Raw genomic sequence first — 144179 nt, 5'->3', positions numbered from 1 at the left:
ACTGCTGGTGTGAAAAGCAACTGTTTGCCTCTAGAAAACATCCAAGGATGAGTGAAGATTTCAGAGAAGTCAACAAGTCAGTGAGCGTGCTCACATGGGAGCCAGCGTCCTCAGAATATGTAGTGGATGCAACAAGATATAATTCTTAAAATTCTGAGTCAGTCGACCGTTTTGATCCAGACTGAAATATCTCAACAACCAGATGACGAATCAGTGACTTTTTCTGTGATGCCTCCACGACATAAACCCAGTTTTGAATGAAATATCTCGACTAGATGCACTGTTGTGAAATTTACTTCAGATATTCGATTTCCCTCGAGGAAAAATTCTACTGACTTTGGTGATGTCATCTACTGCCATCATCAGGTCAAAACTTCAATTTGCCCAGTACTTTATGACAAAACCTGCAAATTAATGACATTCCCCTCAGCTTCCGCTCTACTTTGTGCTACAGCACGCTAGCAGGTCAATCTACGACAATGAACTGGGTGAATGTTACTTGCTAATCATCAGCATGTTAGCATATCTTAGTCTTGATAAATATTTCTATAAAAGAAAAAGCAGGAGAAAAGTTTTCCTCTCACACTTGGCTGTGGGTCCCACTGCAGCATCAAACAGCCAGAACTAAATTTACATACAAGCTGCAAGATTGTGCTGACTGTGTGAAAATGTCATAAGTCAGTAGCAGCAGCTGTAGGCAGCCAGCTCAGTAAAGGTCCCTGAATACTCAACGGCCATCACGAGGTCTTGACCTTCCAGTAAATGTGTCACAAGTGATGAACGGTTATTGTGACGGACACTTTTCAAAGCCCTGACCGGACCAGGAAACGGTCCTGAGCTTATTGGAAACCTCTTGCAACTTAGCTGATAATTCACAAGATCCTCCCAGTGACCGGAGAGTGTAAACATTATAATCTTATTTAGACAGAATTTTGTTGAGGTGAAATGTATTTTTAGTGTCTGGTGATCTGACGGCACCAAGTGGAACATAAGACCAAGATGTTCTCTTTTATTAAACGAAGAGGTCAGCCATGTGTGGCATCCAGACGGATGAAAAATGCTTTCCTCCGGTAACATGATCTCTATAACACAAAGAGGCTACAGTCCAAGAGCGCGGCAGATATCATATAAAAGAGAGTAACAATTCCACACCACAGAAAAAAAAAACAAAAACTAAGCTGGAATGTAGGTTTTCCACATGTTTCTTAGAATAGAAAATAGCAAAACATCTTTTTTCTGGGAACTTTCCAGCTACAAGGCCGACAGCAAGATGAGTAACACTGATGGATGCGGCCTCGCTGGTCGTTGCTCACACAGTCAGCACGGAGTGAGTTATTTGTTCGTAAATATGGCTGATAAAAATCAGTCTGCTGCTGCTGTGGTTGTGCAGGACCAGGTACGTATTTCAGACAAGGCCAGGCACATACCTGGAGGCTGGAATTTTATCAGAGGCATATTTACCACTATTTCATGTCAACCCACAATGACAGATAGGCCAGGAATTCCTCTGATCACTAAGCTGTTGCAAAGTGGAAACTTTTCTTTTTTTCAGTGCTTGGAAAGCCATTATATTTGCTCCAGTGGTCGAAAGAATGAATTTAGATCCATTACTTGGCCTTGATTAATTACGATTTAGGACATTTTTAAGGCTTTGTTTTCATAATAATAATACATTTTATTTATAGGCGCCTTTCAAGGCACTCAAGGACACCGTACAGCACACAGAGAGTGTTAGTGATAGTGTTTTCCAGTGATGGTTGTTGATAGTGAATTTTCTGCAGCCCTCTCTGAACTTGCGCTGTAAATAATTCAAAACAAATGACGGACAGAACAGCTTCCTCCAGGAAAATACCTTTTATTGCCTAATTGGTTTATGATGAATGGTAGAACACTAAAAACAAAACTATAAAAGTATCTGTATACAACCTTTTACACTAAATGTGCAGATTTGCTGACACATAAGGTCATTAAAACAGTGCAATGTTCCTAACATCTGATACTAAACATGCAAGAAGTTTTATGTCACACAGATGCCAAGTGTAATACAAGGCACACGAGACTGAGCAAACAGTCTGCATGCAGAGTATCTCAAGAGAACTGAGATGAGACAAACTTCCATATCGAAGGTCAGAACTCCCTCCCTAACAAACAGTATGAACACGTACTCTGGGTGTAATTTGGGCGCCCCTCAATGTTCACACACTCAAAGTGTAGCAGGCCTCACTACAAACCAGAGGGGAGCGTTTTCTAGCGCGGCTTAAGGGCGACATCTAGTGCCCGTAAGCAGGAAGAACAAGCAACTTTTTAAAATGTAATTTTAACAGATTTACAGCCATTTTCATCACATTATTATAAGTCTTAACACAACACAAACATAGTTGTTTCTCAGTGGTGATTAGATAATTCATATAATACAAGACAAACACGGAACAAATATACCACCACAGCCACACGTCACTGTTATTTTAATTCACTAAATTAAAACAAACAGGAGGCAAAGCCAACTACACACACTTTATATTCAATGTGTCCCTTGTTTAAAGTTAAATACGTTTAACGTGGGTTTGGTTTTTTCAATCCCACTCACCAACTTCTTTTCAAAGACTCAGGGACACAAAGAAGATGAACCAGGCGGGTTTAACAAGTCTCATTTCACCTTGATGTCTAAACTGCACGTTTGGATGTAAAGTGAAGGAGATGTCTAATCACTTGTTTGGTAATGCCCAGCAGTAAAGCCCAGTTGCAAAACAGTGTCTTGTTATATCCCCCGTCCGTCCCTGTGTCTTTAGAAAAGAGCGTGTGTGTGAATACTGTGAAAGAGGGATGATGCCAAAACTATTCAAATACAACCCTAACTGTAAAGCACCTGAATTTTCCTTTAGCTTTGGAAAACTGTCTGTAGGGAATTACTTTCATGCTGAAAAATTTGGTAGCGGGACTGTCATAGAGTACTCTTACTTGTGCTGACAGTCATTTGAAAACAAAATAAATATTATAATATTGCAAATTATGTCAGCATACAGGTAAAATGCCTGTTTGTGTTTGCAGCATACCACTGACTTGACCACAGTGCCAATATCTGAGAATGTTCTGGGCTGGCATAAACATATTTAAATTAGGAAGAGATTCCTTGTTGTAGCCTGTTTAGACCTCACTCAACCTTCTGCCTGAGGATCCTTTTCTCTTCCTCTACGAAATTCTTGTCAGAGGTAGCTTGTCCCATGTCCCTCTTCCTCTTCTCCTTCTGCTGGAACGTCTCCACTCGACGTTTCTTGGCAGACATGTCTTCCTTCTCCGTTTCCTCATCTGATCGTGAGAGGGGAGGAGAGGCAGTGGTGATGGTTGGTTTGGGAATTTTGATGGAAGGGGTTGGTGGGAGAGTGGAAAATGATGATTTTTTTTTTTTTAAATGACTCAACAGTATGTTATTCTAGCATGACAACAGGCTCGATTTCCGTGTAGGTGCAAAGCAGAAAGCGCAAGCAAATGCAAGTCTAGTTTTCTTAGCTTCTGCTCGTTTGGTAATTTTGTGGCTCCCAACATCCACTTTCTACAAAGTCGGGAGGAAAGATCTCCTTTGGATACCAGTGACGCTGTCCTGGATCCACTCAGTCTACTCGCTTATCACAAACTTCAAGCGCACAGATCATTTTTTTGGGGCTTTAGTTGACGAAGGTGATACATGTACAATACTGTGGAAAAGCCTTAGGCAGGTGTGAAGAAATGCTGTGAAGTAAAATTCTAAAATGTAATTGTTTCTTTCTGTTGATTTACAAAATGCAAAATGAGCAAACGGAAGAAAAATCTAAACCAATGGTTGGTGTGACCACCCTTTGCCTTCAAAACAGCATCAATTCTTCTAGGAACACCTGCACAGAGTTTTTGAAGGAGCTCGGCAGGTACGTTGTTCCAAACGTCTTGGTGAAGCAAACACAGTTATTCTGTGGTTGCAGGCCGCCTCAGATCCTTCTGTCTCTTCTTGTAATCCCAGACAGACTGGATGATGTGGAGATCAGGGCTCTGTGGGGGCCACACTATGAAGGCATTTCTTCACACCTGCCTAAAACGTTTGCGCGATACTGTACCACTTCAAAATCACAATCTTTATTGATGTAGCATGTTAGGTTTTGTGTACTGATATTTTCAGTTGGTTCATGTTAAAATGCACCTCAAAATTTAATCGGACTGGCACCTAACACTGTCTGAGACATAAAGGTACGTAAATAGATGCACCATCTGGCACATTTCCTCTACAATTGCAGCATGCACTCTAAACATGCTCTTTCAAAGAGCTGGTTCTATAAATATGGCGAGATTGACGCGAACGGCAGTGATAGTTTCATCGATTTGTTCATACTGACAAGAGGGCAGATAATACTCCTCTGTCACTGCACTGAAGCACTAACCTGAGTCAGGAGGTTGCTCCTCTGAGGGTAAGAACTGGGCTTTGCCGGTGAATGGCTGCGGTGCATCTTCCCCATTGTCCTCGTACACATTGGACCACTTTATAGCCATGTCCATGCCCGGGGGAGGCCCCTTCTTCTTCTCTGGCTCTGTAGTGTAGCTCTCAGGAGGGGGTACAGCGTTTGTCTTCCATGGCTTAAACTCTCTGGCAGGCTTCAAGAAACAGAGACGAGCAGGATGTTGAAAAGTGGCTTAATCAAAGCAACAAAGGAAATGTTTGCTAAACTTTCATCCACTTCCTAAATAATAGTCTTATATAATATAGTTAACACAAATAAGCCTGAAATAAGTATCACACATTACTCACACTGACTAGCAGACTGTGCTAATCTGCTAGATACTGCTGAAACAATTATGATAGTCAATCAATCAATCAATATCAACCTGCAGTTGTTGGTTTTAGCTTCTCGGATGTGAAGCTTTGCTGCTTTTCTCCATTTTATGTGTTGTGTAAACTGAATATATTTTGGTTTAAGACCGTTTGCAAGACACCACATGCAATTCGAAACCAGGGCTGCAAATAATGACAGTTTTCATAATCTGTAAATCTGCCGATTACTTTCTCGATTAATCGATTATTTGTTTGGTCTATCAAATGTCTCTCAGAATGTCTTGTTGTGTTCGGTCAACAGTGCAAAAACCAAAGACGGTCAATTTACATAAAACAAAGACAAGCTGGAACTATTTTTTTTTGGCATTCAAACTAGTTGCCGATTAATTTTTTGATGATCAACTAATCGACCAATTGTTTCAGCTCTAATTTGAAGTTGGCATCTCAAGTTCTGGAAACAGAATGATACCGAGTTTTTATAGACTACTGAATGAATCACTTAATCAAAGCGGTAAAAATAATAATCAACCGATTCAAATTGAAAAGATTTGTGAATCGTAGCCCTACTGACAAATAATTAGAGAAGAAAACTGCAGGAAATCTATTTGAACGGTTTGTCAACCAATCCATCCCCCGGCGCTCACCACATGACTGCAAATAGTGACTGACAGCATATAAATTATTCTGGATTATATTGCACTGGCAACTGTTAAAGAGGAGGAAGTTAACTACAGTGGCATTTACCAACATGCTTAACAAGATTACAAGAGTGAATCTCCTTTGAGCAGATGTCTGAATCAGTCTGCTGAGGTGGACTGTTAACATGTGAACACAGGTTGATGGTATCTAACACTCATCTGCCTACTTATTGGGTACACCCAGCCAAAACTATACATCCACGGTACTCCAATACAACAACCGTGCAATAATAATAATAATAATAATCTTATATAATAATAATCCTAACTTCAAGAAGGTTATAGTGTTCAGTTTTGTATTGAGACGTAGATCCAACTGGAGGACGTGTTTAATCCGTGATGCTGCTGAACTGTATTGAATTATTACAGAGGGGTGTTTTTACTTATTTAACTCACTCTCACTGATTTAAACGGAGTGGGCAAAAACAAGAGCAGCAGCATAAACACACGCTCCTATAACAATATAACCTGACTGAAGGGGGTGTCTGTTGTAGGCTGCTCTATCGGAGTCCACTAGCATTAGCTAGGTGCACACATCGCTATCTACCTGGGGTCTTTACCTCCTCAGGGGCTTTGACCGTCAGACTCTCCCAGTCTATCTGCTTATTCAGAGGGTTGTAGAGGAAAGCTGGCTTGGACACGGAGCCGAACAGCTCGTCGGGCCGGGGTAAAGGAGCTCCGCCGGCCGCCCGTTTGGTGCCTTGCTGGGAGGACTGAGCAGCATCTGTCCCCGGCGTCTTCTTCAGACCTTCTCCCTCCTCGTCCGAGTCGCTGCCATCGCTGCTGTCGCTCAAATCGTCGTAGCTGGAGAAGAAACCCAGAGAGCCCGACTTCTTTTCTTCTGTCATTTTTTTCAGCGGCTTCTAATTTCCTAACGAGAAACAACAACCTGAGAAAAAGAACGAGGGTAAAGCTGCGGAACTGTACTCTGGTGGGGTCGTTACTCTGAGCTCTACTCCATTTTGAATCAGCCTCCAAAATAGTCGTAAAGCGACTAAGAAGTGTCGTGACGACTGTCGTAAAGATGTTTCAGTAAAGGAGCAGTCTCTGTAATGATAATAATAACAATATTATATTATTATTGTAATAATAATATGATTCTACTGCTTCCTGTGGTTTTCATGAGATTTTGTCAATGTGCGGAGAATTAATGATTTTTATCTCCTCTTTGGTTGCATATCCTGTAGTAATTTCTACTTTACAGTATTTTTCTAAACTGCTTGGACGGTATAAACTCATAGATGTAAAATTCCCAATGTGCAATTTAAGGCTGTGGAGAGAAATGCTGCATATTACAGTGTTTCAACTTTAATGACTTGGTGCTGTCGTCGTACTTCAGCTGTAGCACAAAGAGCCTCCAGATGTCACTGTTAAACTATAAACTTTAATTTATTCCAGTTACGCAGATTTTAAAAATCAAATATGATGTAAAATAATATGTCTCCTTGTCCTCGACCGTTGCTGTCCCAGTATTTCATAAAGTAAAGTTCCCTTCTTGACCCACAGTCATCCTAAGGGGGCAGCGTGGGGGTCATGTTCAGTTTGATTGTTTTGATATCTTGAACGAAAACCCTTTTTTTTTAAATCACAACAAAATCCAGATAATGACAAATTGCTAATAATCTCTGTCAGGCCACTGTACAGCTATAAAGCACAAAGAAGCTATAAGATTATAAGACATTTGTGTGGACAACAATGAGCTGACACAAATGCTTTAAGTCCTAGTTGTTGAAAGTTTAATATTCTGAGAAATCTTAAATTTCAAATAGGCTACCTTATACAATCAACATACCTCAGTCATGAGAGCATGTTAATGTAAGAAATGGAGGATATATTCTGCCTGCAGGGGCTAAACTATCAGGCCATCTCAAGACAAACTGTCCAGATATGAGGATCATTGAAACAAGTGCAGGCCTAAAGTACAATTATCTGATAAAAATCTGGCAACATAAACTGCACTGATTTATTCCTCACAAGACTGTAATCTCATTAACATTTTATGTCCACTAGAGTGCAGTAGAGTCACACCAGCGAGACAATGAGACATCCCCCAAAGAGCAGTGAAGAAGTGACTGAGCCTGATTGACAGCTCTGCTTCTCCTGGATTATTGTCCACACTTGAAACTAGTAAACTTTACACAGCCTGCCATGATCTTCTTACAGATGTTCATCCAGTGAGAAATCTCTGTTTGCTCCCATTAGATATACAAGAGGCTTTTTTTTACATTTTCCAAAGTTCAAAACAGCAGTTAGACCACCTTAAAATCACTTAAGAGTTCAGGCCATCACCTCTACGTGGCCACATCACTTTTCCTGATGATCAACAGCAGTTTAGGGAACCTACAAATTAAAAGTCTTGGGTTTCCTTACATCAGCTAGACTAAGAGGGGCCATTGTGTGCCCTCATGTGCAGGTCAAACGCCTACTAGAACAAGTAAACATAAATCTACCAGATATACTGCCCACAATTTCCCTCTCCCTCCCTCCCTCTCATCCTCCCCCTCCCTCCATGCTTAATAATAACAATGCCGATGCTTCAAATGACGTGTTTTGCATTTTTAGGTGAGCTGGAGGTCAGAGATTTACTGAAGTCCAGTCCTAACACATCCTTGGGGTGAAAGTTCACGTGCTGAAAAGTATTTTCCATTTCTTTAGTATGTGGCAAAGAAATATCTTCCTTGTTGTGATTGTTTGTTATGCTTTTTATTCTTTGGCATTATCTTAACCCCATCGTTCCGCCTCACTTAGTGTGGTAACAGCGGGGGCAGTTTTTATCAGCAGTGGCAGTGCTGGGAATAGCACTAAAAGGACTCCTTGTTGAGTAACTTTTGTACTTGATGACAAGGACCAATTTGACTCCCTCTTTTTTCCTTTTAAGAAGATAAATGAGTCTAAAACAAGGGGATATGACTGTCAGGTCATATTTCATGGGATTACAACCCCTATTTATTCCCAGTGGAGTTTTACACTGATCACTATGTTTGCTGGCAGCTTATGACACTGTGTAAGTTGTAACTTCTGACCAAGTTAGCGGCTGGCTTTAAGGAAGGACAACAAAAGACGTATAAATTTACACAGTAATTTTATTCTCTCCAACGTTAGATCTGTTTCAAGATATTTTAGCTCTGAGATTGAATAACGAACGACATTTCTCTTTCCCCTAGAGCTAATGACAACAAATCTTAAAACTAAAGCCAAAAATCATAATAAATAAAAAGACCAGAGATGTCACTGCTAATTCTTGGTACCAAGCTTCCAGAGGCTGTATCCGGACTTGCTTCACTTCACTGTCCAGCTGCCTAAATAGATCAATAAAAGCAGTTCGCTCTCAGCGTTGGCACTCAAACTTCATTTGTCTTAAAACAATAGATGCTGTGAGACAATTCCACTTGTTCCCAAAACGGATTCCCTTGTTTCCTGAACTGAAACAAGTCCAGATGTCGCACAGTTTTTTTTTGTCGGATTTGTGTCAAGAAAATTTAACTTGATTCCCTGCCCTTCTTAATTCCCCTGCTGTGTGTTTTCCCTCATACCAGTCCCATATGCTCTGACTGCACTCTGATCTGCAGATTTTCTGATGACTGCATGTCATTTTGTTCTAATCATATGCTTGGCTTTGGGCCATCTCAGGGATGCAATACCAAGTCCAGTGGGGTGCATGCTGTCCTATAGCCGGCACGATTGGCCCTTCGTTTGGCTTACTTTTCTTCCTAACCATGATGTGAGAAATTCCCCACAGAGGTGAAAAGCCACACCTCTCCACGTCTCTGTTTAATCTAGCCATTCATAATAACTTGAATGTCTTTATCTTTATTTATCCATAGAGGCTTAGCTCAGGTCAGGACACATCTGTGACAGCATATCAGCGGGTGGTTTATTCAGTGTTAGCAAATACAGCAGTGGGTAAATGTCTCTTTTTCTTTCTCTCTCTCTCTCTCTCTCAACTTTTCTACCATATACAAGATCTATGGATGCTATTTTGAGATAATTGGGACCTCTCCCTCCAACTGATACTTATTAGCTGGCCTCAAATGTTATCTCTTCATATGTTTTGTTATATCACCCTCATGCTCCCTCTGAAAGGCTGATTCTGGACACTCTGGGTCTTAACTGCAGAGATCCTGTTTGTATATATAACAATTAAAGCCACAGTTCATCTTGAAGTTGCTAAACAACACCTGGATAATGAAAAAAAAAAAAAAAAGAAGTGGTTTGGTGATTTACTCGTAAAATCCAGATGGAAGTTTTCCCTCTTTTTTAACCAACACATAAAAATGTCTTCCTGATATTATGTTGCAGCCCCTTTTGGTGCAATCCAGCTCTGAGGTCCGAGCCTAATCTATCTTGTCTTCCTCTTTTCATCTGTCTATGCTTGTTTGTGATTGGTTGTTGACTTACTTTGGGAAATTGGTATGGAATTCCCTTCATTATTTTTAGCCAGAGTCTTAATCACTGCTTTTTACTTAACTCAGTGTCTATATATATGTGAACTAGGAGAGTTTAAACAGACTGCAGAGGTAGCCCCAACCTCTGGCTGATGCCTCTGAGGTGACCTTTGACCTCAAGCTCTGCTAATGTAGTGGGATGACACAGGAGGTAGAATAGTGACCTTAAAAAGGTTAATGAGAACAGAAATGCTGATGTCAAGATCACTGATTGTGAACATGACAGACTCACGTTTGAGGTTTCTCCTAACTTAAGTAATTCAAGTCTGTAACACTCATGAGCTAAAACTGCAGACGTAATCTAAACTATAATTATATGATGTGATGTGATAAAATACATCTACAAATTGGATATAGACCACGACACACAACACACAACATGCAGGTATTCTGTCGCAACCTGATACTGACAAGGACAAAGAAATGGAAAAGGAATCGACCGTAAATGTCAAAGCAGCACCTGTGGACATCAAATATTCATCTTCATCTTCTCTTCCAGCATTACTCGCCACATATCTATCATCTCTCCTTTCATCTTCTTTTCCATTTAAATTCAACAGTGGTACATTTAACTGGAAAAGGGCTGAGATGGAAATAACATGTAGTGTCATGACTAGTCTTTTTTTCCCCCCTTTTTTTTTTTATCTGAGAGTCAATAGGCGACATTCCTGTTAAAACATGCATTTTTATATTTATACATGGTGCATGTACATGCATTAGCAAAATGTGCAAATTAAGGCATCTTTATCTTTTAAGATTTTTGTTATCTATCCCTTGTGTTCTTCCTCTTCTCTACTTCCTCTTGCTTTTAACTTGTTTTCTTTACCTCTGTTCTGTATTTATCAGGTATGAGTATGCATCCACAGGCCCTATACCGTGCATACACGTGCACACATACACTCCACCGCTGTGTTTTCTTTGGTCACTTAACACTTCAGATTTCAGACCTGAGAGGTGGCATTCTTTGGCTCATTACATTAACTCGAGGCTCTGTTTGCAGCGCGGCCTGTCGGGGCTCGTGGCTGGAGGCCGGAACGGGATCCAACTGATGTGGCAAGAAGAGAGAAAGGGAGAGAAAAAAAAGGGAGAAGGAGAGGAGATGAGGGGGTTGCTGGGAGAAGGTGTGGGAGATCTGGGTCAAAAGGACAGTTTGCGGGCGAGTGGGGTGGGATGTGGTGTGGGCAGGGGTGGGTATTGGGGGTGATCATCCTCATCACATGTTCCATGGTGTCCTGCAGTGTGGATGGCTGTGGGCTAAGTACACACAGCACACTCAACCCCATGCCCTTCCTGATGCTTTGATTTTCGCTACTCTCCCTCCTCTACAACCCCGCAACCTCCACAAGCCCATACAGACACCACAAACAGCTCTCCACTGTACACCGAGCAGTCCATTCATACAAAAGTACAAGTTTGAGAGAGGTAGCCAGGGAGTTTATGAGTGGCAGGTCATTTTTTTTCAGTGCTCTATATCTCATGATAGAGTGTCAGAATGATAAATGATTTTTGTATGAGGTAACCACACTGTCAGTTTTTGATTAGGGGTCTTGATTGTGTCCATGTTGCACACACTATGCTATAACATACAGAGGAAAAAAGCCAATTAAACCTCCCAGCCCCAAATATGTAACTTTTCAGCTACATTCACAGTCTGTTAACATAATAGAAAATGTCTGCGTTCTCAAAACACTCCCATTCTCAGTTGTTTTGAAGGTTTTATTGAAGTGGTGCCATCAGGGGTTTAAATCCTGATTGTCAGACGATCTGTCTGCAGGCAGTCAACATTTGCATCTTTTGGCTCTTTGCTATACATTTTCATTGTAAAGCTCCTTGCGGTTGCCCAAATTTGTGGTCTCAAGTTCTCCTGAAAACATGTAACTACAATGTTTCTTCTTGTTTCCAGATGAAGTTATTCTTTGCTGTTTTATTGAAAGCTACACCGAAACAAAAGACCCTTTAAACGTGTCGATTTGCAAAGTACGTCAGCCTTCGCTCATAAATGAACATTTGCTTTAATACCTCATCGATGAGCATCCATCTGGTCTATTCTTAACAGACAAGAGTGACGTTTACACAGGACCTGAAGAGGCGCAAAAATAAACAGATACAGCCAAGAGTGCTTCTATGATGTGGTGGATGAGGTTCAAGACTGTCTGCAAAACACATTGGTCACTGCGTGGAGAAGCCTCCCTGTCTGTATGCTCTGCACATGTCACAGAAGAATGCTTTGAGTAGATGCCAGCAACATCTACTTTTCAAATGCATAATTCAAATGGCCCCAATCACTCCTGTCTGCCAATCATTCTACAAACAGGGGATTTAAGAGTTGATGGCCAGGTAGTAAATAAACGTTGCTCCGGTCTGGAGGAGAAGATCTGAAGCACAGAAACATGAATCTAACACAAATTCTATACAGTCCTGATGCTTTTTTCATGTTTGAACCAAATAATTAGTGATGAAGAAATCTACAGGAGAAACATTCTCTCTGTCTAAGGAAGCATCAAAGCTTTTTCTCATTTGTTTCTTACTAATAGCAAAAAAATTCATGTCCTCAAGTCAGAACTCAACTGTCAAGTGGAAGGAATTACTGTACATGTATGAATGCCACGTGAGAAACATTCAACGTGAGGGGAAGGCCGTGTTTCAGAAATAATAATGGGCCTTTCTGTCTACTTACTGTGTTCCAGCTTTGTAAATTGCTTTTGCCACATTTTATGAGGCAATGCATTGTTGAACAACATGTTGACAACAAAGAACACGCTTGAGAGGAAAAACATGTGCATGTTTCATTCACAAAACAGTGAAGTCAAGTGGACAACATGAGGGTTTTCATCGCCATCATTTAACCATCATCAGATCAAAATTTTAATGTGTCCATTGCTTTGGTTTTTGCCTGCAAAGCTGAAGAAACTCCTGTCAGCTTTAGCTTTACTTGTGTTCCGTGTTAATTGATAACATAAGCATGCTAACATGGTGAACCTGAAAAACATGCAACTTTAAATCGGTTCTTGAGTCTCAACAGCCAGATAATATAAGATATATGTCAGTTTCTTTTTATATTTTCTACAATGCTATTATCACTTGTCTGTGTGTATTTTTATACTCCTTTAAATTGAAAAAATATATAGATAAATCAGAAAATAAACAAATATGAGGCAGAAACTGGACTGGAAAACAGGACAATGGTGAAAGCAATAGTTCAACATTTTGGGAAATCCTTTTAAATATGAGTTTATAGCTAATTTGCAGATTGGAGAGTATGTCTCACCTGAAAAAAAAAACCATGGTATAACATGTTAAATGGTGAGTTTTAGAGGTGCTGCTGGGTTGGTTGTGTTACCTTAGGACAGGACCAGGTCTGCTGATTCCATGCATTTCCAGGTTTTGTGCTAAACTAAGCTAATAATTATAGATATTGAAATTATTTCATCAAATTCTCAACAAGAAAGTGCATATGTATAAATGTCTGACTATTCCTTTAAATATCAACTTTTAATTTGACTGCCTCTGCCGTGGCCAGATTCTGGCAGTATGAGAACAGCTGAAGAGTTCGATCCTGTGCGCTGCTTTCTTTTCCGTCTGTTCCTGTGCCAGTCCTTGTCCTGCTGTAGGTCTGCTGTGTGATGGGGCGTGTAGGAAAGGGATTGGGGGCACATTTCACACCTTGGGGGCAGCTTGGTGGGGGGTTGGCAGTGGCTTGATGAACAGAGTGCACCTGGCTGGAGTTGAGGTCCCCAAGCCTCCTTGGTACAGACACGGTTTACAGATCAAAGCGGGGTAATCCCTTCTTCATCCAGTCACACACTCCTCCTACGCCTTCTCCTCCTTGGAGTCCTTGCAGTGTTTCATCTCCCAGACTCCTTCCCCTCAGAAGCTTGCTCTGCTCCACCTCATCCTCTCTCCTGTGCTTGAACTACCTGTTTCTCCCGATGCCCATGGTGAACCCTGAAGCCCTGGCTGTGGGATTTTCTGACTCATTAGCTCTGCTCAGTCAAGTGGAGCAGCCTGCAGATTCCTTCCAGCCAAGTTCATCAACCCAGCCAGTGGCTCCAACTGTGAGGTGATAAGAGAGAGGGGGCTCCAGCCATCGGACCCTGCCGTGACTTTGTTTAGTGTGAAATGAGATGAGGAGGAGGGGGACAAGGAGGATCAGGACGGGAGAAGATGGGAGTGCTAATCAAGGCCTGCAGATGGGTTTTGATGCAGTTGGTTATGGGCAGCAGGGCATCCCCGCACCCTAACGCAGTGCAGCGTATTTAACACAGCTTAGCAGTGTAGTTACGGGAGTGTTAACGCCTGTCAGTTATACGACTGCTCGTCTTGGCAGCAGGTGTCTGTTTGACCCTGGGTCTAATGTGCAGACGGTGTCCTGTTGACCTGGACTGTTTGAAGCAGTACGTCTAGCAAAGAACAACATGGAAAGAAGGGGAACACCTTTTCACACCAACATTCTCATAAGGTTTAGTGTTGACCCCGGCTGTTAGAAGGATGATGGTTGCTCTCATCACATGTTCTCTGACATTTTTTTGGACGTATCTGAATACAAAACAAAAAACAACATTGTTTTGCGAGGTTAATTGTTCAGAAGGAAAATGGACGTGGGTAAAGCTTTACCTGAAATCTCCTCCAAAGCTGGCTGCATATGGCTTTGAAGGAATACTCCACCAGAAATCTAGTTTTTGAGCATCCAACCTGCAGGTGTGCAAGGTGTCTCTGACAAGTTTGAAGCTTGCTTTTTTTCTCAGAGGATGGAAGCTGCAGTCAGAAAAGGTACAACCTAGCTAAGGTATAACTGAGCATACAGAACAGAGGGCGAGTGAAAGATGCAGCAGTGGGTCAATTTGAGCCATTTGTCGCTTTTTGCTGCAATTAGAGACATGGCTGATGAAAGTTGCCGGCTGCACGACCAAAACAGTTAGCCAAAAGATGCTAAAGTACTCAATGAAGCAGTGGGAATACTCAAGTAATAATTCCCAGATTCCATGTAGTATCTTTTCCATTGTAAATATAAAAATATTGATTAGCATGGCTTTAAGGTTTGGTTGGGGTTATGTGACTAAAACTACTTGGTTAAGCTTAATGAAAGATTGTGGTCAGAGCACTGACAGAGCTAGTTTTGCTGTGCTTTAACAGTGTCACACTACTTTGCCTCCCTGTCAAGTTAATCTAAATATAGTTCCACCCAGTGGGACTTATTTCGCCAAAGGCCTGATGAGTGTTCAAAAAGATTTATTGACAAATACATTATTGTAGAAGATATATAGTCTTTGCAAGTCGGACCTCATTGAAAAATCATAAAATTAAAGAGGGTAGAGATGCATGGTTTGAAGATTCCCCCCAGTGGAGTCCAGACACTGGTGGTGGTATTGAAGGGGTGAAGATTAATGCTGTGATCTAAATCAGTGAGAGGACCAGACTTCTGATGAGCACGCTGGGAGCGAGATGTGATGAGAAGTGGAGATGAATGAGCTGGAGGAGGGTCACATTAATCTAATAAATGAGTAAGAAGAGGGATGAGAGTGAGTGAGACTTCCGATAAGCTTTGTGTTGTTGTAGATTGGTCGGTTGAGCTGATGCTGGTTTGAGTGTTTTTGCTGTGAAACTGTGTCACCGTTAGAAACTGTTGTTCACTATTACAAACCCAAGGTTTCGCTGTCTTTTGCTGAGGTACAAACCTCAAACATTTCAGAGCCGCAGCCTATAAGCACTAAGTATTTGATGCAAACAGTATATAGTTTATGCTACAAGAGGGGAAAAAAGGAGTTCAGATCTTGTAGGTGTAAGGTGTAAGCCTCTTTTTCCATTTATTATTCAAAATGTAGATTCTTTCTGCTCAGACTTTGGGGATTATGTACTTTAGGGCTGCAGGAGGACAGAGGTCAATCACACACTTCTGTTTGGTCAGGAGATTCACAGGGTCCCTCTGTTGGACATTTACAGGAAGAACTCAGAGCAGACTGTTAAACACTCCCTGTTACGAGAAGACAAGGTCCAGCGCCTATGTTACTGCACAGTACAAACCTCACAGGTCAGTAAAGCCACTGTACAGCAGCTATGTGAATAGCTGGTGCTGATGTAAGTATTTGAGCTGCTGTATTAGATTCCACACAGATTTAATGATTCAACAACAAAGCTTTGCCAACAGAGCTCGGCCTTTTTCTATTTGACCAGGCACTCCTCGAGCCTTGCTACTTGCACTCAGATCACCTTATACAAGATTAAATAGCCGGACTGTTCGGAAAAATGGGCCATGGTGCTGAAAAGATTAAATCTCTTCCTCCTAATGGGAATACTTATCAGTTTCCCACTGTGATTAACCCATTTGTGGACTCTTGTCTCCAATGCTGCTCACAAATGTGCGCCTTATTTGTGACTGGCACTGGAGCCAAAACAGGCAAACAACAGGGCTTATACAGATATAGCCCTGTGAAAAGGGAAGATCAAGTGTCCTTGTCTCTGTGCTTTAAATAAATGAGTGAACAAGCAGCCGGAATCTCTGGACTATGACAGCATTGGTTATTTAGCTCAGAAACACCACCAGCGACAGACAGGAAATGAAAATGTTAAGAAAAGATCATAAAAATTATGGCAGTTGTTTTTTTTTCACAATTGCATCACATAAGAGCTTGAAAACAAAACCATCTTGATTCATTTAGGTTCATACCCAGTAATTTAGCTTTCATTTTCCTTTGTGTCCTCCAGAGGATAAGGCAGTTTGTGTGCTTGAATGCCTTCATCCAGTGGTTTTTTTTTGGTATTTTTTACATTTTCTATCCATGCCACAGGCTACTCATTTGGAGGAAATTGTTCACACATCTTAACTCAATCACTGTTTTTGATCAACAGAGAGGTTTTTTTTCCCAACATTCTCACCTTTTCACTAATCTTGTTTTGCTTTAAGTTCAGGTGTGTTCATGCATTTCTCCTTTTTTCACTGAACGGGTGGGACATCTGGGCTTTGTACCAGATTCCTTTGTCACCTGTTAGTGCCATGTCAAGTGATTGTGATTGAATTGTTAGTTTAATGGTTGAAAAGATAATGACATAGCCTCAGACATGAAAGTGGCATTGATCTTTTAATTTCACTCTCAGCAAAAGAACGAATAAACTGTTCCTGTAATCCAATTCAATAATATGAAAATGGTTTGTTATCAAGCTAAAAGTAAAACATATTTCTGAATTCCAGAAAAGTTCATTCTAACAAGTGTTTCACTCAAAACAAGAGGTCTTATCAGATAACAAGAGCTTGCTAAAGATACTAATAAAGTAAAAGTTTATAGTAAAATCATTAGATGAGGTTATTTTGGGGAACACTTATTCACTCTCTTTATAGATCTTAACAAAAGCTGACATAACCACAGTCTTGGCCAGTTTAATGTTTGGGTTTCCATCAAGTCCTGTGTCCAGCAGAGCCAGTCAGCTCAAAACAGTCTGGAAGTCATGGCGGTGATGACCTCAGGGGTATCTCTGTCTAGACTGCTCGGACAAATCTTCTATTTTCAGGTTTGCAACAGAATATGTGCCCAGATATGCATGTTGTTTTAATCACAGCTCCATTAGAAAGAACAACTACAGCACATGCACACAGAATCTATTAATATTTGGGGAAAAAAAAAACATAAAGACAAGTGAGGTATCCTAGTGGTAGACATCTCACAAGTAGTAGTACACCTCAGTTGCGTCTGAATGTATTGGGGTAAGATTGAACACAGTTTACTATTACACACACTTACAAAATATTTTCGGCCCATTTCTTGTAACTTGTATCATAAGTGTCATAGTAATTCAGTTCACACACACATACAGTAACATCCCCTCTAAACTTATCAGATGGTTTCATGCTAATGAGTGTTTGATCTCCAAAGTACAAAACCAGAACGCTTCTTTTTTCCTGCTTTACACCATCATTTATCATGTGATCCCTCGAAGGGGCCAAACCCCTCGGTTGGGAACCACTGAACTTGACTACCAAACTTTATATGAAGTATGTAAAACCAGCTCCACCTCAACCGCGTACAACAGTGGGACGTTTCTCTGCACAATTTATATATAGAATGAGAGCGAGTACTTTCACTTCTGATACTTGAAGTACAATTTGCTGATAATACTTCTACATTAGAGAGGGTTTCAATTTTTTAACATTGTGGTGGTCTGTACTTCAAATTTAACTATACCTTTCTGAAACGCTTTAAAATTCTTTAAAATTTATAGGTTTAACAATTCAAGACTCTAACACTTTAACACTAATCAGGCTTCACTGTCCCTCTCATTCATAACCAAAGAACAGAGATCGGGGATCCTTCCCAGATGTCTCTGATTTAATGTCATTGAGAAAATATATGAATGGAGTCCTTTCAGCCAGTTAACTCCCACTGTAGGAAATTCTCAATCTCATTTTTAATCCAAGATGTGACCTAAGACTCTGCTCTTTTATGTCTACAGAATACTGCTCAGGCAGCCTGGACAGCATACACATATGAGGTAATGATGATGACGTCTTTTGCTGCAAGCCAGCCACACCAAACCTGGCTGTAACCCTGATAGCAAACACATGAGGTCGTGGTGATTGTCCATCTGTGTCTTGAGTCTTTCTTTTTAACCTGTCCTCTGGCTGACAGGTGGCACTGCTTTGCACCAGTGGACTGAGACACTGCAGGGCAGGAAGCCTGAGCTATTTTTTGCCTTGGTGACAGTAGACTGTGACACGGGGCAGCTGATGGATAGAGAGAAGTGTCTGGGCCTAAACTAGGCCTGACATGCAGGGAACAAAAGGTCCTTGCCACCCATGAGTTGCTGGTTAAAGAGACACAGGGCATGTTCTGTTGGGTGGAAGTGGAAATTTACTGTGAAACATAAATCTCATTGTATTTTTACGATCCTGTTAGGGTGAATTTGATCTTTACAGCAGCTTTAATAAACATTTCTACAGTAACAATGGATAACATTACTATGTGATATGTAAAAGGTGCCATACGTAGTGACGAACCCATAGATAATTGTCACTTGACTCTGCAGTTTCTCTCTTCTCTATAGAGCATTTTAGTACCTTTCAGCTCATTGTTATGGCTCTTTAAAAAAAAAATCTTTTTGGCAAAAACGCTCCACCAAACCTAATGTTCCCACATACCCAGCGCCAAACAAGAAACAAACAACATTAGCTGGCTAGTTGGTGGACATGTTGGAGCATTTAACAGCTTCGGTGCAAGATATTTCCCTCAGGTGTTAGTGGAGACAAAGACAGAGCCAAAAAAACGTGTGAATAAGAAACATGAGTCTCAATGAATGCCAGTGTTGTTCCATATCTGCTGAACATGGAAACAGGCAACTTTTTCCTAATTCCTAAATTTGCCTATTTGCTTAAAAGGTGATAATATGTTAATGCTGTGTTTGCAACTTGTTTCCGCTGTCCCCAAGTGGCCAAAAATGTCTTATTGTTGGTTTAAGGATTAATCAAAATCTAGTTTGGGACACACTCCAGATAATAGCGATCTGTAGTACCTGATCTAAAAGACTTATAACTTCACAATATCAACATGTCTAAGCCGGCGCATGCACTATCTGAAATCAGAATCAGAATCAGAATTCCTTTAATAATCCTCAGGGGGAAATTGGATCTAGTTTGTCCTATTTTTGGTTCGGATGTTGTTCGTGTCTTCCTCTCTGTCTCGTGGGTTTTACTGTGGTAACCAGGGACACAGCGGGTCCTCTTCTCCTACAGGATTAAATATATGTTGTCCACCCCCAGAGACTGGAAACAATTTTCTGTGCAGTTGTTTCTAATCTTCACCAGAACACATTGTTTTTGTGTGTTTGCTCTCCCAAGAAATAAATAGTAAGTCTGTTTCTCGTTGTTTATGTTTGAAGTTTTGAGTGGATGCACTTGGGCCCCACAAAGGGTCTGCATGGCTGCCGTTTCACGTACAGGTAAGAAGAAGAATGGATGATGTTTTGAGAGAGGAAGAGGAGCTGGCTTTTCCTTCAGATGGCCTCAGAGGGGCTGTCCACAACGATCGAAAGAGAGATATTAATCGTCAAAACATTCACACATGTAAAAGCCATAAAACCCTGTCACTGAAAAAAATCCGGATGTTTCCCAGTGTCCTCTTTCTCTGGTTTCTCTGAGCACTCTACCATTGAAACCTGTGCCAAATAACATTTTAAACATTCAGAGTGTTTGTATAAATCCATTTGGAGTAGCAGATGTGTAGTGTGTTTTTACAATGAAGTGGATTGGCTTAAAAATAGCTTGTCTCTCTGAGATGATCTGAACTTTTTGGCACTCACACTGACTATGGCTAAGCAGGCTAAGTCAAAAATCAAAGAGACTTTGTGAAGCCAAAGAAAAGGAGCTCAAAAGGCCGGGGAGCCTTCTGTTTTCCAAACCTCTAAAGTCTCACACGGGAGAAACCGGATGGTCCGTTTTCACAGAGCCATCACGCTCTAGTCTAGGGTGTTGTGACAGGTGTCTGTGGCAGGGCCTCTTCGCACCTTTAAAAACACCCTAATCTCTCCCTTTGAATCTATGAGCTGATATGAGGGGCAGGCGAGAACTCCATTTATCTCATGTACTGGGTGGGAAAATTACAATTTACCCTCCCCCGAGCGGCCCTCTGCTAAAAGCCATAATCAGATGATGAATGATGGTCGACAGTTGAGCAGAGACGGCTGGGCGGGGATTGACCTGAAAGGTAAAGCGGGCCTGCAGTCAGAGCAGACATGTGAAATATTTCTGTCCCTCTTAAAGAATGGAGAGAGGCGGCAGCGAGCTGGTGTGAAGTCTTTTCTGGGTTGGACACTTGTCACACCTGTGAAAGAGAGAAATGTATTGCTGAGGCTACGTGTCTGACCAAGGTCACCGTTGTGCAGCGCTTCACTACTGTCTCCTGTTGTCACTCCAGCACCTGTGTGATCTCTTCTGACAGCTACTCTCTGTCTGAAACTGGATCCAGCTACTACTATAAACTGCTCTCCAAGTGTCTCAGTGCAACTGTGTTTATATTACTGTTTGCAAATTGCACTTCCAAATGCTTCCTTATATTGTAAAAATGGGTGTTTTTCCGCACAAAAACCTTTTGGCTTGGGAGGCTTTCCCACGGTCATAAACCACATTTCAGTCCATGCTGATTAAGAATTTGCCTCTCAGCTACAGCAGCAATAGTGTTGATAAAAAAAACTGGAGTTAAAGGAATAGTTTGACACTGCGCTTTCTTGCCTAGAATTTAATAAGTAGATTTATACCTCACGTCTCATATGTGCGTACATGTATGACACATGCATGAGGATTCATAAGCATTCAAAACACAACAATGATATTCTTTGTGTCTTTCCGTGTCTTTATCACTATTCAACACTTCATCCTTGCATCCAGATTATCATCAGTAGTGCTGGCTTCACTTTACATGGAAAATATATGGGATCAGGGCTAAATTACTTGCAGCCTAATGGTATCACTGGAGATAAGAGAACATACCTTTCAAGTCATTCTCTCAACCCTCTCAAGAAATAAAATGGGATTTTGTATGAGCAACATAGTAGTAAGCAAGCATAAAGCCTCTCTCTGTTCCACAGCCAGCTCCTCAGAGAATTCACGCCAGAGGATCAGCTCCAGAGATGAAAGTGAGGTCAAGGTGGCCTTTTTTTTTCTCCTCCTCCCTAAATCAAGCTTCCTCTCTGGCTCCTCTCCTCTCCTCTCCTCTCCTCATCCCATCTGGGAGCAGACAGAGCTCTGGAAAATGAGGGATAATGATGTTGAAGAGGAGTTATGTTTGCCAATTTCTGGCCAAGTTGGGCCAGGCTGTCTAAATTAAGACACTTCTCCGGGTGTCCTAACTATATTTGGTGTCATAGGATTTTTTTTCCATAAATATGCCTTTTTCACCACTGTTTCATTGCTTTTGTAATAATGTAGGCATATAATCTATGGTATAAAATGTAATGTTGTGCCTACAGTCCAGATTTGCACATCTATCCTACTTTTTTACTGCAGAATCTGGACTAAAAACAATGCAGAAAGATGCTACATGCCACACATCTGTATTAGGAAATGCAGGGTGTCAAAACAAGACTGACAATGACCTCACAAACTTATTGAAGGAATTTTGGGACATACAACTATTTGACTTGTTGTTGAGACTTAGATAAGAAGAACAATACTCTCATGTCAGTAAGCTCAATATGGAGCTAGCAACAAAAATAGTACACCACATAGCTGATAGTTGTCTTTTTTTCATGCCTGTTCATGTGCAACTAAACAAATGAGACATAACTGTTTCTTGTTAATTAGTTAAAATTTATAGATGCTGGTAGGCTGTGTCTTCTTGCTTCCAGTCTTTATGCTAAGCTAAAGTAGTTGCCTGCTGACTGTAGCTTCATATCAAGTGTACAGACGTGAGAGTGACATTGTTTTCCTCGTCTAACTCACAGTAAGAAAGCAAAAATCATGATATAATTCAAATAATGTTCACCAAAATGTCAAACTATTCCTTAAAGTTTGTTGGATTGAAAAGAAGAAAGATCAAACACCATTGTGGATGAACTGATTGATCACTTAAAGTGCTGCTCCTTACATGGCTAATAGTGCTCTGCCGATTGTTTCTAAAGGTGATTTGTCATCTCTTCTCACAGCTTTTCCCCCCAAGCACATTCTGCCATATAGCATATGTACAAAAACTATTAGTGTTGGTAATATAAACCATTCCGGATAAAATACAACCCAGACAATCACCTCCTCTGCAAATAAATAATGTTATTAAGCCCATCTTTATTTAAGTGTTTCTTATTTGAAGGAGCCTCAGTGTCATCACTAAAGGTTTTCAAGTTCACACAGGACAAGGTCAGAGAAGCACCCAATGACCTACTTTTCGGTGTCAGTAGCAATTTACGTAGGTTAATGCTACCTTGCCACTACTCTCTATTCATTCATCATTTTTGCAGGGGCCAACACGCTGGATGGATATACTTACATCTGTGTCTGAAAACAGATGTTATTTTGATCACCTTTTTAAAGCAGATGCCTAGATTATGTATCATATTCAAAAATTACTAACAAAGAGTTAAATACTCTCGCTGACATATGCTTTTTTCCTCTGAATTAAAGCTTAAGTTTGCATGCCCATAAAGTGCCGCCACTTCCCTTCCAATTTCCTCTGGACTTTGCATTTGTTTCATTTGGAAGATGCACACTTTTCCTTTCTCCCCTTCAGTGAGAAAGATGGGAAAACTATCAGAACACGCAGGGATGTAGGACTGATTTAACAACAGGTGATAAATAGTATAAAAAGCGAAATGTCCTCATTTTACTCAGCACATTTCTTCCTTTCCTGTACTCATTTTTCTACCTGGCAGTTTTTCTTGGTAGAGTTAGATGTTAAAGAAACCATAGATTATTCAAAGTTGATTTAAAATGTGTTAAATTCATGCTGCAACACGTGATTTTGGCAGCATTTGGATGCCAGCAGACTTTAAAAGTTTGCAGACAGGCTTGTTTTTGTGGTTTAGTTGACTTCTGCTCAAAATATGCAAATCTAATTTCACACACACACAAACAAGTTTGAGCAGAAATCCCTATTAGGACAGTACACTGACTCCTGTTCATTGTGGACCCCAAACCCTAACCCTAATCTTAACCTAGCCTCAAGTCACACACACACACACACACACAGAAACGCACACACACAAATGCCTCTGTCGGTACAGCCAAACAAATGGAAATGAAAGAAAAAACACTTTCTGGTGATTTCCTTAAGATAAAGCATCAATACAAACATGTTTCCACATAATGAACAGTTAAAGACCTCATCAGATTTTTTCTCGTGAATTAAAATGATGTTTTGGGATGCCGTTCAAATGAACCATCAACTAAACAGGCATTGTTTCAGAGTCCACAACTCAAAACTTCATCCGGAGTGCTTGCAAGACTTCACAGCGAAAACTAAAAGCCAAACATGAGGTAACATCTCCCAGCGCCGTGTGTGTGTTCCTCCTCTGTGCCCCTCTCCACCCCACTTGACCCCCGAAGGGACTTTCACTTTTCCTACACACTCCCAAACTTCCTCTCAGCCCAAATACCCCCTTCACCCTGGGCTCCCCTGGCCCCTCTCTCCCTGCTTTCCCATGGTCCCCCACGCACTGCAAACCACCTCACCGCATACACACTCGCACACGCTCTCTTACATGGAGCATTGTTTTAGCTATCGACTGCTCTGTTTTCCACCATCTGTTAAGCACTCTCCCAGCTGTTGCCCACTCTCTCCCCGTTCGGCAAAATAACAGCCCTATGAGCCGGTGACACGCACACAGGACAGAAATTACACAGAGCTGTGTCTGCTAATTAGAGACAGAGCCATGTTTAGTGTCTAGCCAGTGTTCAGGTGGGGTCAGCTGTCAACCTGGTCGCACAGACACATGCCAGCCAATTACTGTACTCTCCCTCAGTCAGATTCACAGCAGACACTTACTGATGAGCTGTTCACCAAATGAGGCACATTAACCTAACGTGTCTGCAGCATTATGTCAAGAAGAAGGCACTCACAAGCACATTTTCATTAAGTCTACTGGCTGGTTACAAGACAACATTTTGTTTTATGCTCTACCAACCGTAGAGCCGTCCCTCCTCCTCATCCACTTTCCTGTTCCCGGCCTGGTTGACTTTGGCTTCACTTTGGCCCTTTGAGGGTAAAATTTTCCACACACGCCACATTTACAAGCTGTTACTGTACTATGAAATGGTATCCTGAAAGACAATATGCTCTCCAATCTGAACATGGTGCTTGAATTCAGGCCGTGAAATGGAGAATCTCTGACAGCCTGATTAGTTCAATTATTTATTTTTATCTCTTCTAAACTTTTTTTTATTGGAACAATTGGTAGAGTAAGAAGTCAAGTTAGAGCGGACATGTGCTGTTCGTGCATTATGTAATATTTGCTCACATGGAAGGACAGCATATGGTCTGTGAACACATGCTGCTCTATCCAGAATCCTGCCTGGCCTTCATGCACATCTAAAACTCTCATAGTCATTGTCTGAAAACACTGGCCCATTGACTGCCATAGTGATCCTGGCTCAATCACAGCACATTTATTGGCCATCTTATTGGATAAGTTATTAAACTACAAGACAGGAATACCACATTTTTCAGGAGGAGGTCAGTCTATGCTCATCTGCGTCTGCCTGTTCCTCAAGAGAGAAAAAGAGAGGCGGTCTGATTCTGATTATCGGACACCAGTCACCCTTTGGGCTTAACGTTCTGGTGCTCAGTGCACAATGGACTGATTAGTACACATCTGGACATGGGAAGAAAAAAAGAAAAATCATCTTGAAAAGTTTGCTGTAAATCTGTGTGCATATTTGGCTGAAGTAGTTTTATGGTATAATATAGTAAAAAGCTTTATGAAAAGGTTTGGCAGCATGAGGCCATATATCACTAATTTCATCAAGGTTTTAACAATATAACACGTCTGGATTGAAACTTTCAAATGTTTACCAGTCAGCAAATGGCAAATGCTCTACTTCTCTTAAGAGAGATATCATTTAGGCCTCCATTCATCTATCACGGCTTTGAAACAATCATGTAATTCATTTGTTTCACGGTCTTGTTGATGAATCAGCATCTCAACATTTCTGTTTCCTGGAAGACATCTGGTTGAAGCATTGCTATCCCAAAGTTCTGGCTGATGGCAAAGCCAGCGAAAGAGAGAGGAGCGGAGTGCATCCCATGCAAGCGCTCCCTCCTCGGAGACAACTGTCTTTGATGAAGAGGAGCAAGGAAGCTTGACCTACCGCTGCAGACACACACAGACAAAATGAATCACCTCACTGCTTACAACAGCTAGTGGGCTCTTACAATTCCTTGTTTGGACATTTTGACTGTTCACTGTAACTGTCCTTTCGCTGTTCTCAGGTTGAGAAACCCTGTGTGCTTCACCTGGGATTATAGGCAGGAACTGCTCTGTCTCCTAGTAGCTTCCCCCAGTTCCCTAAACTGCAAACCATATGGTCTCCCTCTCCATCCAGGCTGAGCTGAGGGAGGCTGCGGACGACTGCGAGGAGGATGCTGGGGGTGGGGGGTGGGGGGTGTTTGGGAAGGGGTGGGGGGCCCGGGGACCCACAGAGCTCTGTTTGTTCTGGGTTAATGGGTTAACCTTGGTCGGGGATGGTGGAAGTGGGTTAAAGGCTGTTTGTTTGGAAAAAATCGATGCGCGAGATCGAGAAAAGAAAAATGGTGCCATTTTCAAGTTGTGCTCAGACATGGCTACAAAGAAACAAAGAAGGGTTATTTCCAGCTTTAATTAGTGCCAGAGCAAAAATGTTTCATGATAAACACGGCGACAGTTTGAGCACCTAATAAATCTGCGTGTGTGTAAATCTCGTCAGATGGAGCTGATTCATTTCATATTCTCAGACCAGCTCAGGATTATGTCATATGGTGATCTGTACAATAATTGTGAGCAGAAATGCAGTTAATAGGGCAAAAACGCAATTATTTTGGATGCTGCTCAAAGAAAACTAAGAGGCAGTTTTTTTAAATACAGCACCAACACCAGCCTCTGAACTGCACTGTGCATGTACTGCTATGAATCTTCACACTACATTAACATTTTTACATTGTTTTTTTTAATAGAACGAACCCTGGAGGTAACCACTAACCAGCCAAGCAATGCCTGAAAGACTTTCTCACTTACATGTGGCTTATCTTCATATCGCCAAGTGCATATGTGAGTCAAATGAACTTTTTGCCATGTCAAACCAAACCTCCTACCCTGTGCTAAAATAATAAGCTTGGATAAGAGAGCACTTTTAAGGAAATGTGTGCAAAGACTGCTCGGTAGAACTATATTTTAACACCTTAATCAAGTGTAGTGAACTAGTCTCATAAGCCAAATGCTGGAGAACAGATTTTTCCATAATGCCAGAACAATGTGCCTTAAGCTGCAGCACCTGGTACGTTTGCTTGTCAGCAAACAACATGAAGCCTCACCAGCTCATGTTCTATTTTTCTCCAGCATTATTTCAGTCTTGCTGTGTGCTGTGCGTGTATGTGTCAGTAGGTGCGTGTGTATCTTTTTATTGTACAAATGTATTGTACTTCAGACAATAACAACATACCCTCCATTCTGCTGACTTTACACCAGACATTAACATTGTGTCTGCTTTAGGTTAACGCGTTCAAAGTAGACAAAGGGCATTGATGAACACAAGCCAAAAAAATCTATCTGTGATGTCACGAGTCTGAGACTGGTGAAACCCAACACCACCAGCTGGTAGGAGTTGTGTTGGGGTGAATACGGGTCCCCTTGCATCAGTGCAAGTCAAGGCACATAGCAGAAACCACCGCCTGGAGGTAAAGCCGCGCAGAGCTGGATCTGCTGTTGTGTTGAAGACCAGTGTGAGAAGCAGCCGAGCTCTGATTCTCTGAATCCCACACAGCTGCACTGCTGCGGTCTGACTAGCCGCTCTCCAAGCAAACTTTTTTTCTATGCAACTGTTGCGCGTCCCCACTTTGGATAGAAGTGTCCTGATCACTGCGCGCCGCAGAGCGCAAAGGATCTGAGAAGCTCAGGTTTGGACGAGTGGGAGAGATCTCTCCTCCGGACTGCAGTACGATGAGGAAATTCTGAGGCTTCAGTGCTCCACCGTCCACTTTACGCTTCCTTTGGCTGCTGCCAAAGAGTTAGCCCATGAGCCGGTATCCTCTTGAGTGTGATTCTGTTTTCACCCAGATCTCTGCTGCCTGGACAAATGCATACAAATGCATTTAGGAGCTCAACGGACAAGGAGTGGACACGTTTCCGCGGCAGCAACGTAAGTGGACATTTGGTGAAATAATATGCACATGTTGGGTTTTCTGTGCGCATTTACGCCACTGAATCTGCTCTCAGCACAGACTCTGGTGTAAAATGGCAACAGGGGACTTATTCTTGTCCTGGTTCTTTGGCGTCTTTCCCTGACAGGGGCGCCAATTGACTAAACATAGACCCTGCAGCTGCAAGTTTTTGACACCAAAACGTGACTGACAATACAGTATTTTCATTCGGTCAGTACGATTAAATGCACAGAGTTTAGTGTTTTAATCATTCATCCCTATCTTTGTTTTCATTAGTTCTTTTTCTTGACTTCTTCGTCTTCACATTAATTACACAAACAAGAGTACAACCGGGTTCAGCATGCCAACCAAACCATTCCCAAATGATATTGGAAAAAGTCTCCATGCATTTGAACTTTGAAAGTTTTTGGGAGTATTTCACAGTGACATTTTTTGAATCATTACCCTTGGCTGATTTTGATAAATGCAGCTGACAGCTTAGCAGTAGTAAGTATACTACTATATGTCTTGGCTTTGAACTCGCCATTATCAACATGCATTGTGGGATTTCCAACATTATAATGTGAAAACCATGTGGACCAGTGCTGAACCCCCTTCTTGTTATTTGTCTTTCACTCACATAGCTATGATAAGCTGGGAAATAAACACACATGTACGTAGAGAGAGGATGAATGAGAATGGCTTGGAAGTAATTATGCTTATTCAGCATGTCAGTGATAAATGATTGTAACGCTGTAAGATAACATAAGCCTTAGAGCAACTGTAAAGGATTCAAGATCTGACAAATTAATCAAATCTGTTAAAGTTTTTAGACTTTAAAGGGGAAAAAAAACATATTTAGTGCCTTTAAACCTAAACATTCCTCATGGACGTGTTTATTATTGACATCCTGCATGCAGGTTTTGTTGTCCTGTTACATTCAGCTGGGACTGTGGAGTTGCAGAAATGTGCATGCATCCATAGGCTACGCAACAGGAAATGTTTTTTCTTCTATCAGAAGTGAGTCCAAGTTGTCTGTTCTCTATTATGAATCCCTTCCAGATAAGATCTAAAAAGAGCTGAGCTCACAATGCGTTCTGTTGTTCTCTCCTGATAGTATTTGCTCGATGGAAAACAAAGTGGACCTGAAATTCTGAGAGGTCCATTTTTTTTTGTCCTTGAGAGTGAAAAAGAGAGCCTTATGGGAGAGCTGAGTTGACTGAGAACAAGTGTGGCCTCCCTTGAATTCACTGGGAGAGTTAGTGTGTATGCATCAGTGGTTAACTGGCTCCTGAGCTCCAGACAATCACCCACTGTTGCAGGAATTGCTGCTCCATCGCTGGCAGTGGTTGGACTGTATAGCTGCAGAGACTCACAACTACTCGCATACTGTACACTTGACTGAGAGCATGCTGTCTCCTCTACGCTGGCTGCTAGTTCCCATAATAAATTGATGATGCAAGTTTTTCAGGAAGCGGATAGGGGCAATACTTTGTTCACTGGAGGAGAGGATCTAGACTAACGATAGACTTTATTTTTGCCTGGTTTAGCTTATAAGTAATTTTTGGAACCAAGTGTGAATGATTCATCCACTGTGCACCTATGCTTGGATACTGAGTGTGTTCAGTGTAATGTTGCTAAGGTGTTGGAAACATGCTTTCTCTGTGTTTCTGAACATTAATGGAAACTAAGGAGGGTTCCAAATTGGTAATGGGGCATACTGAAAGTAGATTACTACAGGTAGACTGTTTACATGAGGCTGCAGACATCAGTACAGGCTACTCTTCTTATTTGACTGGACCACAAACAAGTCTACTGTGAAACTCACAACAAGGGACAGTGCTTCCCATGTAACATGTCACTACTGTCCAACTCTTGTTATCGTTACATGATATACGGTGACTGGATATACGGCCAGCTGGCCACTGGCCTACCATCACACTTACTGTAATGACTGTAATGACCTTTAAAAAGGCCTCTCATCCTTGTTTTCAATACGTTCTAGCTATAAAGTCACTTTGTGTAACGTCATTTTGACTTTTTCAGAGTTAGATGCTCAGTTGAATTCTAATTGGGTATTATTTGGTGAAGCTTCGAAAAGCAGTTCACCCAAATGTTCCTCACAGACTCAACAGCAAAGTGTCTTACAAGAAACAATGTCCCATTTCCTCAGGATTATTACTTATAACATGATTATGAGGAACTATTTTCTTGAAGAAAAAAAAATTTAACTGCTGATTTGGAAGCATATGTTGTTTTTTTCTCGTTGTTCTTATTTGTGTGACCTGGCCCTTTAATCATCACAGTTGTGAAACTGAGTAAAAACTGTTTTGATGGTAGCTTCAGAGTCCTCTCACCTGTCAGCCTGATTATCCTTTAACAAACAATGCATGATGGGATCACAGCCTGCCCACCTTCTTGCTGCACCTTCTCCACACGAGTGGCTGTGGGGATTTTGGCCTGTCTGTGTGAGTGAGGGTATTTAACCCTCCTAACATCTGCAGGTCCCCCCGCGACAGGAAAAGGGCAAACCAATAAAGGCCAGTGGACGTTTACTCACAGCCCTTTGTCTGCTCGCTGTCTTGTGGACTAAGTCAATCTTTACTCTGGTCTGCAGTGACCTCTTGACTCCAGTCACCCTTCTGAGTGAGCACAAACAAGCACCACGCTCTGCTCTTTGTCAAAGAAGCTTCCTGACAAGTCATTGTAGGCTTTGAAAATCAAATTTACATTCATATTTCTATTCATCAGTTGCTTGGGGTAGTTTGGAAATGTATCAGATGAGAAAAGGATTTCAAGACTCCGCCAGAGAGGAACATGAAGTGTTTTATTGAAACCTGGAAACTTGTTAACCTGCTAATTTTTGCTGATGGCCATTTGGAACCCCACTTAGTGCTTCCATAATGAAGTAATTATGATCAGGAGACAGGTGTGAAAGCTGAAACACAGCCAGTAGGAACAGATATTGGCTGTAGATCAGTTACTTGTTCATGTCCAGGAATGTTTTGGTTGAGATTGAGAAATGAAGCATGCGGGAATAGAACGCCTGATTAGCAAGAAACTCAGATGTTTTCATTGAGAGAAATATCTGCTTGTTTTTTGCATGTGAACAATGTGTGTGTGTGTGTGTGTGTGTGTGTGTGTGTGTGTGTGTGTGTGTGTGTGTGTGTGTGTGTGTGTGTGTGTGTGTGTGTGTGTGTGTGTGTGTGTGTGTGTGTGTGTGTGTGTGTGTGATGCTGCGTTTTAACACGAGTGATCTGCTGTAACTTTTCAGATGTCTCATTTATTTTTCTCACAGTTTGACATCTTGGCAAAATGACTTATATTATAAGCCTTAATACAGCCCCTTGGATCAGTTTATGCGTCATAGTTATTGCCTTTCCTCCGATTTGAACTCCACTCTATTTAAAACTTGAGCTCAACTGAGCCACAATTTTGCCAAGGGGGCATATAACAGCGGACGTTAGACAAATGCTTCAAGGTCAAGCTCTATAAAGCTCAATTTACTGGAAAATGACTCTGTGTGGAGTACTTATAAAGAGTACATCGACTGTTGTGATATCCTGAAGGCAGAACCAAGTTTTTCCAAGTCAGCAGAAGGGATGAAATGAGACGGGTTAGTCCAGGTGACGGTCCAAAAGTCCTTTCAAATAAGAGAACCTTTCAATCAAAGACCAAGTAAAGCAAAGCAGCTGTTGGCTTTCTACATAATTTTTACCCCCAACACAGATCAACAGCAATTTTGTTGGTACCCCTTCATTTTTGTTTATTCCCCCAAGAACATTTCAGACTTGTTTCGGTAGATTAACAGCTTTGCATGCTTTGTTGCTACTAATGGACTTGGTAAGTGGTCTGCCAAATTAGACAAGTAAACAGCATACTGTGAATGTCGCTGCTCACAAAGTCACCCCCTGACAGACATCAATGATGAAGAAAATTGTTTCCCTTTCCTTATGAGGATTGTAAACAGAACTTAAGTGAGTTTGCTCCTATTTGCCAAGCCAAATTGAGCACTCTCCATTTGCCTCTCAGCCTTCTCCTCAGTTGAATGAACCATTGTTAGGGATCCAAGCTAATTTTGAGGGGAGAAAGGCAAGATCTGTTACCGCTGGAATGATTCATTGCAGAGGGGAGTTTTAAGTTGTGATTATTTATAGTCTTGACATGACACCCACTCCCCACATAGTGGTATTTCCCTTAGTCAACAGAGCACTGTTTGGGGAGCTTTGTCTTGCTTTCAGTGGTCTTTTCCATTAACTGCGAGGACTGGAAAGCATGTCATAGTGTGCTGTCACTTACATAGGGATTTACCTCAGGATTCAATGAAGAAGCAGTGAAAATGGTGGCTCTGCTTGTAGCCGACGTCCCGGATGTCCAACTCTTTACGACAAAATAAAAAGCTGAAAAACTGTCACGAGATATGCAAAGTTAAGCGGCTGATGCAGAGACAGGGGGACTGCAAACGGTCGAGGATTCTCACCACTTGTAATTGTGTCACTGTAGATGTGCAGAAGCGGTGACCTGAGTCTGTTGCGGTGGCAGAGCCTCAGGGATGCCTTAAATAGCCCTGAACGGGGAGAATGTGTGACAGACAGGCAGAAAAAAAGCTGTCTGAATCAGCATCAGATGGCCCCACTTGACACTCCAAAAGGGAATGTTAAGTGTTATATTTAGTTGTTTTTTTTTTTTTTCTTTTTTAGTCTACTTTTAAACCCTGCCAACTTTTAAGCAGAAGCAGCTCCTTGTTGGCCTTATTAATGTCAGTTTTATCCACTCTGAACAGATGAGTGATTGTAATCATATATTCCCTCTTCGTTTTCCTCTATTGTTTTTTCCCGCTTGCGGGATATGTCTGTGTTCCCGGCTGTGGAATTTCACACCACTTTCTCGATGGGGAACAGGTGACAGACACAGCTCATAGTGTTTCTGCTAATAGTCCATCTTCCTTCTTTCTTTTCTGGTTAATCCTGTTGTCTTTTTACTCTCTCCGCTTCTCCTTCTCTTTCTTTCCCTCTTTCTCTTTTTTTTTTTTCTGTCGGCTTCTGTTTCTCTTGCTTTTCCTCGAGTCTGCAGGGTCACGTTGCTCTTGGAAAACAAACATGGCTGCCTGTCTCTCTGTCAAATACGTCTTTGTTGAGTTTATCTGGTCCTCTAAAGGCCACGAAGGAGAAATGTTTGCAAGACGGCTACCATGCTGCAGCCGTCACACTAACGTAACAATCCCCGAAGGTTTAAGGTGCGACAGCAGCCTGATTGATAGTACTCTTTTTGGTAGTCTTACATAACTGCAAAGTAGCAGGACTACTGTCTCATCATGTCTTTTGCACTCCCACCACACTGTGCTGAAAATTAACTCTAGCTGCCAGAAGCTACTTCAAGTAGTGTCAGCAGCTGTTACTGTGTACAGTGATTAATTTGGTTTGAGTGTACGGAGTATACTTTGAAGCTGTACGTGATAAATATGCTAATTATAGTTATAAGAGATGCTATGACTTGACTACCATAACAGACTGCCTGATGCAAAATCTAAAAATCTGATTGGATTTCAGTTTTTTGTTCATATTTTTGCACATTTACAAAGTAGGACTAGTTATTAGAAATCCTTATTATTCCATTTTTTAGTTGAGGTTTGGTGGTTTGAATTAGTACGCAGTATGAACAATGTTTAATTCTGCACCGAAGCATCTAAAATCACATATCCATCTCAGCTAAACGCTTTTTGTAATGCTAAGATTCATATTATTTCAATTTTCTGTGGTTGGGGACACTGCTGCATACACTGCTTTTTGACACCATGTAAGTAAATGTGATATCCACAGGGATGGTGAGACTGCACGAGAAGGATGACCCAACATGTTCTGTCATCTTTGCTGTTATTTTAGAGTTGCAATTGACAGACTTCACCTTAAACTGTGGAAATAAAGACTTGTAACATGGAGGCAGTTATACGTGATGATCTTTGTTATCCCTTGCCTAAGAGTGTATGCTCTCTTGAAGTAAAAACTATACATTTTAGTAGACATGACAAATTTATTTTGCATCTAAACTGAGTTCAAGACACCAAATAACCTTTAAAGCTGCATAAATCGAATCGTTAGGGCTATTAATAGTAGAAGAGATGATGGACATGGAGCGTACGTTACATGAAAATAAGAACAATGTGATGTATTTTTACACTGTTTAATCACTGACCCTGTTGAATCATTCCATCTGTATGTGAAAATCTCATCTGAATAGGGAAGAATAAATGTCCGTGTAATGTGTAATGGCACACTCCGGATTCCTCTACATGTCTTTGGCCTTTTACTGATTGATGTTTAGTGATTGTACACAGTACACGCTGCCCCTCTGGCTACAGTATATGGTGGGCAGTGCCACCTAGAGGCGGGGTCAGTGAGGGTCAAGGGACTGAAATTCCTACCTATTATGGAGTAAGGTCATATGCAGTTTGAGTAACATAGGTGCTAATATGCTATTGTGTGTCTGGCACTGTTTGAAATAGAATGTTGTAAGTTTCTGAATCAAGATGTTGTGGTTCGTGTGTTTGAAGCATGATGACATTTTCATTAGTATATGAAGATGTGGTTTGTGCATTGCTTTTTATAAGCTGCAATATGTCGTAGCTAGATCATTGTTGTCACGTGTATGGTGTGTTTCTTTTCTTTTGGAAAATGAAAGCAAATGATTGTCTCCTGTTTTTGATCAAAAATCTAAATTCCCTGCTTGACAATCCCTTTGAAGGGCGTTGGGAATGAAGATCCAAGAGGAAAAGTCTTCTTCACAAATAAATAATCTTAAGCGCCAGGGGTGACACTTCTCTCTCTCTAAATCTCAGCTGGGGCTTTTCCCTCTTTGTGGTCAAAGCTTTGCTAAGGCATGCGTCCATGAGCAGCATGAAATTATTATTATTAATCAAATATGCCTTTGAGAGAAAATCCAACATTTGTCTGGAAACAATAAAGCATGACATAAAAAGGTTCCCTGCATGACTATATTTTCAGACATAAAAATGTCAAAGTTGAATGCCTTTGTAAACAGAGGAGTCAGATTGCCTGTTAAGAGGCTCCCCAGTTTCTTTTTTACATATTCCAACTACTATGACAAGAGAAAATGACTGGTTGAACAGTGGCTGTTTCCGCCTGGCGCTCAGCAGGGACATACCTGTCGTCAGAAGTGGTGTATGCCAGTAAACAATCGACATAAGCCGAGTGGAAATTGACATGGGGACAGGAGTGACACCATTTATAAATGCCACAAACCTTTAAATACCAGCCCTGGTCCTCTATATGTGCAGTTATCAGATTCCTTTCTCTCTCTGGCATTAGCTTTGGATTCATCCTGGACTTCTGGTTTTCAGCCCAGGCTGCAAAACACATTTAGACAATCTAAAGCAGGGGTGGGCACCCCTTCTTCGGCTTGCGAGCTACTTTTAAGATGACCAGGTCAAAATGATCTACCTACATTAAAAATGCTAAACATATATTTATTTCTATATACACTGCATAACTGCAACTAATGCAGCCCTTGGTATTCCACATAACAACTGACAGCAGTAATGCACGTAGGTGACAAACGGTGACGTAACCATCAGTATCGCCTCTCTGATGACTTGCACTGAATGGAGTCAAATATCCCTTCCTATCCCATTCCCCATCACAGAGTAGCCCATCTTTAGTAGATATAAATTGGAAGGGTAACTAGGGTCACTTCGCTCGCTTGACTTTTGCAGTAGCTAGCGCGTTTGACCGCGCACATGTCCCTGCCTGCGACCCGTAGCAGAGGAGAGCTCTCAGACTGGCCGCCCTGCACATCAATCAAGTCGTAAACGCCATTCGTTCATTACATACATACATACGTTCATTAATTCGTCTTCTAACCCGCTTAGTCCTAATTAAGGATGACAGATGATGGACTAAATTCTTTTTTTTTTTAATGTCACGTGATTTACCCGCACTAGCGTTGCCCTATTGGGCACCAATGATCTAAAGTTAGCGCACAGTTTATTGTGTGTGTTTATATCTGTGTTTGCTCTGTGGTGGATGATATGGACACATGCATGTTTGTCAGCACGTTTTTTCATCCTGATGTGACTTGTTCTCTAATGAATGATTGGATCCTCTACATTGCCCACGTGTTTATGTTTCCTTGGGTCGCTGTTGAAATGAGTTAATCTGTTCCTCTATGTGTGTGTGTGTGTGTGTGTGTGTGCCTCCTCTAGGTGGAACTTTATCCTGCTCCTGTCAGTATGCTCAGCAGTACTCTCTGGAGAAGAAGACTACCTAGCTCAAGGTAAACCACAGAACCCCAAAGCACGACTAAACATCACTAGTACTCTTTTCCATATCAAGGCTCTTCCCTGTATCTTTTTTCACCTTTGTGACTAATGAGCTTCCCTCTCTGACCTTTCATCATTAAGCTGTATCTACTGTTTCATGGACCAATTTATTCTTTTTTTTTATTGCTAATGGCCTCAGCTGGTATATAGCTGAAATACTACCGACCCCACTTGAATGATGGAGGTCAGTATCACATACTCAATTATGCAGATTGAGTATCAACCAGACTTCATCATCCACGTTAAATACAGTTTCTTGGTCAATGTCATTACAATGATAGTGCCAACTATTAGTTACAATCACTCGCTCACGGCATCGTTTTTAGCACTTCATCCGTAACTGGCTACGTTAGTTTCAGAAATGGTACTGGAAAAGAAACATTTAATTGGGGCAACCTTCCATAGCGCAATACTTGGGGCAAGATCCAAAGTAGAAAGCACGTACAGAGGACAATAACCAACTCTACATTTTATACTGGAGCGAGTGTGGGTTTTTTGAGTTTTTCCTTCCCGAAGAAGGAGGGTCATAAAGGGCAGGTGATGCCTCGGACTGATCCATCGGACTGATCCACTGGCCTCATCGACTGCTGGACTCTTTATTAGATTGCTTGTTTGCTTACACTTGTTTATTTCAGTGAACTTTGTAAAGCACTATGAGACACTCTGTTGTGATATTGGGCTATACAAATAAAATTGAATTGAATTGAATTGAATATATTATAGGGACAGTGGCTGCAGGAGCTCCTCTTCTTTTGGTTCGTCTTCTCATTTTTAACCTTCTCCCGTAACATGTCTGCTCTTGCTCTCCAGGCCACAGCACGCACGTAGAAGCAGCCTAAATAGCCTCTCAACCCTCTGCCCCTCCGCTTACTCATCTTTTTTCCTCTCAGTGCTCTCATCTCTGGTCCATCAGAGAAGGCTCTAAATATGTCACATGCAAACGTAGTGTGAAGTACATGTTAAGAAGAGCACTCTGGAAAAGTACTGCAGTCAGTCTGACAAAGAGGAAGAGGAAGTCTCAGGTAAATGCTTAGCATGTATTGGCGAATGTGCCCCAGCTGGTCAGATGCAGAGGATAAGGTGTTATTATCTTTTTTTTTTAAACAAAGAAGCGTATCAAGGATGAGTTGGTACAACTTTCTTTAAATGTATACAAGTATAATCCCACATTTTCTTCCGGATGTGACCTCCTTAGAATTTGCCTTCACTGTCAATATAATCTAAAGAAAACTCAGATAAGTGGAGATCAGTGTGTTGCTTGTGTGAATTTGTTGAGAGGATATATTGTTTTCTGAGTGACAGGTCACTGGGCCACTGCCAGAAATACCACATAGTATATGCACACTTAATTTAAGGTTGACCTCATGACGAATCCTCACATATTTGCTCACATCTCCACATGTATGTGCATTTTCTACTGCTCCTTGCACAGAGGACACAAACCGCCTTAAGGGTCCCTCCTCCTGTTCCATCTTACATTGTCTTCTCCCCACGTATCTATAGTTGATGAGCCCACTCCAAGCAGGATCAATCCATCATAACGAGTGGTGGAGGAATGCTAGAGGAGCTTGTCTTCACATATGAGACAGGTTAATTGCAATCTGGGCTGACATTACCTCAGGCTAAGAATGTCAAGGACATCTCAGTGCGTGCTGAGATCAGCTGCAGATAGATAGTCTCCCTACCTGGGCTGCAAGACAAAACCCCTGCAACACCACTTCCAGGAGGATGTACTATATGTCTTTTTTCTGTTTAGCGTATTTTCTCTCTCTGGCTCTGACTCGCTCCTCTTTCCATAGCTCCCTCCAAAGCACTGCAGGGGAGCAAGAATCCCACCACAATACTGCATTTTTGAAGTTAATCAGTGTGATTTGAAAAGGTTTTAAGTCAACCAGAGTTAACCAGAGTAATTATCCAGAGTTTGGAAAATGTATTTAATTCTTATTATGTTTGAGGTAGCATGTGGCTAGAACCACACAAAACGTAAGTATACGTTGAGCCTTTTTAAAATTGTATTGTTTGAGGTTAGAGTAATAAAATTCATTGTGATCGTGACAAGGCAATAAGGCAACAATTGACAACATTGAGTTGTTTGAATCGGTGCAACACTATTTAACAGTATTTGCTGCTAAAAAAACCTGTATGGCTAAATGATCCTTACCAGCTTTTCTGAAACCTACTGATGTCACACTTTTGGCATCTGGATGGCTGCTACTGTTGTCTGTCTTTAAGTCTAAAACTTTGACAAGCTGAAGGTATGACTTTTTTAAGGTATGACTTTATTACCATGACTGATGATATGCTTTAATTCCAGATACTTCCTTATGCAGTTCTTAATAATACAGCCCTTTCTTATACACCATCTGGTAACTTGCTCAAACGTTCCTGCTGACATTTCAGAATTTTAAAGTTACTGGCAGTTTGATTTTTTTTCTTCCCCCCCAACCAAGGTGAAAGGTCAAAAAGGTTGTACACGTGCAACTCATCTGAGATAGGCATGTTACAGCTTTGATGTCTTGTGTTTTTTTTCTGTTAGTGTCTGCATTCTTAGCAGCTGTAAACAGTATCAACCCACAGCTCTCAGTCAAAAAGCAGTCTTTCAAATCTTCTTTAACAGGTAAAATAAATAATTGAAGAAAATGGTGCAGTTAAAAGTATTGCTCTGCAGATGAAGATCTTTGATTGAGTTAGTGCATTCAGTTCCCCCTCAGTAATCCAAAATCAACTAACCCTTCTTTGAAAGTTGGCTCCCCAAATGCAAAAGAGTTTCTTCAAAGTAAAGTTGTTTCTCTGGATTAGCAATGAAAATACCACAAACTGCCCCTGAGATCTCTCCTCCAAAACACTTGGATGCACTCACACACACACACACACACACACACACACACACACACACACACACACAGGTTTAAAGCTTAAAGCTTCCCTGCTCTAAGGCTTCCATACTGCTGCTGCCTCAGTCTGCTGCACACTCACAGATTCACACACTCACTCACGTTTTATTCTTTTCAATGTCTCCCTCTTGTTCTTTTGCACGTGTGCGTGCAACACAGACACTCGGGTCATGTCAGCTTCTAAAATGCCCAACCCATTTGGGATGCAGTTGACATTTACAGTTCCAATCTTTCCAGGTACCATTGTTCCCGTTTGTCATATTTATATTTATATTTATGTTTTTTTTTTTCTTGCTGGATCACTGCTCAGTGCTGATATCTATGACACATGACCCTCCAGCATGGTGATTTGTCTATTCCTCTTAACTCAAAGCCAAAAATGCATAGTATATCCTCTGTTTCCAAATAATGTTTAAGTGCTTTTGCCTGGCTGTACCTCACTGTCAGCAGTCGTAACATAAATTCTTTGAGGAATTACCTGTGGGCATTGGAAAAGAACGACAGGACCATTTGGAGGAAAGCTGCTGTCATGAATCTCTGTTGGTAGATTGATTCAAAAAGGCTGTTTGGACTGGTTTCCTGTATCCTAGTTCAGCCCCATCTCTCTCTAGTCCCCTCCACTCATCTGGGCCACAGCTGCCTTTCTGGTACTTACTCCAAGAGAAAAACAAGGAGGGGTCACCAGCATCAGGGGGAGACTGTTGTAAGGGCACAGTGACTTTTTTCCTTCGTCATTTAACTTGAACAAGGACAGATTATGTAATATCCCACATATGTTTGCATTTACAGCAATGGTGTATCTTTTTTAATTAAAATGAGTGGCCATGCTGGAGGAATAAAACATTTTGACACTTTGACAGAGTGAACCGTGAGAACTGCAGTAATATCCACAGATGTCTGGAGCACCTTTGTAGTGGACTGCAGAGACTTAAATATCATAGTCACATTTATACAATCTTTACCTTAAGTCATTCCTCCTCCTTCCTGTTGTCAGCTCCTCCATAAAGGTAAAATGTCATTAATCATAATCACATCAGATAAGTCCTGCAGAGCAATGGCCTTCATCAAATAAAAACACAAGCATGATTTATAGCAAATACATTTTATTGTCCCCCAGAGCTACAAGATGATTAAAATCTGTCTATATTTTCAGTAGGATAATCCAAAGATGATTCTTTTTGATGATTTTTACATGCTAGGTGTTTCCCAAGGACCATTGTAAGTACTGTTCAGTTCAGTAGATTTCAATTCAGTTTTTTGAAATTGTGGTTAAGAGAGAGAGAGAGAGAGAGAGAGAGAGAGAGAGAGGGACATGCACCAAAGGTCCCCAGTAGGATTTGAACTTACAGTTACATGGTATAAGTATGTTGCTTAGACTGCTGAGCCACCTGTCTTACCAGCCTTTCTTTTAATATTATTGCCATTTTGACATATTCAGTGGATGTGTTGCCGTCTATTGTTAGAATACAAACTAACCAAACCCTGCCTGCCCTGTGATCAAGTCTCAGCATGTTAACCGCATCACTGTTTCCTCTCTCCCTCAGGAGTGGATATCCTCTATCGATTGGGGCTTACAGCTCAAACCAGCGCAGACAATCCCTACAAGAGGACAAACTCACCTTCGGCCACTTACACCACTGTTCCCTCACCTTCCAATCTTCCTGTTTCTGGATATGGGGTATTGTTCGACTCAAACTCCCTCTATGAGGCTCCGGCAGGCAGTCTGTTCCCGCCGGAGATTGGCGAGGACTTTTCTGTTGTGGTTAGCCTAAGCTCCTGGCGAGCAAACAATGCTTTTCTTTTTAGTGTCAAAGATGGCAGGGACAGGCTGCGTTTTGGCATTCAGCTGCTGCCACGCAGAGTGGTGGTTTACACTGCCGAGAAAGCCCCCATCTACTTCACCTACAACTGGCAGGATGGGCGCCAGCACCCTTTTGCTGTTGGTGTGCGTGCACGCTCAGTGTCCTTCTTTGCGGATTGTGGGGCAGTGCAGCAGCGGGAGCAAACCCTGGGGAGATCTCAGACACTGGGGGATTCAGGGGGTCTCTTCACTCTGGGCAGAATGAACTCCAAAGCAGCGCCATTCAATGGTCAAGTTTGCCAACTAGATATCTATCCCTCAGCCCAAGCTGCCGCGCACTACTGCAACTACCTTAAAACACAGTGCCGGCTGGCCGACACTTACCGATTGCCTTTGCCACACCCTGATTTGGATATTGAGGTAAATGACCCTCCTTCTAATCCCTTGACAAAGTCCCTTGTTGGAGTAGCAGCTACCCATCATACCCCCATAAAAGCCACAACGGCTTTCAAACTGTCACCAGGTAGTTTGGTCACACAGTATTCAACTCCGAGCCCGTCAGCACCATCTCATCAGAGCCACATGTCCACATTGGATCCCCTTCCCCGCTCCACCACATCCTCGCTCCAGCCCGACAGCCCACCCTTAACCACCCTGAGTGGGCGAGAAATTCTGGATCTCACCTACAGCACAACTATGACCACTACCAAAAATGTGTTGGCAAAAGGGAGTAGCCCCCAGGGGGACACAGATCACTCTGAAAACAGCACAGAGGAAGAGAGCAGCTCCGGGATCCTGCACACTCCAGATGCCACCACAGGCCTGATTTCCCCAGTCAGGCAAAGTCGAGTGAAGGAAGGACTCAGGAACAACTCCATCACCACCCCTCGCTTTGTGCCCCAAAACACTCATCAGCTCGAGGACACTCATCTGAGAGCCAACGGCACCACTTTGTACCGGGAGAATCAGGTGGACACTTCAGAGCAGCATGATCTGGATGGCAGCTATGATGATGTAGACATGGGAGGATATGATTATGGATATGAGGAGCCCGACTTCTTCTATGACTACGAAGATGGTTTCCGTGGCCCCAAAGGAGAGCCAGGTCCTCTGGTAAGTGACTGAATTTATGAATGACAAGTAGAGCTATGAGTGTTTATGGAACAGTGTTCAAAGAGTTGAGACACAAGTCATGCATTGTTGCGCATGATCTAAGCGGAAAATATCAATAAGAGGCAATCAAAGCTAATTTATGTCCACAGTTTGAATGCTATGTAAAATTTGGCTTTCTTGCATACACCCGGGATGTATGAAAAAAATATTTTGGCAGGGCAGTGTAGTGATTTAGGTGTGATGGCATGTCCAAGCACTGTTCTTTTTTCATGTATCTACAAGTTGTTAAAATAACACGTCATTCCCTTGCTGAAATACTGCCAGACACTTTTGCTCTTGTGTTAGAGAGGATATTTCTTCTGAGGATTGGAAATATACCCTGGCAAGAAAAAGCAGCTGTCCATCCAGCCTTATGGTGCAGTATAGCTTTACCTCTGAACCTGCTTTTACAGCTCAAGTATCTGTCTGGTCTGTTTAAACTTAGGAGTGTAATGATGTAAAATGTTGGGACTCGTCCATCAGTTTGTGCTATCTCAGCCATAAAGTGTTTGCAGGTCTGAAGGTGGGACGCAGCTTTGCCACCACTGAGTTGTTGCAACGTATCTTTATACCTCAGAGTACACAGAAGTACTGCAGTATTACAAGCATGATACAGTCTAAGCCACAATCCTTTTTTCATTGGCTCACAATATGGCAAAAAATATTGATAAATTAGCCAGAATATTTGTTCCTTTAAGCTGTTATCTTACACGTGTTTGTATGTCTTGGCTACGCTCTGACCACTTCAATGCAGGCATGTTTTGAATGCTGGGTCAGATTAAGGTCAGTGGCTCACTCACTGTGTCACTGCCTCTTAGTTTAAGCTTGAAAACAAGCTGGTTCGCTTCCTCTGGGGAAAATATCTCACAGTTTTGCAGCCACATAACCAGACAAGTACAGTGGCATGTATACAGGCTGCTTCTGGTCTCAATATTTTCTGTGGTCAGTTTGTGTTTTCGCAGCTTTTTTTGCATTGTGCTTGTGCTTTATGGCTTTTTTTGTTTAGTTTGAACTGTGTTTTTTTTTTTTTTTTTTTTTTTTTTAAAAGCAGCTCCTTAGAAATGTACTTTATTCTCTAAGCTACAACTTTGCCACAAAGCTCATTGCCACAAATGAATGAAATGTGCTGTTTTGCTGCCATTGAAGGCATAAAGTAAACTGAGAGAGCTTGTGTGTAACCTCTAATTGGTGCAGTAGTGAGAAACCAGTGCAAAAGGTGGGGATGTGTATGGCCAAATCACAAGAGTAAGGAAAGTACCCAAAGTAAGGATGCACCGATCTGACTTTTTCTTTCTGCGTACCAATTATTAAACTCAGGATATCTTCTAAGAATGATTCCAGATTTGATACTAGCGTTCTCTTTTCTCAAATTTAAAACCTGTGTACCAGTCTGTGCATAACTCACTGGGACCATTTTTATGTAAGGTAACATGAGGCCAGGGGTTGCTATGCACTCCAACTAAGTCTGCAACCCGCTGTGATTTAATGAACAGAACTTGTAGCAGAAACAGAGAATTTTATATTGACATATTAACAAAGAAACTGTATTCAATGTTGATTGTTTGGCCTGAGGCCAATAACTCACCTTATAGAGCGGAGCAGGTACTAAGGGGTGAGTGATGTGGCCAAAATCTTTGAGGTCACTTCAAGTGTTAGAGGTTTTAAGGTTAACAGGTGCAAACAAGGCCAGATTTCATGTCTCCTCCTCCTGCTTTGTGTTTGTAATTTTTTTCTCCTCCCAGTTTCTCCCATGATGGTTTCTCCTCCTCCATATCTGCCCAAATCACATCACCTCATCGTAAAAACCTTGTAACATCTAATGGATGCCACAGGTGTGACAACCAGCACCCAGAGCAGCGAGACAAACAAAGGCTTTATGTTAGCGACCACACGTCTGCAGCTAACACCGAAAAGCAGACTAAAATTAAAGCTATTACCTTCAACTTTTTAATAGATGCTTGATTATGAAACGCCCAATCGCCTACAAACCTTTATTGGAAAAACAACAGCAATATTAAAGATCATTCTGACCCATTAAAAATACAATATTTCTCCTCACCTCAATGGTTTGTGTGTCGCACACGAAATGGCCACATAGATGTTTCATATAAACATTTGATAAAAAAATTGCAAAAAGCAATTTGACAACCAACCTGTGAGACAACAAATCTCGTTCTCCCATACATTAAAACCACTTTGAGGGTAGTAGAAGTGCGAATGTAATATATTGTCAGTAAAATTGGGTGCTATTGTTGCTTTTTAAAATTTGCCCTCTGATTGGAAGGATATATAGAAGAAGAAAAAACATACTATGTTGATGTTTTGCTGGTTGGATGCAGCCATTTTAGAAATGTAAGACAGATTCTTGTGCAATATTTCAAGGACTTACTGAGTTATTTCTACGGATGTTATATCTTTTAAGTCAATTGCAATTTCACATATGAAAAAATGTGTTCAGTCAAAATTCACTAGCATTGCACCATTTCAGCTGCATCTGGATGTGAACAACAGGGAATTCAAATCAATATTAGCACACGTTAAAAAAAAAAAAAAAAAAGGGCAAGGTGCTGAGTTTTTGTGGATGCAGCTGAGCTGAGCTATGAGAATGAACAATCTGTGCTGGACGGGCCTGCTCGGATCAGGTTTGACTATGTGTCATTATTTCAGTGCTTCGCAGTGAATCTGAACACTTCAAAAGGAAGGTGGAAGTGTGGACTTAAGTCAGTCATCACCTCCTTAATGCATTTCCCCTCTTGGTTATGTCTCAGTTACATGGTCTGTTATTAAGCTACCTACAGCAGACAGCTCACTCACTGCATGTTGGGATATTCCGGTTCAACTCATGTTCATGTCACATAATGCTAAAAGTTCAAAAGATGAGTCATTCTGCCCTTCAACTTTACAGAAAATTGACTTCTTGAATTGACTCCATTGGGAAAGATTTGACTCTTGTCTTGGCAGCACAGATGAAGCATGTGAATATTAGCATTTTTCTGCATGAATGCCTCGGCCTTGTTGTTGTGGCGAAGGCGGTGGTGTGCTCACAGTTTCCATGTGTCACTGTGTGGGAGTCTAGAGGAACAAACAGCTGTTTCTTCATTCATGTCTTCCACTGTGTCCATCTACTGCTCCGATGGGGATAAGGATGCTCCCATTATAATTGTTTGCTTTAGCAACAATTCAGAGTTGTAAATTAAATAGTTTTCATCTAAACTACTGAATTTTTGTGCCTTTTATAGTGGGATTTCTTTTTTAGATGACACAGGGGAGAAGCACAACAACCTGCATAATAAATAGCTTTCTTGAACAGAAGGGGATTTCCTGCTGACTCCTGAATGTAAACCAGTGATGGAGACTGCTGTTTAAGCATGTAATCTTCAGTCAGTCTCTCCGTTTAAGTGACTGAATTTATTGTCAATTGAAAACTAATAGGACAAATACATTTATTTGTCGTGCTGTTTGAGACAGTAACTTTACTACTTCTTTGTAAATCATTTAGCAGTCATTAGGATGTTTCAGTGAACTCAGCTGACCTTTCTTGGAGAAACTTCAGTGATCATGTTTGCTCTCTTTGTTCTCATGCCCATTCAGTATATGATGGCCTCTTTGAAAGTCCTCCATTTTCTTGTCACAACAAATTTTGGAGGAGACCAAGCCAATCAGTGACAGTTTTCAGTATCTGTTTTCACTGCAGATCAGAACTGACATGCTGGTGCATTTTTAAGGAGCTGTTGGACAAAATATGCTGGCAGCAATTGGAATTAATCAGCAGCATGAGTTTTTTTTTTTTTTTTTTTTCAATACAAATATCTTCCTCACCCCCAAAGGCAGTGTTTACATAGATATCCAATGGTCTTTAAAATCAGAACCTGCTGCTAAAAAGGAGCAATGTAGTCTCAGCGCCTTGAAAACACATCACAAGTACATTGAACAGTGCCAGTGGGCCCTCAGCCTGGTCTGGTTCTAAGGATGTGACAAAGTGTATTATTTTCTAACTTGTTTAAACTTAATGCCTTAAATACCAGAATCTTAAAAGAAAAAGTTGGGTTGAGGTGCTAACATGGAAATATTTTACAAGCCTGATGTACATTTGCATTGGTTTATATGGCAGTGATTAGTGCTGGCTGATCATTTAATTTTAATCGTCTCTATATATGATCACATTTTTACAAAATTCTCAGATACTGTATGCACAATAACATTCTGCCAGTGCTTAAGGGCTTAAATGTGTTATATGTGATTTGTATTTTACGCCTTGCTTCTCCCAAAACATGACTTGCAGTTGTTCCATAAGTTTCATGCTCGATTTTCCATGACGAAGGATTATGTTAATCCTACAGACTGACCAAAGGCTGGTGGTGTCAGTCTCATCCTGAAAATGTAACTCGACCCTTCTGCTCAGAGCCTTCCTAATAGAGCTTATAGTTGAAAACACTTGGATCCTTTCTTTGAACTTCATAGCTCTTACATAAATAGAGCACATACTCATCATTGCGGAGGCCTGGACAGTGAACTGCATGTTATTGCTTGCCATTAACATACTCTGTTGCTCTTTTCTTTTTCCTCCTCACTCTCCCTACAACATTCTCTCCTTTCTCTCCCTGTCCTTCTGTCTCTCTCTTATTCAGGGTCCTCCTGGTCCCCCTGGTTTACCTGGTCCTCCAGGAAAAAGAGGCTCTCGGGTGAGTAACCTGCACAAAGGTGATGGCACACCGATAGCATGATGTAAAGCTGGTGTAATCTCTTGATCAGGAGGAGCATTTTTTACCATCTCACTATACATAATATTGGATACAGTTAAGAATAAGTATAGAATAAGTATATGTTATAAATTAAACATAGAGGGTGTTTTATTTCTCTCCTCATGCAGTAGAAAACTGTTTTATATGGTAAGGCCTTTATATCCGTCCTGAGAATTTCAGCTGGTACACTGATCGCAGATAATATGGACACCAACACCTTATGGAAGGTGATAAAATGAAAACAGATAAGAAAAGAAAAGACAACTGTCTATAAAAAGTGTCTGTTTTGTTTAGATTTTCAGTATTGTCACATCTCCTGAGATGATTGCCACTCTACAGGAGCCATTATAATACAGAAAATACTATGGTTAGATCACTGAATCACAACAAACATATTAAAGTCAGGTTTACTGGCCTTTAGGGCATTGAACTTGCTAATCAACTGCACTGACACATTCACTATAATTATCCATGATGCATTATCCATTGTATTCTCATCTTTCGTGAGGGTGTTTTGCATGTATTTGCTAGACAATCCAGCTGCCACTGTGGTTAGCATGATTCAACTCAGGAACAAGCCCTGCTTTGTGAAGCCTCATGACAATTAGACAGTTCGCTTTGAGGATGCAAGCAGCATTGTTTTCTTGTCTGCACCTTTGGAACATCAAGGTTGAGCGACCAAACTGTTCCAGCTGCAACCAGCAGCAGCGTCAGCGGCACAGTCTGCGTTTCCACTCTGATCTTGAGACTACGCTGTATGCAACTGCCAAGGCTGTCATGATGCAATGCTGCGATCATGCCACAGGCCCCAGAGGCATCTTTAAACAGAACAAGACACATTTTACTAAATGGATGTGGTATGTGTTAGAGGGAAGGTTTATGAATTGTTCACTCTTGGTCTTTGTAGAGGTTCTACCCTGCAGAGCAACTTCATCATGGCTAATTTAACTCAGGGAATGTAAATATCTGCAATGTGTCAGTGTTTATGAAATAAAGCATGCAATAAAAATCACTCAGTACTTGGTTACTTGTAGACAGGTTTGAGCATCTGCTTTCGAACCACAACAGATAAAGACTCAATTGTCTGAGTTGTTGTCAGTGGCAAATCATTACTTATTATCATGGAAAAATGTGGATAGTAAATTTTTATGCGGATGAGCTTCCTTTCTCTCATAGTGGGGAATCGGAGCAGGAACAGCCCTGTGTTAAAACAAAGCAGGGGGGTGTGTTTGGTGTGGGCGGGTTTTTTAATGCACAGGTTAGACAGTGAAAGAGTGAAAAGTAAAAGTTTTGTGAGATTCAACATTTTTGCCAGATTGGCACCTCTGCTGTGTCAACGGACTGACTCCATTTAAATGAGAGAGCTGTGTTTTTTCATGCATAGCTCTAATCGGTCTGAATATGGCCTTATGTCCTGCTGTATATAACAGAGAGCACGACAGGCAGACTTGAAGGCAGATAGACAGGAAGACGGGCTTGTAGACAATAAAACATGTACCCTAGTGAAAGGCTTGGAAAACACGTAGCTGATACAGAATATACTCTTAACCCCATAGGCTGCATCATAAAGTGGAGACAGAAGGAGGCTTGGAATCATTATGTGGTGGGAAGCTGAGGGCAGTGTGCGGTACTGTGGTCGTGTCTCTGTCGTCTCAGCACAGAGTAGCAGACTTACTTCGCTGCCTCTGGTTGTTAATGTTATCAGACTATGAGCCTGTGCACCAGTGTAAGAGCGTTTTTTTTAGTGGAAAACAATCTTATTTACTTTCAAGGCTCTTTTACTCAAAGCAGTCCCTGGAGGTTATAGTTTAAGTACTGAGGTGGTGGCTGATACAGTCATATATATAATCAAGTGGTTTATGAAGGAGAGGACTTTAACAAAAACAATCTTTTTTTAACAGTTGAATTTTTCCTGACATATCACACCACAGTAAAGCCCAAAGACATTGGTTAATTTTGTCTTCGTGGCAGGCCTTAGTAAAATGTTTTGTAAGTTAAAACTTAAGACTATTGGCAACATGCTCCTGTGGAATACAGGCTCAGATTACTGACATTAAAAATGGCAGAGAGAGAGAGAGAGAGAGAGACACGAGATCCTTCTTTCTGGCTCTTGGCTATAATGCAGAAAAAACCTGGCCTGCGAGCAGCAGGGGTACAGATGTGCAGGAATGTAGCGTATTTATGGCGTGCGTCTGCTCATGAGCATGCACATCTAGTTGTAGGCATAAGTGTGCGTGTGTGGTTCTACATTCATGGCATACTTTTGACGTTCAAGGAATGAGAGTGCATTGGGGCACTGAGAACAAACGTGATACGATAAAAACTGTTTATTGTAAACTTGTTTGGTATGTGCAATTCTGAGGAAAGGTTGGGTTGCAAGGGTAACTCCGGTTCTCTGAGAACTGAGTGAGATATCTCACTACGGGAAGCTGGTGTGAACAATCAAGGATCCTTCAGTCGGTCCGAGCAGTATTGTGCTACCTGCTGGGCCAGTAACATGCCCCAGATCAGACTAAGGATATATGCTGCTCCCTGACTCTGAGCAGGATGGGAGGTATGAGGCTGAGCAGGGTGAACATGTGCAATAGCCTGTTAGGTCATGAATCAGAAAATCAGAGTGCCCGCCAGAATCTCTCGGACACTAGGTGAAGCACTTTGGGACTGAGCATCCGGTCACTGTGGAGGGGATTCCCCCCCGTAGACAAAACCTGCTACACTGTTCAATTCACTATTCGACCACTTCGAAGCACAATGACTGTTCAGTGTTCAGTGATTGTAAAGCAACTGCTTTCTTTTATAAGAATACCTACATTTTTTTTTCTCTCTTTAGTTTCCTCGCTCTGCCGCAGATTAAGCTGTCTCATGATTCATCTTAATGCGATGAGCTTATGTTGTCAACAGTGCACAGTAACGCAGTGTCTCTGTCTTTCTCTGTCTTCATCTGTACCAGGGTCCCGCCGGTCCACATGGAAACCCAGGACAGCCTGGACCACCTGGGCCCAAGGTGAGTGCTGCTCACTACGCCTTTGACTTTTTGTCAGTGGAAGTGCCCTTGTCTGGTAAACAGGTGGCAGTCCATTGACAAAAGGTGAAATGCATGATTTTGGTTTTGGTTTGTGTGAAAATGGCCTGCCACACCACAGGTGTTCCACATCTTCCATTAAGTACACATTATTGCTGCCGAGACAAAAGATTTCGTTATGAAATTCAAGAAAATCTGATAAATTCCAGTCACACAGAACACTTTGGGCTTCAGCCAGTTGGTTGATTATACTGTACGTTGTGGTAGTCTTAAGAGTCATGTACTTTCATAGTTATATAATTTGTTGTCAAAGAAGTGCTGATAAATGTGATTACACTGTTGTTTATAATGGCACAGTTGATGGATTTGGAAGCCATTATTGCACATTAAAATTAAGATTTCAGAGAACAGAGTGACAAGCCTGAGCTCTTTCTACTGCCTGAGCAAATTACATGTAAACAGTGTAGATAGCTGTAATGTGTTTCTTATTAACTATTAGTTTACCAGTCACCACATACAGACAGAACCTTTATGCCTGTGTGACGGTCTGTTTCTGTCTCAAAGAAAAGGACCACTAAATCCTGACAAATTGGGGACTGTTACAAATTCTTCTCTACATATTTTACCATTTATATTCACATGAAAAGACATTAAGAACAGAGAGAAAATGTTAACTAATGCTAGCTGGCAAGTTGGGACCGGTTGCACATGTGTGTTTGAGTATTCAGGAAGAGGTGGGGTCGAATGGGTCGAGTGCTGTGGCGTGTGTGTGCGTGTGTGTGTGTGTGATGACAAAATTACCATTTTTTTTTCCAATCAGTACATCACTTTTAGTTTAACCAGCACTTGTCACTAACATCTTATGTTTAAAGATAGTATGTATATGAACATGACCCAACCCCACATTGCACATATGAAATTTGCTTGGAACTTGAATTTGTCAGACTTCTCGGACTCGGGTCGGTTTGTAGACCTCTTATAGCTGATGTCTGCAGTTCACGTTGCTTGCCCTGTTGTAATGATGTCACCAGGTCGGTGAATGTTCCTTTACATCCTGTACACTCTGTAATCTGCCGCAGTCACAGTTTTTAGCACAGCAGATGCTGCTGCTGCTGCAAGAGTGATTAAAGCAGACACATCCAGATGTAGGCTGGCTCACAGTGTAGCTGGGAGGACCAGAGGAGACGAGGGTGGTTGTTGGCCTAAATGACATATTTTGCAGCCTAGAGCGTTGTTACCCTGGTCTTCACCGCAGGGCCTAATCATGCTAGTGCCGGCTCATTAGCCAGTGACAGTGACTTCATATAATGGGAAGGAAGAAAGAAAGCATTTTTAAATCTCTGTTAAGTTTTTTCCTGCATGGGACCAGATGTAAAGATTACACTGGTTTAACAGAACAAGGACGGCTCCATGCAGATGTTTGTGGTGTCTGTGTCGTGCTATAGGATCAGAAACAAAGGATAAGTGGACGGACCCTCCCCTCCTTTGTCTTTTGATGTGCAACTTAGTTGTAAGTGGATAGCTCATCACTTGGATTTGGGGTTAGCACGCATACAGCTAAAGACGAGACACTTTTTTTTTATTATCAAAAATGTTTGGTTTTGCTGAAAGATGTTAACAACACAGCCAGTCAGGGAAACATATCCTCAACCCCATCTACCCCCCTCTAAAAAGGATGGGAAAATGAAAAAAAAAAAAAAAAAAGTAAGGCAGTATAAGTATGAGTAGAAAGGCATGGTGGTGGCTGGGCACGCTGCTAGTGGTGTCATAAGGAGGCACCGAGCCAGGTGGGGAGTGCACGCTTGCTTGACTATATATAATGATAATAGAAATGCTAAATAAATAAAGCAGAATAGAATCAAACCCCACCCCCTTCACATAACCTGAGCTGTTGGTGTAGAAACACTGGATAATCAAGGACAAGTAAAGTGAATATACATCAAATAATGACATCATGACAGTTCAAAGAATCACAAGACCCCCGTCAGTGTTTCAGCTGCTGTGAACAATATATTCAAATTCACCTCCTGAGCCGCTTTTACACAAGCTGTTGGTAACTTCACGTAAAATGACATCAAGAAAAGTTAGAATCCGTTGTCTGGCGGTGAGTGTGTGTTTCCAACACGCTGCAATCATTTTCTCAGTGGCTGTAAACCTGAAAGTACTTTATGCTTCTGATCTTCAGGGACCCTGAGCAAGGAAGTATCGCTCAAAATCAAAACTGGTATGGTCGGATTTCACATAAGAACCATCGTTGACGAGGTACATTTTTTAAGTGCTCAAGAAGTATGACCTTCTTGAGCACTTCATCCCACACGCTTACAGAGAGGAATACTCTTTCTTCCTTCTTGATGAGTCAGACAGCACAGGGAGCTAGAGGGATATGCTCTGTGTCACCTCTGACCTTGCTGGGACGCGGTGCACATTTGGCTGAAGGCCTCTAATTGGCTGTTATGAAATAGGGGGCCGGTCCGTACACCCACTTTCAGTTGTACACACACAAAACCAAAATCAGTGTATCTAATGCCGTAGTGGCCTGTCGGTGACTCATGCTCACACCCCCCAACCCCTTTGAGGAGGCGGAATAGGGATTGAGAGACTCTTTGTCTCAGTTTGGGAAAATCTTTTGTTGAAATGTGTTTGGTTACTAGGACATGTACAGAGGAGTATAGCCCCCCGATGCTGAGCTTAGTTGACGTGTGTTTTGAGCACACTCTGAAATGTTTTGACGATGTGCTTGCAGGATTTAAAAGAGCCTTTCAATGAGCTTCATGCACCACTGACTTTTTTTCAAACAGAAATAAAGGAACCCTGGTTTTACACTGTGGTAGAATGCCTGCTCTCCCACCCCCAAGCTTTTCTATGCCTCACTGGCCGTCAGTCAAAACTATGGAAATATGACGCTCAAAATCCAAGGTAATACCTGGCACAAAAAAGCTATTGAAAAGAATGTGAAACAATGGCTTAGCACCGTAAACCTGAAAATCATACATTTCATTCCGAAGTCTTTACTACACCTCATTACGAGCACAAGAACCAGAGAAGATACTGTCGTGTATTTGATTGACGCAGGTTTGATGTCTTCTCTCACCACCCAAGCTCATTTGTGCTTCTGGTCATTTGTGTCCCTGATGAACATGATTTTTGAAGTGTACAGAATTGTGTATTTTCCTCGTTGTTTCTCCGGCTCACTGGAACAGCTTTCAACAAAACCTGAGCTTGAAATGTACCATGTTGACAGCAACAAGCCAGATAATCAGATGATATAGTTATAGCTGAAATTATCTGGAGATCTACTTACTTGGCATTTTATGATACATCTGTAGATGCAGCACTAACTGGAAGGATGTTTGAGTTTAAACTTTATTTTTAGGTTTATGACGTATAGAAAAGATTATATGACCCAAACTACATCAGTTTGGGAAGAAAAGCCTTCAGAAATCTAACTGGTGAAATGTAATATTTCTGTTCTGTGGAAATGCACTTAACGTCAGCTCCTTCCTGGCAGACTCTTTGACGTGTTCTCTGCCTTTTGGGAATTGCACATGTGGTCTGGGATGACAGGAACAGAGTGAGGTCCGGATCCTCTGAGGCATCTGTACTTCATTGCTATGTATTACTATCTTGCTTGGTCACTGTGCTTAAGTGCGGATGCCAAATCTGCAATGATTTCCAGATCAGTCCTTTTTTATTTTAAGAATTGTAATGTGTACTTGTTTGATATTTTTTGTCTGTTACCAAAAAAAAAAATCAAACTTTATCGGCCGTACCATTAGAGGAACTGCATTTTACAGGATAACTATGGTATTTTGAAACTCAGGTCCAGGTTTTTATGTATTTTGGGTTCAAAATGTGCCAAGAATGGACGGCAACAGGCTCAGATTGTTATTCAAAGTGTCTGACAACATTAAGGAAACGATCCCTACAAAGATAGACTTGTAAGATCCCTTTTGTTTAACTACAAATTGTCATTGTAGCGCACTTTTCAAACCCACCAGACTTCACTGACAAAAACAGTAATTTTACACAGGAGTTGTCTTGATCAGTTAGTTTGTTTATGTTACGGTGTGACTTTGGTGTTTTAAAGGGTTAGTTCAAATCCAACACAATGTTTGCGAAACACACTATAACACAAACATACAAACCGATTGAGGCAGCAGTAAACCAGCCACTGGAGTCTGGTGGAATAGCAAGATACAATGTTTGTTTGCTGCATTATTATGTTGTGCTTAAAGGGAGCAACATCTGATGTGGAACGGGAAGTAATGGATTTGTGGACTAAGCAGTCTAGATTTTTGGAAAGAGAAAACATGCACATTCATCCTATTCGGCCAAGGCTTCATTTCAGATTTGGCCCTCATGTGAAGGATGTTCATGACTGTATTCAGAAATGAATAAAAAACAAATTAATAAAAGAATCATTGAACATTTTTTTAAACAACCGTAATTTGTAAAAAAAAAACAAAAAAAAAAACCACTGTGTGAATCATAAACTGGATATTAGTTTTAGTTGCTTAAGGCACCCTTACCCTGTGACCTTGTTTCTATTCTAGGGTTCAAAGGGGGACCCAGGACTGTCTCCAGGCCAGGCTCCACCAGGAGAGAAGGTGAGAAACAGGCTCCCTGTCTCTCTGTGCTCTTTTCTGTGTTTCTTTCTGGCTCTCTTTTTCCTCTTGGTCACCTTAGAATACATCTCTCTTCTGGCATCCTGGTCTGTCACAAAGCTTCTACTACTTCGGCAGTGATACTTATCTTGAGACATTTTACCTGAGCTGGTACTTACGCATGCGGTCTTCACGACATCAGTCCATATTTAGACCTCACCTCAGGTTTCTGCTCACCAAAATATGTGAAAATGATCCTAGGATGTTGGTTCATATTACACAGTATAAAGGTTTAATGATGAGTATTGAAAATTATCTAACAAATCTACATGTTTTGAGTCATTAACACTCTCCAATGTGGATGGTGATGAACATATTTTAACATATTCATTTTTTTCCTGCTTGATCAATGATTTTAAGAGTCTGGCTTTCCACATCCAATATAAATTATTCAGCATCTTCCTCTAAACCCCCTTTTCTACGTTTCTGACTCATTGTATTATTATTGATTTGTCTGGCGTCATCACAGCTGGTCTCTCTTACCCTCTATCCTCTATTCATCCTTGTCTCTTTTTATAAACATCATCACCATAATGATTTTCCTGAGCAGCATAGCTAAATGTCTTGAACTAATTAAGCTCCCAAAGCATCCCTCTCCCCTAAAGTTTTAATACTCTGTGCACTCAGAGAAATCCGGTCATAATTTCTCCTTTCATAGCAAGATTAATGTTGAATTTAATTCAAAACCAACTGTGTGTGAGTGTGTCCATATTTATCCAACTGCGTCTTGATATCATCCCCTCAAATTATTGCAGCCCTCTCATCATTCTTCATGAAAAGTCTTTGACATTTTCGTTGCAGTTGTGAGGCATTGCTCGTTTATCCTTCTCTAGCCACGTTATCTGAAACAACATCATTTCTCTATATTCCTCTCACCTCACATCTTAGTTTTGTTTTGTTTTTTTCAGAATACCCTGCATATGGGTTTCATTAGAAACACCTTGAATAAGACATCTTTAATAGATAGACGGAAGACACTGTCTGAAGTAGAAAATTACATTTTAACTGTCCATATAACTCACCTGGGAAAATTCACCACTTTTAACTGCTCATAATAAACATTAGATCCTAAATAACGGACAGCCTTTTGAACCTGTCATTCATTAGTCATCTGAGATAACAAAAAAGTGTATAGATAATGAGCTTTTTGTGCTGGAAAGTGGGATTTATTCAGTGTTAAGTAATTTAAACTAGATGAATTCATCTGTTTCATAACATACTTTTCTGAAGTGTACAACTATTCATTGGCATAATGCCATAATGAAGCTTTTGCAATGGAATCAGTCGATTGTTTTTTGCAGATATTTGTCGTAGTGTTCCCTTCTCTTTCATGAATGTGTGCGTTGCATCCCAAATTTGTGTAATGTTATTCTCTCATTTGTTCCAATAGGGTGACAAAGGTCCACCAGGTCTGCCTGGGCCGGATGGATTTCCAGGTCTACCGGTAAGATGTAGTCTGTGAAGTCTGCTCGTGTTTAAGTCAGCAGCTGATGCTGAAGATAGACGGAGGCTTTGAAGACTTAGAATCTATCAGAGGCTATTTTTGTGTTATGTGTCCAAGTTGCTCAGTTTGCTGATCCAACATGTTTCCGAAAATGTTTTACTTTTAAAGCAGCACTTTTCTTTTTTACTTTCAAAACGGGACTTTACTGTTGTATTTAAATCCTCTGTATTTATGTGAGTCAATGGAGGTTCATACAACTTTATGTTTGGTTTTAGAGTTAAGACCATACATACAAACATATATGTGCAAACACACTTTTGCACATGCGTACATACAAATACAGACTCACACACACACAAACTGTATCACATTTTGTTCTCCCCCAAGTGTTAGCCACAGCCGTAAGCTGAGGCCTCATAATGTGGTCAGTGTTAGGTTACCCTGTCAGAGACGGCCTACAGCCCACCCTGCTCTCTGCCTGTCTTCAGTCTTTATCTAGAAAGAACCTTTTCTTGCTAATTTTTCTTTTGCTTCATCTATCTACGCCACCCTGTATCTTCCTCATCGTTGTCTTTGCATACCTCTGTCTCTGCATATATTTCCATCTGTGTTGCCGCTCCTCTCTCAGAGGTGGCTGTTAGGATGAGGCTCCTGCCTCACTTAAACCTGATAGGCTTTGGGGTCGGGGCCAAAGGTCATCCGAAAGAGGAAAGGCACCCTGCTCGGGGTTACGGGGTCAATGACATGCACAATATCCCATGCCTTCTCAGGTCAGCAATTGTCATGCCTATAGAAGGACCCCGGCATTCTCTCTGTGTGCACCAGTGTTCACACACACACACACACACACACATGCCCTGTGTCTGTTCGCTAAGACTTTTTACTCTAGTATGTTCAATGTCTTGCTTAAAAGGGCACATTACTGTGTTCAGCGTGGTTCATGCAGCAACAAGCCTGTGTCCTTTTGATACAGAACAGTCTTAATCTGCTATAGTAGGTCCCCCTACCGTCTGCTATGTCTACACAGTCGTCCAGGTAGCCTCTTATTGAAGCTCTGAGTCTGGTCTCCATATAGCTGGCCTTCACCTTGCCTCCCAGGAGGCCATCCTAGTGTTTGCTGTAGCTGAACCTAATATACCCAGCACATGAACTGTGCCCCATCAAGTATTTTCAGAGGAAATGACTGGCCCATGCTCTTTACCCCCAAGTGGGCTTTTTATTGAGTGTGAAGGTTCATGTGTCACAACCTCGGAAGAGCATGACTGAGTCAATGGAACCGTTCAAGAAGGGTTCTCGCTGCCCCAGTAAGATACTGACCTGGCCTTGACCTTGTGCTTTGGAGCTGTAAACATCTGTTGTTGATAATCACGTCAAAGAGAAAAAAAAATGGGCTTAAGAGAAGAAAAGCTCAGATTTACCGAACAATGAGTCTTGTTTAGTTTATAAAGATGAACTGCTTGTTTAACTAAATGCAGAATTTGGCTGTAGCACAAAAACTGACTGTGGATTAAATCGAGCCAACTATTAAATTTGTGGAATGTTTTTAAGTTTAAATTGTGTCAATTTCCTCTTAAAACTCACCCATACTGCACTTCGCACAAGATTCATTTTTGAAGCATTGGTCCGAACCCAAAATGGTTCATGGCCTGTTTGCCAGAAAGTCTGGAAAACACTACATGGGACATATGGGATAATGTGGTTTTAATTAGTCACCTTTAATGGGATTTAGAATGAAACATTAAAACACACACGTGTCACATACTTACTTACTTCCACCCTTACGTCAGTTTCATCTGATGCAGTCATACAGACATTCATGCTGGCAGCTTGGCTGCAGGATTGGTTGGTCCACCCCTTTGGTCCAGATTAAACTAGACTTGATTGGTATGGAAACTTCAGACAGACATTCATGGTCCCAAGAGGAGGAATCCTAATGATGATGATCCAATGGGGATCCCATGACTTTTAGTGTAGCGCCACCATGAGGTTGTGTATGAAAGTGGAGTTCTATCATAAACGTTGAAGTTTAAACCGAGCAATACTTACCTACCCATCAACCTTAGCTGTACGTTGTGTGTAGTGGTCATTAAGGAATGTGACCATCTAGCATATTGAATGAAGAACATGGCACATATTCATACCCGCTAATCATTAGCATGTCAGCGCTGTCACTGTGAGCACATTAACATACTGACTTTAGCCTTTAGCTCAAAGCACCACCATTCCAGCCTCATAGGGCCACTAGCACAGCTGTGGACTCTTTGTCTTGCTGATGTCTGGTGTTTTTGGGTGAAATATTCTCAACAAACATTTCTTTTGTTCCATTCTTAAGGGTCCTAAAGGTTATCCAGGGCCAATCGGGTTGCCAGGAGAACAAGTAAGTTGTGTGCTTGTGTGTGTGTAAATAATAGTATAATATTATTAACAGAAACATAAAAAAAAAATAAATAAATTGGTTTGAGAATGAAAAAAAACCCACCTGGTACAGGAATATTAGGGATTGATCAACAACAATACAACACCCTCACACATTTGTTAATAATGGTGAAGAAAAAGATGTGAAAATGCAGATTGTACCTGTTCAAGATCAGTAATTTATGCAAAGTTACAGATTACAATATTTTTTTCACTGCAACTAATTATTGTTTTACATAATGCAGGATAAGAGCATCTGCTGAATGTTTGAAGCATAAAGTGACATTTTAACAGTGGGCTGAAAACACAGCAGAGTGGGCCAGTCAGGGAGGGGAAGGTTGGAAGGGTGCAGAAAGGTACGGTTAATAGATGGGGTTGTCTTGTTGGAGGCTGTCCGGAATGAACAGTGCTTGTTTTATTCTTCAGTTGGCAATGCTGGTAGAGGTCTGTGTGTCTCCTCTTTCACTTTATCCATCCATCTAATCTCCCTGTTCACCGTTCATTCCTTCTCTGTCTGTCTGTCTGTCTGTCTCTCTCTCTCTCTGTCTCTCTTTTGCAGGGCATACCAGGACCTCACGGGGAAACAGGGGCTGCAGGTTACCCTGGCAGGCAGGTGCAGTGAAAACTACAAAAATACGCTTCCAGTTCCTCCATCGATCCTCTTAGATTCTTCGTTGCTCTACCAAGAACTCTACAGAGAATACACAGCAATGATAATGATAACTGCATAATGCACTTTCTGCTTTCCTATGTATGTTTCTCACCCATTTGGGATTTGGAATGAAGTGACAAACAATTGCTATTCCCTCTACATTGTATTGATAATATAGTTTACAATGATATGCATAATTAAATGGGTTTCCTGATGTCTTCTCATGTGTGCAGTCTGTGGACTTAAACCATGTGCACTGCCAGCAGTGCAGCTGAGAAAATCTAAAGTGCAACTTAAAGTATAAAAACCATGTGTTTTCTTTTAGCTGTGTGGCAGTCAAGCCTGCTTTATTTCTCTTATCAGGCCATTCAGAGGCTGATTTGTTGAGGTTTGCCTCACCATGTGAAATCACTGAGCTTGCATGTACTGTGACAATAGGCCCTCCTAACCAGGCTCTCCTTTGTTACAGGGCTCAGCAGGGCCACAAGGTAACCCAGGGCCTAAAGGTGTCCGTGTAAGTATAACTGGCTCTCTGCTCTCATTCTGCCCTCTTTTCTTCAGCAGCGCTGGATTGAACACTTCATTTCCTGAAAGGATTAGGAAAGTGTCAGGCCCTTGCTCCAGAGAAACTGCCTGGGAGCTGAGTTGTATTTCTGACATACTGCCTGATGTTAGCCTGCCTGTGGGGGCTGGCCCTGGCTCTGGGTTGTCTGTATAAAGGCTGCCTGGTTCTTCTTACTATGGTTCATTCCTTAGCAAGGAGGAAGGCCCCCAAAACAGGAGAGCAGAAGAAGGAAAAGTGTACAGCAGACAAACAGATGGGAGAAAGTATGAAAGTAGACGAAAGGGGATCAAATGAGCCAGTGAGAGAAGGGCCTTAACAGGAGTGTTGCAGCTCAGAGAAAGAGGATAGCTGGGATTACGATGTCAGAGCGAGGCAGGCAGGGTGAAGTGCCACTAAGACAGACAGTACAAGGTACGAGAGTGTGAGAGAGAAAAAGAAGGAGAGAGGGAGGGACAGGGACAAATTATTCATATATACCAACTGCATCCTATGTCAGCTGACATAAATTCTTGAATACAGCAAAGCTATAGCTACCTTAAAAGAAGCTCAAAGTTCATCGTGCATAGAAGGGCAGTACAGCTGATGGATTTCAGGGTTTTAGGTTAAACATTTCTGATGTGGGAGTGAAGGGGCTGTGACAGTGGGTTGTGTAGTTAGCAGCTATAAACAGCTTTCATATTTAATGATATGGTGGCTGGAAAAGCTTCATGTTGGATGAACGTTAGTCTCCAACACACAACCATTTATAATTTAATGGCCCTTAAATGTACTTGCAATGGCTGTCTCATCAGTCGGTAGTCCAGCATCTCAAACAAACTTGCATGTGCTGGATTCATTCATTCTGTGTGTGTTTTGATAAAGTCGACATATTCTCGCCCTGAAACAGTAATAAAATACCACAGCAGATGGGAGACACAGTGTTCTTTAGGGAAAGAACTCGTAGCTCAAACCAGTGGACTGATGTTTTACAGTCTGTTGGAAGTGTAAGGAAGGGGATGATGATCATCATCATCATCAGGACACAAAGAGCTATTTAGTGTTTCGCTGTTGAGTTTTTGACCTTCAGTAGCACCGTGGAGCCGTTTTTCCACCAGTGGTTCCCTGTTTTGTTGATCTTCTGTACGCACACACATGCATGCACATGCTTCTGATGCAATACACATTCCTGTCAATTGTTTCACACTATTCCACTGATTGTTAACACGGCAAGATATGCAGCAATGCACGGTCAAAGCTAGCGAAGAAGAAGAAGAATGCAAGCCAGTAAACACTGATGTAAACGATGGATTTAAAGTGAAATCACTCTGGATTTAGCTTCTGGCCACATTGCAGTTAGCGTGAACAAAGAGAGTTTGTATGGACAGAATAACTCACAGCGGTCCCAGACATCAGTGTCAGATGTTTCAGAAATACTGTTTCACACTGCTGAAAATGTGTTTCTGATGTATTATTTAGACAAAATTGTGATATCAATTCCTGCTAATTTCCAGGGTTTCATTGGGCCTCCTGGTATTGCTGGGCCACCGGGGCCAGAGGGGGAGAAAGTAAGTAATGCGTCTTTATATTGATGATGTGGTGGTCTTTATCGCTAATTCCTGTCTTCTTGGACACATCATTCCCAAATCTATTTACATTTATCTCATATAATGTTCTCTTCTTCATGTCTTCCCACTCCATTTGTTTTTCCTTCCTTTGTGTGGTACTTAGAATGTAGATGTGCTTTGCCCCAACAACATTTTGATGTTGCTAAAACGTGTTATGCCAAATACACAGTTTCATACCCCACATTTGAGTAATCTACGTATTTTTCTTTTTTTAGGGCATTCCTGGTCCTGTTGGAAAACCTGGCCCCAAAGGAAGACACGTAATAATTAAGCCATTTTCATTTTTTTTAACCATAGGTCATTGTTGCTTCCAAACACAAAAATATATTTTGTCATCTATCAACAGCTATAGGGAGACAGATGCAGGTTTGATTGTCTCATCTGGAACATCAAGAAGATTGTAAAAATGGACAGAAATGTAATCCATCTCATAATGTATAGAGTATGTCCTCTTAAAAACGGCAGTACTTCACATCCACAAAATCTCTGGGTACATCAAAGGGATTCATTTGTATGCTGCATCTGTTGTGAATGTGCTAAAGCAGCAGGACACTGGTTAAACTGTGCAGAGAGAAAAAAAAGAAGAAAGAGGACCAACTCCTTTAAAGGATTTAACACTATTCAAGGTGTGACAAATCACATTGGGAATGTTTGATGGCATGTATTTTGGCACAGGTCCTGCAATGCCATGTTTGTTCCAGGGTGGCATCGAAAAAAACCCCAGTTAGATTAAGATAGAGACAGATGGAATGTCAAGGTTGGGCCCTCACACTGTGAAAAGTTAATGTTTTAAAAACAAGCCTTAGCTTTTCTGTGTTGAAGTTGCCAAGCGGGCAGGCAGCCCAGTGTCTGTTTCATCCGAAGGGTTTTTTCTGGAACATTGAGCGATGTCTGGCTAGCTGGATCAAAGTTTGTGGCCTAAGGGCTGTTGTAAGCCAGTCCACAAGCTCACCAATACACTGGCTAATCTTGCTTCATTAAATAAGCATTATTTCACACCATGTCAATACAGATTTGATCTTGATCAACAACTGGAGGAAATTGCACGTTTAATTTCATTTGTAAAGTAAAGATTGGATGCCTGCATAACAGAAAACATAGAAATGAAGCAACAGTAAGAAAGTAGAGAAAGGAGAAATTAAAGGAAATTAAATTACTTTCAAACTTCATTCTCCCGTTTGGAAGTGACATACAGTAAACTGCAAGTGGAGGGTATAATTAGCATTGAATGTGGATGTACTTCCTCCGCAGGGTGTGGTGGGTGATGTGGGGGAGAGGGGGCCTCCTGGTCCTGATGGCAATGAGGTGAGATCTCTAGACTGCCTCCTAGTGAATCCGGCTGTCCTCCTTCTTTTCCTGTACTTTTCATCTACTTCTGCCTGTTATTCCATCTTTGTGTCCTCCATCTCTAAAGTCTGGCTCCTTGCTACCTCTTTTCATCTCTGCCTAAACTTTTCGTATCGTATGTATGTTAAGGCCATTTTTCCACCTCTGAAATATATTGATATGTACCACAAAGATGTATAAAATTTTGACACTCGAAAAACTTCTAATGCTCATTTTTAAGAAAAGATTTACAGCAGTTGGACAATCGTTAAAATATTCAATAGTCTTAAACTGTGTAACCTTGTCATTAGGCCTAATGATATTCACTTTTAGAGCATGCAGGAAGATGCACCCAAATAGCTTGGCGTTTTAGGTTTTTGTTCAGTGGTCAGTTATACAAATTACTGAGCAGCCTCGTTGCTTAATGAGCCCGGATGTTAGCAACCGCAAAACATAAAGTTACACTTACAGTATTTCCAATGTAGCCTTGGGAATGAGGAATGTGCAATACTGTAAGTGTCCTGTCCTGTGTACTTAGGATGTTGCTGTGATGTTTCACAGGGGCCTGTTGGTGGGACTGGCATTAGCGGCTTTCCTGGTCTGAGGGTGAGTATCAGTTTTGCAATGTCATCACTCTTCTTAATGTGTCACGTTTCCCATGCCAAACAGGCACTGTATTGGGTTTGTCATTCACTTGGCGCAGAGCTTTGCATCTGTCCCTTCTTGTACTTGTTTCCAAAACCGCTTGCCTGTTCATCTTTCTTTCCACCTGTCCGTCTCTAGTGGTGAGATTGAGGTTTGGATGATGGATAGCAGGATGTGCTGAACTTGAGCCAGGGTTTTGGGTTTTTCATGGCAGCAGAGCGTTTCTTACCGTTAATGACAGCTACTACTGAAATCTAAGTGTTCCATAGGGACTCAAAGGAATATAATATAAGTAGGGCTTGATTCAGAACGAAACCGTCTTGGCTGCACGTTGTGTGTCCTCAACACTGCTGACTCCAGGGGCGTGAAGGTGCCAAATAAATTACAAAAGCTCCAAAAAGTATTGAAAGTGTAGCTAAGAAGTACGGAAAAAAAATTAAACTTAACTTAGGGCAAATTTCCCCAATAGAAAATAGAGCTTGGACAGTTATTGTATTAGAATAACGCCACAGCTAATATGACTCTATTTTACTATATCACCCACTTATCTCCATCATTAATCAATCAACATTACTGATAGCAAACTTGGCAAACTTTTTTTTTAGTCACTGACATCTAGTGACTGCTGACTCGATGGACAAAAATGGGCCCTCGTAGGGATATGAACATTTAAACAGTTTTTGTCTGCAGATCAGTTTAAATAGTGCAAAAAGTAGCTGCCAAAGTAAAGTAATTCACAACCCTCTCACTCAGTTTCAGTTATCATCCAGACCTTAAAAATTACCAGCATAACCACCTGGGAGGCTCTGTTGTGTTACTGCAGTGTGAAAAAATCAAGACTGTCAGAGAGCTAATAGAGAGCATGCTGTCTTTTTACTGTGGAATGCACAACTGTTAAAAAGTCCGAGTTCAAAACGGCCTCTTAAACATCCTCTCGTTCATGTCAGCAAAATAGATACAACTGTATACGGCACCTTTCCTGTGCCATCATTTCAAGCTTCATTTACACTGGCGCGCTGTACTCATAGCATGGGGATTTACTGGGGTGCTTGAAGGGTCACTCTGTGTATGCTAGACACATCTGGATGGATGGGGCTGCCTCAGCTACTGCTTGTAAGTCATCTTTACTGCGGACACAGTCAGACATGAAACACACAGATACTACAGAGAAGGGAAGACCCCCCCCTCCCTTTTCCGACGGACCACCCTGGGACCTTATTTTGAAGAAGAAAAAAAAAAGTATGGTAGTCAATGAATTGCACATATGATTTTTCTCCATTTACAAGTAACGGGTCATGGCACTATGTGTCTGTAAAAGTTGGTAATAACATTACAAAAACTAATCATTGTCACTCTACATAAACTGAAAAAGAGGTTGGTAGAAAACATCTCCATGTGTGTGACTGCTCATGTGCAAGTTTCATTAAGGCTGTTTCCATGTTTTAGGTCTCAGTCTTATCTGACACACCACCACAAATCACTTTGTATGGTGTGGAAAGAACAACATGTGACACACGTGCACATGTTGCTTAAACAAATGGGCTGCACACACTAATTCTCTCTCTCTCTCTCATATTTAGCCACAGTTATCATTTTTGTAACATTATGGTGAACATCCAGTGCTGTATTCAGAACACACAGTGATTCTTGGCTAATTTCTCTATAGGAAAGGTTGGATTTTTATGTTTATTTGAATCAGCAGGTTGTATTGATGTAAATACACCACACGTACTTTTCACCAAAGAAAGGTATGACCAAAGACAAAACTGATTGGCAACACAGTGGTAAATATGCTTGATTTTTCCTTTATCTAAAATAATGTTTAGAGATGGTGGGGCGTCTGATTTATGGTCTAAAAATGGTCCTTTGTTGATGTCAGGAAACCGTGACTAAATCTGACGATTTGTGGCAGGATAGTTTCAGTCGTAACATAAATAGAATCGTATGTCTGAAGGCACCGTGGCACTTAAACCTCCTGTGGCTGGAGCATTTCTTCTCTCACCTTCTTGTGTGACAGTCTGAATCTGTAAACTGCAGGTCTGATCAGATTAAGTTTCAGTTAAAGACACACAAATGAATCTGTTCTTGCAACTTTTCACCTCGTATAGTTTTGTTGAACATTAAGTTGTGACACTATTTTGGCTGCAAGCTACTGTGGGGCAAATCAAACCATCATCAAGCATTAATACATGATGATAGGATTATGAATCACATGCAGTCTGAATTTTTTTTTTTTATGATGAACATGGCCATTCTTGAAAATGTGATTGTTATATTATGCATTATTTCTAGTTTTTTCTTTTTACAAACTACATTATATATTTATTTTATAGCAAAAAAATTACCCAATCCCCCCTAAAAACAATTAAAGCAGAGAAATAATTATTATAATTAAAGCTGATGTAGTGATTACTTGTCTTAATATCAACACATTATTGCCTGTAAGTACCTTTGAGTAATCATACAAGAGAGCCAAAATACTTACACCTCCTTAATCCCGTCTTTGATGTAATTCATATTTAGTCAACTTTCCAGCTGAGTGATTTTGATACAGAACAGATCATACAAAGAACTTTTAAAGTTGGCATCTAAATCAAAATCTAAAATTCATTTTCACTTCCCAGTGTCAGTCACACCCTTGTGGCTCTAGTTGTGCTCACTCATTTATCCAAAGGTAATTACACCAAGTTCGAACTTTAGTTAAGTAATCAGAAAGAGAGCAGAGACAGAGCAGCAAGTGTTCGTTCTGGTATGCACTTGATGTCTTTGCCAGTGTGTGACTCAACAAAATGTGATGCAGCCAGACACTCTTTCACAGCCTGAATGAAAACCAAAAGGGTGAGGTGGAGACAAAAATAGGTTTTCTGTGTGTGTGTGTGTGTGTGTGTGTGTGTGTGTTGCTGCTTTACCCACACTTATTTCAAGTGGATTTTAATCATTTATAAATGGTTTGGTGATGCTTGTGTATACAGTAATTTAACTACACTTTCCCGACTGGCATGTTACATACCGAGTGTATGAAACAATCTGCAGCAGCATATGATACACTGGGTGCGGAAGCATTTAATATTTGATTGGATTTTCTGAAGCAGTGGTTGTCTTGAAGCGAGAGGTAGAGGAATGCAACAATCTGGCTTTCGTCAAAGTCTTTAATCCCTTGTCTTGGGAGAAAATGGTTTGGATGATCTCTAACCACCTGGCAGTCGGACTGCATGTTGACAGCAGTTTGAGTAAATGCCCTGTGTGGGATGTTGATGTACCGGATCACTTCAGATGGGCTGGTAGACACCACAGTCTTAGGGGAAAGTTTCTCAGATTATCTTCTTCTTTCAGTGTGTCATTTTTCATGTGGTCTCTGTTGAAAGTCCCTTTTGATGGACCGCGTGTGATTCGTCCATCTTACTGCGGGACCACAGTGGAGCCGCAGCATCAAACGCCAGCCCTGCAGGGTCCAGATGGACTCCTAGTTTAAGCCACATGTCCTCGATGACATGAAACTAAACCATGTTCTCTAACTCGCCCCTGCAGAGAATTGAGAGTTCAAGATTCCCAGTTGTCTTTGAATTTATTCCTTCGGCACGTTGGTGTAGGGAGATATTGTATTCGCTCCGAACTGTCTTGGCAGTCTTAGTGCTTCCTCCTTTAAGCCATGTCTAAGATTGTCAAAGAGTAAAAAAAAACTTAAATGAGCAGGCTGAAGCTGCCTGGTTTCCTCAATAAAAATGTTTACCCCACTATCAAAGGAATCCATGCATGTATATCAAGGCTGTTTTTAGTTAAATGTGTCTGTGTGAATGCATACTGTAGGTCCGTGTGCTTGCACATACTTAGACACGCTCTCGCACACGCACACAGACATACATTATCATTGTCACAAGATTATAGCAGTCACAGTGAAAGCCACCCAATCAGTGGCCAGTCCACTTGTAAAGGGTATTTTTCGGTCCAGCCACACATTCTGGCCTTTCTCACCTCGCCTCTGTCAATTAGAGTGGATGTTGTGGGCTGGCTGTGGTGAGCAGAGCCAAGCCCAGACCCATAGAAGACGACTGGATACACTGTCAACACGGCTTAGTTGTGTTGTGAGGTTGTGACAAAAAGGAATGCTCTGTCTAGGAAACAGTAGATAGAGTTCATGTCAAAATAACATCCCTGCCAGGAAAATGGCATTCAGTGTCAGGTAACAACCATGTTACCAAGAGTGGGTATTTGGGTCTGTGTGTCTGTAATACATAAATACCTTTGTGTACCTCCTTCCCTCCACAGGGGGACCCGGGACCTGAGGGACTGCGAGGACTACCTGGTCTGGTGGGACCTCAGGTAGGTTAGACATTGGCTACAGCAAATGCTCTAAATTTTAGGAAAATACTCCACAGTACTGTTAGTTGTCAAATCAAACCATCGGACTCTGTAAAGTACGTACTGAGTGTATCTCCTCACCATAAATCTAGTACCACCCTGCATTCATTTTCTGACGTGTCAAAGTATATTAAGATAATGTAGTGTGAGAAATAAGTTTCCAAACGTTTGCCACAGTGTCAGCTTTCATCATTCATCAGCCTCCCTCTCCTCCTCCTCCTCCTCCTCCTCTTTGGCCTCACTTGATGTGCAGATCCTTGCCTTGAAAAGACTGTCACTGATTCCTTACAACATTTTCCTCTCTTTCTCTCTAACTGACTGATTCTTCTACTTTCCCTCCTTCCTTTGCTCTCCCTGTGGCAGGGCCCAGCAGGACGAGCCGGCCTGCCTGGATTGAAAGGTGATAAGGTGATCTAAATATTTATATTATTGCAGTGTATCTTCATGTAATGTGTCAGTAGCTCAGCTGATATAAGTGGATATAATACGAGAGATCTGCTTTTGAGATTCTGTTAACACAGCCAACAATCCAAAATCAATATCATGATTATAGCTAGAGCGCATTAGCAGTTCCTTATGTTGTGTTACGTTATGTTGTGTTGTGTTATTCACACCTGAGCTGAATTTTGATAACAGCTTGATTTGACAGTTTAGTGTTGCTGCAATTGCACATGTATCATACAATACACTTTATATGCAGGATCTATGTCTACAATGTCTATGTCTTATCTACGGTCGTGTTGTGATCACTGTGGCAGGGTGGTGTTGTGTTATATCTCTGTATGATACTGTGAAATTCAGGGTGAAGTGGGACAAAGGGGCGAGCCAGGAGAGATGGGGTACCAAGGTGATAAGGTACGTCTCCTTTAAGGAAACCACAGACCATGTTAACATTATGTTCATGGAACTATCATTAAGAGCAGTTTATAAAAAGATCATCAAATATTTTATTCGCATACCAACCAGTCATGACTTTACATTGTAAAGTATATATTTCAACACAATAATCATTTTGGGTTGAGAAAATGCGTCACTTTAATGGATGCATTTTGTTTTTCTTGTTTAAACATCATGCTATAACAGGTCATTTGACAATAGCAGAATATTGCTGAGGGACATTCGTCTTTGCTAAACCAGGAGAAGATTAATCCAAACATTTTTGAAAATCAAAGATGCATTGTGCTTGAATAAATGCAGATGTTGACACATTAATCACATAAAATGTAAATAAGGGTTTGCACACGTGCGCACCTCAAGGCACGAGTTTTATGGAAATGGTTGAAAACGAATGCACGCAAATGGTGTGTAAGACCAGTGTGACAGTGTTATGTCTGTGTGTTTCAGGGTGCTGCTGGAGCGCCTGGTCCTACTGGGCCAAGAGGGAGGCCAGGACCACCGGTATGTCAGTGTGAGTGTGTATGTGTCTGTGCAGCCGAGGGTGCATGTGTAGACATTACTGAAAGTGTATTTACTTGTGCATTCGTGTGTTTATGTGTGTTTCTATATTTGTGTGTGTGTGTGTATGTGTGTGAATGCGTGCCACTTTATACAGGTTTTGCACGGCTTTTATAGACAAAGCCAAGTAAACACAGTGTACCACAATGAGATCTGGACTCGATTTTTGTTAGCTTGTAAACTGAAGGCAGTCACATTTACAACACCCGGGCTTTATCCTGCATTTGCTGGTTGTGCGCTCTAATGAGGGAAGAAAGAAGTGGAATTAATGTCTTTATACAACAGTTTGTCAGCAGAAACGAGCTCAGATTAGGAAAAAAAAGATGAAACGCTGAAAACTCACCCCTTCCTGTTCAGGATGTGTGATAAACAAGTCCAGATGCTGTCCTGTTCCAGAGCACCTCGTTCCTACGCAACGTCAGCTGTTGCTGTTGTTCAAGTTACCACAATCATCGCGTAATCAGAGAATCCACATTGTTCACCCAGTGCCGCACTGTCATGTAGTATTAAAGTTCATATCTCCGGACTAGGACTACCTAAACTTAATCAGTTCAGTATATGAGAACACAATGTGGCATCACAGCGAGTCAGTAATAGCATCTCTGAGATCCACACTGTCAATTTCATAATGAAAAATATTGACAGAATACACATCGAAGTTGTGACAGAGATGTAGAAGATAAATTATATGAGAAAAATCAGAGAAAAGCCATAATAAACATAATGATTAATCTGAGGAATGCATTTGTTTTTGTCTTTTCTTATGTTTTCTGTGTCTTAAACAGGGTAAAATAGGTGAGATGGGGGCACAAGGACCACATGGGCCTCCAGGACCAGAGGTAGGACATCCATACGTTGAGTTTTCTTATTCAGCATATCATCATAGTTTTTACCAGGTTTTCTCCGAATGGCGTAGCAGGACCACATAATTTGATCACATGATGTGGACGAATGAGCTTTGGTCAGCAGGGAAGATAGTGGCATAATGTTGAAATACCGACAAGACGGAGGGTCGAACAAGAGATCATTACTTAAAGGTTTCTGTGGTACTTTGGCACAGTGCAGTATGATGAGCAGACCAAAGACAGATTATGAGTCAGCCCAACACAGTCGCAGCCATAAAACATAATCATACTGCTGTATCTTTGCTTTCCTATTAGAGTGTGTTTAATGTGGCGGGCACAGAGCCAAAGCAGGATCTACCTTATCTTTATGATCACATAAAAGCATTAGAGAGGTATGGTGGTCGCTGGGGATAAAATAGCAGGTTGCTGAAAAATGAGATCACACTTTACTGCACATGTTTTGATTTTTGGCTGCAGGCTGCAGGTTTCGATCTTTGGCTTCAGGGCAAAACTTGAAAGAGTTGTAGTAATAGTTGCTGATTGTTTCAATGAGTTGAAATAATCCGCAACTATTTTGATAATTCATGCTTTTGATTGTTCTCAAACGTGAGGATTTACTTCTTTTCCTTGTCTTTAATTTGAGTACATGTATTCTCATTGGATATCTTGACCAAACAATCAATAAACTAATTGAGAAAATAATTGGCCAAATAATCGATAATGTAAAAGTTCAGATATCTTGATAGGTTTTAGCTATTACCTAGTCCCTATAATGACTGCCAATGATTCTGGTGACTCCCCGCTATAACCTCACTTTGATCCATGAAGTCATGTCATGAAAACTGAAGTTGAGAATTTGCTTTAGATATTTATGAGAATTAATTGTATTGATTTTCCTCTGACTTTTCCTCTTGTGCCTCAACTCAAATTCATTTTTTAAAAAGAAATACGAGTTTTAAATTGAGTGCATTAAATGTTGGACAGTTCCCATGCTTTCCATTAGCACTACTATCAGGTCAAAAGTACAAAAGTTACTGTTATGTGAAGTACTTGCTTTTGTTTAATACTGTATTTGCTTTTTCCACTCATGGACACGAGGGGATGAACCTACTGATTATTTTAACACTATGACCTTTCCACTTTTTGTCAGCTCTTGGCCAAAATTTCCTCGTGAACATCTAAAATATCTAATGACCAAATAACAATGAAATTTATTGGACATCGGGTGTGCTTATTTAACTTTAGGCTTGTAGTCCTGTTGAACGTGATGCTTGAATTTTGCTTGGATGCCGTCGCATATAGTTAAATTATAAATTGTGCTTCAACAATGTTAACCTTTTGTCCTTTGCTTTCTTTGTTTTGGCATCTCCGTCCTGCATGTCTATGCATTGGATGTAGAGTACCTCACCTTTTGTCAAAGAGGTCATTGGTGATGGTTGAAGTATGTGAAAAGCATGGAAAACGTCAAAGACATGCTGCGCTCAGGTGTGCAACATGAGCATAGGTCACATAGGCCACAGCCAACAGGCTTATATCTCTGAAATGAGTGATTGTGTCATGGCAGGTATGCCTGAAGGTATTCACTTTCTATCAGCTTAGTAGAAATCCATCACTGTCTTTACATCAGTCTCACCCATATACAGCCAAGAAGGCCCCCACCTGTCTGATACAGATTTATGCAGGATGCCTTCAGTGCTGTTGTACATCAATACATCAATACATCAATGAGCTGACTTCATACCTGACATTTTAAAAGCGGTATAATCCTCCTCCTCCTGCAATGTACACAGAGACGCAATGAGCAGATTTAATGTGTGGGATCAAACTCGACCAATTAGTCATGTGACTCATGGAAGGTGGAATAATAATAGCATATAATAATAGTGTGTTTGTTCTGCTCTTTTTGTAAGGGTTTTCCTGGGGACATTGGAGTACCAGGGCCCAACGGTCCACCTGGACCAAAGGTACAACAACGTCGCCTTCTTTCTGTCTTTCTTCCATCCAATCGCCCATTAAATTCATCCAACTGAATTCATGCACTGGGCTGTGTTTCAGGGTTTGCAAGGTGCCAGAGGGCCCCAAGGCCCACCTGGACCAAAAGGAATACAGGTGAGATAGAGATTTAATTCTACATTTCTGTTCTCACTTGTGCGGAAAAGTGGAAAATATGGCTCATCAAAAGATTTCCATTGGGTCATTATTCTGGGGAAAGATTAACTAGCACAGTGTTCTCATTTAGCATCTAGTCATATCTCAAACGGTGGCAGCTTAGATCGTGGTGGGAGTTTTTTTTTCTCTGTGATATCTCTCGGGGCATGTTCCACTGGGTGAAGTCATGATTCACCATTGGGTGCTTATAATAACAAGGCTGAAAGTTTTCCAGTCCTGGAAAAAAAGGACCAGAAGCCTTTGGAAGGTGTACAAAACACACACACACACACACACACACACACGCTTCTATTGCGTTGAATGTTACAGCATTGACCTGGCAACCACTGCTTTAATTTATCACTACCTCAAATGAAGAGCAATACTTTACCATTAGTGGTATTGCTACTTTTACTTACACTAAGTACAGGAAAAATACTTTTTCTTCATCACATTAGACATGTTATTTTTGTCACTAAATGTACTCTGAATGTACAAAATGAATGCATTCAATCATTAACTAACTGTGCAATATGCAGACATTAAAATTAAGTCTGTATATTTATTACTACCATAATGAGTAGCTTTTTCATGCATCAGCACCAAATATATTCTGGAAATCTGCAATTATGTTTAATGTAAATAGATTTTTGCCCACAGTTATTATTATTATGAAGCAATATTTAATTCCAGTCAATATTCTGAGATAGATTTCTTAAAAAAAATATATGTTTGCCACTTTGGAAAACGTCACTGAACTGAAGAAAAATCAGGTGGCTGTTAATGGTCATATTGAAATGGTTAGAATCAAGACTCTTCGCCATGTGTAACTAAGCAATACTCTGCACTGGGCCTTTCATATATGCAACTATCAGTACAAGAAGTATGGAAAACGTATGACTACATAAGAAGCCTTTATGTGAAGCAGCACCTCTACCGGAGTGGGACTTTTTCAGTCCTGTTGTTATGTAATGTATGAGCGTGATAATAAAACACTGTCACCGTCTGGCTTTTTCGAGATGAGTTATCATCAACAAACAGGAATTTCCATGAGCAAAGACTGATAAAGGGTTTGCAGTGCCTGATACATTATTAAGTTTCTGTGCGGAAGAGCAAATAGGTGAGCTTTTAGTGAGACCTTTAATGTGGAGACCGAGAAGTCACGCGAATGGAATGGCACTTTGTTCGTGTTGTTTGGTGTGCCAGCTGTATTTACTTCTGTGTTGAACTCTAATATGTATATGCGAGATGTGTTTGTGTGTGTGTGTGTGTGTGTTTGTGAATATTTGTGTAGGATGAACTGTGTCACTACTTTGATTCTGCAGGGTGATGAAGGACCACTCGGCCCTATTGGCAGCGCTGGCCCTACTGTAAGAACTCCCACCTGCACATACTGTATACACACAGTGACACATGCACACAAACTGAGCCTTGGCAGGTGGTTTGAATGCAACAGTTTGCTTAGATGTTCTATCAGCTAGGATGGGATGTAATAAACGCACTATGATCTTTGGTATCTTTTGCTCATTACTTGTGTATATGTGTGTGTGTGTGTGTGTGTGTGTTTGTGTTTGTGTATCTTTCTGTCTCTCTGCCTGCCTTTGTAGGGGAGACTTGGAAGGAAAGGCTACATAGGTGAACCTGGCCCCGTGGGTTTAGCGGTGAGTCTACTTTAACGATGGAATAACTCTACTGTCACTACTGTACTGTGAATAGGTTCTGTATATATATATATATATATATATATATTCTTTAACAACATATCGTATGTAAAATACAAACATTGTTGTCTGTATCAATTGCCAAAATTTATTAGAATTTGAGAAATGAAAAGAACGCTTGGGTATTTGTTGTAATGCACTGTGCTGGGCCTACTTTTTCTCCTCACTACTTTACTGTAATTCCCGTTTGAAGACCTGAGACGGGGATTATCTACTATAGCTGTCCACTTTAGTGGGATTAAATACCTCCAACTGTAGGCCAACAGTGACACTCACAGTGTTATGGCTTGTACTCTAAGTTTAGATTATTTAGCTTTATTTAGTCAGTTTGTGCTCAGTTCTTTTTTAACTTCAGTAAACCACAGCACTCCAGACTTGTTCCTCACCCGATTTTTATTGGCTGTAATTGCCTTTTGTAGCTACCGCAAATGCAATGCCATGATCATGGTATCATTTAATTACTCTACATTACGGTTTAGAGCGTATTTCTCCATGTTTGTAACCCACTTATTGTAAGCCTAGACTCTGCTGTATTGTAAACATGCTCTTAATTAGGATAGGAAATGATTTCTTCCAGCGCTATCATCATACATATTGGTAAACCACAACAAGAAGTAACACACCATTACTTACAGTCCCATGAAGTCTGTGTGTGTGTGTGTGTTCCTTTTTCCATTTATCTCGTGAGTCCTGTGCCAGCAGCAGGGCAGGATGGTGACAGAGATCCTGTTAATTACAGGAAGCTAACCAGAACATTGTTTGATGTTGCCTTCTTGCAGGGAGAGAAAGGGGACACTGGAAATGTCGGAAAAATTGGACCACAAGTAAGTTGCTGTTACCCTTGTAATGTACAGGACTGACATTAATTAACAGCCATCCTGCTGTGGATTAGTAGCTTTTCATTAAATCCCTCTGTAAGTGTGTTAATGTGGAACCTGCGCTGTAGCTTTTATAAGCTTGGGTTCCTGTCCTTACACATGTGGAGTAATGTGTACATCGATTTTCACGCAAACCTTTAAAACTTTTCTATAAGATGAATGAACACACCACATTAAGACAATGACACATTGCTTCCACAGTTAAGTGAAGAGGCAACTGTGGAGGAAGTTACAGGAGCTTTTTCTGATTGCTTGCTTTTTTTTTCCTGACCCACTTTTAATGTTAAGACAAATCTGGATCATCTCCCACCTCCGAATAGTTTTTCATCATGAAATTGGCAGAATACCACAGTAGAACAGAATGAGAACCAATCAGAGATCCTCTGTGGAAGTCACATCGTTTGGGTTTTTTATTGCTCACAGCCTGCTAAAGTGTGTTTGACGTCTGTTGTTACCCAAGAATTACACTTACGGTGGATGTTGTCAAAGCATAATAACTTAAGTAGAAAATGTTGATCCAAAAAGCTGTTGGTCTTCGTCCACCAAGTGGCTTTGTGAGTGTGCCAGAATATCTGCGTTAGGTTTTCACCCAAATTAACCAATTACCTGCAAAATCACAATTTCATATGTCTGTCTTTCTGTTTCACGCTTGAGTCAGTGCTATATACCACACACAAATACATTTACTGGAGAGAAATGTTCTGCTGTGAACATCTAAAGTATGTCAATCCTTCCTGGAGGCCCCTAATGTTAATATTTGCATTCTGTGCATAGTGGAGGCTTCCAAGCGGGCCATGTTGGACTGTGTTGCTGCAGCGCACATATGAGAGGGATTAAGCACTAACTGAGTCGAGGGGCCTTTGAAGCCAAAGAGGAGCCATGGGGCTAAGCAGAGAAAAAAAAAGTCTAAAACATATGGAGGCTCTAATGAAAGCCATTACGTCACTTTCCAAATAAATTAGATGTGTAAGAAGAACTGCCGTTGACTAGCGCGGGTTAACCCAGGGTCAGTGCGAGGAGGCCTTAGGCCGCCTGTCTTGACCGAATAGCCCTGTATCACCATGAGGCCTCCCATAAACTGTTTCAAGTTAGATTTTATAGGAGGTTTTTACAGTGTAGTGTATTTTAGCCAAATTAGATTGACTGCTGAGTGCTCGATTTTTAAGTCACCCTCCAGTCCACCACTAATAAAACATGTATCTGTCCTCAATTACCAAAGGCAACCACAGGTGTGCTTTGAAATGCAGTTCACATGTCAACCTCTTTGTGCTTTGATTTTCAAGTCACTGGCTCAGTATGTACTTATGTGTGTGCACGAGACAGACACACGTGTAAGGGAGAACTTTTAAACTCTTAACAATATGTGACTTGGGCTATATTACCTCCCTAACATAAGGTTAATGGTTATGCCAGTACTTTTGTAACTCAAGCTGTGTCTGAGAAACCAGATCACCTTCAAAACAGTACTGTAAAAGCTTCCATGTCAAGGTCCTGTCACACAGAAAACCCCTTTAAAAACATTTCCTTCTGTTAAATGATCCAGGGTACCACATCGTCCCACTTCATGTCCCAATTAAGGGATTTGAGGTCAATTTTGAGCTCCCGTTCCCATGCCTGCAGGCTGCATCCCCTCACAGACACTCTGCTACTAATCTGTCGCTCAACTGCTTTACTTGCATCCAACAGGATTATTCCCTTTAGGTGGTGATACATGAGGCTGTCAGCGTTTTTTGGCTGAGTTAGGAAATAGCAAATGGATCACAGCACTTATCTTAGTGGTCTGTTTCTTGTTTTTCACGTTGTCTCACTCATTTTGCCGACCAACGTAACGGACCGTCTCTCGCTTTCTGACTCCTGCTTTCTCTCTCACTCTCTAGTCACAGATTAGAAAAGATAAAACTAATAAGAATATACAGTGTGCTGTATGATTATGCGAAGGAAGTATGAATAGCAGTCATGTAGAATCTTGTAACCGGTTAACTGTGTGAATATATCATTCTGCAAGGAGGAAACGCAGTGATGCAAATTGTCCCTCTCAGCCAGAAACAACCGCAGTCTGACCGCGCTGGCTTTTGTGGTTTGCCAGAAGTGAGACCTTGGTCTGCAACTGGGCAGTCATGTGATATATTACAATAACAATGTAATTCAGTTAGGTTCAGATGTTCTGGGTGCATACGGTGTCCCAGCAGCTTAGGCTGTGGTGCTGCATACCTGTCGTCTGGCGTGTGATAAGTGCATGTTACTTTCCCTTCTATCCCTTCTTTAACTTCTACTATTCTAACAATTCGTTTTATTTAGCTCCTTTTTTTTTTTTTAAACGAAAGTAAACACGATGACAGGGTTTCAAAAAGTGCAGTTGCTCCTTTGTGGTTGAATGTCTAGCCAGCCACCAAGTCTTAGTGTTGGTCTGGAGCTCCAGATTGTCGAGTGGGGAGTCTGGCACTGTTTCAAACCACAGCTACAGACAACATCTTGTGGTTCCACAACTGACAAAAGCTTTAGAACATTTTCAAGGTTGCAACCAGCTTTGGTAGCTCTTTGTCAAATAATCCTTTATTATCAATTCCATATGGATTGTACAAACAGATTTTGAATCCATAATAGTATGCCATGATTACTGGCAACTATGTCATCTGCTTTCGCTTTGTTTCTCTTTCATACTGTTTACTTAAGCATGAATTGATTTTACACATAGAAAAGTAAACAAAATGATGCATTGTTAGTAGTGAAAGTCTGTTTTTTTTCACAAGTAGCACTAGTAATATTATCTTGTGAATAAATCTTCAGAGGTCAACCTCCTCAAGTCAGCAGCCGCTCCTTTTGGCTCACGTAGGTATTACATTGTAATCTATGACCTCTTGCATTCCAGGTGTCATAACAGGTTGGAAAATGAAGCTTAGACGAGTTATCAGGTCCTCACACTTTCTCCTCATGTGTTTCTATTGACCATAATTTGTTTTCCTCTCCTCTCCTCTCCTCTCCTCTCCTCTCCTCTCCTCTCCTCTCCTCTCCTCTCCTCTCCAGGGTCCGCTAGGCCTGATTGGGATAGCTGGGGTGATAGGAGTTCCTGGTGAAAAGGTAAGGAGTGTGTTTCTCTATCATTAGGCTGTCAGTCAGCATCGGCTGGTAGCTCGTCAGTGGCAGACCCCTGTAATTATGGCTGTGTTAAGCATCCATGGCTTGAGGCCCCAGAAGGCCCAGAACACATGCTTAAATAAACACTCAACACTCTCACATCCACATCAGTAACAATATTGTCAAAGCAATGTCACCATTACTGCCTCTCACTGCTCTCCCTGTCTGCTGAAGCAAGTATTTTCAAGGTAAAATCAGGGGAAATTTTCGATATAGAGGGCAACAAATCTCTTTAGACAAACTGGCATATCACTCACAGTATGTTTGTTCCTTAGACATGTACTGTGCTGACATATATATTATTCTATTGCTTATTCAAATGCATTTACTCTCCTACAATATATGAAAGGGGACAGCACCACACAGGTGCAAGTAAAAATGCTCATCATGCAATCTGAAGAAGCCCCGAGGCTTTCTCCATGTCTCCCATTGCCTTTCAGCTTATAAGACAATGTTACAAGCGGCTCTGCAGCCTTCCTGCTCGTCAAATGATTTTACCAGCGGTGTGGGTGTTGATTATTGACAGTCCTCCCATAACAGCACCCCCTTTTTGCCACCTACCTCCATTGTTCCCTCCCTCTATCTCAACATGTTCCTGTTTCCTTCCTATCCAGAAGCCCTCAGTGTGTCAGGACATGTTCTTGTGATAGGAAGCCGGCTGCTTGTCAAACTCTTGCCTGTCCTCCGTCTCCCCTTACGCAAAGTCCTCCTTCTGGTTCAATCTGTCAGCACCAGTCATACCCTGACAGCCCACAAATTCCTTTCACATTATATATGGATTTATTTAATTCAATAACACCTGATTTAGACTTGTGTTTCCAATACAGACCCTTCAAACTATTCTGCTCACCACTTGATAGAAGCAGCATGAACTGGAAGACTTGCACATGCACAGTCATGAATGTTGTACAGTTCAAGGAGGATTAAAGCATCACTGACACAAGTCTTAGAGAGGTTAGAGTGAAGACCTAGGCAGCTTTACTGCTTACCCGGGGTCACCTTTGCTTTAAACACATTGAGCAGAGTGCCACCAACTGGTTTCAAAGTAAATGTTCACCACGCAACCAGCTGTCACTCCAACCTTCTGCATTTAAGAAGCGGCTCTCCAGTTTCATGGCTCATTATTAGGAAAAGTACATGTGAAGCTGTCTTGGGATTTTCTGCACACTCTCTCTTTCTGTCTTACTGTCTCTCCCCAGGGCGACCGAGGCCCAGCGGGTCCAACAGGTCCAGTCGGGGAGAAGGGGCCAAGGGTAAGTACAGTCAGTCGGGATACACTCCAGAGCTCTGCTTCTTGTCTGAGAGGTGGTAAACCCCAGAGCCGTAGTGTATATATTGAAAAAAGGTTTTCCAAGAAATCAGCAAAGCTGCAACAGCCTACCAGAGCTTGACTACATTGTTCAGTAAACTAATGTCTAAGGATGACGAATATAGAACTGAACCGTTAAGCAGTTTTGGCTGTAAGTTTTGGCTGATGCTGCCACAAGGTTTAGTTCATGGAAATGAAAGCAGACCCAGTGGGCCTAAAAGGTTCCAGACTCCTCAGTGTTGCAACCTTTGTAGATATAAATCTAAAATTCTGCCATGTCAAATTGGTTTTCCCACAGTATTGCTGAGGATAGGGATTTTTTTTCTTTTGAACAACTCACTCAAGTCCAGTGACTAGACTTTGTAGACACTAATTAAAAATGGTGTCAGTGATGGATCTAGCTAAATGAAGCAGTGGTGTTTGGTACTGTGCTCCTGTATCTGGTCAGTGTCAGTCCCTCCCAGTCTGTATCTCACCGTGACAGTAACAGGCTCCAGTGGACTACAGTTTTGTCTCATCTTTGACAGAACGATAACGGCCGGCGTTGTAATTTGGTGTGGAACAGGAAATGCACATTTGTCCAGTGTTAAAGCTGTTTCAAATGTCAGGATGAGTAAGATTTTGTCTTGATGAACGTATTAGCATTTTAGGGACACCACCCACTCTCTGATGCTGACAAGGACTTCTACATACTGATCCCTGAAGACTGAGGAAAGATTGTGCTGGAAGTTGAGTTTGATAAATGTTTGTATATTTGCAGATTAAGAGGAGATTAATTTCACAACATTAGCGCACCCACTACTATGGAAATTGTGTTGCTTGAAAATTATCTAGCCAGTGTGATTTCCCCAGAGAACGTTCAGCTGTCCAGTGCAACCATGTATCCACTTTCTTCCGTATCGGTTCATGAGTCCATAGATAAAGGTTGGCCTGAATCCCTCACTGTCCTGGGGCCTTGGATTAACTCCATGTCTGTGGCTTTGGGCCCCAGTCCTGACCTAGCTGGCTGGCAGACTGGCTAGCAGGCTGACTGATTGGCTGGCTGGAAGAGAGGATGACTAATTTGGTGGCTGGCTGGCTGAATAGTTAGATGATTGAATCACTGCTAGTGTGAGTGCATGTTTGACTGAGAGGGAGAGCTTTGTGACTTATGTAAGGAGTTACGGTGATTTGTGTGAACCAGTTGGGGCTATAACGTAGCCACATCAGCGTGGAGTGGCAGTTCAGTGTGACGATTTTGGGCTGCTTCACCGCAATTAAAATGCTCGTCTCCTGAAGTTTTGTTTCTGTTTGCAGGTATTAGAGTTTCTTGTCTTATCGTGGGATTAGTCCTTAATAGATTATTATAAGGGGTGGTGGGCTGTGATGAGAACCACATCACCTAGCAGTCAAGAAATGCAGCACGGCCTGAATTATTTGTATAAAAGTGACCACTTTTACTGCCCATGCATCAGATGCCATTAAACAGTGACCTGGTTCCATGTCTTCCTTTCTATATTATATGTTATTTCTGTTTTGATTTAAGGGCTATCCAGGGTTGCCAGGAGGTTCCGGGGATATCGGCATGCAAGGTGCACCTGTAAGTGTCCTCACCACTATTTAATACCAAACAGTGACTCTTGCATTGGTATGTCCTCATGTACATCTATATTTACTGTATGTATTGAAATTATACATTTGTTTACTTCTTGCACACCTCCTGCACGTGTTACGTTATATGCATATTGTTTTTGGCTTCTTCTTTCTTTCTTTGCTGAGGTTTTTTTTTTTTTTCTTTTCGGTTGCTCCCTCTGCATTTTCGATTGAGTCACGCACACATTAGTACTTAATGGGCTGAGAAGCTTGGACGCATTGACTCTCATCTTCTCCACTCAGTGTCTTGGCTGGATGTTATAAATGCCTAAATTGCAAGATTAACTTGGACTGTGTTGGAGGAGCGTACTCCTGGTTTTTGTAAACACATAAAATTTTAGGGGGTGATTTGATATATCAGTTTTCCTGTTTTGCTGGATTTAGTCAAGACCTGTGTAAACAGCATGTCTTTTCAGTAGTTCTACTAAAGCCTTTGTAGTGCATCCAATAGGTTCACATGACTAGTACTTATCTCAGTTAAAGAGGCAGAGAGAGAGTTTGCCTTTTTCTTTTTTTTTTTTTAACTACAATCTCCCAATCTTTACTGTCTCTGCTTTACATCTTGTGTCTGTCTTGCTTTTTCCTCACAGGGTCCACAGGGGCAGAGGGGTAGTCAAGGTATCCCTGGGCCCAAGGGCAGGAGGGTAAGCACTGTCTTTACCTTTACTTAAGAACATTTGTTGTGGTACTCCCTTGTTATGTATGTGAGCCAACTTCAACTCAATAGTGACCACTAAAACCTCACTTATCGGATGCTTGGTTGTCTGTTTCACATCGCAGCTCCATTCCCGTAAACCAGAGGTTAAAGCAATTAAAAGACATATGTTTGTCCTTACACTTGGCCCAAGCTTCTTCATAGGTGCATTTACAACTTTTTCATGAGCCCCATGAATCTCATGTTGGAAGACATTAAGCTAATGTGAAATGAATATGGTGTGGTAATACTGGTGAGACACCATGTGGCTGAGAGAAGAATGACAACTTCAGTCGAGGAGAAGCAGAAGATTTTTTGATTTTATTTGTGGTCAATTGGAGCTTTGCAGAATTTCAGGTTAAATCTAGCAGTAGCAGCAACTGAGACACATTGTGTTATTACAGAGTGGAACAAAGAAAGCAGAACATATTTCATTTCAGCACATTCGTCTTTAAATGTCCAAAATCACAATTCATAGAGACTGTACGTCCTCTTGTGTTTGTTGCATCAGGAAGTAAATTAAACAGTTTATACTCAAATGACTCAAATGACAAATAAAATCAAAGCAAATCACAGTAATCTCATGGTGATTATTTAAGCCTAACTTCCCTGTACTGTGTTATGTTTTGTGGTTGAGCACATGAACAGTTTGAACCTCCTTTGTCAATAACTCATCAAGCTTTATTTACTGTTTAGAGAATGAGACTATGGGCTTTTAGTGTCAAGATGAAACTGGATTATAAAAATGCCTCCAGGGCTCATAACCTTTCGTAAAAAGTTCTTTACTCTGTGGGATGTAAATACTCAAATTTTATATCACCATTAACAATAACTGAATTACACTATATAAGTATCTCATCTTTTCAAACAGCGATGCACCTGCAGCTTTGAATATTTATTTCCAGAGCGTTCATATTTAGATGAACTGTGACTGTTACCTTGTGTTTATTGTTATGAACTTTTCCCAGTGAGCGTGAAGTCGACTGCATATTAGCCAAATATTATTCTTGAAGGTTTCAAAGGTTTTGGAAGGTGTCAGTTTCTGCTCATCAGTATTTAGGTCCTCATGTGATAGCACAGAGCTCTAAGGTTGGCAAATTCTGCCAGCTTTTCTTTCTCTCACCACTTTGGTCTAATTCTAAGCAGCAGCACATCCTGGGAGGTCCCGTTTGCCGGACTTTATAACTCTTTGTTTTGCCCTTAATTTGCTCGAACTCTTTCCTAAACTGATGAGTTGCTCGTGCTTCACTCCACTGCCAGACTGTCTAACTGTACCAAGAAAATCAGTGAAAAACACAAATAAGCCAATTGAGCACTAACTACTACCAAATTGCATCACAGGCGTTATCACTCATGCAAATTTCAGTCCCTTTTATCCCCTTTTCACTCATTTCATCCAGTTGAACATTCTGCCAAGAAAAACACATGGCAGCACTTAGCATGCCACGGATTGTGTTGGTTTCCGTGAGCCATACACTTGTCAGTATGTGGTTGCATTTCCTGTCCTGCTGAAGTGCCAGGACTCGTGAAAACTGCGAACGCTAACCGTTTCAACTCAGGTCACATGTTCCCCTGCGAGCTGTAATTTGTCAGAGAGAGAGAGATGTCGGAAATAAACACGAATCCTTTCTCAACACTGAATCTCAGATTGCAACATAACAGAAGCAAAATGGAGCTGCCGTACAGCTTATTGGTTATTCTCATCATTTTACCCTCTGAGCTATAACAAGTCACATCCTGGAGCTGAATTATCGGATGTGCACCTGCCCAAGTCGGCACACACCTGCGCTAGTTCCAAAGCAAGTTATTGTTGCAGGAAAACAGTTTAAGCTTCCTGTGAATTGAGAGTTGCATCCCTCATATCCAACCCATCTATCTCTGATTCATCACTCACACAGAAATGCACCTCACCTCCTCCAGAATGTTCCTGTAGACAAACTGCTGTGTGAATATGAATGATATATGTTATTACTTTCTCATTACTTAAGACATTGTTGGATTACTTTTCTCCTTTCAAACTAATTATTCTGAATGCACACAGCCTTTATTGTTAAAATATGCCTTCCTACTAGTCACAAAAATGGTTTTTTTTTAGGAATTGTTTTGACTATTTAGAGTTAACTAAATGAAAGGAATCAATTTAACACGTAGAGACGTAGGGCCACCATCACTTACTGCAGCATTGGTCACATCTAAACTTTTCCAGTAATAACTGTCTCCATTACCTTTAAACCAAGATTTGAGAGGGCTAGATGAACTACAGGTACAAAGAGACAGAAAGATAAAGATTAGTTTTTTCTGCCTGGAAGCTTAAAGGGAGCAAAATCACCTGTTAAGTGATGGGAGTCTGACTGAGAGCCAGAGGCTGACGCAAAACAGGAGCAGATAGAGCATCAAAGGTAGAGATATAGAAGAGAGGAGAAAAGATGGAAACAACAGATTAGGCTGAAAGTGGAAAGGTCCTGAAAGGGTGGACAGGACAGAAAAGGAGAGGGTCTTGTATTTACAGATGTTTATCTGTTGCCCTACCTGTGTGGTGGTGCTACAATGCTGGGAAACCCCTGGAATGTCTGTAGGAGTGGCAGGCTGCGGCATCAAGGCAGGAAACACCTCAAGCAGACAAAGAATACAGACTAATTACTTTGTTGCTGGTGTTATTTCAGAGTTAACTGTACACATATCAACCTGTGTGTGATGCTTTGATGCTAAATGTATTTCTGGACTGCTCGTTCTTTGTTTAAAGGTGTGTCTCTTGTTGCTTCACATAGGGGCCCCAGGGTCCAGACGGCCCCCCAGGAGAACCAGGCCCTGAGGGCACCAAGGTAAGCATGAACAGTACCTTGACGAAGAATTATGATGTGCATTTAAATCAATATAATGTTTTGCATGAAATATGTCCTTCCTCCATGTTAGTCATGGTGTTAGAGCTCAAAGTATCCGCACACTGCTTACTTGTCACAGCCTATCAATTATTATGATTATTTCATTAGTCCCTCTGAAAATATTTTCTAATGCTTTTCCAAAATGTGTCCTTTGCAGGGTGAAAGGGGTGGCATTGGACAAAAAGGAGAGGCAGGATTCATTGTAAGTTAATATGTCCTTCAGCTTGTACTGGCTTGTCAGAGAGAAGGGCAGGACGAGAGCAAATGTCAGCAGATGACATGCTACAAAGTTTATACGAGGAAAGAGGAAATTAAGAGGAAATGAAAAGTAAAATTTGTTTGTACTCTCATTTGTCCAAAGCCAAAATAATCGTTGTCATTAAAAGCGCATCATCCTGAGGCATATAGGTTAACATGCACAGCTCTTTTGAAGATGCACGTTCATGTAATGGAAAACACATTAACACGTGTAATTTCAAAAATTACTCCGGCATCTAGTACAACCCTCGGGCCTCTGTTAAAGCTTTGTGAGCCTTGAATCAGTTTTTATTTCCATAGTGGGCCTTTGTCTTTTCACTTCTGTATCAGGTTATAGTGTCAGTGTACTGCTGCCAAATTGTAGTGAGGAAACCTGAGCTAAATCTGCAGAGGAGTGGCAGGATGAACACAAAGTTTGTATTCAGCTGATGTAGCAATGCAATGATTTTATTGGATGCCTTGTTTTAATAAGGAGATTTTAAGTGCAATCTCCAAATTTTCCATAGGTGTACGAGGTGTCTTTGTGTTGGTGATGCCTCCATAAGTGCTGATCATTTAGGCTATAGTGTAGTTGATTAAAAAGTATATTTGTAATTGACGTTCACCATCACTGATGAAAAACAGTAGTGTTTCATTCATTTTTATATTTCGCTATGGATTATCAGGCTTGATTAAACAAGTTTCACCTGCTGTATTTATCTGAGAGAGCGTGTCTGAAAGGGCAGTCAATGAACTCATCAGGATATTGATGTTGCGATGCATTTTGATCGTATCATTGTAAAACCCAGCACACACACAAAACTGCATCAGTCATCAGTGAATGTGTTGCCAGTATTTTTCTCAAAATAAATTGAGATCGGTTGAGTCGATTGAAACTAAGTTAAACATTAAAATACCGATCTCTGTTTTGAAGGGCAAGGCTGGCAGTCCAGGAGAGAGAGGCCCCCCTGGGAAGGCTGTAAGTAGAGTTCACCTTGTAGTTATCTTTCTCTTTCACAGCTTTAATTATCCTCTTCGCTTTAGCAGGAAGCATCACCATGGCTACAGCAGACAACACAGACTTGTAAAACATTTCCACATCCTCTTTTCACCTGTAATATATATAATTATTAGTAGAGTGCGCACCAATAAAGTCACCAAGAGGAAGTTGTCATCGTTGAAAGAAGGCACTGAGGAGTGTCTCATGGCTCATGATTAAAACATATGTACTTCACTAATCTGGTGTGTCTGAGTGTAAGTGGTCAGTATAAAATACTAACATTAGTTAATAATGACAACTTACACTTTTGGTGGATGAGTAATTCTTTGCACTGTGTGTGATTTTGACACTGTTCACAATGTTTTGAGTTTAGATGAACCATGAAATTTTAAAGAATTGTTTTGCCTTTGAGTCTTGTGAGTTTAAAAAATCTGGATTTTTTTTTTTTCAAACTTTGTTATTAAAGAACTCTGACCAAGATATTTATGGAGGAGGACAGTGTACAGTTGAAAAATAACCTTGTCAGTGCTTTCTGGTCGACAAATTATGTAGTGATGAAAAGGTATTGGCACTCGTGCCCCTGACGTGTGCTGGTACCAATAAATCTAGCTAATAATGGTCGATGATATCAGCATGCTGATTTATTGGTCAGGCTCCGCTTTGGATGAAACCTTAACAATAACCCCTGGGGAGAAATTTCATCTTTTCTGAGCTGGAAAATACAGGAAGCGCATACAAAGAAAACAACTAAGACTGACTAGTGTGTTGTTTTAGTGCCACACAATTTACAGACTTTTGGCAGCTTTGTGGGATAACTGTGCCAGCTACCAACTGTTGGTTTTTCAGTTTTTAGCATCAGGAAAATGATGGATGGAAGTTTTGATATGCTTTTTAACTGTGAAAAGGCGAAATCACTGATGCTCCACAGATGGTCGAAACATGCAAACAAAAACAGATCAGAGACAGATTCTAAAGCAGATCCATGCGTGGGCGGTGTAATAGTAAAATGATGAGCGTTATATCCACAGTATGTTTCTTATAGTGCGGTTCATTTCACCCGATTATGGCAGGACTTACAAAGGATGATCCGCAGTCAGAGAAAAGCTCTATCGCCTGCAGGTTGCTTGACTTGTCTTATTTTCATCTGACAGATGAGCTGCTTTGCACTTTCTGTAATCATGCATTGGCTCAGCATTTGACATTTCAGAGTTGTTTGTAATTACTCTTAACAGACACACAAATACACACATACTGTAGACACATGCATGCCTGTGCTTTTTCCCTGCCGTCCACACACCCACACACCCACACACACACCTATGGACACAACAGCACACGCATACTTGAGACTAGTTGTGACCTGTCCTCCTAAGCACACACTAAGGTCTTTTGCATTGCATGAGGTTGCAATAACGTTAAAACACAGGTCATTTTGTGCCTTGACCTCCACTTCAAACAGGGAAAAGTAGCTTTGGCCCTCTGTGTCTGGTACAAACTTCATTAAAATACAGATATGGAGTTCATTTTCTCAGAACTCTCTCACAGTCGTCAGCCTCACTGATTTGACAAGCCCTCTGCATCCTCCACAAATATTGCATCTGCATCTGCTGAGGGGAGCAAGCATTTTCGATGTCCACCTCTGGACTCATAGCGCCATCTTCTGTCTGATAAAATCTCCCTCAAAAACTATAATAAAACATTTCTCGCTATTACTGTGTTTCAGGATTCTCAATCACTGAGTGAAAGTCATGTTGTCATCTTTGATCCTGGAGACTGTGGCTGCTGTCACAAAGCGCTGTGATTGCATTGTATACTGTTTCCATAGATAAAACCGTACAGCACTCTCACTTTTGGCAATTTCACTATGACCCATTTAATTTTGAAAGTGTGAGGGCTGTAAGAGCATTTCAACATTTTTCTCCCTTTTTATTTTCCCTTTGACTCGTTTGATTCAGTTCCACTCTTTAAAGGCCTCACTGATAGACCTTGAAACATTTAAATGCTTTATTTTTTCTGCTATGTTTTTTTCTCTTGTGAATCATTAGCTGCGCAGTGAATAGAATCAAAAGCGATTTGAGAGTTGATTATGATGAGTTAGGTTGTGTTAGTGTTTCACAATAGCATATGTAAATCAATTTATGATTCTAAAGCCAATGGTTGGGGCTACTGTCGCCATCTCATAAAACTTTGGCACATTAGTTCCAGTGCTTGGAACAACCAGCTATCTCGTACACATGCAAAAGTAATGTCGTCCTCTGTCAGTGTTGGCCTAAGCACTGTTTCAAATTAGTGTGTCTTGTCTAAACTTGGCAACACGATGTTTGGATTACAACAAAGAGATCAGAAATTGCAGGAAATCCAGTCCATTTGTATTGGATCAAAGAGTGTCTGCAGGCAGCACTGAGATATCAGACTCCGCCAACGTATTCGTGGTTTTGTTGCTAATGATGATGACGATAATGATGGTGATAAGAGGAGCGCGGGCAAAGCTTCATTTCTGGTGATCATTTTTTGTAACTGTGACTGTGCTTGTTTCCAGGGTAAAGCAGGTATTCCAGGCAGCACTGGGGAGAGGGGACCCCATGGTGAACCAGTAAGTATGCTCCTCTCTGACTGTTGCATTGATGTGGTTGCTTGAGAAAAACTGACCAACAAACTGCAAATGAAATGAAAAATGACCCGTCTGAAATCTATAATGGCTGTGGGAGATTCTACACACAACTGTTTCATGAGAAAGACGCGGTCAGAGCGTCAGAACCTCCGCTGTTGCTCATAAGGAGAAGCTGAACAGCTTGAGAGGGAAAAGAAGGGGTCATTTAGATTTGTCTTTGTTTATTGCTTTCTCTCTCTCTCTCTGTCTCTCTCTGCTGCTCACACCTTAAAGCTCTATACCTTGTGCCTTCCCTCTCGGATTAGTCCTCAAGTTCTTGATTTTCCTGGAAATCCGCCGACCCCCTCAGGGACATCAAGAATGCCAAACAATGAGATACAAATATTTATTAGGGTGAGAGGTTTCATAACGCTTGAGGCAAGGTCTATGTTATGGGTCTCATCTTGCCTTTGGCTGCTCTTCAGTTTTACTCTCAGCTTTCCACACTCTAGCATATAATGGTAAAACAAACACATACAATTTAAGCCAGTAGAGTTGTGTATTGTGTTTTGTGTTATTCTGGTGCCTCATTCCGTGATTCGCTGTACCTGGATAATCCAATAATGACATTACATATCTAGCTAGTGTTCCTAAAGCATCTTCTGGTGGTTATTTGGCATGCAGGGACCCAAGGGACCTCCTGGAGAGGCTGGACCTGATGGAGAGCAAGGACCTGAAGTACTTTTCATTAAATTTCCACAACAATTTATCAATTCGTTATTATGGTTTTGGGGTTTCCTGGTTGACATTCCTATGCATGCAGTACAAATAAAACATGACTAACACCCTTTGTCTCTCCCATCTTTGTAGGGCGGGCCTGGATCAGAGGGGGAACCAGGTGCCATCGGAGAGCCTGGGTTAAAGGTCAGTAACACCGTGTCGTATTTTCAACCATCCGTCTCACCCCCGGATCTCAGAAAACATTTGTCATGTGGAGCTTCAGTCCCACCACCCTCCAGCAATGTCAAAAGCCGTGTACTTGCTCAGTCAGTTTGCACTCAACATAACTTTAGCCTTGGTTGACTGTCAAGTCTAGCACCACCTCGGCTTCGAGTATCAAGTGTTAATATGGTTTGACCTCCAGACAGCCCTCTGTCGTGTTTTGTGTCCCTGCAGGGTGATGCTGGGCCTCCAGGAGCTGAAGGGGAGCAGGGACAAGAGGGAATGAGAGTGAGTGACTACAAACATCCCACTAATCCCTTCCTTCCTTGTGTTTGGGTAAATCTAACCCGGCCGTATATTTACTCCCCTGCATTTTGAAGAGGATATCTAATCCCCCGGGCTGAAGAAAGCAGAACGATGGAATTGTTTTTGTCTGATGGACTGTATAAATAGCGGTCGGAGTGCTGGAGTCTCATCTTTCTGTCCCATCCACAGAATTAGTTTCAACATTCTTTAACAAGGTTGCTCAAGCTTCAGACCCACGGTTCATTTTTTTCCTCACCTCGTCTTAATGGATGAAGGAACATTAAAGAAATTAGATGATGTCTGACAAAACTGTTCACTCTGTCAAAAGGAAATCTCTCATCTTATCTTACTGTTCACAGTTGGACCAATAAAATCTGACCTCAAATCAAACGTTCCAAGTAAAGTGAAATTCTGATTATAGTGGACATTTTTTTCATTTTCAACCCTGGATTTGATCTTCTTGCTGTATCCCTTGCAATATTCTTTTGACTGGAAGAAAAAAAAAACATTTTCATAGATCTTTAACTGTGCAACCTTCTTAAAATCTTGTTTTTGCTGACCTCCTGTGGTTTACCTTCACGCCTTGATGCACCTTACGTGGTCTTCAGGATGCAGTGACATCACTGTTCGCTGTGTTTAGCGGTGCAACGCGGTTCACTTCTGACCACACCCGGCAGCACAGTGATGCTGGCTGTGGTCAGAGGTGCCTTGAAACTTTCAACCAGAGAGGGCAGTGAAAGACTGCTTTTCAGCCAAGTGTTAAGTTACTTCTTCACTCTTACATGATCCCTCACTACAGCCGCATGATGATCTGCAGAATTACACATGCCCCGGCACCTTGTACATGTGTACACATTTCTTTGTGTACCTTTAGTGACTGTGCAGATAGTTTCACTTTGACAGCTCTTTCCAGAGGGCGTCCCTTTTATTAAGGATGCTCCACAGTTTTCCTAACAAAAATAACAAGTTCCAGTTAAAACATTAGTAACCAGGGCGTTGTTTCTGGAAAATGTTAGAAATTGTGATGTGTTTGTAGGGTTCTCCTGGTCCCCCTGGTGAAGACGGCTCTCAAGGAAAAGATGGAGCCAAGGTAAAAATAGCAAGACCTTGTTTTTGTGTACTAGACTTCATTCATTTCTAGCAGAATCAGGCATGTAGCTAAAATGGGTAATGGATTTGTTTCTAGCGGGGTTCTCCATGTGACAACAGTTATAGGCAGTTTTCAATAGACTCCGTTTGTTTATCAAAGACGAATAGATCAATTAATTCAAGTAATATACAGAATATTACTACATTACCACATTAGATTTGAATGGGATGTTAAGTCTAATAAAGGACATTGAAATAAAACCCACTAAAGCATTTTGTACCGCAGGTTGTCTCACCTCTCTGTTGACCTCTCTCTGTTACTAATGTGAACTATAACTGGCCTGTCTTTTACTCTGTTTTCCCTCATTGTCTGCCTCTTCTGTCTCTGTCTGTCACACTGTCAGGGTGAGCCTGGTGAGCGTGGACCAGTCGGAGAGCCAGGAGACAAAGGAATAGAAGGGGACCCTGGGCCACCAGGATCACCTGGAGAGCCTGGGAAACAGGGCTTTCGTGTAAGCTTAATTTATCTTTCCTTAACTGCCAGGTACAACAATCGTGATAAAACAACCATCAGTGAAATAGGGAGCAATTAACATAAATTGGTGCCATTATTGACATTTAGACTGAATCAGAAATTACACAATTCAGTTTAAGTAAAAACTAAATGTGAATTAAAGGTCAGGTAGTTTTTTTTTTGTAGCTGTAACTGCTTCCTGTGTTGTTGTTTTTTTCCTGCACTTATTTACGTGAGACCCAGCAAGAGATTGATGGTCTGTTCGAGGTTTCTTCCCGTTAAAGGGGAGTTTTTCCTGCCACTGTTGCTCAATATAATATCTGATGCTTGCTCATGTGGGAATTCTTGAATGCTTAATTTTGAATTCCTGAATCGTTGGGTCTCTCTCTAATTAAAGAGTTTGGTCTAGACCTGCTCTTCATGGAAAGCGTCTTGAGATAACGCTGTTGTGAATTGGCGCTATATAAATAAAGATTGATTGATTGATTGAAAAACACTTTTCTCTGAGACACACAGCAAAAATAAATGGGACCATTTTAAATACCTGCAACTTATGATGCAGATGACGAACGTGCTTCCAACTAAATAATGCCCTTGTATCCCAGTAGGGGTCAGCCTTCTCTTCAGCAAAGACGTTTTGCTACTGGGAGCAGCAAAAGCCACCATGTCATAAATTGTGGATGTGTAGCACAGCATGACACCTGTCAGTCAAAGTTTCCTCTAAGTGCTTGTTTGTTTTGAGACACAGATACAGATTTAGCCACGGGTGTTGAGGGGCAGGAAGGTCACCGGGGTCAGGAATGAAGGGAGCTTCAGGGCACACATACATACAAAGCTCTGTGGGAAAGCAGTATTGCCCAGTTTATTAAAATGTCTGGTAAAACATTGTGGATGACCAGCTATTAACCTCATCGCTTTGAAAGCTGCTCACTGATAAAGTCTGAAATAAGAGTCAGAATCCTGGAGGTTGGTGTTTATAAGGCATCAGATGGACACAGTGCTCTGAGCAACAGGCAACAAACAGGATTACAATCCAGTATATGCTGTTCGTTAAAGTCACAAAGCATTTATAAATGTCTCTGATTATGAAACAGTTTTCTACTAAGTATGGTAATCATTTAACAAGTCTCCTGTTTCAGGGGCCAGAGGGGAAAGTAGGGCCACCGGGGAACAGAGGACGGCACGGCAAGAAGGTAGGAGCCTTGTTCAGCATCACTGCTCTGTACAGCATGTTTCTCTGCTGCAGTGAAACAACAGGAAACAAGAGGACACAGTCCAAGGCTCTTCAGCACTCATGTGGTTGCAGAGAACTACTGAGTCATTGTGTTGCCTCATTTGGCTCAAATGTAAAGTTGTTGACTCAGGTTCTTTGGAAGAAAACTAGTAACTGCAGCCAGCATGAAAAACAAACCGCTGTTTGGGAAAACAAGTAGGTTTGAACAGATATGGCAACCTTTCCTTGACTATATCACAGCACTGAGGGGACCCACATGACATGTTATTGACTTTTTTAAATTTTAGTTAAACATTAGTCTTTACATACTCTGCAAAACATTATGTAATCTATAAACATGGATGACCATATAAACTAAGGAGCTATATTGATTTTCTTGTGTTTTTTTTCTTAACATATATAATGGGAGGGGTGTGAGGAGGCGGGTAACTTCCTCTGTGTTATTGTTTCAATGTTCTTTTTGTAAAAGTTAGAAATAAAATATGAAAAAAGCAAACAGCCTTTAGTGCTGATATGGGTGTTTTAGATAGTTTTCTTGTTGAAGCACGATTCGACAGAATGGATGCTTCCTGCTGTCGTCTTAAAGAGTAGTCTCCTCACTGTCTTTATGTCAATGCTGTTGTTTCTTATCCCTCCAGTGACATTCTGTTTCTCTCCAGGGAGAAAGAGGTCCTCCAGGTCTCGCTGGAGAGACTGGCACACGAGGAGACATCGGCCAGCCAGGCGAGCCGGGGCTGAAAGGCGCCAGGGGAACTCGGGGCACACCAGTTAGTTCCCATTCTTCTTGTCTTTCTTCTCACTTTGTCCTGTCTCAGACCAACTGTCAGTCCAACCAAAATCACATTTAGTCAGACCTTTTTGCAGTCAAGAACAATGTCAGTATGTACTAATAGTTTTTTTTATCAGTAAAAGGAAAACAAAGGGTCTATGTGGAAACATCAGAAATGCTGCTATATGCTAGATTTGATTGGCTGTATCAAAGTATGGTCTTCATCTACATAGATTGATACCTTAAACACATTCCGTCCATCCATCCATCCTTTATCTATACCGCTTATCCGTCAGGGTTGCAGGGGAGCTGGAGCCAATCCCAGCTGACTTTGGGCAAGAGGGTAGACCCTGGACTGGTCGCCAGTCAGTCACAGGGCTGATACATAGAGACAGACTACTCACACACACTCATACCTACGGGCAATGTATGAGTCACCAGTTAACCTAACTAGTCTTGTCATGTCTTTGGACTGTGGGAGGAAGCTGGAGTACCCGCAGAAAACCCTCACAAGGACGAGGAGAACATGCAAATGCGAAAACGTGAAACCTTCTTACTGTCGGGCATGAAATCAAAAAATGTTTTTATTGTATTTCTTATTTTGGCTTTTAAGTGTGTCGCAGCCTCAGACACTTGACACTAAATCAATGCGTTGTACTTTATCATCAGTGCTTTATGTTTAACTAGTAACATCAGAGCCAATTAGACTGATGTAGTGAAGTAAAAAAGTATTTCTCAAAAATTGTTTTTTGTACTTAATACTAAATTCAAAAAACCTCCCTTTTTGTACGTGCCAGTTAGCAGGACTCAAACTGCACACTAAAAAAGCTAAAACTTTTTTTTTCGTAAGTGTTAAATGGGGGAAAAAAAGCATCAAATGTCATTTCTTATTCCAAGCCTGAGAGAGAGCAACAAAAGACAGGAAAGAGTCAAGAGGAAGGTATCCATTCTTTTCTTCTTACACAGACACGCAGCTCTCTTCTCAGCAGAAACACTAAGACCATGTTATGATAACTGTGGAGAAAAGATATATATCTCATATCGTCATAAAACAACTGTGGTCACAGGATTCAGCTTGCATGAGGCCAAGCTTATATTTAGCTGAACCAGAGTAGAAAAGCAAAACAAAAGCCCTAGGACTGATTCACTGTGTGTGTGTGTGTGTGTGTGTGTGTGTGTGTGTGTGTGTGTGTGTGTGTGTGTGTGTGTGTGTGTGTGTGTGTGTGTGTGTGTGTGTGTGTGTGTGTGTGTGTGTGTGTGTGTGTGTGTGTGTGTGTGTGTGTGTGTGTGTGTGTGTGTGTGTGTGTGTGTGTGTGTGTGTGTGTGCGTGCATTGCCTCCAGGGTCGGCCTGGAGTCATGGGGATAGAAGGGCAACCAGGACTGGCAGGATACACAGTAAGTTTCTCCTATCCGTGGTTTTATGAGAACCAATTGCCACTGCACACATGCATACACACTGAACCAAGCATGACACACATATATGCAACATATACAAACATACATTTAGCCACACAAAAAATTGTGGATATTTCTGATCAGAAAATGTCGTCTTACTGGGGTAGTTGAGTAAACACTGGCTGGTCTGAGTTTTGGCTCAGATCCCACTATCCTATCCTACGAAGCAGGATTACTAAACTATTCTTCCAGCTTCATGTAGAAAACTCAGGATTCCTCCACAATCTGGAATGTGGGAAGTAAAAATTAGCTGTTCCAGGTTTAATTAAATAATTTAATCCTGTTTGAAGGAACGTCAGATACAGCTCTCAACTCAGCATAGGTGTTGAGTTTAATTTCAATCTAGGTAGCTCCCATAGTAGTGTAATGTGTGTAGTAAATCTAGCCTGTGCAGGAGACACCTGAGTTTGAGTCTTAGGGAGGACATCACACATCTTTGTTGCCATTCTTATATTTCCCATTACTCTTTTCTGTTAATTATCCAATGAACACAAAATACCGGGGGGAATAAACTACACAAATGACTACAGAGCAAAGAGAAGAGGTGGAATTGAACACGGTAAAGCAAATTTTTCCTGGCAACTCCACAGGAGTGCTCATCGCCAGCATCAATGGGTTTAGGTTGCATACTGTAACTTGAACAGGACACCTCAAGTTCATTTCTTGTGTGTGTGTGAAGGCTCTGAGACTCGGTCACATTCAGGTTGCTGAGTGATTTCTAAGTCTGAGCCAAAACCCAAATCCTGAAGTGACAGACTGTACGAGCTTCTCTACAAAGAATTGTGTTCATATGAAACAGTTGTGATTAACATGCTGACAGCCTTCACAGCGGAACTCCAGAGACACTCTTCAAGAAACATGTTGTAGCCAGTAGAAATATGGCGGCTTCGTTCAGTACAGTAATCAGCTTTCTTTTTATTAGGGTCACCCTGGCAAGCCTGGGCCCATTGGACCACCGGGGCCTAAAGGTGAAAAGGTAATATGATACCTGAAGAAGTATGGTGTTATTTCAGTATTTTGGGCTTTAGCTTTAATGCACTTCAACACAGCTGCCTGGTTGAAAAATGTTGTGTTCATGTGCATGCTTGTGTGATTATGTGTGTGTTTTCTACATTCCAGGGTTATCCAGGCGAGGACAATAAGACCCCAGGACCGTCAGGGCCCTTAGGTGAACCAGTAGGTCTTGCTTTCCTTTAAACTCTCCTTTCTGATCCTTAACTCTCCACGCTCTGTTAAGTCCAAGCCGTTTATGTACAGATTAACTCTGGAAGTAAAAGTTAATCCTGATCAACTCTTGATTCTAGCAACAAGTACACTCACTTCCTCTCCCACCAGATTGACAATAATGTCTCAGCATTTCTGTTCCTAAACCTGTCACGCATATGGACCCTGATTATCAGCCTGTGTGGCTCAGATCTTTTCAGTTCATAGCAGCCTGAGCAAGTGTTTGTTAAGGCTTTTGACACATCAGGGCAAAGCTTGAGTATAGCTTTGTTTGTATCCTTAAACTGATCCATGATAAGAAGAGAGGTCTCATCACAACATTGTACATGTTTCATCGTTAAAACTGAAACAGGTTTGCTTACTTTACATTCATACAAAACATTTTTGTCTTTGACGAAGGGGAAGGGGGTGCCAGTGAGGGCCGCTTCCCCCCCCCCCAGCTACCCCGTGTAGTCCTCCGAAAACAAAGTCATTCATAGCCTAATATCACAAGAGGATCAGGCTGTATCAAAGAGTCTTACCAGCTTGGGAAAGCTCACAGTCACACAGTGCCATGAGTCTTATGCAGCTTCAGACACATTTCCCAGCAGTGGACAGGACCACTGAGACAGGCCCACATAGCACGAATAATAAGGGTTACTGAACATCTACACAGGTATAGATAGCACCCTACCATATCAAGTTGGCACAGTATTGCAGTACCTAGCGTGAGCAATACAATGACAGCCTCTGTTTTGCTGCAGCTGCGGACAAGATCGGCTGAAAATAAGGTTCAAGGTGAAATTTCGCCTTTCCATTCGACTCCAGTAAAGATCCAGACTCATAGGTCGCATATAGAGAACATGTTAAATGTGTAATGGCCTGAGAAGTGACTCCGTTTTTAAGTAGCTGCCCAGCTCAATTGAAGCATTGTGTGTGTAAATGAAAGGATACATATACAGTATGTGTGTTCATGTGTGTGCATTTGTGTCTACACAGGGGCCGCCGGGAGAACGAGGAGAGCGTGGAGAGCCAGGGGATGAAGGCTACCAGGTAGACAAATCCATTAAATCAGCATCAGACATGTTACACGGTTAACAGTCAGTGTGTTTGTCCACTTGATCTTTTGTTCTGACTCTTTTGGTGCTCTGCTGAGTGCTGCTCTGTTCAGGTAAGGGCAGACCACACATGTTGGAGAGGATTACAGAATTCCTAGCAATAAGGCAGGGAGAACTCTGTTGTTTTTGTCACCTCGTGCCTCTTAGGCCCAGAATTGTTTGCTCTCAAAAAGCAGCATACCCACATGCACAAATGTACAGTACAAGCATGTTGGCATATGGGTTATGTTATTTGGAACAGTTGGTGTTTATGTTAACCTGTGAATGGATCTACAAATGTGGTCTGTAGCTACAAAAATCTGAAAAAAGGCATTTGTATTTAGCTGATCACAACAATACACAGTTTGAGTTATCATGTGTCTGATCGTGAATTTGCTGTTCCTATTCTCATTAATTATAACCGTCAGAAGGTTAAGAAAAAAATGTAAAATGACCAAAAACAAGGTCTCCAATCATCCTTTTTTTCAAATATTTTCCAGATCCTCTCAAGACCTCTCTCAAATTCCCTTGATGTAGAATGACTTTTTAAGTATCCTACTTGTATGCTGGATACCAGTAGAGATACTTTAATGGATAATGTCCAGGACACGTTTTAGTCATAAAGTACTTTATCTCATACTATGCCCCAAACTGTTGGAGTAACTGCTGTAAGTGCAGCCCTGCAAAGAATCACTAGAGCTAATCCTTGACCCATTTGCAGCTTCATCCTACGCTCATATTTTTAAAAGCTAATATATAGTTTTGCAGTTTTGTCATCATTCCCCAGACTTTTATTAAATACCCAAATAGGTCACTTGTGGCTTTCTTTGCACTTCATTCAAGAACAGAAGTTACCTGTTTTCCTGACTTAATAGTGTACAATGTATGCTATACATACATTCAATATGTGCACAACATGGCTTTGGACATGATGTTCTTTTAGTAAAGAATTAGAGGATGACATTTACATGTTAGGGTGCGTCGACATTTTCAGCACTGATTTGATATTATGATATATATATTATATATTAAATTGTGTTTCAGGGCCATATTGGTACTGTTGGATCTCGTGGAGCTGTTGGACCACAAGGTCCACCGGTAAGTCATACAGTAGCTATACTGTATAATAATAGTACTGTTACTACTACAAACACCTTTTTTGGTGCATGCATTTAAGTCACCATATTAGTGGTTTAATACCCAAGATGACAATGCTATGAAAAGACTGAAAGAATTGGAAAGAGCAAAACAATATACTAACATACTATTTTTAAAGCCTTAAAATAGTGGGGCTAAATATGTGAAATATGTGAGAGTCATTGAAATCCCCTTAAGACTGTGAATGTGGGATTCTGCTTATTCTATTATGATCTATTCTATATACTAAACCAGATGGATATTTTGGCTTTATGGAGGGTCCAAACTGGACAGACTCAAATTAAGAAGCATTGTAGATGAGGTGTAATTATAGTCATTCTGTTATATAATTGTAATGGCTGGTTTTCCCTGAAAACATTTTAATGGCAACATAGCCACAGTTTATCATGTATACAGTATGGATTCATATAATATATTGGTCTTATTATTTGCATGTGTATTTCTTTTTTCTTCCTCTGTTCAGGGAGCACCAGGCTTCCCTGGAGAACCAGGCCCAAAAGGAGAGACAGGACCTCTGGTGAGTCCATGCAAATCCCTGTAACAGGCAAATCAAGCATTTCAGTCATGAAAATAAAGTAAAAACTGTAATAAGTCATGAAAGATGGTCTCTTCCCTGCAAATTAGCATCAGAGTGTTACTACTCCCAGACTGCTCTTCAGGTACTGAATAGGGTTTTACTCTTAAAGGTGCAGTGTGTAGGATTTATGAGGATTTATGGGCAGAAATTGAATATAATTTTGAAAATTCTGTTCACAGTAGTGTTTACACCTGAAACCAAGACTTTTTGTGTTTTCATTAGCTTAGATTGACCCCTGATCCACATGGGGAGTGGGTCCTCCTCCATGGAGTCCACTTTGTTGCACCACCATGTTTCTACAATTGCCCAGAATGGACAAACAGGAATTTTTATGTTGAAATGGCTGCTTGAATCTGCTAGTACAAACGCACAGGCTGGAAGACGAAAAAGAAAAAATAAGTTTTTGTCCCAGATTTCTTTAAATGGAGAATACTTATTATTTAACACGAGAAAAAGCAAGGAAGTGTGAATCCTCCTCGGCCTTCATAGGTTCTCCTCCATGCTCGGTGAGCCGAGGGGTATTCAGTTGGTTGGAATCTGCAACCTCACCACTAGAGTCCACTAAGGATATACATTTTGTCCACAGACCGGCATTTAACCACAGACTGGCAAGGTGAAAACAGTACCAGCCAACACTTGGTGGTAAATGCATTTACACAGCCTTGTTCAACCAGCCGGGTTGGGTTTATAATTGATGCTGCGGATGAAGAAATATCGTAGTTTGTTGCCAGAATTTAGGACCAACCAAAGACATTTGACCAAAACAACATTTATTTTGTTGTTATCAGATGAGCATGCTAAGTACAAAAACTTGAGCCATTTGCCTTTAGTTCATATCCTCTGTTGATGGTTTAATCTCAGCTCTGGTGGAACTTTAGTAAAGAAATTCAGCATAGCGCCGAGGAAACCAGATGGTTGAAATACTGTGGGCTTTGCACTATAGAGTGAGGAGTACAGCATGTTTTCATAGCTGAATGCATGACTCTACTCACCATAGTTGTCCATTGTTTTTTTTATGTTTATGAAAGATATTTTATTTTTGTTCCTTGATTCTTACATAAGTCCTAAACTTTGGGCAGTCAGCCTCATAGCAGACATCTTTTGGTAAACCAAGTTTTCCTAAACTGACTGTTTTTACTCTCTTAGCTGTCAAGTTCTTTGAGTCCTCAAACTTGTCACAGGCCTTCTGATTACATAACTTGATTTCCCCAGTGAAACAACTTTGAGCCTCTTTGATCAAGCTCCACATAGCCTTTTTAATAGTATGCACAGGTTCCCAGATACCACTGACTATCCTCCACATGGGAAACAGCTTGTATGTAAAAATGATTATGTAACCAGTCCAAATGGTATGGGAGTATTTCTGTTAATGTATTCTGATTGGCTTAAGTTCAAACTGAGTTTGAGCAATGTCGTTACATGAAACATATATGCTGATGTGAAAACTTCACAGTCTGCCAGGAATCACTGGAAACTTTTAGGATCTGCTGTATCTCTGTTTTAAACGAATAACTTTGGCAAGGTGTTCCTTGAGGGATGTCTCTCTTGGACTGTACATACATAATGTAGTGTATCACGGCATATAGAGAAGATATAAGAAAAAAAAGAATGAAGGAAGTTATGCCACATGTTTGACTCAAACGCTCACCTCAGTGATTTAACCCTGTGATATTTGAGGTGTTAAATATACAGTTAACACACAGTTGTGTGTATTTCTTTAAACTATCTGGACTGAGTACAGAAACAGTCCGGAAGGTTCTCCATAAGACTCACATTAGACATGGTCTTTTAAATTTCCGCTTTTCACTGGGAGGTGAGGGAGAATTATTACCTTGTGTGTTTTTTTGCGAATACCCATGTATGTTACAGTCTTCGTGTGTGTGTGTGTTTATCCAGGGCTCAGCAGGAAAGAAAGGAGCAAGAGGGCTGAGTGGAGCTCCTGGCATTGAAGTGAGTGTTAAACCAGCTCAACCAGCTGCATGGCGCAGAGAGAAATGGCAGCAGAGTTACAATTAAAAACACTTTCCACTATGATTAGCTGTGTGATGATGATGATGATGATGATGATGATGCAGCTTTGAGACAAAAACACCACGACAACCAAAAATGTACTGAAGCCAGAAAGATGGTTGTGGATTACATTACATTACCTCAGTTGATCAAATAAAAAAAAACCTAGAAAACATAGATTTGCACAAGGTTTGAATACACTTGAAGTAGTGAAATTGCGCCGACAGTGTGAAAAGGAGTTATAAATCTACAAGAAATTGTTCTTGTGCAGCACAACACAGTGCACATCTGGCCATTTTTTTGTCTGAGGTCTGCAGGAATGCATCGCTTTATCTCGACTTGACATTTCAGAGGAAGAATTATGATATGATGAGAATTGTGGTGTGGTGTTTACTGTGCATCTGTAAATGCTCCTCAGGCTGTGACTGAGATTGAGTGACATAATTACTGAAAATTTTCCAGGGGCCAATTGGTTTGCCTGGACTTATGGGAATGAGTGGCTACCCAGGGTTGGATGGCCCCCCAGGACTGACTGGCTTACCAGGATTACCAGGACAAAAAGGACGACAGGTAATCAATGACAGTATCATACAGACCTATAAACCTATCTGAATGAAATATAGGTAGTTTTAATGGTGAACACACTGTGATTTATTCTGTCACAAGGAATGTAAACCACATTTTACCGCATTTTCCTTGTTGTTAGACAGGAAGACACATGGAAGACATTTTATTATCATTATGATTATTGATTATCATTTAATTCAAACCCATCCCTCCCTTTAAAGATGGAAATACTGTTCTGTAGCTGTAGCTTCAACCTCTATTAACCTCTATTCTTTCCTCTGTACTACTAAATAAACAGACGGGTTTATGCATGACAAATAGAAGGCACAACAGTAATTACTGCATAAATTTGGATCTTCACACAGCTAGGTCTGTTTGTGTTGCAGAGTACATCCAGAATGTTTTTGGTGAATATTTTCAGGTAAAGCTGCTCACTGGTATGTTTTACTGATGTGAACTATGGCAGACATGACTGAGTGACATGGATGATAACAAGTTTGACTCGTACCAAGCACCATAGATACAACTGAGCCTCAACAGTGGTGATCAATCAAAATGTGGAACTTAGGAGATGAGGTTCACGTTTGAAAATTACGAAGGCGACTGTGTGGCTGACACGCACAGGAAGTTGCATGCTGTGTCTCATAATGTACTTGCTCAGTATCCTTAAATGTAGGTAACAGAAGGAGTCAGTAGATATACTTGCATAACTGAAATTTCAAGAGGACATTTCCTTTACTGTACTTAGTGCTAAATCTCTTTAGCAGACATGTGGTCTGTTGTACGGGAAGGATTTATGTAGTTATTGATACGCCCTCATCTTTACCTTTTAAGGAGCTTGGCTTGCTGTAATACAGCTGCAGACAACATAATCACTTCTTTGATGCATTGGGACTGCAGGGTTCCTCACATGCTAACTTGTGCCACATTATCTAACTGATTGTTTGGTTTTGTTTGGCTTCATCTGAGTGCTTTCCCTTACCATCAGTAGTTTTAAGACAGAGACACACGGCTGATTGACAGCGAACTGACTGATCATTAAATGCTTTGTTTGATTTGATTGGCTTCTTCTGGTTGCGACACAGTGATCCAAAGGAGTGTGCAGTCACAGTGGATTGGGATTTCATGCATGAATGTCTTTGTCCTTTTCAGCCAAAAGCTGGAAAGCCAAGTCCTTTCTGTCTGGCTTTCATTTCCATAATGTTGTATAAAAGTCTAATTTTGGCCACTGAAGTATGTCACTCTGGCTGAAATGATATGGTTTCTCATGAGCAGAGTGAGTCCCATAACTCTACGCCTCCTAAATCACACAAAATACTTGATATAAACGCTAGCTGTACATATAAAAATAATTTATATTATTCACAGAGACCCTTTTCTTATGTTTGAGCTGTTTGAGCCAGCTGTCTGTTTCAGTTCTGGTTGTTTTACACTAAAGAACCCAGGGCTGTCTCAGCAGGAGAGTTCTACAGGAAACTCTATTTACATATTCACAATACGTGCTTCCATTGTGGGAAAAATACTGTAATATAGCTTCCTTCTGCCTCTGCTGGCAGGCTGAATAGTCCTTGCAGAATACTCCTCATCCTCTTTGTCCTCGTTTAGTCATTACTCCCACAATAATTGTCAATTATCTTTGTATTCATTCACATAGTAAAAGGGAAAGACTGTGTTTAAAACTTAGATTTGGAGCATCTCTGCTCTCTTGGACAGTGTCATAGTGGTGAGTAACAGTGGAGAAATGCAGTAGAGGTCATCCTCTGAAATCAAACTGACAGACAAATTCCACCAACATCTCAGGATCCAGACTGCTGTTTAAAATTCAAGCAGACAGGTGTCTGGAGGCTCCTGCTTTTGGGTCAGCCATTCAATGGAGAAAGAATGCATAATTGACAGCATCGGGAAAGTCACTAAATTGTATTAACAAGCCATGAAAACACTAACTGTGTCCTTAAATTCTAAGTGTGCTTACACATGGAGGATTAAAACATCTGGACTGAAATCAGTGAGTGGAAAAAACCTAATTTTGATTTTTGATTTTCCAACATTTCTGGGGAGTAAAGTTTTGTTAGCTTTGATTGCTTTGTGTTGCAGGGGAAAAAAAACCCTAAGATTGTTAAGACTATTATAATTGGCATGATGCTAAAAAGAGAGGTTATAAAATATTGATCAAGCTTGTATCTACCCCATTACTCCAACTCAAATAGTGACATAGAACACCATCCTTCCCAGCACCTGCAGACTGGGGCTTCACTCCGTAAACCTACATCAGTATAATTCCTACCTGACCTCCTGACTTGTTCTCTCTCCTCACGGTGACTGAGGAGCAGAAGTCATATGTGAGGCGATCGCCCACTCAATCTGTTATTCTAATATCACTAACACCCCCTTTTTGCCTCACCACGCTGCTGATGGAGCAGGAAACCGCTGAGGTCTGCGGTGTGAGAAAGCAACTCAGTGACAGCCAGTCAGTTTTATGGCCACACTTAAGGAGCACGCTGTCAAGAAATATTATAACCAGGACAGGACAGCAGACTTCAGCGCGGTGGTTTAGAGCTACTGTACAGTATGACTATGCAACGCATTTAGAAATGTGTTTGGATATATTCAAAGAAACATTGAAATTGAAACATTGAAAAGAACTGAAGTGAATAATCGATTGTCATTGCATATTCTGGTTGTCTTAACTTGCATTCAGTGATGTTCCCTTAAATAACCATGACCAGGTATGCATCATCAGACAAATAACCTTGTTTAAAGGACCATACTGCTGGTTTAGCATGTTTTAGTTTATTGACTCTAAATTGCCTGTTTTAAGTAACCTGACTGTTAAGAACATTTTGTTGTTGATGCATTCAAGGATGCTCAGACATCAGAAGTTAAAGTGTTAGCACTGTCCTCTTCACTGTCATGTGTTTTTTTTTTTTTGCTAACCACCAATAGTCTTCACAAGACTTTAATCTCAAATGAACATTAAAGGTACTATTAGGAGTTTTTCTTACTACAAGTAGTAGGATGGAGCGATGAATTGATGATTTGGTATCTTACGAAAGAACGCTCACACACACCCTAGGTGGTTTTACACTACTGTTCCATTTCTTGGAGCTATAATGCTCCAAGAAATGCTCCAGCAAAGGCAAGGAAGAAGAAACATAATAGCTATACATATCGATGTAAAGGATACAGGATCCAAAATATTTTAAAAATTAGAAATCAAATATATCAAGTATATGAATACTTTATTTTAGCACAACCATAGTCCCTATTTTACATTCTGGTTTGACTTTGACACCAATTCTGGTGCGTTCAGGGTCAGAGAGGCTTGGTGGGACCAGAAGGACCTGTTGGACGTCCAGGTCCCAAGGGGGAGACTGGACTTCCTGGACTGCTTGGAGAGAGAGGACTGCCTGGTCAGAAGGTGAAAAACGATGATATCAATAGATATTGACCCTAATGTATTCTAAATTGTCACAGAGTGTCCTGACAAACCAAGAACTCAACAAGTCTCTTGTGAAGAAACGTTTTCCTAAGTTGTAGTTAAATTTTTAATGGCTAAACGTTGTTGGTTCAGGGAGAACCAGGACTGCCAGGGGACAGGGGGGCCTCTGGAAACAAAGGCATGGAGGGGGCTACAGGTGACCAGGGCAGGAAAGGTGACCAGGGACCCAAAGGACAATCTGTGAGTATATACAGACATTTGTGATTTAAAGCAAGTCCATCTTAAAATAGGAGGCTTATTTCCATAGACTGGAATAATTGTGGAACAATAACAGCTTTCTAGATATTATTGCAGTTCTCAGGGTTATTTTACAGGGATATTGGCACATGTTTGAGGTTCAGAAGTCATAACACTGTAGGTCACTACATTGCTCTTTTTAAATTGATACCATCCCTAGGAATGTTCTTGCTAAAAGAGGGTTTTATAAGCTTACATTCTTCAATGCCTCTCTAAATATAGCTCCAGGGGTTTAGATAGCCAATCTGTGGTACGGGTAAAAATGTGTGTGTCTGACACTTTTCCACCCATAGTGGAGTTACAAATTATCTGGGCGAGACCAGGAATGGAAACATTCTGCCTGGTAAGGCCAAGTTATGTAAGATCCTCACACTCCAGAGACCTGAAAAAGAGGTGCTCTACTTTACTTATGTAACTCCTCAAAGAAAAAGAAAAAAGAGGCAGCATTTAATCCCTTGCTCTCCCCTCCCTCCACTAGTTTTCTTCACTGATGCTCATGAAACGCAGAGCAGACTCAGGCCCTTGGGTCAGATCCCTTTACGCTTTTCAGTGAATAGAGTTTCTCAGTTAAAGTCATAGACCCGAAAGCAGAGCTGTCTACAGGATGTGGATGAGTGGCTGTCCAAACATAGTGTCTGCCACCCTGGACGACAGACAGTGTTCAGACGCAGAATAGGGTACAGACACCTAACCCCACAGTGTGTGTCTCCAGGAGGGTGTGTAAAGGTGGGCTGGGACGACTTTAGATCCAGACATAAAGCCTTGTGTGTACCCCAGTTCTTTTGACAAGGCCTTTTTTTAAAGGCTGACTTGCCGTGTTCCTTCTGTTTTTGGAGGTGTGTGTATAAAATGGGATGGAAACTCGTACAAAAATAAGCATTCACACACTGCACACCTTTACTTATTATGTGATGTGTTTGTCGAATGCATACTAAATGTCACATTGACAGTGTGTAAATGACAAGACTCCTCTGTTGCTATGATGTCTTTTTCTGCTTGTAGGGGGAATCTGGAGATCAGGGAATGGTTGGTTTGCAGGGCTTTCCAGGACCAACGGTAAGAGACCGAGTGTCTAACCAACAGTTAGAGTGTAAAAGATGATAAAACATAACAGAAGAGAAGATGAGATATGGTTTTAGTCCTGCAGTATATTGTTCCTGTATAATGACACATGGGGATTGATAAAACCCTTTTTTTCCTTCAAACAGGGGCCAAATGGTGATTTTGGATTTAAAGGCGTTCCTGGCCCTAAAGGTCCAATGGGTACTTTGGTAAGTTTAATATAGGTAGAAACAGTAGGTGCACCACTGTGTTTTCTTGGGATGTCCTACTGGAATTCAAACCCTACTGGTGGAATAATATAATAAGGAATACATGATTCACAGTACAGCAATTCTCTTCTACCCAGTTGTGTAACCAAGCACATATGAAGATATAAATAGTTCAGAATTCCTTGTAATTACTTAGGACACCATGAAGTCTTTTGCACATTGTAACCACGTTCCTGAGAACTTTTAAATTCTGACAGACTTGTTTATTCATCCTCACCTCTACTGTTTGTTTCAGGGATTCACTGGACCTGTAGGCCCTGAAGGAATGATGGGTCCAATGGGAAAACCCGTAGGTTTCTGTGTGTGTGTGTGTGTGTGTGTGTGTGTGTGTGTGTGTGTTTCATGAAATGGCAATCAATAACAAGACGATGATCAGCGAATTCTAACTGAGAAATATGTTGACACAATGCAAGTAATGACAGATATTCTGTTACTTTTAGTAAAGTCACTCTGTCACATGGCCTTGCACTAATTCAAGTTTATGTAAAGACAATGCTGTGTTATGTTTTCACATTGTTACTTTTATTTTCCACAGGGGCCGAGGGGTCCAAAGGGAATCAGTGGTGAAATGGTAAGCTCTGATTCAAATCAGTAATCAAACACTGAAAAGTACTTAAGACCGATTCTATGATAGTGATTTAAACTAAGTATGATTACATGGTAATACACTGTGTGGTTATATCATGATTACACTTCATTGATGTGTCAGACTTGAAAATTCCTAACAGAGAAAGCATTGCTGGGCCATTTATCACGGCGCCACCTCAAATCAGATTGTGGGTGTAAAAAAAACAAAAAAAAAAAAAAGATCTACTTTGGATGACGAAGGCTGTGTTTAAAGATGTATGAAAGCAGGCTGGGGTTCAGCGGTAGTTTTGTTTATATGACTGTCCTAAAGTGACAGCAGATCGCTACAGCTGAGTCACAGTGTAAGTAGCTGCTACTCGCTGTGGGGCCTTACAGTACTCTCAGACCCTCATGTGTAAACACTGTTGAGGAAATGCCTTGTCAAAATGTTAGCGTGGCAAACCACAGTGCAATCCGCATATTCACTTCTCTATCCCTGCCCCGAGTTTGTAATCCAATCTGTAGTACGATTCTCAGATCAGCTTAAACGCCTCTGCAATTTACACGACCACACACACACTCACAGACTATGGACACAATGGCCCCTTCATTCTAGTCTTATTCCAAAAACACTGATGATGTCAAATATATGCATACACTCATATATATATATATATGTATATAGACATGAACTACCTGAACCCCCACCAGCAGACTTAATGAAGTCCAGCTGCCCCAGGTGGCCACTATAGAGGAGTCATCCAGAAAGTGTCCTAGGCATCCACTGTGGTCACGTACACAGTCACAGCATCACAGAGAAAGGCGAAGGGAGAAATTTAGCACTGTGGTTTTCATGTAGATGCAGAAGTATTCACATTGGCTGGCTGCTACAGTAAAGGCTTGAGGCCACCAGAGTAAACAAGACAGAAATTCATCATTTCTGCATCACTTTAAAACTGATTGTCTTTGTGTCTCACACTTACAGGGGCCTCAAGGACCACAAGGAATTCCAGGACCTAGAGTAAGTGTTAACCTTTCTGTAACATTCCAGCTTTATACACACAGTCTATGGATGTAACGGTAAAACGGTATTTCTAATCATGAAGCATTATGGATGAGTTCAGTCAGTCCAAACAGACTTTTTTTAAATTTTGGGCCAGTTTTAGGATTAGTGGTGGCGCTGCCATATGGACAATCTCAGATTTCAAATGTACATGTTATAAAATACTAAGACTACACTCTTTGAAATGTACTTGGTCAGTCCAGACAAGGCAGCTCTCTGGCTGCCCACTCAAACATCTCCCTGTAATTAATCTTCAGAGCCCACTGACACAGACATGGTTTACCAGAAAGAGAATTGACTGCAACCACAATGAGATCATTTTTCACTGTGTCACTCATTTTGTCTTCTTCTTTATTCCCACCTTAGGGTCCTCCTGGTGCTCCAGGTCCAACAGTAAGTGCTTCATGTCACTCATGTAGACAGGGTCAGCTAGGCAGGAGCAGTGTTTTAAGTTTCATGTAAAAGACATAAGGTTTGGACCATAAAGTCCAGCCTGTGGGTAAATGATTTAGAAAAAACAGTTTTTATGTTTGACCAAACTGTCTATCTTCTGTCTGGCTGGAGAGTAACACTCTTACATCTGTCTTTGTTCCTGAAACCAAAGCTTTGTGACTCTCCAAACTTCAACAGGCTCCTCAGAGAAATAGAGAAAAGTGATATTAGCAATTTCTCTGCCAGCAAGCCAAACCAGGATGTGATAGAACCAGGGCAAGCATTTTTTGTTTGCATATTTGCTGAACTATAGATAAGCCAACAAATCATCCATCCAGTGATGAGATGTTCAAAAAGAACACTTCTGTTCAATAGCCTTGTCAGTGGGATCAGGAAATAGTCCTCTCTGGCACTGATAGAAACCCTCCTCGCATCTCTTATCTATCATAACCTCTCGGTTAAGTGTAGCTTTCTGCCATCTTAATGACCTTTCGCACACATTATGTGATAACCGGTGTTTGAGTCGAACGTGTTATTCTTCTCCTTACTGGTGTCAGGAATGTGATGGTTTATTGATGCATGACTTATTTTACTGCTTTTCTCTGGTATTAAAGTGTATTCTTATCCTATTAATGTTTTCTCTATAAACTGGACGTGTATTGACACTGTCATGTTTGCTATAACCAATGAACAAGACGACGGGTTAAAATCTTTGGGTTAAATAACGGACAGGGCTCTAAACCTGCTACGTTTTCATTAAACTGAATATGTTTATTTTGAATCCACAGAGGCACATATATGATGACTCAGCAGTCTACGGTCTATCTGAGTCTAACGCTGCCCTCAGGACAGAGGTACGGCACTAATGCACCCACTCGATGGACGGGGTGAATGGATTCATTGTTGGATGGACTCCATTCAGCAATTGTTGGGATTGTATCCGTAATTTGGGAGTTTGACAGTGTTGTCTTTCCCATTGTTAACCAGAGTTTCCAGAACACAGAGATGGGCCTGCCAGAGCAGAATACAGAGATACTTAAGACTCTACGATACCTAAGCAGTGTGATTGAGAGCATCAAAACGCCCCTGGGCACTCGGGAGAACCCGGCTCGTGTCTGCAAAGATCTGCTCGACTGTCATCACAAGTTCACAGACGGTGAGAGTCTCTTTTACCCAGCGCTGAAGGATTTTAACTAAACCTAAGGCTTATGTAGACTCATGTCTTACTAGTGTTGTTGTCCGTTCCTCATTCTCTCTGTTCTCCCTTTGATTTGGGGACTTTCAGGTTGGTTCTGGATTGATCCAAACGTGGGCTGTACCTCTGATGCCTTCAAGGTCTTCTGCAACTTCACAGCAGGAGGACAGACATGTTTACATCCAGTGGCCTCTAACAAGGTAACAATGAAGTGGCAGACACATCAACATATCAAGGTGCTACATAAAATAAATGGCTATTTGAACCCATACTTTATTTAAGCCTAAATAAATAGAAATAGTTGTTTTTATCCAATGCTATTCTTTCAACCTTTCCACCTTGTCTAACACAGACTCTACAGCAATAAACCCTTAATATAGTTTCATTTAGAACCTTAACTGCAAATACATGTCAGACATTTGCATAATAAGTGTTTCAATTTAGATATCTACTAATCCCATCAAGAATTCTTTGTTTTAATGACGATGCCATCGGAGAGGTTGTGGTTTTTTCATATAGTGGTTATAGTGGCGGACTGATCCCACTACCGTCTCTTGCTCTCCCCCACAGATGGTGTTTGGCGTAGGGAAAGTCCAAATGAAGTTTCTCCATTTACTGAGTACCGAGGCCACCCACAGCATCACACTCCACTGCCTAAATGATCCTCCCTACGGCACCACAGACAGCTTCAGCTCCACCGGATCCATACCGCTAGACACCGTCACACTTCGGTTTCGTGGCTGGAACAAACAGATGTTTGAGAGAGACACACTACTTGAACCACATGTGCTACAAGATGAGTGCAAGGTAACGAGCAGGACAGAGAACTGATGGAGCGAGTCTGGTTTTCAGAGCATTTATTCTGGGATTAGGATCTATTGAGATTTTGGTCATGACTTTTTTCTGTGTATAAAAAAGACAAAGAGTGATAAACACTCAGACCTCAAGTTTGAGGTATTTTCTGGTACCAACCTAGGTGTGTAATGGTATGAAAATTCTGTGCATTCATTGATAATAGTATTCATTCATCTGTACCATGCATCGATTGATTGATTTGATGGAGCTGATTTGCAGACAGCTCCACCATGCAGCTCTTTTCATGCTTAAGAAACTCATGCAAACATTACTTTTATATTTGACAACACATATTAAGTTTACATATTAGACTTGGGACACATTTCCAAACGTATTCTGTAATATCTATGAAATATATCATAGCAATTTGGAATATGAACAATCTTAATGATATTCTTTTTTCCTCTCTTCTGCCAATGCTTTTTTCAGATCCAAGATGGCAGCTGGCACCAGTCACGTTTCTTCTTCCATACTCAGGACAGTCGTCAGCTACCTATTGTAGACATACAGGAATTTCCCACATCGCAGCCCAATAGTCAGCGGCATATAGAAAACGGTCCAGTCTGCTTCCTCTGACACCAACATCACTGTCCTGCAACCTATTTTATATGAACTACTAAAATTCAAGGCTGTTACAAAGAAAAAACAAATGGCTGCCTACCAAAGAACGTCCAGCAGAGTTGTATGAAGCCATTAGCTGGCAACAGATGCCCAATGTCCAATCGAAGGCAGGTCTACATGGAAGAACTCAATCTCTGTGGAACATCCAGGCTAAGAAGGCCAAAGGACAACAGTGTATACCAATATTTATCAATAATTGTGTAAAGTATGTTTTGTCAATAATTGTTAGTCAAATGGTGCTTAGGTTGGCTGAATATGGACCGATATTACTCCCTGATCACAGGGCAGGGCCTCACTAAGCAGCAGCCTATCCAAACCCCCAAACTCACACGTCCCTCTCAGCCCTCAACCCCAAACACACCAGACTGTCCTACGCAGAGGCCTAACCCGAAGGAGCGTTTCAGGCCTCTCCATAGGAGCACTGTCTAACTAAAGGTTTCTTTTTTATGAGTGCAATAGCATGTGGATAATGTGTGACTGCTTTAAATATTTCATTTTTCGATCAAAGGCTATATTTTACATTGTTTTCATGATATTTTTGTCTTCGGTCCTGCCCAGTCGGACCTGTACATCTTGACAGATGGTGCTCTACCTCTACCTGCTCATTTGCTTTCTAGAATAGTTGCTAATGTCAAGTTAGTCTTTTTTGCCCTTGTGTTGTATGTACCGGTTACATCAAGATTTGTTATGTTGTATAAGTACTTATGTTGATTTGGTCATTTCTAATTTATGAACCATTTTTTGATACACTACATATTTTTTGTAGCTTTTCCTTCTATGTGGTAGGTTCTTCAGGGGAAACCTATCATTGGTGCTGCAACAAAGAATGAGTCATCAGTGAGTTTTTACATTTCCTGTGTATATATTGACAGCATACTGTATGTTTATTTATATCCTTTTTGTTTTATGTTCACATTACTGTACCACAGTAAGTTATACTCTCAGAGAACTATTTGGTCAACCACAACTCAGTCTAAAGAAGTATTTATGTTTAAAAGGTGTGTTTTTGTGTGCTCACACCTGTGACTTTATGTTTATCATACTGTCATTTCAGTTCATTCAGTGGTGGTTGGGTGGACTGGCAGCTACAGTAGGCCAGAGTCAGAATACACAGAAAACACAGTCATCATATTCTTAACTTATATTACTTTGAACAAAGAGTAATTATATAAAGTCTGTGGAGGATAAGGTTGGATGCAAATGTGTAAATAATAAATAAGTTGACAAGCAAATAAATGGAGCATTTTATCCACAACTGGTTCTGTACTTTTTTTTTTTTTTTTTTTTGAAAGTCATACAGCAGGTATGTTGGGTTCAAATTGGTCGTTTCATGGCTGCATGTAAATGGTTTCAAACTGGCACATTTATTTTATATCAGTGACACACTGAACCCCAAATTGCTCCTGAGGCATAGCTTCAGTGTGTGTGTGAGTGATTAGTTCCCTCCTGGTGGCAACATCACACCGGTGTATGAATTCTGTGTGAATGGAGTGTTAAAGTGCTTTAAGTGGTCAGAAAGACTAGAAAAGCACTATACAGTTACAATACTACCTATCATACTCGGACTCTGGAAGGATAAATCATAGAGGGAAAAGTGAAAGAGTCCCTCCCTCATTAACACCTCTGAGGTGCCCTAGGGCAGTGGTTGTACAGGGCTTCCTTGTGTGAATGTGTGTGTGAGCATGACCAGGGTCCAGAGGAGTATTTTGCATATATTTACATCACATACTTCACATTGAGAGAATACATCAACTATGAGCTCAACTATATGATGTAAAATGTAAGTATTATATACATGGCTGGATGCTACTCCTCTGTGGTCCTCTCCAGCCCAGGTTTCCTTTTCAAACTGTCACATATTATGGATGAAAATGACTCATGAGTGTAAGAAACTGCGGGTCAAATAAGATGCGCACATGCTCTCTTTCTCACACGCGTGCACACACCTTAAAGAAACACAGATGTCAATCTGCTGCCGCTAACCACCCCCCACCCCCACCACAATAAACTCACCCTTACATAAGCACACATATAAGGCGATGAGGAACTGGACTCTCTAATAAACACATCAAGTCTTGTTTAGATCATGACTGTCCACGCTTGCAGCCACACGAGGGTCATAAAAACAACCTGCAGCTGGACACACAATCAGAAGTTGTAGTTACTCTCCAAGAAGACCACTCACTTACAATGAGCAAAATAAAAAGAGTTTATTTTTCAAACACTGTGGACATAGAGACTGAATATGGTGTGGATATTTGCCAGTAGCCCTCTCACATATATTCTCCCCATCCTCATGAGCTCTGTCAGTGTTTTAACATTACCTGAGGGCGCTGCAGTTCCCGTCCGCTAACACCAGGAGGCGCTAATGAACAGGCTTCAACCCGGAAGTCATGTCCACGTGTGGAGAGCGGCCACCGGCGGAAGAGAGTTTGTTTTGGTGCCGCCGAGTTCAGGACAACGTGTGGCTCCATCTCTCCTGTCATGTGCTCTGTAATTGTACCAACGACAGACATAATGTCAACTATGGAGAGCCAAACGGACAACAGCGGCGCGGAAGAAGAGCTGAAAGGGACGAAAAGAAAGATTTCTCTCTCTAAGTGAGTGTTTAAACCATCAGCTAGTGAGGAGCAAACTGCTAACTTGGCTAACAGCTTCGTGCTTGCTTTAATGTTTGATTACACCAACCCTTGTTTGACTGTTGTAGAGTTTCTAACGAGTAATATATATCACTAAAAACAAATAAAAGCGCCTGCTAATGTTATATGTGCACATTGAGGAGCATTAGCTTCAGAGTTAGCAACACACAAGCTAACTATTATATTTCCTTTATGTCGCCTAAACTTTGCCATCCTAGGAAGTGATAAGAGCACTAGGTTGTCATAACTGTTAATGTCTTTGGGTTATTTATTGAGCCCCCTCCTGTCACTGTTTTAGTGTTTCAGTTGAACTGTAAATCTGTCCACAGTTTGTGCTCACCATGCTGCCATGTTGTCTGTCCTGCAGCTGTGGTGTGTGTGGATCAGAGGAGGCCAAGTACAGATGTCCTGGCTGTCTAGCTCATTCCTGCAGGTGAGATTATTGTCAAATTATATGCTTGTTATTTTAACTGTCATATAAAGAGCCTCAAGAGGGTCCCTGAACACGTCTGAATCGTCTCAAAATACCTAAAGGGATAGGATGGACAAAAAAAAAAATGTCTGTCACAGAAGATTATGTTAAGTGATGTACTGGATTCTGTGACCTGATCACGACTCCTGCTCACATCAAGGCCACAACCTGATGTGTCATAAGCAGACATTGGAAAGGAGAGGGTAAAACCTGCTGCCCTATTTAATTGGCTTTTTATGTCACGTCTTATTACACGTTACACAACTTTGTCCCTGGTTCATATTTTCACAGATGCATGTTTGAATCATCAATCGTTGAGTCATCTTTTGCTCATGTTAATAATGATGAAACTATAAATGAAACAGAAAGTAACAAAGTACCGACAATACCCTCTCTATTTAATATTTAGACATTGGGATACATTATACCCTATAATAATAATAATCCTTTATTGATCCCCATGGGGGAAATTCAGGTGTTGCAACAGCCAATGTACAACATTAGAAATACAAAATTAAAAGCGCAATAGAAAAGAAAAGTAACACATGTTAAAAAGAAAGTGTCAATTTATGACAGTGACGTCATAGATAAGTAGCAGCAGGTTTGAGTACAGTGCAGTATGGTATAATAGTATAATATGGAATAATCCACTTAAAACATAATTATTATCCAAATATTAATTATTAGCAGTGGCAGAAGTTGAACGGGCCTGTGCACTGTTGCTTTTAATTCTTTCTGTTAGCAGAAAGCACAGCACACTAATAGAAGAAATGCCAAGTTATAGTCGACTTATATTACATGCAAGAAAGAGACCTTGATTTGGCTGAGATGGTTTCCCCGTGGCTCTTACAAACAATCTCCCCGTGAGTCTGAAGTCACATAACATATGAGGTAAGATGAGGATGGAATGGAAAAAAAAAAAAGATGTGGCCTATGCAGTCTTTCATAGAGTGTGTGTGTGTGTGTGTGTGTGTGTGTTGGAGAGTAGTGCAATGGATCGTGGCAGTAAAGCAAGCACAAGGATCGGGTTGGCAGTTTTTGTAATTTAAGTGAAAACAGGAATCACTTTTATCTTGAGTGGCATAGTCACGCAACTAATTGCATTTTCCTTTTGTCCATGACCGTGGATCAGTTAGTGGTTGTGAGCATAAATGCGGGCAGATTTTTCCAGAATTATTCAATCTCTGTCATGTCGTCAGAAATACATTTTTACTTGATTTTAAACGTGTTCATCTTGTTAAAGCTGCAGTGAGATCACATGAAGAAGATGAGTGATAAGAAGATGAAGATAAGATGATTTGATTTCCCTTTGATCTTCTGCTCTATTTCTGTAATGTAATAATATTATTTCATGCAACATAAATGCCGTATTCCATCTGTATCTGATATCGGTAATAAAAACCAAGAGTAGTCCTGCTTTTATAATAAAAAAACAATAATCAATTCATCAAGAATTATGCAACGATAGTTAGAATAAATCTTTTCTACCTTTGCGTGCAGTAACATAATATATTTATGACTGACTCTTGTTTTTACTCTCTGAACTTTAATTTATGGCCAGAAACAACATGCCACAGCTAATGGCAATGGTCCATGGCCTATTCCTTGAATTCAGTAGATGCTGAAGCATTTACGTCTTAACCTTCAAGTACTGAATGGTATATTGAAGGTCATACCTGAAAATGTCATGAAGATTTATCAAAGGGCACTTGGGGAGGTCTTTCTCTTATGGTCGCTTGTTGTTTTGGGCATCACTCAGCATTCCTTTTACATAGTCTCAAGGGAAACCGTCTATGTCTGACCCTGGCCAAATACCTGTCTCTCAGCAAGTGTCTGGAAAAGGGTTTTTCCATGCTTGGATTAAATCCAAAAATATTTTGTGGATACCGAGCCGCCGTTCACCCGCACGTTTGATTTGTTTCCCAGTGGCCATTCGCGGCACTGCAGCGAAAAACTCTCCAGTGGCCAGTGAAAAGAGCATGTTCTCCATAGACCGCTATTGTAAACGAGACGTCTGTAAAACTGTTGACAGGACACCTCCAGCTATAAAAGCGGTCCACTAATACACTTTTGTGTTATATGTGTTTAATTCATGGGGGTCATTTTCTGCTGAATGATGTCACTGCTGTAGTATGAGTGCAGCTGACCCAGGGGCATGATTGGATGAACACTACTGTACCTATTCAATGGTGCTGCCTAACCCTGAAAGCCAAAAAAGTTTGTTATCATATGCGCCAGGGGAGCAATTCTCAGTGGACCGAATAGGCGCCATCTTTGCCTTCGGTATCATCCGTGAGTATAACTGGCATTATTACAGCCATCATTTTGTCAGACCTGTAACCAAGCACATTTTCACACGTGGCTGTTATTTTCTCCCCAAATGCCCTTTTTTCATCAATATGTACATCAATCACTTGTGTCACTGTGTGCAGCTGATGTGTTGTTAATGTAACACTTTAAGTAGCATTAGGTTAACTAGACTTCTCTCTGATTGTGTTGGACATCCTATGCTGTTCTTTAACTGGTGAGTCTTTGTTTCTTCCTGGCATTAAGTACAGTGTCATTAATTTGACAGCTAGACAGTGAATCCAGTTTTCTTGTTACCTTACTGAGATACACTACTCACAAAAAGTTAGGGATATTCGGCTTTCAGGTGAGATTTCAGGATGAACCTAAAATGCATTCTAACCTTTCCAGGTGAACTTAATGTGACCTTCTCTAAACTTTTGAATGCACATGTCCAACTGTTCAATGTTTCAGTACTTTCTGCACAAGTTGCTGTTCTCTAACAAGGTGATTAACAGCAACATTCACAACAGGTTTGATCCATGAATCCACCAATACATTTCCTGCTTCAGTTAGAATTGGTATTTAAACAGTCCTCCTCATCCTGCTGTTCACATTCTGACATCATGAGACCAAGACGACACCTAACAGTTGATCAGCAGCACCTCAACACTGGAGGCTTCAAACAGGAAGTCGTCAGACGGAGGTGTTCACTGAGCTTAGAGGGTCACAGAGTGTCATCAGGAGGTTGTAACAGTGATACAGAGACTGGAAGAGTCACAGAAAGGAGAGGAGTGGACGTCCTTTGGCCACATCCCAATTTATTGAGACACTGAAATTTTCTTGTTGTGGTATACCTACCACTGTTGTTAGATTTTCTTTCAATAAATAGTTTAAGATGAATAAAATGACCATTGCATGCTTCTACTTAAATACCCTACTTTCATGATATAACATCACTGTAGCATTCACTTTTTCCATTTTCCATATATTTCACCTGAAAGTCGAATATCCCTAACTTTTTGTGAGTAGTGTGTATTTACAATACCTTTGGTCTAACTTTTACAATGGTACATCATCCTCATCTGATTTGTCATCATTTCATTGTTGAATTTGTTGTTTGGTCCATCTTTCACAGTTTCACAATTGCCTCTCGTGAAAACTGTGAAGTCAGACGAGTTTCAGTTGTTATTGGCAAAGAAGTGGAGTACAAATACTGTCAGCTTCTTTTGCTGCCGTGTTGATGTTTGGGTTGATGGATGTTGTCCACAGAAATCTGAATCAGGGAAACATCAGCTTGTTTTCTCTGGGTCTTTCTCTCCAAGCACACAGATATTAAAAATTTCTCGGGAATATGGGATATTGGGAGAAATCTAGCAGTGTTTATCCACCTGCAGCGCTAGTTATTTGTTTCAATTAGTCAGGGCTGCGCTGTTGTTTCATATTTGTCTGTCACAGGAAACCACCAGTCCTTGGATAACATTTGTTGTCACTGTCTCTCTTCTGAAGCTGAAATGCAGCCAAACCAAATTCTTTTGAAGCATTACCTAACAAATTCTGTTTGTTTCGATTTTCCAGCTTGCCGTGTGTGAAGAAGCACAAGGAAGATTCAGGATGCAGCGGCGTCAGAAATAAAACGGCCTTTGTGACCCTCTCTCAGTTCGATGAAATGGCGCTTCTCAGTGGTGAGCATCTTCTTCACTCCTTCCCATGACTGAAAGATTGGAAAACTAAAAAACGGCCAGAATGGGCTTAGCAGTATTTATCCTAAAGCATTTTTGGCAGACACTGTTGAATTTTAATTTTTAAGTAAATATTGTGTAACGATCATCACTGCCAAGTAGAACTTTGAACTAACCAGCAAGTGGGTTGTTAAGGATATTATGTTTGTCGTGGTTGGCAGCATATGCGTGTTTCTTTAAGCATAAAAAGATAGCTGATACACAGTTCATTTCAGGGCGTTTTATTAAATAAATGCTTTTTCTTTTATGTGTGTTTATTTGTCCTTTACCTGTACCGTAGACTACAGGTTCCTGGAGGATACGGGGCGATTTGCTGATGGTACCACCAGAGACAACCTTATCCGAACTCCTCGAGCCACTTTAAAAGTATGCCCTCGATTTACAAATGAAGTTATCTTGATGTGTGGAACCTCTGGTAGCACTGTGGAGCTGTTTGTCTATGAGCGGGTGCCAGTTTGGTTTATCTTGCGGCCACAAGGATGCGATGCACCATCCTGCCAATCACTCGCACCGCTGATCAAAAGGTGGCGGTAACACAAAAGAAATGCAGCAGTGAGAGAGCAAAGGCGGGGACAGAGAAGACAGCAAGCTAGTAAACATGGCTGTATACCATACTGGTACTTAAACAAATCAACTTTGCAAATGTTTTGTGAGAAAGAAAATGCACCTGGCACATTTGTTATACCTTAAGGTTACACTTTGTGCATTTTGGTGTTTAACACTGAATGTACTTTTGTGAGTTTTTCGCCCCTTTAAATGTCTAAAGTAGATAATGTTAGAGGAAACTATATGCTGGAGCAAGAGATCTGTTATTTATGTGGGAATTAATTCAGGCAGCAGTAGAAACAATCTTTTAGGATCCAAATTCTGTTCAAAAAACTGTTGATTTTCATCATTTATTCTAAATCCTATTCAAGAATGAACTTGCAACAGGCATGAATCCAGTTTTGACTGTCCTTGAAGATTTTTTTTTTGTTTTTCTTTCATCCAAATAATACGACATGAATGTTTCTGAAATTCAGTGTGAATTGTTTTGGTATCGAAGAACCAAAACCAGATGGGCCTGTCTTCATTGTTGTCACTACTGCTCATGTGTTAGCTTTGAAAGAGGCAACAGTTCATAAATGTTCAGCCAAGACTATTCTCCAGAGTGCTGAAAAAATTTATCTTACCACCAAATCATAGCTAAATTGAAAGTTAATACAGATAAGATTTACAAGCTTAGAGCACTTTCATCCAGAGAAAGAACAGTCTGACCCATCACTGACCACATCATCTAAAGACCAGGGCGTGTATTGATCAAACCTTAAAGAATGCTGTACCCAGCGAACTTAGAGTAGAAAAGGTTTTTACTGAAAGTGAAGAATAAGACACCATTATCAATTAACATGTGAAATTAATAACAAAATAATATATTGATAAAGATGGGTAAAGAGGATCTAGTCATAGAAAAAAATGAAATGCAAACAAGAAGAGGACCAAAACTGAAGCAGGAATAAAATTCTGCAGCTGGTATAAGAGGCACATTAGAAAACCCATACAATAAAAAGACTTAAGTATCTTATTGACCTGCGCTCTATGGAGATGCATGAAAAGTGATTGTCTGCCAACTTTATTCTTGTTGTTTGTTATCCTGATAGAAGAAACAGTGTCGTACAGTCTTACGACCACCGACACTTTGTACAACCACTCTAAAGTAGTCAGGTCTCAGAAGGTGGGTGCTAACTTCTGTCTCTGTACTGCAGTCAGATAAGATTTACTTCTAAGAGACCTAGAGCCCTCTTACAACAAAAAAGCATTTTCAGTCATACTTTTGATAAATGGCTTTTTAAGTAGGAGTAAAGGTGAAGGATTTTACTCTTTATCTGTCAGATAACATATTCTGGTCTGGAATGTTAAGATGGCATCTTTTATCGAGGCAACTGGTTTGTGTGATTGTCTTTAATAAGGCTCCTGTTCAGAAACAGGATTTACTATCCTTTCACTTGCATTTCTATCAAAAATATGTACCTGCCACTGATCCATTGTTAGACTCGATATCTGATCTACATAACGTACAAAATAGAAAGGTGAAAGCAATAATAGTAAAAAGCTAGTTTTTGAAACGAGCATCATCGTTGTGCTTTTATTGCTTTGCTTCTGTAATTTGTGACTGCAGTTATGCAATGTGTACTGCTATTGTTCCAAACCCCAGATAGTCATTTATGTAAGACTCAGTGTCCCTGCCAGCTTTCACCTGTACTATAACTACAAGACGACACAAGTGATATTTGATAGCTTGGAGTGATGCATGATCTTTTATGGGATTTTTACAGGCAGCGACTGCTTCGGCTGTCACAAATCCATCAAAATAATGAGGCTCATTCTCAGGGAGAGATAAAGACTTGGCACATTAGCTTTGGGATTTGGGCTTCCACCAGAACATTGCAAGAGCAGTAATCTGTCATTAGCCCTGTACAGCCTTACCATTTATTGAATCTATTTTACTGTCTCTAACTACCCGCCAATCTGAAGTCATGAAGGAGCTACATGAGTGCCAGAAAGGAAAGGCTTGTCTTTTCCAATTTAGATGAGACTAGTAAGGAGAAGTTCGGGTCATCTTTGGTTTAATTGTTAATGAAAAACACAGCCGGATTTATTGATGCAGAACAGATGTTTGGTATTTAGACCTGTTTATTCTTTTAGAAGACCCCCCCCACCCCCCACTGACTTTTCCACTGAACTAAAATGTCAGCCAGTCCGTGGTCCCAACAAAGCCGTTCAAGGCTAATTACAGAAACTTTCTGTTACATCCTGTTTCATTTCATAGTTGTTTTTATTTGAATTATGCTGCTCTTTATCAAAGGTCTGATGGATGTTTGTAGGAATCTTGGTGTGTTTTCAGGGCCCTGGTAAAAATACTAAACCTCCACCAGCATTTTTCTGTGACAGTACTATATATTGAATATTCTTAATTATTAGTCAGGTATCTGCTTATTGTCATAGATGAGAAAAAAATCTGCAGACGATAAATCAGGTATCAAAATGGTTGTTGGCTGTCAATTAGTTAATGAATCAACTAATTTCATTACTAATGCTGTTCTGTTCCATCTTTACTTTTCTGTTTTTTTCCCAGGCAAAGAGGATGGCAGCTCACGCCAGAAAGATGAATATCACATTGAGGTTCCTTCCCGTCACATTCACTAAGAGCAGAGAAAACTCCACCTTCTTCCTTCATAAGTAAGAATGAAATCAGTCAAATACAGGCAATGTAGTTTGACTTTAAACTGAATATTGTTTGCCTTGTCCTTAACTGTTTGACAAAATTAGCATTGCAGAGAGGACAAGAGCAGCAAACTCTTCAAGATTTCAGTGGTAATTCAATGACTCACCTGCTACAAAAACATTCCCTTTATTGTGTCCTTGTGAAAATCGCCATAATGAAATATGTAAATCATATCTAAATTATCTTATACAGGTGCTGCAGTATCCTTGAAATGATAGAATATAAACGTACCACAGCACAAACACAAATCACTGTGATACAACACCACGGGTCTTTGGATTTCCATCAGTGCTTAAAGTCGTGCCTAAACATTTTGCTGCTGTGTGTGATACGCTCAGTCACAGTCAAAGAACACACCGGAGAACTCAAATCCTGCTTCGTCTGGAGCAAAATGAGCTTCTGATTAGTGATGTTTTAGTTTACCACAGGATGGCACTCTTGTTAAGCCCTAACAGCGGTTGTGTCTAGTGCTGCCTCTCTTCGGGTTGTCTTATGGTAGTCTGATGCATGATGATGAAAAGCAGTGGACAGGAAGCCATATCTGTTAAACACGTGATCAGTATTTTACCTGAGGCACTGGAGGTGTTGTTAAGATTAGCACACTAGTTTCTGATTGACGTTAGTTTAGATTCACCATTTTCTTCTTCTGTTGGTCCTTGTCAGGTGTGTTCACTTTCAGTGTGTCCGACCAGCACACAGACACACACATGCAAATCTCCCTTCTGAGAATCGAAGGCATCATATTCCTTACTGCAGACAAACCGCTGGGCAGCAGCAGTGCATGTCCTTCGTGATATTACCCCAGTCAAAGGAACAAACTGTGAACTACTGCAGGACCAGGTGAATAAAAAGTAGTTAAACTATATAAGTGTGCCACATTCTATAATAATATATTACAAAATTTATCCTTTCATCAAAATACTTTCTGAAGGCATGTAGTTTTACTAAAGCACGTATTTGGACATCACTTTGTCTATCATCAGTAGGCCTGTCTTGTTTAACCTTACATAGCGTAGGACCAATAGTCAAAGAGATTGAAATAATAGCACTCTCTGTATATGTACGTCCAGACTACTTGTCGATGAGTTCACGATTAATTTTTAGAAAAGGTTGGCAGGGATTGGTCATCACCCCGTTGTAAGAAGGTCAGTATTTGGTCGCTCCCGAGCTGTTGACCTCACCTGAACTTTGTTAGGAGTTGGTGTTATCATTATTAAACTGTTATTTTCAGAAATGGTTAGTAACCTGTTGCCCTGTGTCGTAGCTGGATAGCCCCGGTGTCGTTGACTGAAGTCGGTTAATTGAGGACGCAAAATGTGAGAGATCTTTAAATAAGCTTTGCCTTGTGGGACTTTGGCTTAACTGAGAAAAGATATTTAACAGAACAAACTTTGCCTGAATGATAAAAGAAACAACAAAGAAAAACTAATATTAAGAGAGGAAGCATTTTAATGATTCATTTATTATTCAAATTACACTTAACATACATATAGGTGGTGTTGTATGTTGATTTAGCCACTGATAGGTTAATGGGAGAAATTATTTCGGTGTAGTCAACTTTGCAGGCTTGCAGTACTTTTGCGGCTGAGGCTTCTTACTTCCTTTAGACTCTGAGGTAGTAAGTAATTCTTTCGCGTGGGCACTTTTCCAATTTGCTCAGTTCTACTGGTGGTCTTGTTATGTCTGGCATTTTTTTTCTCCCTCCTTAGACAACCTTCTGCCACTCATTTTTTTCCCCATTTCTTTTGAGGCTGAGTCCTGCCACTCTAATCCCTCTGTGGAAGAATAGAGGAGGGGAAGAGGGGAAAATGGTTATTGAACTGCATATTAAAGTTTTACGAGTCTGAAATGCCCAGGGACAACACTGGGTGCCAATCAGGATTGCCACTAAAAGAATCCTTTGTCAGTCTCTCCAGCTGGTTTTATGTCGTTACTTTCCCTTTCACCACCCTCTTTTCCATCCTTCAAGTCTACCACTCTGTCATGTCTGTCTCTGGTGTTTTGCAGGCGGTGAGTTAAATGTGCACGTCACATCTCGGGATAAATCAACATTATGTTAGGTTGTAGTAGCACACTTTGCCCACCCTCCAACCCTATGCTCCCCATTTCCAACTCAACATTTGTCAGATGGAGAGAGAGAGGTTTGGTAGGATGAGACCAGAATGTCTCTTAAGTCTTTATTATTTAGGTTCAACACCTGGGATATGTGCTACATTCCCACAAGTGCTCTAACAAAAGACACGAGAAGAATCTTTATGCTTTTGCTGCTGCACTATCCGTAGAGGAATCTTTGGCCAGCTGCACAGCCTTATGTCTTTGTTTAGTCTGGTTAGTTTCACTATGTCTCACTGCGAAGATTTTTCAACTAACCGCAACAGTGTCCCATTCACAGACCAGCAAATAGACACAGGGGATGGGATGAAAGGTATACAATAAATTGCAAGGGATCAAGAGAGAATGTGCTTCAGAATGTACCAAGTACATAATATAAAAAGCAGATGTGTGAGCAGTGTGACTGCAGCTGGTTAGCGACATATTCATGCTACGCACTCACACTGCCAGAGAAGGATCATTACTGGCAGACAGCTGACTAGAGGGCTTTCATGCCTGGCAATGGTGTGTACGCGAGTTTGTGAGTATGAGCTTATATGTGTGAGTTTGTGAGCATGCGTCTCTTTGATTAAAAGTTTTAACTCAAAATTATGGTCATGCAACTGCTTTCTTTCCACCTTTTGCTGGTGACTAATTTTGCAAAACAAGGCGCAAACAGTTTAGAGGTTGATGAAAAATTACAGGCTGCCTCTCGGTTCAGCTCTCGGAGTGTAAGTATATAATAGGTGGCACTTGGCAGAACATTGTGAGTAGTTGTGTTAGGCTGGAGTTATGTTTTCTGCAGCCCCAGCCTGGCATGGCAGGGCATTTTCCTCCATAGACAGATTGAGTGGACTGGACAACACATTGCAGAGGCAGTTACTGTGGATAATAACTCAACATATTTCTATAATTATTTGAGGTAATTAGTAATGTGAGCAGCTGTAGATTTGTGCCATGCATGTCAGTTTGCCTTATACTGGCAGCCTCAATTAATTCAGCTCTCTGGGTTAGAGGAAACCTAATTTTGTTCCACTGATAGTGACAGGTGTTGAAGAACAGCGAACTGAAAAATCAAGTCCTACTGGTTGATAATATAGAGTAATGTAATAAAATCATAATCACCCACAAATAGACTACTGTAGATATGTCTTTTGAGACAGTATGTGTGTTGCTCTGACTTATGTAGGTACCATTTCAGCTTATAGAACCTACATGCAGTTATTGTAGAGCATTCAAAATGCACAATGTGATCCTTTGCAACATGCTTTATTCTCTCTCTTGCCTCTTTAGCTTTCAAACAAACCATCCCCCTACTCCATTCTGCTGAAGACTCCCATGTCTTCTTAAAGCCACAAAAAAATCAAGAGATTCACGTCGACAACTCTCTTTGTCGTCATTTGCTTGTTGTTGGTACAACTGCTCAATCCAGACGAATACATTTTGCACACAGTACAAAGCCATGTTATTGTGTGAACAGTGGCACATTATTTAACGGGCATGTTATTGCCACCCAATGATTGCTTCTACCCACAACTGCTTGACAAACCCTTCACTCACAGCAGGCTTTTCGACGAGCCTTCAAGTGGGGCCGTTGAGAAAAGGTATATCACGTTCATCCTCAAACTTGGTCGGTTTATATGTCTAATGACTGATATCCTTTCAGGTGAAGCCTTTACTGGATGATTATGATGATGAACAACACCACATGTTATCTCTTGCAAATCCTGTATCCACCTTCTGAGCTGGGCAGCGACAAATACGTTGCCACATTTATGCCTTGAAATACCGGGACAATGAAAGCAGAGTGTAATGACAGAACTGAAAATTGCAGCTTATTACTGCAATTTTCGAAATTCGGTGATGTAGGATTGTAGATAGCTGAGTAGTGTATGAAATATTGCATGTGATCGGTGGATGAACACGTGAATTAAAGCAGACGGAGCCATATTGCAACCCAGTCGCCATGGTGGGGGATGACTATTCATCACTTTGCATGCTCACGTGCACCACGAGTCTTACTTTCCAGAAATTACGTTTAAATGAAACAATCAGAAGCAGATTTATTCAAATGTGTTTGAGACTCCAGCAGACAACCTTCTGGCTGCCATAGGCTTGATTAACCTCTGCTGATGCAGAGCAGAGTCTATGTCGGCTGTCATCCGAGGCAAACCTCACATCAGAATGGTAAGAGGTAGTTTCATAAGTGTTGCAAAAGCTGTCATCACAATTGGCTTCATAGCTGTGGGCTACATGCTGCTCCTCTGGCACTGAGTGAAATTCCAAACTGTAAATTAAGCAGAAATGTGGGTGCGTTGCATGAGCTAGGGAGAATATAAACTTGCCATGCGTCATGTTTGGTTGACTGAATTCTAATAATTAGGTACTCATGTGTTGTTGAAAGTGAATTACAGTGTTTTAGTCTTGGACAGAAAAACCTAAATTCTTAATGACGTGTGGCTGTAAAACCTTTTGCATTGTTTAAGACACACTAATAGGTTGGCCGTGGAGGTGGCTACATTGGCAAAACTATTGGATGGATTACCACGGAATTTGGTACAATAATACATGGACCCCAAAGGATAAATCCTGCCTACCTTGTGTCCTTGGATATCCTTTGACTTTATATCTAGCATGACCAACAAGCCATACTTTCCACCGATCCAACACATCATCATGACAAGATACCTAAACCTATGCTCATCAAATGGGCCCCATAAGGGATAAAAATCTAAGAATAGCTAAAATGTCTCTCCATTTTTCATCCTTTCAACAATCTTCTTGTCTCCCAAGTAATGATTACCACAGCCTCATAGAGCAGCTAGCTTGGCTGTAGACTTTACTTGTTCCTTTTATGTACACATGCATGCTTAGACCCTACAAGCCGTAACATCTTTTTCCCTTTCTAGAATGGAGCAGGAGTGTGTTCTGAGCTTTTCAGGGAAAGCAGACCCATGACTAAACATTGCGGCATTTGTCCAACAACCCAGGCTCAGGCCAAAACTTCAAGAAGGAATCTTAAGATACAGCTGCCTGCAATCTTTGTCTCCTCTCCCTCTCGTCCATCAGCCTCTCTGCCACTCCACCCTCTGAGGCTGTGGATCCAGCCATGGCTTTGGATGCTGGATTTATTTGTTGTATCTTAGCCTGTCATGTCATTCCACCAGCACCCACTTGCCACCCAAATCCTGGCATTTACCTCTGACAGGCAGATACACAGGACACATGGTGTCATATGTTGCGCCACTTTTGTTGGATCTGTCTAATCCTTAATCCAACGAGATGGATCTGCTCTGACTGCCAGACCACCAGTCAGGCTTTCTGCTCTCTAGTCTTGATGGCACAAGCAACTCCAATCGCTTACTTAATCAACAGAATGTGTCCTTGTTAATGAATTCATCCAACCTCCTCTGAGTCTGCTTTGTTTCTTAGTCTCCCTCATGAATGCAGGCGGTTGCTCAGATGCAGTTGAAGTTTAGAGAGAAAGGGCAAAGTGGCATCATGAAATGCTAATGATTCGCATTTCTTTATATAAGATGTTTAATACGCATAATGTCACCCTTTGTACACCCTTTGTACTTCTGTGGTCAGGCCTGTGAAGAGCAGAACAAAGAGGATACTCACCAGAGCCAAGATACCAGGCTTTATGTTTATGAAGCTCTTCAGGGCAAAGATGACTTATGTATGTAGTGGGAATAGCCATTTTTTAATGTGAAAGACAACTTTTTCCTGAATCATCACTCTCTCTTACTGACCTTTCAGTCTAGATACAAGGCTTGAATAACTGCAGTTGCCAGCCTGCATATAAAAATAAGCCCCTGCATAGATTGACTGCACTGTTGTTGCTTCACTTTTGCTTCATTCATTATAAAAAAAAAAAGTCCAGACTAGTGGTTTTAGCTATTTTTATTGTGTTAATATTATGCAGCCTTGTGAGGGAAACAAAATACCATTGTTGTGCTGCCAGTTTAAGAAAGAGGAAACAGCACTCGCTTGGGAAGTATCAGGAGATGACCGCTTCCATTATCTGCATGCAAGTCAGGCTGCAGAAAATAATTTGAAACCTCAAGGCTTTATACTCGGCACACTGAGGTTTCAGAGTGAGACAAAATAAACAGAATCAGAATCCGGACCTCACAGTGTTGCTTCCATAGCTGATTATAAACTGCTTTGGAAACATTACTCTTCGTCATATGCGTGAGTATGCAAACACAAACACACCTACAGTTATAGATTGATACCCATTCAGTAGCTCAATCATTCCCTTTAACGATTTGTTGGAATCAGGTTTTGTCCCAGTAATCAAGCAGTCAGTCACTTGTACAGTATTGAACATGTTTGCCCTTTGTTCCACTCTATTCTGACCATGTGTCAATAATATTTCCCTTTGGTTAGGCTTAGTTCTTGTGATTCAACAAGCTGTTTGATCAATAAGAGCATACCCTTTAATGCAGGCCATGTAAGGTAGCCAATAGCTTATTACATTGGGGTCTGTTCAGGTTCCAAACTTTTCAACATAGTCTTTGTGTGGTTTAATTGCTTAATTAAATAAGCATGTTTGCAGGAAGAATTGTTCTTCTTGTATAGTTATGCATGGAAACTGTCTTGTACAACTCACTTTTCACTGTTTGCAACTGCTCTCGGTTAGAGTTGAAATGGCTTGTTCAAGGCCGTACTACAATCACTGTTGAAGGGCTAGGCGGTGTATCCTGATATTTTTCTGCAGATTCTGGTATTTAAAGCAGTCATGCTCTACTGTTGCTGCTTCTGTTTTGACTTTTTTATGCTGCTCTTGCCTCTTCTTTCCTGACAGTGAATGATGGCACTTATCCCAGGTATGCACTGTGGCCTTGCCTGAAATGATTGCATGCATCTTTGGGCAAGCCCCTTTTCCATTGAAAGACATAGTTTCCATTTGCTGTAATGACAGAATAATGGCATCACACCTGCTGCTCCACCCTCCTTTGCTTGCACGCACAAACATATGCACACCTGCACACGCATACACATGCACACGCTGATGCGCCAAAGAAGAAACTCAGCCAGAACTGAGCAAACACATAAATTCCTCTGACTAAGAGGTTAGAGGTGTTAGGTACCTCCTACAGTTGCGTAGGGAATCCCCTCCCAGCCCCTTGTCTTTACTCCCAACATGCCTGCTGTTGCCTTCACTATCCACAGCTTACCCCCTCACTCTCTCCTTACAGCCAAGTGGAAACTCATAACCACTCTTCATTGGGTGCTCTGCCAGTTTTGCACATACTTCTTGACTTTTGAACTCCTCCTACCCATCCTGTTTCTGTTTTCAAGGGAAAAAACATGCCCCCTGTTGTATAATACTACCATCTGGATCCACAAAACAACCTCACAAGCACCAGAAATATGCTTGTTGTCAAAAGACACATGGTGTAGACTTGAGCAGCTCATTGCCAGTTTCTCCAAATATGCGCTTTCTATTTTTTTTTGCATTGTTTTATGTAACAAGTTAGTCAGTTTCACAATAATACCCTGTAGTATTATGATAGCACCAAAATGATCCAAGTAAAAGTCCAATGTGTGTTCAAATGCTGTGTCTTTTTCAGTACAAGAGCATGAAAATGTGAATTGTTAAAAGCTTGCTGTTGTGCAAATCCACCAGCAGAGTCAAATCTACACACAAGTGTTGGTTTGATTTCCTTGAAATTTGCTACTGACATTGTTGGTCCTCCGAGGATCATAATGACTATGTAATTTTCACCTGTGCAACACTTAAGTTCCAAGTTATCCAATTTAAATAACAATAGGATTGCAATTTCGATACCTGTAAAGTTTTTGTTACCGATAAATTATTTGGTCACGTGGATTACGTGATGGACATTTTTCATTACTTTTTAATTAATGGTCCAAAACACAAAGATATTTCATTTTAATGATTAAAAATGGTCAATTAATTCTCAAAATATTTTTTCTTGTTGATTGACAAACCCTAACGAGCCCTAACCTCTAAAACAAATGAATGAATTCCCTACAGCATTAACTGTACTTAAAAATTAAGATATAAAGTAAACCTTCTACTGTATTCTCAGAATCAAACCGAGGTAACTGTGCAAGTAGCTTTGCAGAGCTTTGGTTTTAGATAAGCTGGAAAAGACACAAACTGTATAAATTATAGATATCAAAAGAAACCTCCAAGTTATGCTCTGAATCTCTCTTGGTGACTACAAGGCCCTAATAACAAGGTCTCCCTTATGTGCCTTACAATTAGGCTTTGCGCTGTATGTTTCATCCCCATCCCTCAGATCCATCAAGGCCTCTGTCCCTCTACTCTGATGGAGAACGGGTTGATGAATCAGCGCCACCCTAAATATGGCAAATTCTGTGGTTGTGGTAAACGCAGGTCCTTGTAGTTAGGTTCAGCTTAGCATGTGGGGTAAAAGACTCTGGAGAGCAGAACTTATTGATGCCTTTGCCTGTAGACTATACTGTACTTCTCAGGGCCAGCAAAATACTTTCTATGTTTTTCTTGGATTTATCTACACAAGAGTTATATTTCTCTGTAATGTCAAATTAATTTTAATTTGTCAAATTGGTGTATAGGCCGGCAAAATGACCAGCGAGCCACTGAGTTCCTGTTAATTAAGCCATTACTGTACAAGGATAAAGGTGGAATTGTGTCTTGTTTTTCATATCTCCCTATCTGTTTGATATATTACATTTTGTTTGCTATTTCGGCACCATGATGATATCAGTAGGTACAAACACAGCAGCTGTTTCGGGGATAAGTGTTTGTAGAGCACGCCCAGCAACCCCTAAAAAACCCAACCGCGTTTAATAGTTACTGCCCAAAGCATTACCCCAGAAGAAGTGATCATTATTTGATATCCACCAGCTGGTGTCCTAGTATTGCGTGTATATGTCATGGTTTCCATGGTGATTCTGGCTTATTCATTTACACATGCACACACACACAGTTACACAGATGGACAAGATTTTGGAAGCGGCCAGGCATATTGTCTTGGACAGATTAAGGCTGAATCCATTTTATGCTCTGAATTCAAACAAGGGCATTTGTGTTTGACTGTGAAGGGAATACTGTGAGAGCGCCAGTGACCTCATCTGTCTGTGCTGGAAAACAGGCATCAAGCACCATCGTTGATAAGCTCAAGCTAAAAAATGAGTTTCTCTGTGCCTCATCTAGAGAACAACTGTTCCTGTGGCACCTGAAACTCATCTTTCCCCAGAGCAACACAGAGTTCAGTCAGAGGAGGTGAGTCACAACAATATTCAATATCTTCAATGATATATACCCATTAAACTTTCTGCTGAAGCACCAGTGTTTAATTAATAGTTTTGTTTTAATTTGATTTGGTTGTTAAAATTCACATATTTTCTCTTGAATGTGGTTTTTCACTCTCAATCTCTTTCCTGGTTTAGGGTATCTGACAAGCAAACCTTGGAACAGCTCTTAACCCCTTATATCCACCCGACGGAGTCGGACCCTATGGCACGTCAAAAGTGAGCTTTGTTCCATTAACACTGACTGACTATTTGTACAGACACATCGATCCAACCTTTTCTACCGTGATACTGATGCCAAAACTCAAACTCATGGTATTACCAGAGTACCAATATACTGATACCAGTCCTCGTTTTTTCCAAAATGTAAAATCTTTAAATCTCTCTGTGTGGCACAGATTGAGATACATGTAAACTAAAACGAAGCTGTAACAACAGTTCACCACCTAACTATATGTGGAGATGTTAAAGGAGACATATTGTGCTCATTTTCAGGTTCATACTTGTATTTGGAGGTCCTATTAGAACATGTTTACAGTGGTGGACAGCGAGGTGGATTCGAGTTCTCAGTGGGCGTGACCATCATCGTGCTGAAGGAGGTCACATGTTCTAAATCTAATGGTATATTTTCATGCGCATTTACCGAAAGATGGAGCAGGAGAAAAAGAGAGAGGATGATCTTTTCTGATAGTTCGAGGGTCTCTAGACACACTGGGGACACATTTAAAAATTAGGCTTGTGCAAATCGTATGTTGTTAAGATTATTTATAAAGTTACATCATTACAAAACTGACAAACCATCATGTTCTTATCTAATACATGGAACGCACAGTTCAAGCTGCAGGATTACTGCTGCTGTGATCTGATACAGACCTTGGAAACAGCAGTGAGTTCTGTGCATCACTGGTGGTTGTTAGTATTTACCCACCTGGTTTGGAAACTGCTTACATATCCAGCTTTGTCCAGGATTTATGGCAGAGGTCGGGGCCTTTGCTATAGACCTTGGACAGCTCGAGTGAAGGCTGTGTGCATACTATTGACTATAAGTCCAAATGCATTATTAGCATTAAAGCGTATGTAGCTTTATCACCACTTCAGGTCAATTATATTGAGTTGATGTATTGCCAACAGCTACAGTTCTACATCCTGTAGCAAAGCCAGAAACCTTTCCATTAATGCCTTGGATTTAATGCTAGAAAATCAACCACTCCGTTGTTTCAGTCACTGCACTCATGAATAGAAATAGAAAAAAAAACGTAACAATGTGATAATAGACCCCTGAATCAACACCTTTTTGTTAGGACCAGCCCATAGTTTTCTCTTAAAGTTAAAATGAGCAATTTTTCTGTGTGTAACAACTGTGAAGCTGTGTTTGGTTACTAGATTCTCATGCTCATAACAACTGGAAATGAGACATGGGAAAACAAGGCCAATTGAATTGCTCAAAACAAATTGCTGTTGAAATGCAGACACGGTGATCTCTGAACTTCAGCAGAATAACAAGTGTGATACAGTTACATTCATGAGCCACTGCATCATATTGTCCGGGGAATATTACACAGCATATGAGCCTTTTGTATTGTCTAGAACTGTGTAGTCAATGTACAGCCTGAGCATCAATGCTGTTTATTCTTCTTTTGAAAAAAAGAGACCATTTTTAGCCATGACTGCAGCCTTGGTTTTGATGGCCTGTGTTAGGTCCAGTTTTGCCAGACCAGAACTCCTGTAATTAAGTTTGGCAGCAGCGTGTTTAGGGATTATGCCTCAGTTACAGACTAAGTACAAATCAGTCTGCATGAGTAAGAGCCCTGCATACGAAAGCATGGGTCAAGAAGCAAATTAAATTATTTTACTTGATTCATTTTCTTCTTATAATTATTAGATTATCTTCTATTTCTAATTCTCATTAAATGGAGAATATAAATTAGTATGAATGCATGTAACACTCGGCTGATCTCTGCCATCACACTTAATCACATTTGAGCTGAACTCGAAGGAGAATGCTTCCTATAAAGAAGATGATTAAGTGGCTGCTTTTAAAATTTTTGATTTATCTCGACACAACTAATGAGAAAATTCAGTTAGTGAATTTACAAAAGCTGTTATTCAAAGGTCATTTTCTATCCTCATCTTAATATCTCAATCCAACTCAATCACACAGGATTTGCTTGGATTCCCACAATCTTACTTTCTTTCATTTATCTTTGTAATTTTGCTCTTGCTTCACTTTGTTTTTAATTTCCCTGGCTCATGTTTCTCCCAACATGAGCTGCGGTCTTTGAACAAGGCAGGCTCTTTGATTGCAGAGCAGTATTTCTAATCTGAGCCTCTAACAGAGCAGCGATCTGACTCCTCTGACCTAACCTTTGTACTGATAACAGTCAGCAGTAAGTAGTCTACTGTAATACCTACAACGAGAGCATATTGGAGACCGGTGCAGCTTTTTAAAATAGACACCTAACTTGGTTCAGCGCCAGCCAATAAAACATAACCTCTGCTTAGTCTAGATTCAAGTGAGTGGGCTTTAACTCTCCATGGCCCATTGGCTGGCTGTTTACAGCGGACTCAGGTGCCATGGCCGTCAGTAGCATGGGGCATTGTCCCTTACACAAGAGACCCTAGTCAGAGCCTATACATATATCAGTCGGCAACCAGACAAGTGTACATTTGGGTCTCTCAATGAGCTCTTTGTGTTTTGACCTTTACTGTAGCCACCTTCTGCACAGTCTACACATGTTCCCATATGGTTTTTTTTTAGTGTCTTTTTTTTTTTTAAGGATTAGGTTGGACTTGAGTCTCTAATCTCCTGTGCTGATGTGAAATTCTGTTTCAGGTTGAAGATGTATGTCCACGCTCCATTCGATCACGTGAAAATCTTCATGAAAGCAGAGGGGAGAAAGGCTAACTCTGTGAGGTGAGATCTACTTTCCATTTGTCACCCATCTCATTTCCCATTTTCCCATTATCAGTATAATGTAATTCAGCCTTAATTCCCCGGAGGGAATCATATTTTAGAGCTCCCTCTTTATGGAGCTGTGTTAGCAGGGTCAAAAAACGAAAAATCTGGTTCCTGTAGGACTGCACAGGTTAGATGGCTTCAACCACAGTCATACGGTTGGAACAGGCCTCCCCAATCACTGGGCCACTGAGTCGGTTGTATGTGCTGAAGCCATCACCTGTCGTAGTTGTTCACTCTACAGCTTGACTGATACTGGATTTCTGAGCTCAGTGTTGATATGTGAGAGGGGAAGAAAATCCAATAACGACATGTCAGCCAATATTTCTATTTCAACTTAAATACATAAAGAAATAAGCAAACAGTTTTGATAAGGGTCCCTAAGTTTGGTGATTAAAGAATTGTGGCCAAGATTTGTCCGGAGTGAGACAAAGAAGGAATCATTTAATAGCTCTCTGTTTAAACTTTAGCATCTTGATTTTTATTAATATATTCTATTATAGTTATGTTGCTAGTTTGGTCCGTCCTCTACACATGACATCTATTGCATGTTTACGCCTCTTGTGAAACTAATAGACACTTTGTACCTCAACCATACTGTACCTTGGCATTTCTCTTACTTATAGGCCGACATTTGTACCAATACTGATCAATAAGCTAATATTGGCTCCATACATCCGAATCTACTCCACACAGTTTAAGGATTTAGCTCTAAGTTGCAGTTTTATTACCGAAGGAAATAACATTTTTGATAATCACATTTCGATGTTATTGTAATGTGATTATCAATCACAGTCACAATCAATTGGAAGGTAATGCAGAAGATGTGGTTTGATTTAGAAATGTTTCCCTGCATAGTAAAACAAAAGTAGTACAACACTTATTACAGACAAATATATAGTTTAAAGATAAGATATGGGTTTTATTTTTATTCTATTATATGTGACTGAGTTGTGAGTATAAAATAAACTGGAAGGCTTTTTTTTTTTTTTTTTTTTTTTAATCTTCAGAAGTCAAAATCCTGTCATTGCTCCGGCATCCTGTCTGTGTGACCGTCCTGATCGTTTGATTAGACTTGCCAGTCATGACTGATTTATTCAGCATGTATGAAATCGACATAATTTATTTATGAATATGACATCACTGACTTGTAAATTCCTGCGAAACTACACAGACTTTTGGCAGGGAGGCCTTAAGGGTTTTTTCTCCTCCCCTTTTTACCTGATTCCAACATTGAGAAATTTCACTGATCAAGAAAAGTCTTTGCAGCTTTTATCTGCATCTTCCATCCCTCCTTTCTTTCAATGTCTCCCTCACTCACCCTACTCTATTTCCATAGTTTCAGTCTTGTGTGTGCCCTCTCCTTCCGCCGTTTCTGTTTATCTGTCTGTGTTTTTTAATGGAGTTCAGGGGATGGTGTTGATAGCACCCATTGGCTTTGCCTACTTTCAGATTCTTTGGCTGTTCTCCATTTCCACTTAGTCATGGAGTGAATAATGATCCGAGTTGCTCATAATCATTACCCCTCTGGCCAGCATGAAACGTCATGAAACTCCCCATCCCATCCTTCATCCTTGTAGCACATACACCTTTTGTTTTTCCCAGTGGGCTTAGCCGCACACCCTTTCGAAGCAGATAAGTTATATTTTACGTTGGCATATAGAGAGGAATTACTGAAAGATGAGTGCAGAGATGTGACACGCGAGCCAAGATTTAGCGTGAGCTGTCAGGCTGTCACCTTCCCATGAATTAAATAAAATATGGAATATCTTTAGAGGTGTCATTATCTCTGATGCCACACACCTTTACAGTGTCACCTTCATACCGACAGTCATTACAAGTTAGTTTAGAGCGCTGCTTTATCATAGGTTAATAATGTATAAGGCCCATTGGGTGAGAAAGTTGCTGCAGATTTGAACTCACAAAATCCTGCACAATTTATACTATCACATATTTGTTTCTGAACAAAAAGTGTTACCACCACATTAAAGCCTCCAGCATGTCTATATGCAATTACAGGTGTTTTTTTCAAATTGTGTGATTAACAAGCTTTTGCATCTTGCCATAGTTACCCCATACCCATGTGTTTGCTCATATAATATTCTCTGGAATATGGATGCAGATTTTATTACACTCAAGCACAAACAAGGCACACCTGTGCACCTCTATAATGTTACATAAGAGTGAGCCACAGAGCAGGGATTGTGAAAGCCTGATAAACCAGAGAGGGTTTGTCCACAGTCTCACACACACATTAAAACGTTACCCTGCTGTGTGTGGATCCCTCTCCATTGGTGGCAGTGATGGGTCTGTGTGCACGCCTGAGTGTTTAACAGGATACAACTGCGCGGATATAATTTTATGATTTTAGCACATGACTAAGTGCTCATTGGAGTGTAATGAACGACTGCTTAGTGATGCCTTGCTTTTTAACAGTCATGGTTTTTGTTCAGGCTGCTAAAATCCAATTTTGAAATAGAATAAGGAATTTGACTTTTACCGTAACACTACGATATAATGAATATGTGAAATACTCAGGAGAAACTGACTATATGTACATATGTGCCTAAGATATAACGCATGATAGACATCATTAGAAGACCCTTTAAAAGGTCCAGGCATCGACTGGTTGCAGCAGTAGCTTAAACTATTGTGTACGCCTTCAAGCTTTGCTTAATATAATGTCATTTCCTGTGTGTTGTGTGTCCTGTGTGTTACAATTATACATAGATGTGTCAAGGACCTCCATTTCTGCCCACACTTTAATGTACTTCACCGTCCACTTGATTTTCTACGAGCTCTCCTAATTCATAATTGTCACCTGTTTTTATTAGCCTCTCACTTTTAGAGAGAGGGACGGGATCACATGAAATGGTCACGTCGAGGTGAAGAAGTATCTAGGCACAAGCATTCTCTGCCATTTCCTGAGAGAGATTTTAAGAATGAGTCACAACAGTTATCAGCCACGCAACAGCTTTGCCAGTTTCGAGAGAGTTTTTATTAACGACTCCTAACAGCTCTTAGCCTGATACAGTCACAAGCATAAACCAGACATCGAGGAAAGAATGTTTTGACTGTGTCTTGTCATGTCTATGATAATGTGTAATTCAGTGGCATAAAGTTCCTTCTCTCTATCCCACGTACTCTTTCAGCAAACTTTTCATGTCACACCTTTAATAGCTCTGAGTATGGGCCGCATAATGAGGGACTTTTAAGTCAGTAATTCAAGCCCCAGTAAGTGTTTATTTTCAAGGTTATATTGCAGATGAATGAATGGAAGTAGGGGAACATTGGGATGCTCGTCCAAGGCGGAATTGCACACATTAACAGGGTACAGTTACATAACAGGACCACAGGCACAGACTATAGCTCTAATAAGAAGAGAGGCCCCCTGCAGAGTGAGGTCACATCCCATTTTAGGGGTCCCAAACAAGGTCAAAGCATTGCAACCTCAAAGACGCCTCCATGTTTGAATAATGCAGTCTTAGAAGAAAACCCCTCATTTTGAAAGGTATTATTAATGGTATGAAGTCATGGACAGCAGTAGTAATGGCTACTTAGAGGCCATTTGCCAAGTCTAACACAAAGGATGTGACTGCATGTTTTTGTTGTTGAATGTGTTCTGGAATATCAACCCCCTCATAAAGGGGCTCTTGTGCTAAACTAAACATAGCTGTGTAACCAGTCAGCACTCTCTTACTGGAAAGGAGACAGACTGTGCATCAAGAGAACCATTCACACCCTTCTGGATGTTTGTTTATGTTATTTTTTAATGTTTATTTTTTATTCACTCCACTCCTGAGATCCAGAGGATGCCCTTTCCTCCTTTCCCTTACCTCTCCTTTTCCTCTCAGCCAGCCGAATCCCACAGAACATCTCTGCCTGTTGACTTGTCAGAAGTAGAGATGCGGTTTTTACTTTAGCAGCCAAAAAAGGAAAGCTCTGTGTGCATTCTGTTTTTTAACCAGTGTTGTGGACCCATCAGACAGTGAGGTATCTGTCCTGTCCAGTCTGTGCTTTCTCTGACATATTTGTGGCAAGCCCTCTCCTTAGCCATCCTGAGCCCGTCGATCCGCTCTCCCTCAGCTCGCCCTAAAGCTATGTTCAAGTTTGTTTCTGTGCAGCAGATGTTTCCTCAGGTCTCCCGCAATGCTGGACTGGTTTTGGGTATTGTTACTAAAATAGAAGGGCATTAACAGCAGAAGATTATGTTACATAATTGTTCAGTGCCACAGTTGGAGTCCTGTATAAATTTGTGGTCATCCTTATTTACTAGTTCCTGTCGGCCTCAGTCGTACTTTGGAATTACAGGACAGGTCATGCTTGAAACGAACATTGTGTGGTCACAACAAGTCTAAAGGCAAAAGTGTTTTTACAAAACCATGCTAATCTGTCAAATATAGGGATAATGGTGCGTGCTGTCAGACAATCGCTCTTTATTTGGACACATGGAAAGTAACAAAAGTAGCTGTGTGAAGAGGAAAAACCTTGCATGTCACTGAGTGCAGAAGGCATGCTTGTCAGGTTGCCAGTTTTGTTGCAGTTACAAAAAATTCCCCCCCCCCAACTCTGGCTTTGGAGGGATGCGAATCTTGGTTTGCATAACTTTGTCTATCAATGATGAATGTTAAGTTTTGTGATCATGAGCAGCAAAGCACCCCCCCACCCCCCAACAGTGACAACACAACGGTGACATTAAAACACAATGTTTTGATGGTAGCTGTTCAGTAGTCGATGACTGCCGGACATCTTCATCATCCATCAGCCCAACCCTAGTTCACAACTGGGCTCCAGTCCATCACCAGTTGCAGTGACAGTCTGATTTCAACACAGAGCATGGAGAAATTCAAAGTATTCATGATCTGATGACCAGCAGATTCAACAGCTGCATAGAAACACTAGTCCATTACTGTCTATCATTTAACCCCCATTGTAATGAATGGGGTCTTGTCAATCTAAAAGTGCATATGCAAAATCCATAAGTCTGGTATATATTCAAAAAGGTTCATCGATAGTTGCGGCTGGATTTGAGATCAACGCAGCAATCAAAAGAGTAAGACCAGGTTTGTCAGCAATTATTGCACAGTTCCTGTTGTCTAAAATGTGCATATTTAATGTTTGGCTCACCGATTTCAAATGTCTGTATTTTAACATCAACTTAAGCTTTTATGCGTTTCAACATTGGTTTAAGCAGCATGTGCGTCCTTCAAGGTCTGATTTGCACATTCACAACATTTCTAAATGAGGCCCTGGTCTTTCTTTACAGAAGGACACACAACACTGAAGATTTAGTCTTAACAAAAAAAGCAGAAATGAAAAATTACTAAGAAGTGCTGGAAGCCTTTTCAACATGAACCCAAACATGAACTTTTTTTCTATGTTACAGTCGCTCTGATTCACAAACATTACTGGTAGACACTCATTCGTTTTATGCACTAGATTAATTCAAGAGCTCAAAATAATGTCTATTCATGTCTATGCTGCTTTGTCCCTACACCTTAGCACTGCTTCATCCTAGCTGACGAGTCTCAGTGGTGGAGGGGAAAACAATAGCAACCTCCCTGAAGAGAACATCAGTCTTGTCCTCTGCTCTGTTCATTCACTAGAACACTATATAGAGACCAGATGTGTGCATGTTCTTGGCTGAATCATTCAGCCGTGCTTCTAGAAATGGCCCGAGCTTAAACAATCCCATCGACACCACAGGGAGCCTGCTGTGCCATCTTACCCATCTTGTTGTTTGCAAACACTTCTGTTTTAGTTTAGTTTGTATATTCGCAAAAATAGAAAACATCCGTGAACATTCATTCATTACAAGTTAGACATAAAAACAAGTGGAATGGAACCGGTATTTGTCTGGTATGCACATTGCAGATGCATGCAGCCCTGCATGTTGATATCCTGCTTTTGTTGGCTGGGATATTGTCTTTAATTACTTTGCACATACCAGCTTTTCAAACTGGTTTTTATTACATAAACTTTGACCCTATCCCTGTTACCTTTTTCTTCCTTCCCTAGAACCTGTGTGCCAAATATTGTGTCCCTCTGTACATAAGCTATTTCTACTCTTTTGGTGGGGAGATGGGCCAGAAATAGCCTGCAGCCATTTGTTGTACTGTGGCAAGAAATTTCCTGTGTGTTTTGAGACCCACAGGCTATTACTTCTTTATTTTATCCTGTCCTGCAGGAAGCGCCAGCATATATTGCCGTTTATTTGTGGGACCATGCAAAATGATCTTTAGCCCACCTAAGAGAAACTATTTGAGGAGGGAGCGCTTCTTGGAAGCTGGCCCACCAGTAAAGACCTGTAAATGTCACATTATAGCAGAGTGCTTTGATTGGCTTTGGGAGTGGGTGTCTACCTGGGCGGTTCTCAGTCTGCTTGTGCTTTTAGCAAAACAAACAATGGCTCAATAATCTTCAGTCTGGCACGGGTTTGACAGTTGGCGGGGATGGTGCCAGTTGCTGTATGTATCCAAAATATATGATGCCTTGCGTTTTGGTGATGACAGCCTAAGCTGGATGGTTCTGAATCAGTTGAGTCTACACTCAAGCCATGTCTCCCAAGAATCCAGTTAACTATTTAGTCTGGTGATTTATGACCATCCCTAATGCATGACAGGACTACTTAGAGACAAGACTAGACTGATGTCATCTCATACAAAGAGCTAAAGGATGGTTAAGGGAGCCGATTCATGTGCTTGTGAGAGATGTTGTTGATTCTTGGTAAAGTCTGTTTCCATCTGTGGAGACGAACACCAAGCAGGATCTTCAATGTGCCAAACCATGACTCAAATTGCTATCAATCCTCAAAAGATTCTCAGCCATCAAAGTGCCACAGGCAGCTGGAAATAAAGAGCTACAGTTGCCAATTAGAGTTTCAAATGCAGTGGCCATGTTTGCTCTCTTTGTTGCTACCTAGCCCCTAAAAACTTGAAATTGCCTACAACAAGCCTAATTACATAATTTACCTCAGTTTCCTCGTAATCACCTCTTTGTGTTTTTTGTGCACCCATTTTGTCTACAATAGGTACCATGAGTTGGACATTCGCAAGAGCCTAAGGGACAACCTGAGCTATAAAACACTGATTGAATATCCTGTGCTGCACATTGTACTCAGAGATCATTGGAAGAACTATCCACTGAAAAGACCAGGTAAAAAAAAAAAAAAAAAAAGCACTCTAATCGAGCTTTGACTGTCATGAATTGTGATGTCCTGTCCCTAAGCTCACCTCTGCACACTAACCTACTGATACTGTATTTGCAAAAAAAAACATTTCATCACTTCATCACTATATTCAGCTCCCCCTTTTTCACCTATGCTTTCTGTAGCTACACAAAAGCATGGATATGTGACATGAGTCAAAACCCTATGTAGCCCCAAAACGCCAACCCCTCTCCACTTCCCCAATTCCAGCAGCATTGTATCATGTCCTGGTTTCTCCAGCTGAGACTTTAAGACTCCCTGCTCCCTTATTTTTCACTATGGCAACACGCTACCCCAACGGAAATGAGGGTGTTCTGCAATGCATCACACACACCAACTTAACCTCAACAGCGACCGTGTCCAAAAAGAGGATCAAACATGGCTTACTGTCGAACAGTGACCTCATGAGTTATGAAATGACAGAAGATGAGAAAACAGGAGATCAGCCTGTGGTTTCTGTCACCTGTTTGTCACTTTCTTTCAGTGGCGGATGTTTAAGGCCAAGAGGAGTCACGGCAAAGAAGGACTGCATATCATGAGAAAACATACAGCGATTTGCAAACAGTGTGTTCAAACTGTGTATATCTGATTAGGGGTAGTATGGTCACAAAAGACCACACTAGCCCAGTATCATTACACTGTCAGGCCCAGACAAGCTCAGTGACGAATGAGGTAATTTTAGTCTGACTGTGTGTTTTCTGAGATAAGGCCTTGGTGCCACACTGTTTTGCTATAATGTTAGCCATAGAAACATCCTGATAATTGGACATGCCATGGCCTGGAAAACTGTGCAGGAAGTGATAAAGAGCAATCGGACACTGTGGCAGTGGCATATCCAGTAAGGATGAAGTAATGTTGAGGGTCTAGCAGGCTCTAACCAGGCTGCATACAGCTGGGCAACATTCTGGTAGCCTCTCTTTTGATGGACATTTTTATCTTACTGTTATTTGGATGAGATTGTTAGATGTCCTTGTAATGTTACTATCCACAGAGGGAGAAAAGGTTATGAACAAAATATAAAACTAATTTAGCCCCATTTGCCAAAAACCACTAACTCGTGGGCTTTGAGTCCCATGTGAGACACTCACATTGACTCCCACCTTTAGTTATGGTGGCTGCAGGCGTCTCTCACTATTAGCTTGCTAAGCAAAGCCACATTACTCTGCTGTTTGGAGTAGGGCTGCTAATGATTTGTGTATTTGTCCTGAACCGTTCGGTATGGTCTGCGGGTTTCCTTCGGTATGCTACATGACCCAAATAATTACTGTATAGAATAAAAATCCACTTCCACTGTTGTGCAGAATAATAATTCTAGTGTGCCAGTATGCCGGGGACATTCTGGCTGTGCACCACTCATTTTTAGCATGCTCATGGATGTACTAGATGGCAACTTAGTCAATTTAGCCTGACTTCCTGCAAACACTATTATTAAAATATGCACAGTGAAACTGGAGTGAAACTATATTTACGTCTCCCGTCGGCTTTTCACTCTGTTTTAGTGTGAAGCTGTTCGGAACAACTATAAATACATTTGATATCAGCCGTGGTCAGACAGCACATCGCCACATCTGAGAGGGAGAAGTGTGAAAGCAAAAGGAGGGATTTGGTCCCTCTGATATGTTATATATGACATCAATGAGCTACTGTTGGATGTTTAACATGGCAAACATAGCAATTTATGATTTCTCAAAACATACAGACTACAAACAGACTATAGATTATGGATCAGTATGTGGATCAGTGACGGCAGTCCGATATCCAGTGCGTGCATTATGTCAGTATCTGATATTAGATCGGATTGGTCCCAACTCAAAAAGGACTAGGCAAGTTTGTAATCTGTTCTGATTTTTCAAGTGCCTGTTTCATCAATAATTGGACAAAAGTAGGTCGATATTTATATTTGTGGTCAATTGAGAATGCACACAACCCATGATTGTGTATATTAATTTACCACAAATCTATGAAAATGGATAATTGCACAACGTGACGCAGGCATAGCTTTTTAATTGCGTCTCATGTTACAGCACAAAGAATTGAATTAATTACATTAATCTTTAGTATTATAGGCTCAGCTGGATAACCATTTTGGCACTTTTGGCAAAAGTGCCTGAGGTTTAAAGTGGATTTTCCACAAATTAACTGCAGGGAGATCACATTGGGGAATAATTGCTTATAATTCACAATTATCGTTTTTACAGTCATTTATTCTACTGCTTTTCTTTCACACGTCCACCCTACTTTATTGCATAACTAATTGCTTGGCACGCTGCCTCATCCTGGAAACCAGCATTGAGCCAAACCATAGCGTCATCATTCCCAAACTGTCTGCACTGTCCCTCTCTTTCTCACCATTTCTGTTTATGACCCCAGCTGTGCTCTAACCGCTTTTCTGCAACTACTCACTCTTATCACTTCTTTATATGTTTGGACATGTAAGAATGTTACTGTTGCAAAAGCCATGTTTAATCATCCTTTTTACACACAAATTGGGTCATATTGTTTCAGCGGAACCTGCATCAGCCTGCAGTAGTTTTGCAACAAAGAAAGAAGGGGTGGACCAAGAAAAGAGGGATGTGACCCAAGTTACACCATCCTTTCACGGGGCTTGCACACCGGGGGGAACCAACATCTGGACAGGAATCCCTGGGACCAGCCCTGAAACTGGACCGCCACAAGAGAAAAGGGCCAAGAGAGAAGTAGGGGTGGAAGAGTTGGAGGAGGGAGAGATCATGGACAGTAGTGATGAAGAAAAAGAGGACAAAGGAAATGCTGAGGAAAACACCCCTTGTGGTATGAGTTGTCGTGGTGCCAAAAGCCCTACTCATGACATGATGATTAAAAATGAAGCAGCTGACAGTGTGAATGTTGATGATGGCATTAATAAACACAGTGACAGTAAGGGGGATCACTCTTTAAATTACTTGGGTTCAGCTGATGGCAACGCTCCTGCCAGTGAAAGTGCCGAGGTCAGCATGACTAAGGAGGATGCTGTGAAAGAGTCAGGGCCTGTTCACACCCGTCACTGTCATGATGAAAATGAGCCAGTTAATGCTGCTGACAGCTGTGGATTGGAATGATAATGCCCAGATGTTCAGGATGAAATGATGAGGAGGCAGACGTATCTGACAGGAAGCCATCAATCTTGTGTCGGTCTGCAGTGGACCAGTGCAACCCGGCAGTGTTTTCCGTTGTTTTAAACACGCTGTCTTAAGAAACAAGAACAATGGTTGTGTTATATGTTTATACTAAATACCACTTTGTCATTATATATAGATGAATTCACTTCAATGTTAATGTTTATAATGGAGGTTTAGCTGTCTGGAAGCATGCTTTCTTAAATAAAGACATTTTTTTGATATTAGTTCCTTTCTGTACTTACACTCTGTGCACATCTGTGGTGGATTTTTAGGTGGTCTCATCTATATTTTTCAATTTACTGTCAAACTGCTTTCTTTACCTTGGACCCAGTGCTGGACAATCTATCATGACACAGATAGCGTGTGTTGAAAATAGCTTATGCTCTGAACATACCTATCTGAAGGTTATCTGGAGCTTCCGATCAACTTTATCAGACTCCATCTGTTCTTAATGATCACGGGATATGATTGAGAGCTCCAGAACACCTAATAAATGGACCTG

The 144179-nt window shown here is 41.0% G+C and overlaps 3 protein-coding genes across 3 annotated transcripts; 2 read left to right on the top strand and 1 right to left on the bottom strand.

Annotated features, from left to right (window-relative positions):
* Positions 1-1839: 1839 nt before the first annotated feature.
* On the bottom strand, positions 1840-6454 carry c6h1orf52 (chromosome 6 C1orf52 homolog). The gene is made up of 3 exons (XM_070832261.1): positions 6054-6454; positions 4407-4617; positions 1840-3306 (listed from the first exon to the last, which is right to left on the bottom strand). The coding sequence occupies exons 1-3, from the start codon at positions 6339-6341 to the stop codon at positions 3152-3154; spliced, it is 654 nt and encodes a 217-aa protein (XP_070688362.1). The 5' UTR covers positions 6342-6454; the 3' UTR covers positions 1840-3151.
* Positions 6455-35492: 29038 nt separating this feature from the next.
* LOC139202688 (collagen alpha-1(XXIV) chain-like) lies at positions 35493-111827 on the top strand. Its single transcript, XM_070832240.1, has 58 exons — positions 35493-35560; positions 35958-36028; positions 40513-41882; positions 46550-46603; positions 49614-49667; positions 54239-54292; positions 55740-55793; positions 58126-58170; positions 58768-58821; positions 60916-60969; positions 62281-62334; positions 62917-62961; positions 67267-67320; positions 67723-67767; positions 68161-68214; positions 68704-68757; positions 69600-69653; positions 71570-71623; positions 71715-71768; positions 73133-73177; positions 73415-73468; positions 74308-74352; positions 77431-77484; positions 78741-78794; positions 80376-80429; positions 81073-81126; positions 83945-83998; positions 84216-84260; positions 85230-85274; positions 87835-87888; positions 88570-88623; positions 88756-88809; positions 89062-89115; positions 90170-90223; positions 90627-90734; positions 91876-91929; positions 92630-92737; positions 94082-94135; positions 95118-95171; positions 95315-95371; positions 96398-96451; positions 97540-97593; positions 98117-98170; positions 100127-100180; positions 100703-100810; positions 104118-104225; positions 104379-104486; positions 105546-105599; positions 105752-105814; positions 106110-106163; positions 106410-106445; positions 107427-107462; positions 107871-107897; positions 108725-108790; positions 108924-109092; positions 109222-109331; positions 109702-109938; positions 110416-111827. The coding sequence occupies exons 1-58, from the start codon at positions 35493-35495 to the stop codon at positions 110560-110562; spliced, it is 5094 nt and encodes a 1697-aa protein (XP_070688341.1). The 3' UTR covers positions 110563-111827.
* A 1206-nt stretch (positions 111828-113033) lies between these two features.
* znhit6 (zinc finger HIT-type containing 6) lies at positions 113034-143903 on the top strand. Its single transcript, XM_070832573.1, has 10 exons — positions 113034-113207; positions 113614-113679; positions 117583-117689; positions 118027-118112; positions 120862-120965; positions 130280-130348; positions 130516-130596; positions 133211-133291; positions 140364-140488; positions 143046-143903. The coding sequence occupies exons 1-10, from the start codon at positions 113092-113094 to the stop codon at positions 143615-143617; spliced, it is 1407 nt and encodes a 468-aa protein (XP_070688674.1). The 5' UTR covers positions 113034-113091; the 3' UTR covers positions 143618-143903.
* The last annotated feature ends 276 nt before the right edge of the window (positions 143904-144179 follow it).

The sequence above is a fragment of the Pempheris klunzingeri genome, chromosome 6 (genome assembly GCF_042242105.1).
Source record: "Pempheris klunzingeri isolate RE-2024b chromosome 6, fPemKlu1.hap1, whole genome shotgun sequence".
NCBI classification, from domain to species: domain Eukaryota; kingdom Metazoa; phylum Chordata; class Actinopteri; order Acropomatiformes; family Pempheridae; genus Pempheris; species Pempheris klunzingeri.
Note: the sequence above shows the minus strand (reverse complement) of the source record. Positions and strands in the feature narration are given on the sequence as shown.

Bases quoted from the DNA above. Each gene is read 5' to 3' on its own strand.
- LOC139202688 (XM_070832240.1), top strand. From the start codon at position 35,493: ATGTCCCTGCCTGCGACCCGTAGCAGAGGAGAGCTCTCAGACTGGCCG. The intron at 91,930-92,629 runs GTAGGAGCCTTG...GTTTCTCTCCAG, and splicing joins GAGGACGGCACGGCAAGAAG to GGAGAAAGAGGTCCTCCAGG. The intron at 95,172-95,314 runs GTAATATGATAC...TCTACATTCCAG, and splicing joins CGGGGCCTAAAGGTGAAAAG to GGTTATCCAGGCGAGGACAA.
- znhit6 (XM_070832573.1), top strand. From the start codon at position 113,092: ATGTGCTCTGTAATTGTACCAACGACAGACATAATGTCAACTATGGAG. The intron at 130,349-130,515 runs GTGAGTCACAAC...TTCCTGGTTTAG, and splicing joins ACAGAGTTCAGTCAGAGGAG to GGTATCTGACAAGCAAACCT. The intron at 130,597-133,210 runs GTGAGCTTTGTT...ATTCTGTTTCAG, and splicing joins GACCCTATGGCACGTCAAAA to GTTGAAGATGTATGTCCACG.
- c6h1orf52 (XM_070832261.1), bottom strand. From the start codon at position 6,341: ATGACAGAAGAAAAGAAGTCGGGCTCTCTGGGTTTCTTCTCCAGCTAC. The intron at 4,618-6,053 runs GTAAAGACCCCA...TGTTTCTTGAAG, and splicing joins CGGTCAAAGCCCCTGAGGAG to CCTGCCAGAGAGTTTAAGCC. The intron at 3,307-4,406 runs GTTAGTGCTTCA...TCTCACGATCAG, and splicing joins GGAGCAACCTCCTGACTCAG to ATGAGGAAACGGAGAAGGAA.